At 41.1% G+C, this 117,967-nt stretch overlaps 1 long non-coding RNA gene across 1 annotated transcript; it reads left to right on the top strand.

Moving 5' to 3' along the window:
* Nucleotides 1–30,526: 30,526 nt before the first annotated feature.
* LOC106492219 (uncharacterized) lies at nt 30,527–90,705 on the top strand. The gene is made up of 3 exons (XR_001293950.2): nt 30,527–30,795; nt 87,602–87,657; nt 90,568–90,705. It is a non-coding gene; the product is annotated as an uncharacterized lncRNA (long non-coding RNA).
* Nucleotides 90,706–117,967: the final 27,262 nt, after the last annotated feature.

Below are 117,967 nucleotides of genomic sequence, written 5' to 3'. Positions count from 1 at the left end.
TGCTGCCTTTTTCTGGATGGTCCCCATATCTTGTACTGGAAGAGACCTCTCCAGGTCGTTATTGAGTTCATGAGCCTATGTCATATCCCTCTTCAAATGCTTTTTTCCAGCCTGAGGAGTCCTAGTCTATGTAGTCATTTCTTGTGCAGAAGTTATTGCATATCTTTGATCATCCCTGTCATGTCTTGTTCACAAAGAAGTTGTGGTTTTCCCTCTGCTTTTCCAGGGCCAGAGATCTGTTTTCCCCTTGCTGTTTGACAGCAAGTGAGGAAGGACCTGAAAAAAAAAATTCTCCCTGAGGTTTATAATGTTTCAGATAGCTACAGCTACCTGACTATGTATTTTACCAGGTCAAGGCTGAGCAAGCTACCCGCGATCCATTTCCCCAGGATCCACTGCAGGGAAGCAGTCAGTGCTGTAGCCAATTCTAGTTGTCAGCTCTTGAGAAAATTCATCCAGTCTTGGTCCTGGTTCTGATGAAGTGGGAGTAGAACCACTGAGATGGATCAGCAGTCAGACACTAGCCAGATCTGCCACAGGTGGGTGTTTCTCCTGCTGCGGGAAGGTGGCAAAGCTCTCTGACAGCCACATGAGATCAGATGATACTGAAGAACGGACGCTTGACCTGTTCCCCTGACTTAACAAGTGCGGGACCAGAAATAGTCGACATTTCAATGTCAATTCTATATAGCTGAGGTGTCGCAAAGCTCTGCTTCTTCACAGCGTGAATGAGGGAGCGCAGAGACACGCATCACTTAATAGGGCAGAGGGCATTTGGGGTAATGGAAATATGTGATAGGAAGGATGCGGTTATGTAACAGTGAAGAAGCAGATGCCTCGTGGGATACAGGAGGAACAAGGCTAACTGGAGCACGTAGGAACACGATGTTGAGTAGTTCAGGGTCAGTGATTCAAAGGTCATGTGAGAAAGAGATTTTTAATTGTCTTTCTGCTGTGCAGTGACCTATATTTGTTGTCTTGCTGCTTTCCCCTGTGCCGTTCACCAAGTGGTAAAAATCTTAACACCTTTGGAGCCAGTGAACATTTTGTTTACAGAAATAGTGATCAGGAAAGAATTATATCAAGTTTATCTGCAGAGGGGGAATGTTTGTTTGGAGACTGAAAATCAAAAAAAAAGCCAAAGTGCCCAACTTAACTGCAAGCTGCTTATGTTCTTTTGGGTCTGTTTGAAGAACAGTATAAAACATTCAAAATCCAGAGGCACTGAATACAATTAGAGGTGAAATCGTTTTATATTAAAAGATTTTAATTTACATTATAATTTCTATTATCATAACTTTTCTTCGACTGCTTCTTAAATTTCCAAACTTCCACTAGGACTGAAGTTCTCCTTGCTGAGTGCCTGCCTTAGGTTCATTTTTGATATGTGAAAGTTTCACTGAGAACAGTTCAGCTATTTCCAAGACACAGGTTAAAAAAAATGCATTGTTTTGCTGAAGTTAAAGAGAATTGTGGTGACCTGTTCTTTCAAAAGTCCCTACTCTCCCATGCTGTAAAGGAGGGATCTGCAGTTTAGTGGGAGGTAGCCTTTGAGTCAGAAATGATGAGAAGATGCTCAACAATGTCTATATATGAAGTCTTTGAAGAATCCCAGTTTGCACATGCTCAGGAGAAATTTAGATGGCACCCCCAGCTGCATTCCCCACTGACTATCTGTACCAACCAGGTCTCACCAGGGGTTGCAGAATTTACTCTGCAGTTGTCTCACCAAACCAAGAACAGAGTACTGAGGCCTTCCCACCTAACTCAAGAACCATAAAGAAGTACCGTTAAAAACCTAGTTGTCTTCTCTTCCTTCTAGAGTTAGTGGCTCTCCTAAGATTGAAATTGTCCTCTGGAGGAGCATCGCTCTTTGCTACAGAAGGCATCTAGGGAGTACAGCCCTTCTAACAGAGGTGTCCCCATTATAAGTGGGATGAATCCAATTACTGCCCAGCTGAGGATGTTCTGACAACACCTGATTATTCATCAATGATAGATTTAGCTATGATGCAACAGATTAATTGTGGAAGAATATGCCTAGCTCTTAAAATTTCTATCTATTCCTCATATGACTTTTGGGGACCCAGGTTCCATGGAGGTCTCAATAGTCCTTGCTGCCTCTAAGATCTTTGAGTTGTTATGGAAAGGTACTTAATATTTTATCTGTGAAGTCAAAAGTTTTAGGACTGAGACTAAATTTACACTTTTAAGCAAATGACACTTTCTGTCCAGCAGATGGTGATAAAATACCAGTATTTAGCCTATCAAGCACCAACTGTTTGTGACAAAACTTAAGAGATTGGCTTTGATTGTGTCCCAGGGAAAAACTGCTCCATTCAAATAGTTTAAACCACGGTCAGGAGAGAAGCAGTTTATGAATTTATTAATGACAAGTAATTAACCAGCAATCAGTGAACTATACATTCAGGATGAAAACTGGTTATATAACAGACAAACCACAATACCGGACACTTGCAGAAAGTTACTAAACACCTACAAAGTTCTAGACACTCTTCTGCAAGTAATCGCAAGAAATTCTAGTCTCGTCACACACATACACAGATACATGCACATCTAGGACATATAGGTCACAAGCACACCAACTTCTTCAAGTGTTGTCCGAGTGGTTAACTTTCCATTTGTATTCAGAATTTAAAATAAACTTCACAACAAAATTACTTTTTTGTAAATCAGTTCCACTGTATAAAGATTTTTTGAAAACATCTCTATTTAAAATCTTCTAAGTTACACGACCTGATGTGGGACCTACACTGCCTGAGTGTTCCTCCAAACACAGCTCTTCTTAAACACTTCAAACAGCCAAGTCTGACTTCCCCGAAGTTATTAAAATCAGTTTAGTTCTGTTTCATCTGATGATGCACTGCCTCCTGCCTGTATGCATGAATAAAAAGGTAAAAGCATACAGCCACTTAAGGAAAAAAGTTTGCATTAATTTATAGCATAAGCAAGACACTCATTCTCTGTGTTGCACTGTTTGATGGGTGACAGACAAAGGTGTTGTCCAGATATACTTTTCTGGATCCAGGTGTGGTGGCTCCAAAGGTTTCTGTTCTCTGGCCCAAACTTAGCTGCTCATTGCTCCTCCTGTGGAGGCTTTTTGCCTCTTCAGGTTGCCTGTTGAGCACTCCCCAATCTGTTTTGATCAAAAGAAACTGGGTTAGTTTAAACACACTAAATATTAGATCTTTGCTAACTGAGCAAATTGTAAATGAAACAAGTTAGGGAGTTGTCAGGGGGTTAAAGGGACACCAGACAACGTGACACTGCAGTTTCAGGTATTGTCCTCCTGTCGCCTGTTGATCCATAGCCCATATCAAGGTTCCTCATGCTCAATTCCTGTTCACATTGTCCTGTCAGCCACAGCTCATTATATACAGTTACTCAACTCCTGATCAGGAATGGTCGTGATGCTCCTGTGACAGGACTAGTCACAAGTGCCAGAAGACCTCAGATGCCTGAGATCCTCAGGTACCTGAGTGACAGACATGGCATCTCTCTTTCTCAGTGAAGAAAAGTGCTTCCCTAAGAGGAGGGCTTTTCTTCCTCATGTGCTGCTGGTGTAGCTTTTTGGTGAGCAAAATTGCCCTGATTTTCTTGCTGATTTGTGAATAAAAGATTGAATAAGAAGTTCTTCACCAAGATGGCTGTTACATTCACTGTCTGAGCTGGGAAAAGGTGGGAGGAAGGTGGGGTGTGCAACCTCTTGAAGGTGAGGCATGAATAAATATTGAGGGTTTGTTCATGTGAGTGCAGATGGTTGACTTTGCCTGTCTAGGTTCATTACAGCTTGACATCTGAGACATGGTAGCTGATCATTTCTGAGCTCATTCTGTCCCAGCTGACAAGTAAAACCACCTGTATTTCACTTCGCACCTTGCATTTGGGGTAGACTGTGACAGCCACATGTCTCAGCTGACACATGCCAACTCGTTGGCTTGTGGCATATGGAAAGGACTAAACCTTGTGAATAGGCAGTGGCTGCCCTCATGGTAGCCCTCATGGTAACCCTCCGTGGTTAACCTCATGGTACATGCTGTTAATTCCTAGTCTTAGAAAATGTAGTAACTCTTCGCCAAACCTGAATTTGCCTGCCCAGGCAGATTGGAAAACCTCTTGGCATGGTCATTTGGCTGTGCTTTGAGCCCCTAACTTTTCAGACATCCTTCTTGTCATGCATTATCATGCACAATCTGAAGGGAAAAATGCTTCCTACTAATGCTGGAGAAAGGGCACAGGGCTGAAGGAAGTGCACTTCTTGGGCATCGGTGATGGGAAGTGTTACGTGTCTCTGGACATATCTTTCAATGAAGTAGGCCAGTATACACCAGGGGAGGTTATTTGTGTATGTGTTTCCAAGTTTCCTTCAGAAAAGGAGTGCTTGTGCTTTCAGGAAGATTTATAATTAGTAACCTGCACTATCACGGTGCTCCCAGAACAGTTATGGTAGATGTTTACTGGACGCAGAAAGAAGCAGTCGGAGTTCAGAACTGCTTTCATTATGGATCCCTCCCATGAAGACACTTTTCTTTTTCTTTTTTTCCCTTGTACTCCAGCCAATCCTGCTAAGCAATCCCTCAGCTTGCTCACTATAACTTAGCTCTGTTTTAAACTCATTTTAAAATGTGGGTCTGTATTTCAAGTACAACTAAGATTTTTTAAACACTGGCATGCATCAGTCCGCTGGCAAAGAAGGACAGGCCAACCAACTAACATTTATGATCTCCCCTAGGAAGAAACGGTGATTTTTCCCCCTCATCTGACAAATCCCTGTCGTGTCAAAGATGTTGTAATTGATCTTTGTCATTAAATTCAATAATGCCCAAATTTACAGATCTACCCTGTTTCAAGCTAATGTAGATAAATGAGGTTCATGGTAAAATATTGACTTTTACTTGGCACCTATGCACCTCAGCACTTTATGCGTTTGATTAACATACAAGCAAGGCTGTAAAATCAAATAAATGAATGCAAGGAGTAATGTTTTATTCTCCTTAAATGATATATGAGACTCAGCTATTTATAGCGAGGAGTTGGGAGAGAAATGTAAAGCTAAGCCAATTCTAGGAATGCTGATACAGGAGATTCAGTGAAAAATTGATATTCATATGAGGAAACTTCTGTAGGGAAAGTCAGAACACCATGTAGTGGTGTAAAGCTCATTTGTCTGTGCCTTGATCATGGTATCTACGTAGTGCAGTCAAACATTACATAAGAAACATTTTGGAGAAATAAGGCACATGGTTTTAACACTTAGCTACTGGAATATTTTGCTAAGGGCTGTGTTTGATCATCAGTATGGAAATTTTTAAAGCAAGATTTTATATTTCTCTGCAGGCAATACTATGGCTCAGCCATGAATACTGGACTTATTAAAGAAGCTTATTCAGGAGAGGTCATTACGCCGGAGCCCAGACTGGACAATCACACTGATTCTTTCTCTTCTCAGAGTCTGTTTATCTGTGCACTGAGCTGGCACATGCAAATCAGAGAAGGCTTATGCTAATGCTATGATGTTGCTAAACTGTTAAGAATGGACAAAAATAAATTAAGAAAGGATCCCATCAGAGGCATGATTCCCTTTAAAGAGCATTTATCCATAGCTGAGGGAACTGCTCAGATCTCACTAGCCCAGAGTCAGGGCAGTTTCTAAGTACTTAACTTGAGCACAGGAAAAATACCAACTCTTTTCAGACTTACTCTCTCACTATTTTGACCCATGCAAAACAGATTCTCAAGTGTTACAAATTGCCAAAGCTCCGTTGACATCAAGGGAAAATCTTCAACAAATGAAAAGGATGCTGTGTCTCTGCAAAGACTGTGTATGAACCATTTTCCTGCCCAGACAATGGGGGCAGGTAGAAAAACATGAAAAATGTGACTAATGTAATCACATATATTCATCTATTTTCCTTACCAGCGGATTCATTTTGGAAAGAGCTAGATTTAGTCAGTAGTCGAAGAATCCCATTCCGCTTTCATTTGAAGGGGGAAAGGTTCTTCGGCCCACACACACAGTGGGAAATGGCTGAATGGGGAACCTGGCCAGAATACTTCTCCAATTGCAGTAATCCTGGAACAGATCACTATGGGGATACTCTTTTTTCAGAACAAAAGTAATTATGTTGCAGAAACTTAATTTGCTTCCAGAACAGAGTCAATTTTCAGGAATAGAATCTCTTTAATTTTGGAATAAGGAGTCCATAAGGGAAGATTATACAGAATAGCAGTCATCCACCTGTGTATTTTGACTGGCCTGTATTTACAGGGGACAGAAGAGGCTGGAACAAAATGCAGTACTGGCACTGTTTCTTTCAACCTCCTCAGTCATGTGCTTTCCTGGCCAATTTTCTCATACTGCCAAGCTCTGGAATGAGGACACTCAACTTAAAATTCCTCTCAGAAAAAGATTAAAAAAAAGGAGGAAAGCCTCTAGAAAGAAGTAGTTCACAAGGTCTCTTCCAGAGACCATTTTGCAGATGGAAGTCCGTGTAATGTCTTCCCAAAAGAGGTTTCTGCCTGTCATGATGTTTCTTCTGTGGAATTTTCTGCTTGATGGATCCCCAGCTATTTCGAAAGGAAAGGGACTTGGCTTTAGTAGGAAAGCACAACATCTTGAAATGTCACAGGAGTCAGTAGTGTTTTCTCTTTTGAAGTTAGTAATGAGATAATATTACATAAGCAGATCTTGGAAGACTTGAGTTTGTTACCAGCTCTGTAACAAACATCTGGTGAATCTTGGGGCAGTTGCATGGTGTGGGATCCATTACCTCTACCAAATGTAGACATCTACCAAGTCACTTGAGACTGTCTTTATAGTTAATGGAGGGAAATAGGTGCTTTCAACTGAGCTATTCTAGATATCTGCTGTAGGATGTGATACACTGCACAAATAAAGTGCCTGTTTCTTCCCACTTATTAAAAGTACAACCCAGGACACTAGGTCAGGTGTGGAGGTCTGAACAGTAGACATCTAAAATTAGGTGAATTAGGCTGAAACCCATTCCAATCCTAGACTCTGCCTTTTAATTGTGAACTGCAAAGGGAGGATGAAAGGGTGTGAAAATGGATCAAATACTCTCCTAGACAGATGGGCTTCAGATCAGGAGATCTGGATGCTCTGGAGAGGGTTATGTCCTCTTCTATCACCACTAAATGTTCAACAGATCCTGAAAACTTTTTAAAAATTGTCCTTGGATAAAAAAGTGAAAGTCTGACAGTACTTTACACAGTTTCTTTGTCTCAAGGTCATCATGAATTAATTTTGGACATCCATGGACTCAGTTGTCTATGTCCAATAAATTATGGCAGGTAATTAAGCTATTCATTTTAACTTCACTGCTGCACTCCAATGTCCTTGTAGTTCTGATATACTGGGTGCTTTTTTTTTGCAATAGAAAATTTGGCTAGGTAGTTGTCCATTATTTTGATAAGGGAATTTGTGGAACGGTGTCCTGTGAACATTTTGCATGAAAAGTTATTGTGATTTGTTCTTTGAACAGAAACATTTTTTCTCCCCTTTTCTTAGAAAAAATGTTCTCCTTCTACCTAGCTTTTGATTCTTTGGAGCTACATAATATTATGAATATGCAGTTCTCTATAAGTAATTCATGTTATTTGTGCGTTTGTAGCTCTGTTTTTCTTATCTCCTCATGCTCTTTGACAAGCTTACGCTGAGAAAATTATCGAGATAATTAGAGCTATCATCCTTATTTTACAAATTAAGACACAAAAAGTTTTCTATTGGCTTCAGTGAGCTTTGTATCAGGCTGTAAGTGTTTCAGTCAAGGTTTCACAGAGTGTTTGGCACATCTGAGGAAAGAATCCAGAACACCTAAATCTCACTGAGTGTATGGAAATAAATACAGGTCATTAGGATTAATTAGGATGGCAGGTTGCACTCAACCTTGTGTAGTCCTTGCTTTCTGTTTTAGATCATCAATATCCACTCCTGCCATTGGCATTTTAGACTGGACCAACACAGAACTCTGTAAGGCTCATCACTGCTACGATACTGAGACATGCATTCACTTCAACGGGTGCATTAATGTTTGTGTCCCTAGTTACAGCAACACCCACAAACAGGATAGCAGTCCAGTTCCATGTGAAAACATGGCAGGGACAGAAAGCTCCCCGAGCCTAGCTTTGTAGGCACATGCACCAGCTGGTTTCCTCACCCTCTGGGCTCCTGATGACTGCTGGTTGCACAGCCAGTGGACTCCCGGCTCCCTTGGAAGCCAATCTGCTGCAGCTGCAAAAGGTACTTCACATCTAGGTGACTCTTCTGCAGAGCATCTGAAGAGTGGAAGAGAAGTGGCAGTGTGAGCTGAAGGAGTATAGAAATGATGCCCTCAGAGGTCACTGGATCCAGTGGATGTTGGGACCCAGGGGAGTGCTTTTCCTGCTCTGTTAAAGCCAGGCTGCCACGGTTTGGGTCCTCAGGTCCAGCGAGTAATGAGGTTGAGCATGTTTTTCGCAGCTGGTGCGCGCGCACACACACACACACACACACACACACACACACAATACAGACATGGCTGGTTCTGCAGATCAACATGGACAGAGAACAGTGCCTTCAGTGGCAACCACATAAACACCCACAGCAGTCGCACAAACATAAACAGCACAGATAGCCCAGTCCTGTTCTCCTTCTCCATCTGATCGAGATTGCAGTCTGCTAGTGGAGTATACACATATGCACAATACAAGCAGTAGCTGGTCTTAGACACTAGGTCTATCTTGGTAGCTGTCCCTCAGACCCAGGCCCCTGCAGCTGCTGGCGCCTAGACCTAAGAGGCCGTCAGGCTCGTGACTGGCACTCAGACCTTTTACTGTCCTAGTCCTAGAACTTTTAGTGCTCTCAGCATTTCAGGGAGAGAGTTTTCTATGGCTGACTCATCTTGGAGGCTCTTGCACCAGGGACGATGATTAATTCTTCTCTGAAATCTCAGGAGTAGCCGGTTCAGAGATCTCCATTAGGTTACTGGGGTTCCTCCGCCTGTTGTTATTCTGATCCTCGCTGGGTCTTTGTTTAAAGTGATTAGGCTTTAGTCAGATAACCTAATAGGTGCTTCAGCTACATTACTGCAAATCCTCTCTCTCTGTGTCCACGTTTGATTTCAGCTTATACATTTTCTTTTATTTCTCACTGTGAAGTTCAATCAACCATTTTTATGAACACTAGAAAGTGGCCTAGCCAACAGTGTACCAAGATATTTGGAGCCAGATTCCTCCTGATGCAAAGTGGCACAGGTCAGCTGAAGGAAATAGAGTTATGCAGTTTCAATCACATGTGAATTTGTTCTCTGATGCCTGATGCTTTTAATATTTGCTTTGTTACAGATGCGGGCAACAATTACAATTTGCTTGAGGACTAGGAAACTGCCAGAAAGTCCTGGATTTTTAACTTGTCTATTTTCCAATGAAAACTATTAGGAAAATGGACACCTTTCATATTTATACTCTATGAAGTTTCAAAGACTTGCAGGGATTATATACAAATCTATCTAAATGGAACTCTGATCACACAGAGGTACCTACTGAGAATGTTTTTACTGAGCCTGGCAGAATTGCTCCTCAAGTTAAGTCCCTTGTAGATCTTGAGAAACAGGTCCAAATCTGAGCTTATAAAGTGTGATAATAGATAATAGACATACAGAACTGTGTGTGGAATATGTAGAAGATAACCAGAAATGAAGGACTCCAAATAAGAAATATTGTTAAGCAAGAGAGATTATTATTTTTTTTTAACTACATTAAATTTAGCAAGCTTTCTCTCAGTCACACAAAGTTTAGCAATACAAGGTGAGGAGTATGGTAGTTTCCAGAAATTGTCTGTATAGATATATATACTTCACTCAGAACCATTTATCTCAAGAAATTTGACATACAAATTATGATGAATTACAAGAATTTCCTAAAACCATGTGAAGTAGTATTTCTGTGTCCATCTCTCTGCAGTGCTAAATATTCATTTTCTGTTAGATAAGTATGTCTCTTCTTTTTCATACTGTACAGCTCAGATCTAGATGTACATAATTTTGTTTTTTTTTTCATGGTAGGTCTACTGTTGGATTTAACTCGTAGAGAACCCAAATATTGCACTAATCCATTAATAGATGTGTTAGTATAGTATGCTTAGAATAATGACTCCTTGTGTTCTTTCAGGATGCCTCCTGGTCCTTTGGCACAGAGAAGTGATGCTTGGTGGACATACAGAGACACCATTTGTCTGTAACACAGGTTTGCTGGGTCGCTGTCCCTGCTCTGCCACACGCACAATCACAGTAGGTTGGAGGAGACCTCTGGAGGTCACCTAGTCCAAACCCCTGCTCACAGCTGGTTCAACTACCTCAGGCTGCTCAGGGCCTTCTCCATTTTGAGACTTGAATATATCTAAGGATGGAGATTCAGCAACCTCTCTGCCCACCGTTCCAGTGCTTGACCACTGCCTGGTGAAATGTTTTTCCTTGTACCTAATCAGAATTTTTCATGTTTCTGCTTGCGTTCATTGCCTCTTGTCCTGTCACTGTGCACCTACAAGAAAAGTCTGGCTTCATCTTTTCTACACTTCCCTATTAGCTACCTGTAGGCAGCAATAATATCTCCTTTTTGCCTTCTCTTTTAAGGCTGAACAAACCCGTTTCTCTCAAAATCCCAGTTCTCATTCATTTCCTTTGAGACTTTGAGATTGTTTAGCCTCACTCTACCTTTCTCTTTATATAAAATAGGAGCAATAATATTTCTATACCTCAGCAAGGAGTGGAGTTGTGAGGATAAACTCATGGTAGGCTGCTCAGTTATTCTAATAACGGAGTCATATGGAAATATCATTACTAGACAGTGAATCAGCTTTGGTAGAAGCCATTGTCCATAAAGGAAGAGTCTGGAAAGGGCATTTGCATTATGGGGTGAAGGGATATCTGCCCAGGCTCCAACCTGTCATTCTGCTGTTTTTCTGTGGAGCTTCAGGGCAAAATATTTTGTACTGATTGTGTGTGTGTGTGTGTTTGCATGTATTCGTCAAGGCAAATTGGGCTTTCTTTGATTTCCACAGGTATAACAGAGGCATGTGCGTGTTGTCATAGGACTGGGGATGGAAATGGTAAGAAAGAGGGTTTCTACTTGTCAGGTTTGCAGCTTTTCAATAGACAGCAAACTCAGTTGATAACACAGTCTACATTCCCTGAACTATAGGGCTGGTTTTACGTGTCACCTAGACATGTAATAAAATCACCTCCCTGAGGCCTGGCTTATCTTCACTTTGAATTTCATCTGTTATATGCAGCCCCATTGACCTCAGTATGGCTATTCCCAGAGCACAAACATCAGCTCACGACAGATCGGGTCCTTAGGACACAGCAGTCTACCTGAAGTGATTCACTTATGTGTTACACTGGGATTCATTCATATACTGTCAATATTCATGGTCTTCTGACCACGTTGCTATCTAGAAGGGAATTTATTTCTGATACAGCAAAGATGGTACCTTCTCACCCTAAGACTGGAGCACAGAAAAATGAAAACAAGATGGCAGTATTCAGTTAAGTATTCTCCCAGCTCACTGGGTGTGCAGATGAAATATGGTGGTTGGAGAGAAGTGTGAAAGCGAGTAGCTGCTATTCTAAGTTGCTATTCTATCATGTCTGCTACCATCTGATCCCAAATCTGAGAAAGTTTCAGCATATTGTAGTTTCCCTTAATATGCGGATGTTGAATTTGTATCACAACAGGTAAAGATTAGGCTGTATTAAGACACAAGGTTAAAGAAAATTCTTCACTTTGCTACTGGAAAAAATAATTATGGGACAGTAACACATGTATCGGACTCTAAATAGTGTCATAAAACCAAAATAAATTTCCATGCAAACCTGTTTACAGCTTAGGTGAAAGCTAATAGAAAGCATCTTTCTCACAGACCTTTAGCAACACTCTGGTCCAGCCAGATTCTCCCATGTGCGGGTGTTTCCTTTGTGGACATTTTTGTCTCCATTCCTTCCAGTACCTTTCTGCAAGTGATACCTTAAGATCAGCAGGGCTAAACAGCAATATTCACCTTCTCTGTGTCATTTCTCATTTCATAAACAATTATTATAGCCTTCTTTTGGCTTTTTTCCAAGCTGAAATCCTTGTCTATTCAATTTCTCCTTATATGGAAGCTATTCTACACATCTCACCATCTCTGTGCATTTCTTAGTTTGCTTCTGATCTATCTGAGATGGAGTGAAGGCCCAGTACTGAAAACATATTTTTAGCATCCATTAAAATAAAGGAAAGCAAGAAGACTTCAGCACCTCCCAGGACTCATCTTCAGCTGCCCTAGTTTGGACAGAATAAGTTCACTTTAAACTAAAAAGAAGAAATGGAAAGAAAAAAGAAGGAAAAGATCCAAGTGAATAACATCATCTTCATCATGACCCCATTAAGGTTAATAAAATGTTAAAATGAGACAGTGCTCACCCACTGTTTTATCTTTAGTTCATTGCTTTTTTTCTACTAGCAGTGCATCAATAACCTGCAGTATATTCTAACTGATTGAATAAAAAGTTATATTTAATTGGGAAATCAATGAGCAGGAATAGGGCACTGGGGTCACATAGATTGTATCAACCTGACCAATCTAACTCACTTGCCCTTTGAGCTGGTCTTTCATCATTATATTTCACTTGCCAATTCCTCAACGGTCTTAATTATGGGCACAGCAATTTGTCTTTAAATATCACACTACAGTGAAATCTATGCATCAATAAATACAGCTCAAAAGCTGTTTTCCACACTGCTGGAGAGTTAATTGCTTCTATGGTTAAAGCAAATGTGGTAATTCTTTACATTTGTGGTGCTTTTCAACGTCTTCAAGTGACTGGAGGTCACTGAGAAAGCCTAAATTAAAGAAAAACATTGCCTTTGAACATGAAGATTGGTTCCAAGCAATTTTTGACACTTTATTTGTGCAGAGCATTCTTTCCTGTGCTGCAGTCCAGGAATGGCTAAGAAATAAGAGAGAACACTTTCAAAATCATGGCTAGCTTAGTCAGGAGGATTTGCTGGCTGTTCATGTTAGACTTGCTTCTTCTGAAACACCAGCTGTATGTAGAGGAAGGGGTGAATACCAAATTTGCAAGTTTAGCCTGGCCTAGCAAAAAAAGCTTTTCCATCCAAGAAAGAGCAATTGTAGTGCTGTCCTTGTGTTTGTCCCCTCCCAAGCTGGGTTGTTCTCTAACACCACTTGGAAAGCACAGGGTGCAAGTGGTCCTTGAAAAATCAGTCTGTGAACAAGAGTAGCAGAGAAGTGCAAGTCATTGGTTGGGCTATGTGGCTTCCTTGCAGGTTTTTGTGGAGTGACCATAGCCAACTTTCCAGGCCATATAAAGCATCTGTGTTTTTATTGTCCTATCTGTATTTGCATGCAGTGGCTGTGCTCCCTGCATCCCAAACTGCTTATGAGATACAGCATTGGTTTCTGTATTGGCAGCTTGCCTCAGTCTGATTTCTGAATGGCTGTCAGTATTTTCTGCACTTGTAATAGGCGACCGAAGGCCCTCCTAGGAAATATTCTGGCATCTCTGAAAGGAAAGATTTTATTTCTGCCTTATCTAGGGTGGATGGGACAGCAGCAGGTCTAGGACCACCGCTCCGCTGTTCCAGGTGAGCTTCTCTCCCAAGAATATCTGCATGATTGCTTGAAAAACCAGCAGAAGGAAAACAATGTGCATGGGTGATTATTTTGGTCTGCAGCCCATGAGAGGGTCTAGTTCATGCTGTACCGTGGCTGCAAACAGTAAAACTAATTTTGGGGCACAAGTGCTTAAGTGTGGTCCATGTATCCTTGTTACCTCAACTCCTTGTCTCTAAACAAAGACAGTAATTGTCCCTTTTCCTGAATGTTTGAGGTTCCCATTTGAGCAACAGGTAAGAAATCACTATTTCTTTAATTCACAGGTGTCTCAGCTTCTGATCAACAATATATTCAGCAGGATTTGCCTGACTGTGTGATGAACTAAATATACATTGGTCCTGTTTTCTGCTACGTTCCAGTATCTGTGAAACACATATGGCATTTAAGTGAGCCAAGGCCAAACACTAAGCCTAAATCAAGGCTTCATCTTCACCATACTCAAAAAAAGTATTATCAGGCAGAACACCTGTTATTTTGCTTTTTCTTCAAGTAAAACCTCAGTCTTGCAGCTGAGGAACCTCTCCTGACAAAAGTTTAGTGAAAACAGGTACATGCCTGTGAAAAGTTTCAGTCTTGAAGCTGCAGCTTTTTCTGACAAAATCCCTTTTTGCTGAGACATTTTCAACAAGCTCTAAACTGCAGCTCTGAAATATCCGGGCAAATGCGTTATCTTCTGGGGAGTATTTCCTCTGCTGGCTGTAGCATACTCTGAGCTAGTGTTAGAAGGGCATCAAGAGTGCCAGGTTCTGAAAAAGATATGTAGAAATAATCTCTGTCTACTTGAAAAATACTTCTTCAAATAAAGGTGCTCTGTAATGTCCAAGGCAATGGACATTTGACAGCAAGAAGCTTATTCTCTGAGCCAGTTAGAGTGCGCCTATTGAATAACAGTGCCATTGAATGTATAAATATCCTGAAGACAAATCAGTTATGTCTACATTAGACAGAATGGAAATAAAACTACCATAATTGAACATTGTCACAGGTTTTGATTTTCTTGGCTTGGAAATCAAGTATCTCATCTTCTGCTTGTAAGGTCATCTTGGAAAACTATCATCCCACACAGAGGTACTGACAAGAGGAATATGCTTTAAAAAAAGACCTTGTGCTCTGTTTACCTCAGACCGTACCAGCTCCCCAAACCTGTCACAAAAAATAACAGCCTCACAACTGACTAAGTCCCCAGAAAGAAATACAGAGTACTGGAGATCATTCAAGGGCTTGTCTGGGACAGCAAAGTTGTGTTCATCCCTCTTCCTGACTGCCCCATGCAGAGGGACATTTCTAGGCAGACTGAGGGAAGGATTCATGACCTACGTCTAGGCAGCCCATCTGGGAAGGGCTAAGTGACCAAGTGGAGACCTCAGGAAAGGTTTCTGCTTCTGCCTTGGCTGTGTTAGGGCTCAGCTCCTGCTTTAGGTGTCTCAGGCAACTGTAGTTAGGCTGTATGACTGTCCTCCTATGTTTCTTAAACATTTCAATGCCCACTTTGCTATGAAGAAAAAGGCAGGCGAGGAAGACTGGTGTCCCTTCACACGACTGTACAGAAAGAGTAGCAGTCAAGAACGCAAACAGGATTGTAGCATAATAGTCTAATACGTGTGTAAAAGCAATGAAAGGAGAGGGGTGAATTAGGATTGCTTATATCTGTATAGGCATTTCCTAGCCTTTTAAGTATTTGAGGCAAAAATATTAACATTATTTTAATGCTGGGTTTTCTAATGCAAATGTAATTTTTGCTGTGGGTTTTGTAGCAATGAGATTCATGGTTATCAGGACCTCAGCCAACTCTGAGGCTTTCCTTTGTTCTGTTTTCTCTGAATCCCTACATTTCAGAGGGAATGATGTTGAGATATTAGATCCCTAGACGGGTTCAGCTTGTACCACACAAAGATTTACTAGATTATTTCTTAGAGCGATGTTCCAGCACTGCCAGCTCCAAGCACTGCAAATTTGGATCAGCACTGCTGTTTGCAAATACTAACAGTGGTTCTAAAAACATGTATATATAAAAATCTTAACAGTAGTTTTTAACGTTAAGGAACATATGGGACTTATTTTTAAACTCTTTTTCTAAGCAGGAAAGTTGGAAATTTACTTGTTTTGGGTGGGAAAAGAGGGTGATGGCTGAGATGCTGATGAAATAACATGACTCTGGGAACTGTAGCTTTAAGAAAGAAATGAAATACTGTGAGCTGCATGATAAAAATAGGTGAGCTGGTGATACTGGCATCACATGGCATTCTGTGAAATGTTGATGGAACTGGAAATTAGGTTGTTTATTGACTTCTGATATCTTTGCCATTGCATTCAAGGAAGTAAGAGAAATGCACCTTTCTAACCCTGGAAAGCCTCTTCATGGAATTTTCATACATAATAACAACATGCTGGGCTTACCTTTCATGACCATATCTAGAAAGAACAGCAAAACTAAGTTCCTGTTATGGGGGCACTAATAACATTGAATTTCTTCCCTACTTCATTCACAGTGCTTTGCCAAGCAGGTTAACACCTGTGCCTGGATCTTCAGGGAAAGGTTTGAAAGCTTTGTATTGCCTGCAAAAAAATAAAACAAACATGAAACCTATCCCAAAATAGGCCTATACAGATTTAACCACTCTACTTGCAGATAGACTTAATGGAGCTTACCATGCAGAATGTCAGAGTCCACGGAAAATTAGGTAGCTGGTCTAAAAATGGAGGCATAATATTTACAAAGTATAAAATATGGATTTTTCATCTAGAATTTCAAAAGTCTCCCAAAGTTTTTATCATTTTCTGAATATTTATGCCAATGGTTCCCAACTTTGCTGTCCAAAATGCCACAGCACTCAGCCAGCATGCAGTCTCCTATTTTGACCTCTGTGTTTGTGTGGGCCTGAAGAAGTAGGGGATCCTACAGCTTTTGGAAGCTCTTGTGGTCAGCATATTGTCCCCAATTCACAGGTTGAGGATCATTTTCTACATGAATAATGTATTTGTTTGCAGGTAGTTTATGGAGGGAAAGACTGGGTAGAAAGTTAAATGAAAGACGTATGGCTTCTAGGCAGCGAGAGAGCCAAAAAAAAGAACCACACATTATTCAGTGTTGCCCCATGTCCTCATCTCAGGTCTTCTCCCAACTCGCACAGCTCTGGCTGATACACAGCCTGCAAACAGGTGCATACTTGTGGTTGGCCCACTGTGTCTGCACATAGAAATTACTTACTGAAATGCTACATCAGCACATACTTTTCCTGATCTTCTCTGGCAGAGAAGAACACTCATTCCCTGCTTTTCTTCTTTTTTTGGTCACAGGATCTTGTTCTATCTGTTTTATGGAACTCTGAAAAACAGTCAGGTTTGAAGGCTTTGTGCAGATATTGGAGCTATTATCTACATTTGTTTTGTTTTGCCAGTGGGGATTTGGCTAGATTATCTCCCCTCAGCACATAAACCCTAACTGTATGTTTTTTGTGCGTATCACTGATGTGGTGTTGATATATCATCCTACAAAAGCCGGAAGAGATTGTCTTATGACTTTGCCCTGAGCAATTGACCTTCCTCAAACTGAAGCTTCACCTTTGTGAATGTTGCTTTAGTGTTTCCTTTGGAAGATAATTCCCTTCATGAGTAACAAGCTGTATAGTTGTGCATTGCAACACTTTCTGTCTACAAAGAATCCCATCTTCTTCAGGAAATAGCAATGGTTAAATGTTCATTTCTTTTACAGAGGGTAAGTCTGATTATTCTCTAGGCAATTCACTGTTTTTCTCGAGGTCTTCTCTGCCAGTAGCAGGCAGCAAAATAGAACAATATTATGATGAATATCATTGTAGCCAGTGAATAGAGAAATAATTTTAGGAAGAGATCACCTTAGTATCCAGATGTTGTAAGGATTATGCAGATTTCTATGGGATTCCACATTTAATTAAATGTGCTGCTAAAATGTAACAGCAGGTACACATATGTAGAAAAGAACTGAACATATGTTTTTTTCCCCCATTTCACGGCACAGATTAAGCAGGGCTTCTGCTTCACTGGAATATTTCCTGAGACCATTTTCAAGTGCTGATGCAGTTTGCTCACTCATGGCTGGCTTGGTCACCCTTTATTCATGCCAAGGTGGACATACACATGCAATAGTTTCAGTGACATCAATAATGTTGACAAGACTTGCTTGCAGTGTACAGTAAAGGAAAAATGACAGCCAGAAAATATCTATGGCAGTGCAGAGAGAAAATAATCTTTAACTACGATTGAAGTAGTGCTCGATCAATCCTGAGCTTCCTCAGCTGCTGCACATGCAAAGACTACCTTCACTTTTAAGGAAGTTCATCCCTTTCATGCAACTGAATAGAAGGGGAATTTTAGGTCAGCGTAATAGAATTTTTCATGCACCTGAATCCAATACTAAGCAGAACCATACTTCACCTTAAGAAAATAAGCTGAGCAAGAAATATGCAAAGTCCACTCACAATAGGGAAAAGAGAAGCTTCTATACATGTCAGATTCATACTCCAAACAGGCTTATGTCCTTCTTCCAAGAATGGCTAGGTAAAAGAAAAAAAAAAGAGTAGATGACTTCAAATCATCAGGAATCTTTAAAGAAAATAATCATCTAGAAAGGTGAGCAAAGTGGTGGTGGTAGTGGGAAGAATTATAAAATCTTTGAGTAGCTGTCTTCTGCAAAAAGAATAGTTTTATTAGGAGCAAAGAATGTTTATTCCTGCTTCTGCAGATTATGCTAAAATCCTGCTCCAGTTCCTCCACATGTAAAATGGGAATATTCCCTATTCACCTACAGCTGGAGAACTGTGAAGTTTAATTGCCAGTAAATAACTCTTATAAGCTGATATTTGCAGATGTGAATGAAACTATTCCGGAATAAAGTTCAGGTGTTCAGGGAACCTGGTCCTAAGTGTTCAGTAGGAAAGTCCAGTCTAAGTAATGCTCTCTCTCATATGAAACAGTGTCATGTCCCTCGCTTGTCTCAATTACATAGAAGTTTTCCATGATTAGCCAATGTGCCTACCCCTTGTGCCCTTTGGAAAATTGGAGCTGCAGCAATTGCTATTACTAAAGAGACAAAGGGAAAGTTCATGTTCATTGCCAGCCTCCTCCAAAAGGTCATGAAAGGTATTGTCATTGCTGAGACATCTTCACCAGTGTATAATTTTTCCTGTTTCCCCAGCTCTCAAAGTCCATGTCATTGACTCAGGGATATTAATATAAAAATATTTGGGCAATAGCAGATGGTATGTCATTCCAAACTTGAGTAATGAATTTTGGAGTTGCTCTGCTCCTTGACCTCTGAGGTCATTTATTTTTATTTCCCAGAAGCCCCATAAATTTGTCAATTGGAATCAGGTCAGACCTTCTGTTGGGCCATTAAGGGAAATTGATTTTTGTAGGGAAGCAGCAGTTTTTTGTGAGGACATGGGAATCCTCATGGTGTACACAAGCAGACATACAGAGCAAGGAGAATAATAATAAAGGCATTATTGCTCTAATGGCATGGCATATCAAGGTGTGGGGCCAAGAGGAACATGGGAAAGGAAGGATGAGTCAGTGGCTAGGTCCCTTTGACTCCCAGAAGAAAGCTGCTGCAGCTCTTCAAATATAGGTTACTTTCTGCATGTATCTGCTGTGGCCAATAAAGATAAGGCAGGATTAAGGCTCTTCTGTCTTTTGTCTCTATTCTTTGTCTGCAGCAGCTTGTGTGGGTGGGAGTACAGTGATATTTGGGGGTAGTCTGAATGGGACTATCAAGGGTTTGTATGTAAGTGAATGTGTGTATGTGTGTGCAAAAGAAAGGGTTGAAATGGAGGACTCAGGGTTATCTCAATTCTCACCGTTTCCTCTACTGGACAGGAAAAGTGAAGCCCAAGCTAACCCCCTTTTGCGTTGCAAAGCTGCTAGAGGGCATGCAAGGAAGTGGTTCCGGTATGCCAGCCCACACCGGCCTTCTGGGAATATTGTGTGGATTTTGACAGTCATTACTCTAAAGAATGGTCTGGGGTCCAGATGGATCTGGACAAGGCTCAACATTATAGATCTCCCTTTTCCAGTGCTGTGACCTCTCTCCTGTTCCCTGACTAAGCCAACTAGCTGCACATGGGATTGCAGAGTGGGAGACCAGGGGTCACCCTCTACTGCTGTCCCTCCTCTCCCATGGCCAGACACACCGGTGGTAACCATGACCAGCACAGAAACTTGGGAGATCTTGATTATGACACCTAGCCACAAAGTGGCCAAGTTTTCCCCAAAATGGCTAAAAGAACAACAGTACAGAAACAGCGAGTGAAAAAACAGGAAATTCTGGAGCTGTTTGACTTCGTGCTGCAACACAGACAGAAACTGTGTCTTGGAAGAAACTCAGGTGTGGCTGGGATACTTCCTGAGCCTGGAAAACAGCTGGCTAGCTTACATGCAAGACATTAGGAAGAAAGGACACAGAATACTGTATCAGGGAAGTAAACCTCTATTTAGGCTTTAAGAGGTATTGGTTTTGTATTAAACTTACAGGCCCCCCCTTTTTTTTCCACAAAGGTGATCTCTCCCCTGTGAAGCAATTAGCTGTTAAGAATCAGTTTCATCACTGTCCTCATGATTCATTTGTGTTCATTGCAGAAGGCAAGTTAAGTCCCTTATGGAAAAAAGGCCTATATAATTTTATAGTCATCTGCAGAAAGAACATAACTCCGTATAATTTGTGTGGCATAGCTCACCTCTTGTGTAGCACTGGGTACACTTACAGAGCTATCTATTAGGAGAGCTGTCGTGGTGGTTGTTCAGCAGCCTGAGCTGCGTACGGCTGCTTTTGGGAGGTGATCTGATAAAGGTGTATTGTATTCAGTGAATGGGGATGCTCAGAAGATGCCTCCAGAGACAGACTGTTGTTCTGCACTGGGATACTCTTGTACTGCATTTTCAGAAAGTAGTGTGTAATATCAACCCACCACAGATTAGGTAAAGGAAACATTTATTAGGTTGTATCAAACATTCTGTCTCCCTTTGGAGCAAAATATCCAACTTCTGCCACTGCTGTGCCTCCAGACAAATGAAAGAAGATACCCAGGTTAAAGGTATAGTTAAAGTCACATTTAACTAAATGAAAGATGATGATGCTGGTATGGCAGCCTCCCAAGTGAATTATTTCTCTCATGGTCTCTAGGTCCAGTATCAGCACTTCTGTCATCATTACTGTAAATAAGCAGAGATACAAACTGCAAATAAAAAAGGCTGTATCTGAAAAATCACCTACCAAAGAATGTGCATAACCAGCTAAAGTATCTGATGACCTGGCACACCAGTCAACCAGGCCTCGCTAAAGGTCTTGTGATCAAAATCCCAGATGTTGTGATAATGTGTAGAGTATTGAAGCCAGGGGAGGTACCCTAATGTACACAGTATGATGCAGGATATTCTTCGTCTACATCTTTAGAGCCATATTGTGCAAATTCCTTACACAGAACAACAGTTACTAACTGTCTGCACCAGTGATCTTCATCTGTGATCACCCTGGTATCTGTGGGCTGCATCCAAAACATCTGTGCAATGAAGTCCTTTGTGAGTAGGTTTAGATTTGTTATGCAGGCACCTGCATTTCCATTTGGACCAGAAATTAAAAATTTGAAAGCCTTAGAGTGAACAACAGAATCCCAAGCAGAGGTCATGTGCATTAATTTAATTTAATATTGAATGAGGATTTTGATAGGCATCTTAAGTGGATGAACAGAGAAGAGAAAAAGTTTAAAAAAAATCATATCAGTTCAAATGTTAGTGGTAGTACAAAGGCAAATGGAAGACAAAGAATCTGAGGTCAAAGAGACAAAGAAAACAAAGAGAAGAAAAGCCCTCAGGCTATTGCAGAAACCCATGATGTTTGCAGTTTGGGTCATTCCTTTCATTGATACAGTAGATAAAAGAAAAGGTATCTAGAATGGTAGCAAGCATGGTCAAAGGTATTGAATGGATGCAGTTTTTTGCATAGCAGAAGAACATAAGAGATTGTTGAAAGAGAGATCACTAAGTGAGGATGCAATAGAGGGCTAAAAAACAAAGAAGGACAAGGAGAATAAGAGTAGACAATAATGAGTCTCTGCCTTCAGTTAAGGGGGCACCCAATGAAATTGCCAGGCAGCAGATTCAAAAACAACTCCAGGCAGTGCTTTTTTCGCAAAGTGCGTCGTTAAAACGTGGAGATCATTGCGCCAAGTTATTTTAGATGCCAACCAATATAAAGAATTTAAAAAAATGATAAAATGAACTCATAGAAAATGGATCTTTCAATGTCTGTTAAACAACAGGTTATGAATGAAAAAAAATGATGTAAGAATTCCCTATATCACTGAAGGTATAGGGAAGCCAGAAGTGGAGAAGATATACTGGGGAAGGATCACTTTAGATTTGCCGTGTCTTTTTCTAAGCATCCTAACTACTTGCAATGAAAGACCTTAGGTATGACCTACTATTGCTAGTCTTAGGTTCATGATAGCACTGTGCATTCAGAACAGATCCTAAATAGGGTGCAATATGTGCCTGGCCCTTATTACAGCTGTTGTATTCAATCCACTTTTTCAAACTTGTTCTTTCCCAGCCTCAGTAATGGTAGGGAAGCATGTGCTGTGGGTTATTCTTAACTATTGTATGAGATGACATTCCCCATACGTAGTGCTTAAGAGTAGGGCAAGTTTTCAGCTGAAATGCTCTCATACAAGCAGTTTGGGGTGGTTTTTTTTAGCTCCATAGCTTAATTTTGACACCTTCTGAACCTGTATCTGATCATCTGTTAACAATGCAGGCATTAGACTAAATCATGTTGTTCTTCTCAGGCTGAAACCACTACAATAGTTGAGAAATGCTAAGTGACTCTCAATTCTGGAATGCTCTGATATATAAACTTTGGGTTTGGGGGTTTAGGCAAGTATCTGGCTGCACTGATCACTCTCAAAGAGGAGATATTAAAAGGGATAACAATTTTTACATTTCAGATAAATAACTGGTTTCTGGGAGTTACATTTTTTCTAAAAGATTAACCTCTTTGCTGTATTTTTGAAGGCTAGTATACTTTGTTTTCTATAACAGCAAACCCAATACTTCTGTAACCTCTTCAGATCCTTTTCGACTTTTCTTGCATGTTCATTCTTATTTGTTCCAGTTAGTAATATATCTCTCAAGTAAGAAACTGCCATTTAACTCCCAACAGACCAGACTTTTATGGTCTGAAGCACTGGAGCTTAATAATTTGGACGATACTTAAACTAACATTCATTTCAGCACATCCCATACTACTTGGCTGATACTTCCTAAATAGAAGATGAACTGCAAATTCCATCCTATTATTTTTCTTGAATCTCAGTAAGTCATCATTTCTTTGTGTTTATTAATTATATTTAGACTGACTGATACTGGTATTAACTGTACTGTAAAGGGAAAGTGTACAGTGTGGTACCACAGATGAACCTACAATTACCAGATAGTACCAACAATTACCAGATAGTACCAGAGACAAATATAAGACCTAATTCTATAAAATCTCCAGTTTTAAAGGGACTTTCTTCCTGTACTGTTGTCCTGCATAACTTAGGGTGTGATTCATCTCTATTCACCAGGTATCCACCAGGTAAATATCTACACCTGAGCTAGTCACGCTCAGTTCCCTTTATAGTCAATGACCAGAAAAGTGTACTTGTAGGGCATGTTTCACAGGGACAAATGTCCCTATGATTATCAAAGCAGCCTGAAATGTGGCTGCATTGTAGATGTCTGTGCTCGGGCAGGTAAATCACATCTTAGTTTCTCACTAGCTTACTGAGAATTACTAAATATTACAGAATTGGATGTGTGACTGTCTGATGGGACAGAATACCTGTAACTCCTAGGAAACTGACTCCAGAACAGGTGAGGATTAGAGACAGAGGGGTGAACTCATTGGTCTTTAGGCTAAATGTTCCTGAATCCTTTTCCCCTTTTCTTGTGGTTTTTGTTTTCTTGAACTCAGATTCCTTTTATTGCTGTCCTCTGCATTTTCTTCAGAGGTCCAGATCTTTCCTTAAGTGCAGAGTGAAAAACTGGAGAAAACCCTCCAGCTGAAGCCATGTCAGTGGTCTGTGTTCTGCAAGAGTATTTTCCTGCTTATATCTCTTATTTCTATTTGCCTTGTTCATGCCATTGTTGATTTATTTTCAGATCATGATCCACTATAATATATGGATTGTTCCCTGAAGAACTGTGTTGTAACCAGCTGTTCCCCTTTCATGCGTGTGCTGTGGATTACTCTTGTTCGGGTGGAGCACCTACTCTCACAAGGCACCGCAGCCTTTTCTTTTTCCTGACCATTTTCGCCAGTTTTTCAAGAGCTCTGAATGCTTGTTCCAAATTTGGATAAATGGGTGAATTGGTTATTCTCATTTTGAACACTTCTACTCCACCATAATGTGGTAAAGACAGATTATAACTTGGTTCTACATTTTCCTCTTTTGTTTTACATCCATCTCTAACAGAAAATATATATTAAGTAATGTTTCCATTAGACAAGCTTATATCATATATAGGACAAAGGAGGACTTGGAAAGTGGGATCTTCAGGAACATCGCGGTTCCTGCCTCTGGAATATGCTAACTTGAACCAAAGTACGTTTTCTTTTTGCACAGCAATTTTAAAAGAGAGAGGTCTAATTCTAAATAGTTCTAAAATTCTAAATAATTCTAATTATTTTGTTGTGAATTGAATATGGATTTTGAGTAAATGGTATTCTAATTCAATTTTTCTGTAAATCTGTTAGAAACTTTTATGACAATAAAGTCCTTGCTTGACTGAATTAATTTAATTCAAAATGATTTAAAATGCCAGTTCTAATAAGAATTAAAATCAGTAAAAAATGAGCCTTGATTTAAATAATCTATTATAATCTTGTTTTGAATTTATAATTATTTTATCAAAGACAGGTTAGTCCTTGCTGATAACCATTAAAATGTCCTGACTTGAGAATGAATAGATCTTTAGAATAAATTTGGTATTCTTCTGGTAACCAAGACAATATTCGTATATATATACCATATATGTGTGGATATATATATACATACATGCACATATACATATTATATATATGGATTTTTGCATGAGTCTGTAAATAGTAATGTAGCTTAATATATACTGATTCTGATCCTTACTTCTAATATTTTCATTATCCTTTAAGATGATGAATGATACATTTTCTTTTTATTAAGTGATTAATGTTTTATGTGCAATTTGTGTCAAATTGCATTTAAATGGAAATTAAAATTCAATTAAATGCACAAAAACATTTTAATGATTAATTTAATAAAACTACCTTCAGTGAGCTGCATATCAGGAAAAAAAAGTTAATGAGAATGTTTCATATTTAAAATGAATTACTTAATAAACAAATGAAGTATTGTCATTAATTAGGTAAAAAAACCCTTATTATTTCTGGTCATCATGCCCTTCAAGATTTTAAAACTATTGGATCACATCAGCTCTCATCACATTTTTCATTGTAAACCAGAGGAAGTATTCTACTTTTTCCATCTGTAGTTTGAAGGAAATAGTTATTGAACTGATTTAGTTATTAAACTAAAACTAAGAAAATGTTACCTTTTCACTTGGAAAAGAGAATCCAAAAGCCAAAATATTTTAGAACTTCAGCAAACTCTGGTTTCAGGTAAGGAGACAGTAATTTCAACCAGTTCAGCGGACTGCTTTTCTTTCAAAATTTCAGCAGTAAACATTTAGTTTAATTTAAATGAATGTAATTACATTAGTTTAGACTTTAGTACAGATATTCATAATTTCAAATGGCTTATTTTAAGGCAAAACACATTTCACTGAAGTAAAAACTGATTTAAATAATAATCATTTTTTATCTCCCCAGTTAACACGTAGGCTTAACGTAATTGAAAATGAGAATTAAAAATGAAGGGCATTCATTTCATCAAAGGAGATGAGACCCTCAGAAAAAAAAAAAAGAACCCAACTTTTCAAGGGAAAAAAACCCCACAAGTACAAAACATTGCTGAATGACGCTAGACGTCAAAAGTTCCAGGTTTGACTGCTTAATGCAGGCCAATTGTTAAAACCACCTGGCATTTATTTGATTCTGGAAATAACTATGAAGGATGAGTCATTTTACTTCAATCTTGCTACAGCAGAGTGGGTTTATGGTCTGTCTTTGCCAGCGTGAACACAGCCTCCTCCGCTTCCTCGGGATATTTATCCGCAACCTGGGGAGAGGAAGGGCGCAGGAAGGGGCGACGCAGACCTGCCGGCAGCCCCTGCCCCCAGCAGGGTTCAGCTGGGCCCTTGCACAGCCCTGGCCTTGCCCTGCCTGTGTCTATCATCTCACTTGAACGCCGAGAACAAGCACTGATTCACCAGCTGGGCGTTGAGCTTGATACGACGAGCGTTAAAAGACTACAACGTCTTTGAATGGGAGCTAGCGCGTCCCACTGGTTTGCAGTGCAACGGCAAGCATGGAAATATCTGCAAAATCCAGAGCAGACTGACTTCTTTAAAACGAAGTTACTTCACCGGCACTTCAACCCAGCTGGACCCAGCCGTCCCCTGCTCAAAGGCTCGCTGCGCGCTATGGGGCTCCTGGGTCAGCTTGGCAGCAGCTTGCTTGGTCCTGCCGGACTGGAGCGAAGGTTATAGCCAGTGTAAAGCAGACGCTCAAGACAGTCCACTACTTTTCCTTCAGACTTTGACTTCTGGGGTAAATTCAAGTGAGGATTTCACTTGGGGTATTTTTAAATCCTCATGAGCGTGTGTGTGTGTGTGTGTGGGGAGCAGCACAAAAGAGATGCGTCTGTTGTACAAGTGTGCTTCTTATTTATGTAAATGAATAAACAAGCATAAACAAGTGGCCGGCTTTTGAAGACATTTGTAGGTCAAGCCTGAATTCTTTCAGGTGCTGAGATAGTGCTCTTAGAGTACCTCAACAACAAGACCTTTCACAACGTCCTTCCCACTTAAAATACAACTACAGGTAAGTAATGACCTTTCAGTGAGTGTCGTCCCTTGAGCAGGATGTAGGGAGGATGAAGTTTTGTTGGCCATTCCCTTAAAAAGACCCTCTTGTTCTTGATTGTATTGGGATTTCTGTAGCATAAAGAATTCTGCTGTAATAGGACTCTCATTTCAGGCTGTCTGCACACTCAGGAAGGCAGCACTGCATCATACACATCTGGAAGTTTTATTTGCCATCAAGTAAAATAAAAATGATATTTAGGGGGAAAAGCACCATGTATAGAAACACAGTGTTTTGATAAGACGCGTTTCTGTTGCAGCTTTCGTAACTGCAGAGTAAAAATTCACCAGGTCCAGGATTTTGAATTAGTACAAATTAATTCTTGCTATCCTGTCTCAGAGACTGTGTCCTCTAAGCCAGAAACAGAAATGCAGGCCAGAAATATTCTTCAGCAGTAGAAGAAATTACTGGAAGGATATTTGTAAAATAAGTCAGGGTAATTTTTTCTATAAAGGAAACAGAGGAAAACAACTTAAAGTTCATTTTCATAATTTGAACCTTATTATACATTTATTTTGGGCCCAAAAGCATGAATTGCTGCCTGCCATTAAAGATATGGTAAATAAACAGTTGCCTCAAAAAGGATACAGAGAACTGATTTTACATGTAATAACACAATAAATTCTTTTACTCTAATGTCAGCAAAACTGAAAAAAAACTTAAGTGCAAGGCAAAAACAAAGAACTGGATTTCTAGCTGCTTACTTTGCTCTTGCTATCAGGTAGCCAGAGATGATGCAGTCTGATTGATGGTTGTGTTTAACGGTACGTGTAAAAATGCAACCTCACATCATGCCTGCAGAAAGGAGAACCTGCTTTATTGGACCTTTCTGCAGCCCTGACCTTATGAGCGGAGTGGCTCTTTTGACAGTGATCACCAAGGAGAGCAGAACATCGCTTATGCTTCAGAGCAGATAGAAATCTAAGGTCTGTCTGTTAGCTAGTTTGCTATCTCTCCTTCTGAGCAACACTGTGATTTTTTTATCCTCTCAAAGACAAATTTTAAGCCCTGGATTTTTGCACAGAAAGGTTTCTGGGGATTTAGGTGATGCTGATTGACTTCTGGAGAGCTGCTGTTTGATACCTGCACCATCCTCACCCTCCTTTCCCTCTGTTTACTTTTAAAATGGTGGCAAATATAACTCCTTGCTGTAGCTGTGAACTTAGCAACTGCAATTTTCTTTGGTTTTCCCTTCTGCACCTTATTTTCTAATCCAATGTCTGGCTGAATGAAATATGGAACCTTCCAGGTTTTAATCCTGCCTAGTAGACAGGGGAAAAGTCTCTCCATTTCGGTAGTAATCTACTAAAGAAATCTATTGTAGATAAAACAATTATGTCTTTCATTTGTTCTTTTTTTCCCTTGAGCTGACATACAGTTCTTTCTAACTCTATAAAGGTGTTTTATTGCACTTACTAAAAATGTCAAGGATACTAAACAGCAATGCATAATTTACAATAGACTTCGTAGGCAATGGAGTCCTTACAGCCACAGCTTCCTGAAAATATATTTATTACTATTTTACTACCTGCTCCGGTATCCAGGCTCAACTTCCAGTGCATTTGTCTAGTGAAAAAAAACAGAAGGAAAGGAGGGACAGGGACTGCTGGTAGAAACAAGCGGGTGATTACTGGACATTTGACAGTTTACCTAAGATAAAAGGATATTATAAACTTCACTGACCACACTGAAAGTTTTAATATTGTAGAAATGCAAGCAGAAAAACATTAAGCCAGAGACTTGCTCAAGTTGAAACACTGGGGTGCTGAAAAAAAAGTTATCCCAGTCCAGCAAGATTGAAGTGACCTTGGTTCTTGGTTAGAAAGCAAAATTGAAGATAGGATACTTTTGTTCAGTTTGAATATCTGGATTCTTTGCTAGAGCGAAGCACAAGGTTAAGCTGTGAAATAATCATGACATGATAATATGTCGATGTCAACTTGACGAAAGTGATTTGTGTAGGCACTAACTGTGATGTTTTAATGTATTAACCAAGGAGGTGAAGAGGCACCTAGGAAAAGAATACACAGGTAGGTAAAATAGTTTGCAAGTGTGTTTGAAGGGCATGGTTCTTGCAGTAATGTTTTTAAGTACCATGTCGCAAGCCCTCTGCCAGGCTTTTCTAAAATAAAGTTATCACTGTGATTTCAGTCAGAAAGAACACTGTCTCTCTGTTGGTTTCTGCTTAAGCAGCATACTCAGCTTTATCATAATTTTAGTGCATTTGTTCAGATATGAACCTAGTAAAAGCACAAGTGTTAATTAGGCCCCATTTAATTTTAATTTACTCTGACGTTCGATACCTCATACTCTGCGCAATAGCCCTTTATTTCCCGTAGGAAATGACTTAAATGCAGACAAGAGTCAGCCTGAACAGAGGAATACTGAGGAAATGTGTTCACATTAAAGCCTGCCTTGGCTTGTGGTAGCCCTGAGCAAGCCGGTATGTGCCTGTTTTCACCTGGGTTCACAGCCCAGGCACAATCATTTCGGTTGAGATGCCTTGTCTGAAACAGGGTGACAAGATCTGTCTTGTCTTACAGTCTTGTTAGTATGGTGATGAGAATGGAGAAATGAAGAGCCTCGAACCTCTTTTCCACTTCAGAGGCAAATCCTGCTGAGAAGCAGATGATTTTGCTCACATAAGGGCTCAGCTATGGTGCCTGGAACAGGAAGCGGTGGTACAGCACCCAGCTGGATGGATCACACTCCCGGCTGGCATCATCTTCCAACAGGAACTGAAGATTAGCCAGCCTTTGAGAATGAAGCCTTACTATTTTTGATAACTTTGCTGAAGAATCTGTTACTACACTTGGGACCACTTGAATGTATGATACTAAGTACATTGTAAGTACGTGCTTGCAGGATTGAAGCTGTTGGCTGGAAATGGCAAAGAAAGGAAGCTAGATGATATTTATATCCTGAGGCCATTAACTCTTGCATATCAGGTCTGCTCTTTCTTCCATAGCAAGTCTTGCATGGTAAAAATGTGCAAGGTAATTTATGTTAAGGTGTATATTTCCCTTCATTTTTATATCACCTGATTCTATTTTTAGTTGTGCATTTACAGCTGTAGCTAGAGGCAATAAGGTACGGCTATTAGCAAACAATGAGGGCCCCAATCCACTCAAAAAAGAGTGATCTTTTAAGTGTCTCCCTAGATGTGTCTCGACAGTGCTGGATGCTTCTGAAGACTGTCTTAAATTGACATGCTCGGGTTAGCTTTTCTGCTGCTTTTCTACATGGGGCTCTGACATACACTTTGTGGACTGAGAATAAAATCCCCTCGAAAACTGTAACTATGTAGACCTGTAATATGATATTGCATTTGTTAGTAACTGGCCACAGGCTTTGTGCCGAGTTTGCAAGGCCTCAGGACTGAGGCATGTCAGGCTTACTCTGTCTGAACTTTTCTTGACCTGCCTGAAGCTTTATTTTACTTGCTGTAGCTGTAACAGCAAATTTTCTAATAGACCAGGTGTCTATGGCTAAATCTGTGTTTCTTTTGTTTGTCTTTGTATGGCTCCACCATGGCTTTATGACTAACATAATGATGTGGTATAGAGAAACACAAGCCTGGCGTGAGAGCAGAGGCCTTGAGAAGTGGAGACACAGGATGTGGTGTAGAGGAGTAACCGCACGGGATGATAAGAGATGCCACTGGCTTAGCTTTGGAAGCCTCATGGCTATAAACAACTCACCAATGGCCAGATAAAGAAATGCAGACCTGGAGCTTGACAAAACTGGTTTTAGGGGCAGAAAAGAGAGCAAAGAAATAGTGTCTAACATATGTAAAGGGCACCATATATAGTAAATTCGGATGTGACGTAGAGCCGCAGACTAATGGAAGAAAAGAAAAAGCATGTTAGCAAACATGTAAAAATGACATCAAGTGGATCCTAGTGTGAAGAAGAAGAAACCATCAAAACAAGCATCATATTCCACCTTGGAAAGGACTCCAGATGGTGATGACTTGCTGTAACACTCCCTATCCCCACCACCAGAATGAAGTTACCAACGTTAAAAGCCAGTGGAGCAGGGGAAGGGTAGATAACACCAGGAAAAGGTATAGAAACTAAGAACTGTGTGTATAACAATTTTAACTGCATTATTATTTTATTACAGAAATTTTTCCTGCATAGAAGTATTCTTTTTCGTAATAATCAGATCTGAACTAATAATGATTGGACTGTTATGATTTCAGTTATTCTGACAGTAAGTTCTTGGCTTTTCATGTATAAGATGTGCTTCTTCTTTACTCATAAACCAGATTTTGAGTGTAACAAAACAGAATAGGTCTCAGGACCTTTAAAAAGATAAAAACAACTGGATTTTTGCCACACGTGGCTGAAACTGAAAGGACACACAAGGCTTATCAAAAGTCAGGCTGGAAAAAAGAGATAGGAGAAGAATGACTTATTTTAGAGTCCTTTCTTTTGTGTGTGGAGCTTCCTATGCCCTAATAGAACTTACTGTGCCCATACATGATTGATATTGTGATGGCTTAACGAGTGATGCACGTCAGTATGTTAGTTGAGCTATGGTCACTCTCCCTGCTCTCCTACTTAGCTGGTATTAATTATACTTTGTTAACATAAAGTAGTGCATTTTTGCCTAACCTTGTTTTGCTGTGGGATATTGCAATTATCCACCTTGCATTTACCATGAGTTAGGGGCATGCTCATGGTTACCTGGGCTCACCTGATATACGTTAACTCACACGCTGATTGTGAGATCCAAGTTTTCCTGCCACATCATTGTAATCAAGTAATCAGAAATGCCCTGCAGCAGTATGAGGTAAATGAATTCCTATATGAAAGGAAATAATCTATATTCTAGCCTGTCTACTTATCTGGCTCCTGGTCTAGATCCAAATCTAGGCAGTACTGTAGAAATATTCACAAGATCAGTCCTTTGATTGTGAAGGTAGAACAGTTTATTAACAGCTCCTAGAGCCCTATCAAAGGTCTAATGCACTTTTCTTCCTACAAAATAATTTTTTATTTTGCAAGGAGAAGCAATAGATTTCTTTCACTGTAGCCTGCTGGATTCTTGTGAGAAAATGCTCCTGTCTTTTCAAGGAAGGCAGAGAAGTAAAGATCAGTACTTCAGTGCTGAGTAGTAAAGATCAGTTCTCACAACATCTTTCACTTGAACTTTGTCAATTCATCAGTGAAGCTCCACAGTGGGCCACAGAATGGGAAAAACTGACTGGCTCAGGTTGTGCAGCAAGTTCTGGATAGATTCAGGGTTAACATATTGGATGCCACTCTTTTTCTAAGCATGCTCTTGCCTCTAACAAGAAAAGGCTAGCTCAGATAGCGGACCGAGGACTGCAAGAAGGATGTAGGCAGAATTAAAGTGCCTAGTTTCAAAGTTCTGATCAAAGCATCTTGCCAAATCCCCCGTGGTATATTAACTCACTGATCACAGCCCTATCTGAATTAAAGGTATTTTAATTGCAGAGAATAATTCTCCTTCCTCAGGCCAGAACTACTTCTGTCTGAACAGACGAACAGTTAACTCCAGGATAACCTGACAGGGAACTAAATATTGCCCAGCAAAGGTCTTCTGGGAGCCCAATGTGACAGACAAGTTACAAGAACTCCAAAATTTACACAAAATACTGTTCTATTTGCTTTTTTTTAAGGTATGATTGCTAAGGGTGGTGTATGCATCATGTTTTATTGGGTACCAAAGGATTAGAGGTTATAACTAGGGACAAGTGGTCCATGCACTCTTCAGATTCACATCCACATGCATCCAGAAGAACATTTTTCTTTGTTAGCATCCCAACTACTCTGTTGCAGTCATTTTCTCTCCGCATCTATCTCCCTCTCTCCTGCTGGTGCATATTCCTCTGCCCCCTTCTGCCTAATATAAACAGTATTTAATGTAACTTGTTTCACATGATTATTAACAAGTAGTTGTAGCAAGAGTGCAACTAAAACCCAACAACCTATAGAGAAATTGTTCTTTATTCTTTAAAAGAGTACTATTCCTTTCAGGAAAATCAGCTTCAACACTGTGATGGCATGATAAAAAATTCATATCTTCCTGCTGATGGGTTCTAAATGTGAACATATATATGTTAGCACTCTTGCCACCAGAGTCTGTGGCTGTCAATAAATTCTCAGTCTGAAGCCTTCCTGTTGAAGTGTATCACTCTGGATGTCAATTATCTGTGATGTCCTTATATCTCATTTCACACTGTTTTTCCTTCTAAATCAAATGAGGTAGCTTTATTTCCAAAGGCTGTTAACTTTACTGGCAGTGGTCCCCCTCTGGAGATATGAGCTTCTTAAGTACTAATTCTCTTCAATTAAGCTGCCTAGATCATGCTGCATTGATCAGGCAATTAATCGATTGCTGAACACTTTCCTGAAACAACGAGTCAGCTGTTTCTCTTCTGTATCAGTTACTAACCCCCCCATTTTTTAAACTCAGTACGCCTCAGAAATATGGCATTCATTTGAAGTTTGGTGTAAACAGGTATCGTTTGGTGCATGTAGCGTCCTGTCGCCTTTGTTTCCCAACTCAAAGGAAAGTGCAGCCTTACTTCTAACATTGCAGAAAGCTGATGGATGTAGGACAGCCTATCGCTCCGTGTCTCTCCAAGTAATGTAAAAATCAGGGGGCTGTTAGATGGGGGCTAGAACTGCAAGACTAATTCAATTTGCTGTATTGTGGTGCTGTGTATAGACATGCTTTATCTTCCCTACTGTCATGGGATAACAATGTCTTGTTTCTTCTGATGCTGTGGGAAGTTATTTCCCACATAGCAACTATTTGTTTACAACAAAATGTTGAACGGTCCTAGGATAAAAAGAGCAACATATAAAAAGATGTCAGGCTGCAACTAGCTAGAATAATTGCAGATTCTATCTTTGCATTGTAAGTCACAAACAAATCAAAATTTAGTAACCTTCAGACATGGGACTCAGAGAACTGGTATCTGTGGGCGTGAGTTCCAGTGCCAGTCAGATTAACACATTGTACTTTCTGTTCTTCAAAGGTTCAAAGCAAACTTAAAGTAACTGGGACTAGAAGTTAATATTCTCAGTAATAAAAGACTGAAGGGAAAGTTGGTTAAAGAATATACTCCAGTAAGTGTTTGAATATCACAGACAGCTTGTTTGGAGCTCGTTGCAGCCAGTGGGAGTCCTTTCATAGCCTTCAGAGGGTTTTGGATGGCTCATGAGCTGGAGAAAGGGCAATGTAAATAGTAGTGTTCGTATCCATGGTGAAGGCTGCTTATACATGCACAGTGAGAGAATTAATACCAGAGTGAAGTCAGATCGATGCTTTATTTCTGTTAGACCTATCAGGAGAAGTAGCTGAATGCTCAAGCTCAGGAATACGTCTACAGCTGAGCACATGCCCATGCTGATACTGGCAGAAGTCTTTAGCTGCAGATGGAGCCAAAGACAGCCCTTTTGAAAAAAGTAAACAGAAAATGGACACTACTTGTCTAGACAATATATTGACATGGTCACATGACCTAGAGGGGGCTTAGATCAGCTGGCTCAGCACAGGGGAAGGACAGTTATGAGTACAAGTATGCCCTAAATGTCTATGACTGGACACTGAAATGAATTGCCTGACTTTAAATGTTCTTAGCTCCAATAGCTTCAGTTGTGTATTTGCTGACATTTAGTTGTCCATGATGGAAAATATTTGTCCTGATCTTGTTTTGTATCAGAGTGAAACTAGCTTAGGAAACAGAAGCCAGTGTGTTGGTACCACAACCTCCCTCTTTTTTCTTGAAAACAGGTAAAAAAAATACTTAAAGAAACTGCTGCATTCATTGCTTTATTTTGGTCTTTGCTTTACATATCCTACCAAATGCAGCAGACATTTTAGAGACTGAAGGTAAGCAATTGGGTAGGATCTAGCTTTCATGCTGATTGTTGTGAATTAGAATTAACTCAGCTGAAGCCCGAAGGTCTTATGGTGATGATGGTCAAGAGTGAATCCTCAGGCTCAAGGGATTTCTGCTGAAGCAAAAGTAATTTAAGGGAGACGTAAATGAGGTAAATGTGCATCTCTATTCATCAGATTCTATTGTATCGCTAGAAAGAAACAGAGGAACAATGCACTATAACCACGACTACTGACTGAAGAGCTATGCACAGCATATACTTTTTCAGGTAGGTATAGGCTTTGTTTCTGGTTAGCATCAGAAAAGAAAGAGGAAATACACTGAGAAATGTATGAGCTTTCAGCAGTTTTGCATGGGGAAATGCTGGGAAGTGCATCTTGCAAAATTACTGCAGCTTGTTTTTTTGTTTGTTTGTTTCAGGAGGTTGTTTTTTATAAGCATCCTCACTTCTAGAGACATATTTCTAGCTGAACCCAAATTCCAGATCTTTTGTGCTCCATTTATCTTTGCCTCAAATATGAAGGAAGTAATGAGGGTTGTTATTGGTCTTGTCCTTCTGTTCTGCAAGAGTCAGGAAAATTAATATGAATGAGATTTTAAAGATGGAGACTGTGGCTGTGACCTGTCAGCCTACGCTTCTGTGAATGTGGTTTGTATCCATTTTGATTTAAAGCAAATGATTTGTTCCAAAAGCAAAAAGGCAGAGAATTACATCCTCTGGGAGAAGAGGGTTACATTACTATCCTTTGTGTCCCTACAGTTACGTCCTCAACTAATGACTGGTTTCCCCTAATTGTATATGCATAATACATGCTCCCCTGGCTTTATGTCCTCATGTTTATCCCCTGCTTTCCTCAGGGGCTTCATTCGTGACCATACATAGTGAAACAGCACCAGTGACAGCAACCTTGCCACTCTGCTTCTCCTGTCCTGCTAAACTAGCTTAATGTATTATTGGCATGTGACAGTTTAATCAGTCCTACCTGTCTGTCCAGCTGTGTCCTTCACTTGTGACAACCTAATCTAAAAGGAGCAAAAGCAGTTTAAGAAATGACTTGAGTCTAACCAACATTTCAACCTACATTTGCTATTTTCTTCTCTGGATGTAGAAAAGATTATATATTAACTGGATAGGGCTCTCTTGTATTTGGTTCTGTCTAATGATAAATGCTTAGTATTAAGTTGGGATCATTTGTTGAAAGATCAAGTCATCTTAATCTTGAATGCTTCCAAAATTGTTTTGAGCATCTTTTTGATGTTTCCTTCATGCTTTCAGAAAGATGATCTATGGAAACAGTTATGTGATGACTATAAGAATATTTCTGGGCTGACTGAATGCTGACTACAAAGTGCTTAGAAGATGCATATGTTTGGAAGATGTGTTCCTCTTTCTAAAGAGGTGAAGCTGGGCCCACTTGTTAACTTTAGTGAGTTCTTGGATCGTACCAGTCACTCAATACCCTGGATGCTACCCACACTTCAACTGTCCACACCAAATATATACAATTCAGTAGATACTGGGAAAGTCCATAGAGACAAATAAAAGAGCTAAAACAGAAATCCAGGTTGTAGAGTACAGAAGCAGCAGACAGCAGTTGATTCTCTACATTATGTCTTCATTTTCTAACGGGTCACAGAGATCTCTGAGCATAAACTGGCTCATCTCCATGTGCTTAGTTTCCTCTAGAGTGGAGTTGCCACGTTTTTGATACATGCTACTTGGCATGGGTATCCTGTGCTGTCCTGGTGGCCCTAAAATACAATGTATTTTTTTTTCATTAAAAATGTCAGAAGCAATATGAGAGCTGTGTTACAGGCCACCAACGTGGTGTTTTAATAGCATGATACTGAGGCTATGTGCTGTATGCTCTGAGATATGTTATGAGAGCCTGCAGGGAAGTTTGAGAGTATGGAGCCTGCTGAAGTAGTGTTGGAAGACTCCACAGGGTGGAGGGAACCAAACTTGGTGTAATCTCACTCATGCTACTATTTGAAAGCTGCCCTTGCAGGGAAAGTTCTCCCAGACTGATCCTGGGCTTTAGAGGGAGTTAATTAGGTTGCTCCAAATATAAGCAGTTGGAGTCTAGTATCCAAGCTTCCTCCCTGGCTTGCTGTTATTTATTCAGCAGTATCTGCCCACTAAGCTCAGATCTTGGCAGATGAAAGTCAATGAAGAACAAAGAGATAACAAGCAAAGAACAAACAGAAACAGGAACAAAGAACAGCAATGGAATCACTTTCTGTGGTCCATGCAGAAGATGGTGCATCAGGAGAATTCCCTGGTATATCACATGTGCAAGAGGTGCTTGAGGACAAGGATCATGGGGTGCCAGGAGGACTGGGAGTAGCTGAAATCATCGTCAATGATATTCTAGTCCAGAAAATACATAAGGAAAGAACCCAGCCAAGCCATGATGGCACTGCTCTTAGCATGCAGAAAGGCAACTGGAAAGTCATCCATATCCTGTAAACAAATTATTTTGGTCTCATCCTAGGAAAAGGACTCATTGGACCTGATCTAATTACAGTGGAAGCAGTGAAGCAGGACAGACTGAACTAAATCCTATTGCTGTTCTTCAGCAGTGGTAATGGTAATGGGAACTCCAAAGCTGTTCTCTTCAAGAGGTGAGGGGAGAAGGATGGATGCAGCTGGGATGTGTGCACCTCCCTTTTGTTGGAGGTGTAACAAATCTTTTCAGGTTTTCATTTTGCATCGCTTTGTGTGTGGGGATGCTCAGGCAATCTTCTAAGACCATGGTCTAACAGTGAGTGCCAACTGATTTGTAGTTACTGTGTCCTTACCCATTAACAAATATGCACTAACAGGGTTAACATGGCCTGCTTTCAATGACAATAGCCCTTTTTCTAAGGGCTAAGCTATCTTCATTCACCTTGGATTTGACTTAGCTACCGGAGAAGGCTTGCTAGTAAAAACCTGTTTAGCTTCTTTGTAGCTTGGGTGTTTCTTTGAGCAGTTGAAAACAAGGCAGAACAGATAACATCTGTAGATGAGGCTGTGAAAAGTAGATTAACCTTACAGTTTACATATGGCAGTTGTTACCTTGGAGAGCTCCTGAAAGGAAAATATTTACAAAGTTCAAAGCCTAAGTATTAGCATGTTGTTAGCATGTATTAACATACAGACATCTCTATTGCAACAGTCATACCTGAGACCAGGCCGAAAATATTGTAAAGGGAATACTTTTGCTTAGTGGGAAGAAAGATGTCCAGACTGGAATATTATGAAGACTGGGAAGACTGTTCCTAGTAGTATCTTTCCTATCAGTCAGTGTCACTCTGCGAAGGAAGATAACAGGTGAGATTAGGAAACATAGGTCTGAAAAGGAAATGAGAATGAAATGTATGAACTGATGCAATAAAAGGAAGTGATTAGTCCTTGGAGACTTTTCCTTTTGCAAGGTTAACAGTTTAGAGAAGCTGTTCAGGAGAAAATAAGTGATCTCCTGGTGTGCTGGAAGAAGATGCATTTATTGCTACCAAAACTCTTTGAGTCTTAATATAACAAAAATGCAATCAACTTCTCCAGAGCTTCTTGTACAGCCTACTTCTCCAACCTCAAGTCAACTTGTGAACAATGGACTTCAGTTAACTGACTTTGCTGAGATATTTTCAAATTTAGACTTCACAAGAATGTGAAAACCTCAGAGGGACAGAGAAGTGCACAAAAGGTTAACTGTAGAGCTCAGAGGCACTTCAGATTTGCAAATGGCATTGTCATCCTTGCTGAAGTCCTGGAGAGACAGGGAAAGAGTAATTAGGGAGAAGTTCAGAGTAGGTGAGGAATAATTAGGAGCTGCTGAGAAACAGCTGATGAGGACAACTTGGACTGTGCCGGGGAAAAAGAGCACTACAGCTCATATACACATAAATGAGGTCTATTTGTGATGAGGTTAGAGTTTAGCTCTAGAGTCTGTTTTTGTACCAGTCAGCATTCCTCATTTCATACACTTTTCCCTGCTCTTGAACCCCAGTAGTTTCTGTCTGCTGAAGCATTGCTACCCCGCTAGTTGAGCCCTTTCTTGCTAGATGGTACCAGAGATGACAAGGCAGCTGGCCCCAGATTACAACAGGCATTAATATTGCCTTGGTATAAAGATTCTCAAGTTTAACTATAAATGCTGTCCTCTGTGCTCTGCTGGCAATTATTGACCTCTTTGGGGGCTAGTCACTAAAAGAGATCATGAATGCCCTCACACATACTCTTGAGCTGATGTCAAACTGCAGGCAGGAGAAAACTGCAGCCCCACTACTCTCCATATGGGGTCATGCTGAGAAACAGGAGTGAATGAGGAAACTTCATCAACCAGTACCTGTAAGCCTTTGTGCTGATGCATAGTTATTGATTTAACATTGTAAGAATACAGTACTGGCCAACATAGGCCATCTTGTCTTACAGATTAGTAGTACTAAATGTGTTAGCACTCTTTACTGTGAATAAAGGTGGCACAATCAACATTATACCAACCATCATATATTTATTCCATTATACTGTCATACAGAAATAGAATGTGATAAATCAATTTTTTCCTAATTCTCTATACTGAATTATGCCTAACATACAGGTAAGAGATCATAGACTTTCTCTCATGTCCCAAAAGAAGAAGATTCTCTGATCAGACCACCACAAAAATTTGTGTTTTTTCATTGAAAGACAGCAATAGAAGTTATTTGATCTTCCTGCAGATGCAATAATTGATTTTCTATTTCTCAACCCGACTGACTCCTATAGAATGCCTGGATTTATATTACTGCAACACTGGAAAAAAAAAGAGAAAGAAATAATGTATTCAGTCAATAAAATATAAGGGCAATATGAACACAAGTGAAGTAGTAGTTCATTAGAATAGGATCTCTGAGCTGTATTTTTGGAGTGAAACTCTCACTTATGGCAAGTCCCCAAAGGTAGTAGGCTGGCATAAATGACTACTCAAGGCTAATATTTCTAGTCCAGAGTTACTACTTCCAGCAGGAGTGACCATGGCTGTATTAATGTCTGGAGCTATTTTTAGATCCTCTAAGCAGGATACGAACCACAGTGTTAGTATAATTGAACTCGTAAATCTAAGGGTCAATTTACTGGAGGAATTTAGTAGTCTGTTTGGTGCTCGTTAGCAGCATGGGCTGCCATAGCTGTGGGCTCCTAAGTAATTCCTGTGTCCCGTGCCACCCAATTCCAAAGCCTCCCTATTTAGTCTGAGGATATCTGTCTCTGTTCATGTCACTGCTGCTCTCCTTCTCCTCTGCTTCCATTGTGTGTTATCACCGCAGTCTTGAACACCAGAGATCTTTGGGTTTGGGTTGGGAATCAGGAGAACTAGGCAATGCTGACAAGTCTTCCGCAGACTTGCATTCCTTTGGTAGTTGTTTCTCTGATCTGTCTCTTTTTTCTTTCTTGTTTGTTTGGACTGAGAACACCTCTGGGAAAGAGACTTTCTTCTTATATGTGCCTATAATAACTGGGGGGAGAAGGGAATGAGGACACATGGGCCTGCTAAGGTGCTATGTGTAATAGCGACTTAATGAAAATGGTTATAAACTGTTGCTCCAAACAAGCAGGTTGCCACCCACCATGAACTCAGGCATCATCTACCCTGTTTGCTAAACATTGGTACATCATCTCAAGGCATTTAGGTCACATTCATGTGGTGTAGTGCTCTGCTGTGCAGTGACACCCAATCTAGGATGAACTCTGCTCGCTGCATACATACACTGCTGTGGTGCTGAAGCTAGTCTAGTCAGCCCTGGTCAGCCTGGTCCAGCTGGAAGAGCTTTGTATCCAGTAGACATGCTGTCCTAGGGACTGAGTAGAGGCTAGACTAGTAAGTAGGGCATTAGCGTGGGGCTGTGGACACCAGGATCTAAGTTTCTGCTGGGTCCCAGAGGCTGAATCTGCATTAGCAAGTAGTGCAGTGTAATGCGAGTGGATCCTCAAGCCTCAACTGAGACTTGAAGGCTGCATGACCAATTTTTTTTATTTATTTATTTTTTTTGTACTAGCTCTGGTCTGCTCCCAAGGAATGAATACCTGGTAGTGATTTGAACACATGAGGGGTGTTCCTGGAGCATTCCTTTTCATTTGCTTTCAACAGAAACAGCTCTTGTAAATGCTCTTGAAGACTGTGAACCAAAGCATGGTTGAGTGGGAGCAGATTGGAGGGTCACTTCAAAAGCACACTCTTGATACCAACTAAGCACTAACATAGATGCCCCAGACTGTCTCCGTGCCTTGGCTCCCCATCTCCAAATGGAGAGAAGTCTCTTCTGCTTGCTGGCAATGAAAAGAGGATAAGGCAGTCCTAAAGGGGAAGGGAACTTGGAGGAACAGTGGTGAATAAAATGATGGCTAAACTCTGCTGTATGAACCGGGTAACTTTTCTTCACTTTAACTTTCCTCAGTGCAAGGAGCCCTGATGGGGCCATCCCAGTATCACCGGTGAGAATGCACTAAAATCTCTGTGTATGATATTATCACCAGTATCCTGTCTCTTGTGCCTTACTCATGCAGACGGGAAATTGTTTTACCAGTAAGGGCCAAACTGATCTGCCAATATCAAAAAAGACAGAATTTCTACCCGCAAAAGAATATTTTCTTTGTCAAGGCACTGCATGTTGTATTGACTTAACAGTAATTAATATCGCAAATTGAAAATAATGTTATTTTCATCTTAGAATTATGCATCATGAAAATTCAGCTTCTTGATTAATCTAGCATTGACATTTAAGCATCATGATGTCCCTTTGGGAATTTGTGATGTTTTAGGCAATTTCATACTCTTTAATTTACATTTATTGTTAACAGTAGGAAGGAAACTGTTTTTTTCTAAACAAGGATCCAAATAAAAAAATGCATACCCATCCATTCTTGTGATAGATGATCTTTCTATTTTCATTATACTTTTATGAGATGAGCTTATTAAACTAAGAAAATAAAGCCAAGCAAATCCACTGTATCAAATAAAATGCATCACTGCTTTTTTTACTATCAACATGGAAAAGTTTTTTTCTCTGTCAGGCTACCTTGCTTTTCAAATTAAATGTCAAGTATCATGTCTCCTCCAGAGAATTGAGCTATAGAGCAAAGTTTAGATTTGTCAACTACAGAATTATATTTACCTTAATGCTTATTACATATCAAATTACTATGCTGTAACATGAATAAATATTGGATTTCAATGTTGTTCCATTCAGAGCTTGACTAAAAGAAATTTCACTGCTTTAGTGCAGCTATTAGGTGAACCAAAAAGGTCATGTATTTTAAGGGAACATTCAGCTAAAAAAATAGCTGTCCTTAAAGGAAACTGTATTTTCTTGCCTAGTTATTCAGAGCATTTGTTGTTGTGGGGTTGCACCTGGGCATCTGCAGTCCATATTGTGATTCTGCTCACAAAACTCTTGCAAGATGAAGAGGTGCTAGATTTCTTATTTTACCAAAGGAGGAACTGCAGCACAAGTACAGGTATTCACAATAATAACTTGAGGTACCTAACTCAAACAGAAGGTTACTCTGCCTGTGCTCAGGATGAAGATGATTGAACTCTTGCATTTGGCTCCTGCGTTCAAAGCGTGGGCTTCACAGGAGACAGTCGTTTGGCTCAGAGCAGGCTGTGAGAGGCCTGCACACTGAGGATAGGGCAACTGGAGCAGACCCCAAACTAGCCTGTGCTCGGGGCAGAGATGCTCCTGCTATGAACGTGGAAGTGGGCAGGTGTAGGAGCCAACAAATGAAGCCACCAGAAAGCAAGATTCATGAGGTGACATCTGCTAGAGCCCATAATCGTTGTCATCCCTTCTCTTGACCAGCTCAGTGTTCTCTTATATTTTTATGTTTGGAGGGAAGTGTGGAAAAAAATAGTTTTGGTACTTTCTCAGTTTTCCTCTAGTCCATGGTCTGGCTTGATTAAGGTCTCCTGCAAGTCAAAGTAGATGTGAGTGCAGAATGAGACACTGTTACTTGTCAGAGGTCCACAGAACTGGGAATAAAAATGAGGAAACTTGATGTTTGCCAGTTGTTCTGATGAACAGACCCCGATCTGCTATTTTAGGCTTACTGGACCATTTATGTTGGTTCAGTCTCATTCAGGATGAGGGCCTCATAGGAATTAAATTGTCCTTGCTTGCTTAACTTCTAATTTATTTAAGAGCATGTCTAAATTTTGCTTTATGTTTGCATCTGAAAAAGATTGTTTTAATTCTGTTACCTAATATTAAATTTTAAGACTTCAAACAGGAGGTCATGATTATTTGGTAATACTGGCTTGGATAAAAATAGTGTGGCATTATTCCATCAATATCAGTCTTAATGAGACGTGCAATCTTACCATGTGTGTATCAAGGACACTGTATTTATATGCTAACTTTATAATGCCAGTTAATGCAATTAGTGTAGTGTAGCTAATATAGTTAAAAGTTTTATCAGCAATCATATAATCTCCAGTAGAATAAGTATAAAGAGTTATTAATGCAGTAATTTATTCTTAGCAAATAGAAAAGCAGCAGACCAATAAACTTAGCCTTACTAGTGTAACACCTTAGTATTCCAGCACATTTTGTTTTTCATAGCATGCTTGTGTCAACTTGTTATATTGTAACTACAGGCTGCTGTTGGATTCTGTCTAATGTTATATAAAGAAAGGACTTGGCACCCTTTTGAAGATCTCAGCGTCCCTCAGTCAGTTATGTGGCTGATAATTTTCTTTCACCTTTTTTTCCTTCCTTTTGACAGCTTGCAGCAAGCCTGACTCTTATCTGATCAGGATTCCTGTCTGTGAGAATGATCTTTAAATACCTTCAGTTCAAGGACACTGTAGACCGTCTCTTTCAACTAATATAAGATAACAAAATAGTGAAATTTAATGAGATAGAACATCCAAATTGATTGTCTCAGAAAGAGTACCTGAGAGGGTAGTTAAGATGATGTGTCAATCACTTTGTCTTAACGGCTTGTGCCATCTTCATGTGACAATTCTACAGAATGACATGAATGCACTTGGTGACAAAGGACTCATATTTGCACCTTTGATTTAACAAGCAGTCAAAAACCACTGAAGGCCATGGACTTTGCTTGGTTGAGAGGACACACCTTATGTGTTTTTGAACAATTTAAAAAGTATTAATGCATCAGTTTTAAGACAACTTTTGATTTATCTTTTCATCACAAGTAATAGAGTTTTGAGGATAGCCTGAACATATTTTAATTCTGCCAGGTGCTTTGATGCCTGAGAGACAGTGAAACATTCACCATGTTACAGAATAGTTATCTAGAGGCATAAAGTTGACTCAGATCTATTTGTATTTCACAGTCCAGCATGATCCAACAGGAGGCATGATGCGGGTAGAAATCTTGTTAGATGAGTTGTTTCTTCAAGTACTTCATCAAACAAACTGAATTTTCTTCCAGACACATTTATATGGGTTGGATATAGGTTGGTCTGCTGTGTACTCTAGAGTGACACAGCAGTTTGCGCAGCAGTGTTTGGGCTCTGACTAGAACTTGAGGATCTTGTTGGAAGTTGTGGGCTTTCTGAGAACCCCCAAGGAACTAGAAGGTGATTGCTGCAAGCAGGAAAGGGGAAGCTAGGCAAGGACAACTGCAGGAGGCCTTGACTTCTCCTGGGAAAAAGCTCTAGCTAGGAGTGGCTGCTGCTAATGAGCTCTTTTGGTTGCCCCTGACCAGAGGGAGTTGGGGCCTTTGATCCAGGTGGCCCTTGATTAGGGCAGGTCAAGCACCCTCTTAGCCAGTGCTAGGGAGAGGCCTATATAAGAGCCAGGCCCAGAGTGCAGTGAACAGAGGCAGTGAACATATCTAGCAGTTTGTGCAGAAGGGTGCATGAAGGTACCTTTGTTTCTGTGCCCTGTGGTGTACACTTCCTCAAGTATGGTCGTGACATGCTGCAGAGCGTGTTCCCCAGTGGCTGTTGGAGTTGCTGTGTCAGAGGCTGGGACCCAGACCGACCCTCTGACAGCAGATGCAGCTCTGCAGGTCTCAGGCTTCAGGGAGTGCTTGGGGCCTCTCCGGGAGGCCTGGGCTGGCAGCCAGCTCTCCTGCAGGAGGTGTGCTGCTGTTGATGAGCTATGTCGTCAGGTAAGGGAGTTAGGGGAGGAAGTCAGTAGGCTGCGTAGCATCCGAGAGGATGAGCAGGAGATAGAAAGAGTAGATAGACTGTACAGCTTCAGGAGTCCCAACCCCCCACAGCAGTAGAGTTGCTGGAGGGCTCTGTGCTGTGTGAAACGGTACATCATAACACTGTAGAAGAAGGCTGGAAGTTGGTCACTTCTCATAGGAGGAGAAAGGCTCCTACTCCTCCCGAAGACTTGCAGCTGAAGAACAGGTTTAGTGCCCTCCAGGATGAGGAGGAGATGGGCATGGCTGCAAGGGAAGCAACTGGGACAACAGACCCTGTACCTTGCCGGAACATCCGGAAGAAGTGGCAAGTGACTGTTGTGGGGGACTCCCTGCTGCAGGGGATGGAGGCATCTATCTACCAACCTGACCTCATGTCTAGAGAGGTTTGTGGCCTGCCAGGGGCTTGTGTGAGAGATGTCATGGAAAGACTGCCAAGGCTTGTCCACGCTTCGGACTATTACCCACTGCTGCTCTTCCATGTGGGCGCCAATGACACCAAGGGCAAACTGGAAACCATCAAGCAGGATTTCAGAGCTCTGGGGATGGTGGGCAAGGGTCTGGGAGCCCAGGTCATCTTCTCCTCAATCCTGCCAGTGAGGGGGATGGATGAGAGGAGGAGGAGACAAATTTTCCAAGGTAATGACTGGCTGTGCCACTGGTGTTGGCAACAGGGTTTTGGTTTCTATGACTATGGGACCCTGTCTGAAGATCGACAACTGATGGCGAGAGATGGGATCCACCTCACCAAGCAGGGCACGTGGGTCTTTGCCAACAGGTTGGCCAACCTGGTAAGGAGGGCTTTAAACTAGGACAGACTGGGGAAGGGGAGAGTTATAGTGCCAGGGTAGCTGGCAAAGGACAGCTCAAGTCAGGACGCCTCCAGCAGGTGAATGCAGCCAGGGAAGTGTGCATGGGATGTGGCTATGGAGGATCCTCTTTTACCCCTCCTGGGAAACCTGCATGCTCGATCACCTCCCTGAAATGCCTGTACACCAATGCACGCAGCATGGGGAACAAACAGGAAGAACTAGAGATATGTGTGCGGTTGCAGGGCCATGATCTCATTGCCCATACAGAGACATGGTGGGATAGCTCACATGACTGAAATGCTGTCATGGATGGCTACATGCTTTTTAGGAAAGACAGGCCAGGAAAGTGAGGTGGTGGAGTTGCTCTTTATGTGAGAGAGCAACTGGAATGTATTGAGCTGTGCCTAGGGGTGGATGAAGAGCGAGTCGAGAGCTTATGGGCAAGGATTAAAGGGCAGGCTAGCATGGGTGACACTGTTGTGGGTGTTTACTACAGGCCAGCTGATCAGGATGAGGAAGTCGATGAGGCCTTCTACAGACAGCTGGAAGTAGCCTCACGATCCCAGGCCCTGGTTCTCATGGGGGACTTCAACCACCCTGATATCTGCTGGAGAGACAACACAGCTAGGCACAAAGAGTCCTGGAGGTTCCTGCAGAGCATTGGTGACAACTTCTTGACACAGGTGGTGGAGGAGCCAACAAGGAGAGGTGTGCTGCTGGACCTCGTACTAACAAACAAAGAAGGACTGGTTGAAGATGTGAAGGTCAGGGGCAGCCTTGGCTGCAGTGACTATGAGATGGTGGAGTTCAGGATGCTGCGAGGAGGAGGCAGGGTACTAAGTAGGATTGCAACCCTGGACTTGAGGAGAGCAAACTTTGGCCTCTTCAGGGACCTGCTTAGAGGAATCCCATGGGTTATGGCCCTAGAAGGAAGGGGGGTTCAAGAGAACTGGTTAATATTTGAGCATCACTTCCTCCAAGCTCAAGATCACTGCATCCCTGTGAGTAAGAAATCAAGCAAAGAGGGCAGGAGACCTGCATGGACGAGCAAGGAGCTCCTGGCAAAACTCAACCAGAAGAAGGAAGTATACAGAAAGTGGAAAGGGGGACAGGCCACTTGGGAGGAATATAGAAACGTTGTCAGAGTATGCAGGGATGTGACGAGGAAGGCTAAGGCCTGTTTGGAATTAAATGTGGCAAGAGATGTCAACGACAACAAGAAGGGCTTCTTCAAATACATCAGTAGCAAAAGGAAGACTAGGGAAAATGTGGGCCCTTTGCTGAATGGGGTGGGTGTCCTGGTGACGAAGGATGCAGAGAAGGCAGAATTACAGAATGCCTTCTTTGCTTCAGTCTTTACTGCTCAGGCCAGCCCTCAGGAATCCCAGACCCTGGAGGCAAGAGAGAAAGTCTGGAGAAAGGAAGACTTTCCCTTGCTTGAGGAGGATGGGGTTAGAGATCATTTAAGCAAACTTGACACCCACAAATCCATGGGCCCTGTTGGGATGCACCCACGAGTGCTGAGGGAGCTGGCGGACGTTATTGCTAAGCCACTCTCCATCATCTTTGAAAGGTCATGGAGAACAGGAGAGGTGCCTGAAGACTGGAAGAAAGCCAGTGTCACCCCACTCTTCAAAAAGGGCAAGAAGGAGGACCCAGGGAACTACAGGCCAGTCAGCCTCACCTCCATCCCTGGAAAGGTGATGGAGCAGCTCATCCTGGAGGCCATCTCCAAGCATGTGGAGGACAAGAAGGTGATCAGGAGTAGTCAGCATGGATTCACAAGGGGGAAATCATGCCTAACCAATCTGATAGCCTTCTATGATGGAATGACTGGCTGGGTAGATGAAGGGAGAGCAGTGGATGTTGTCTACCTTGACTTCAGCAAGGCTTTTGACACTGTCGCCCATAACATCCTCATAGGTAAGCTCAGGAAGTGTGGGCTAGATGAGTGGACAGTGAGGTGGATTGAGAAGTGGCTGAATGGCAGAGCTCAGAGGGTTGTGATCAGCAGTGCAGAGTCTAGTTGGAGGCCTGTAGCTAGCGGTGTCCCCCAGGGGTCAGTACTGGGCCCAGTCTTGTTCAACTTCTTCATCAGTGACCTGAATGAAGGGACAGAGTGCACCCTCAGCAAGTTTGCTGACGATACAAAACTGGGAGGAGTGGCCAATACACCAGAAGGCTGTGCTGCCATTCAGAGAGACCTGGACAGGCTGGAGAGGTGAGCGGAGAGGAACCTCCTGAAGTTCAACAAAGGCAAGTGCAGGGTCCTGCACCTGGGGAGGAATAACTCCATGCATCAGTAGAGGTTGGGGGTTGACCTGCTGGAAAGCAGCTCTGCCGAGAAGGACCTGGGAGTGCTGGTGGACACCAAGTTAAGCATGAGGCAGCAATGTGCCCTTGTGGCCAAGAAGGCCAATGGGATCCTGGGGTGCATCAGGAAGAGTGTTGCCAGCAGGTCGAGGGAGGTGATCCTCGCCCTCTCCTCAGCCCTGGTGAGGCCACACCTGGAGTACTGCGTCCAGTTCTGGGCTCCCCAGTACAAGAGGGATGTGGCACTACTGGAGCAAGCCCAGCGAAGGGCCACAAAGATGATTAGGGGACTGGAGCATCTCTCCTATGAGGAAAGGCTGAGAGAGCTTGGCCTGTTTAGCTTGGAGAAGAGAAGGCTGAGAGGAGATCTTATCAACGTGTACAAATATCTGAAGGGAGGGTGTCAAGAGGGTGGAGCCAGACTCTTTTTAGTGGTGCCCAGCAACAGGACACGAGGCAACGGGCACAAACTGAAACACAGACACTTCCATCTGAACATGAGGAGAAACTTCTTCACTGTGAGGGTGACAGAGCCCTGGAACAGGTTGCCCAGAGAGGTTGTGGAGTCTCCTTCTCTGGAGATATTCAAAACCTGCCTGGACGCGATCTGTACAATGTGCTCTAGGTGACCCTGCTTGAGCAGGGGGGTTGGACTAGATAATCTCCAGAGGTCCCTTCCAACCTCAACCATTCTGTGATTCTGTGATTCTGTGATTTGATAGAGCTTGCTGCACAGCTGCTTCATGTCACAAGAGCAACATAAAATTGCTAGGTGACACTAGTGAGTCTGGACCAGTAACTACAAACAAGGATTTGGGAGCTTTGTCTGAGTAAGGATTGCAAAATGAGATTACAACTGGTTCTATGTGAAGGGATAGAACAACAATCACTTTCCTGCTCTCCTCATTTTCCTGTGTGCATATCTGAACTCTAATTCAGTGCAGGAGGTAAAATGTGTATAGCAGGTACACGGCACCACCTCCTGTGTTCCTGCTATCACAGTCATTTCTGATTCAAACAGAAGAATGCTGGCTGCAAGTATTAGGAAGGAGTTTTAAGCCTTGGACTTTTTTCTCTCCTTAGCCCTACAGAATCCACACTTGATTAATTTTTAAGATTTTTTTGAAAAAACAACACGTAGACTCTGCTTGTGGGGATGAGAGTCCGAGAGAGAAGAGAATGGGATTAGGGAACAGCATTTTGCTTTACATGCTGTTGCATTGGGTACTTCTATGTGGATTAAGAAGAAGCTCCCAACCTTTAGAGACAGCATGCAAGGAGATGTAACTGTGGACACAGAAACACCTATGAAAGGAGCTTGTCTGGAGGCAGTGGGAGAATGGAATTAGCAAGCCACATAAGTTTGGGCTGGGGTTCAGAAGAAGGCTGTTAACTGTGAGGTTCTTAAATGACATTTGAGTTAGGGCCAAACTCTTCTGGTCAAATTTAAGAGGGACTTTGGGCTATTTTATAAAACAAGTTAAATCACATATTTGCTTGGATAGGAAGATTGGACTCAGTAAGTCAGTCAGTCTTCAGTCCTATGTTCCTAAATGCAGGAATAGCTTTGAATAAGATGTTAGCAAGAACAGAGCTGAGGAGAGTCTCGGAGATTAGGACAAAGCAGTTGAATCTTATACAGAACCCTATAAAATGTGTTCTTAGGCTGATATTAATTTTATAATGTGTTAGTTATGCCACAATGATGTCTCTTGAAATCTGTCAGGCTTCAGTTTGGGAGCTTTCTATGGTTACTAATAATGACAGCAATAAAAGACTGAATTTTTGTAGAGCTGTCCATTCAGAAAGATACCAAAAAATCTATATGCTGCTGTGCCTAATGAGAGTCAGAGACTTGTCAGCCCTTCCAGTGAAATAGAGCTGTCAGATTATCAGATGTAACCAAAGAGAGAGGCAAGAGCTACCCAATGACATTTAAAATTCCTTTCAAGTAGGCATAGATAGTAAAATGCCAGCAACAGGGTTAGACAAGTTCATAACAAGCCTCATAAATGGGTTACTCTAAATGAGAATGTGGAGGTCTCAATAATAAAACCCACACACCTGCTTCCTCAAAATGAACCTTTTAATTGAATTTTCTGCTCTTGTCAGCTCCTTTTTGAATCTGTTTCCCCATCTTTGAGTTGTAGCTGTGCCCCCAATCTCAATCTGAGCCATCTGTTCCACTTCTAATATTAACATCCTCTATCATATAGTGTACTATGCTCAGAAAAAAAGAAGAGATAAGATCCCTTCCTCCTGGGAGGAAATCTTGTATTTGAGTAAAAGGTTCAGCTGTCACTTTAAACCGACACCTTCCCACATACAAATATGCACCTGCCACATTAGAATATTATTAATAATCCAGCCTTCATGTGTTTGACAAGCCAAACAAAATTAACCAAAAAATGTGAAAAGGTCTAAGAAAGGTGAGAGCAAGTCAACATTTCTTTTCAGAATTACAGCACCCAAACTGATCCACAGTAGAAAGTAATTACATTTTAAATGAAGTGTTCTAACTAATTTAACTCCTTGTACACACTGCAAATTACTACTCATTTCCAATTACGCAGACATCTCTTTAAGCTTAGTGAAGTTTGCTGAGTTTTGTTGACTCTTCTTAGTACCAAACTTCTTGACCTGCAAATCCCCATTCCTTCCCTTCTGTGATGTTGTGGTCCTTCACTAGCTAATAGTCTCCATCTGACCTCCACCAATCTTAGTTGTAAACCAAGGTCCACAGGAGACTTGTAGGGGTGGGGGGAAAGGAGATGGTAGCAGTACTGCTCAACGTTACCTATAATTGCAGGTCCAAGCCGAGCCAAAGAACTGGCATCCCTATGAAAATGGAGTTGTAGTGGAAAACAAGGAATAGAGTTGGGTTTGATGAGATGGACTCTAGAAGATTAAGGAAGAAAGTTGTAGTGGGGAGTCTTAAGTTGTGATGAAAATTTGAAAACTGGCCTGGGAGAATTAGGCTAGGGTGAGGAAAAAGAAATTTGAAATAAAACAGGTAGGATCAGGGAGCAGGTCAGAAAGATGAGGTGAGATGTCAGACGTGGTTCTAAGAGTCAGGAAACCTATAATGAAACATAAGATGTGATCCTGGCTGGAGCAATTTACTTGAAGAAATATTATGTGACCAAGGAACTGAATGGTGTATATTCATGTATGCATATTTAAGCATATGAATGAATTAAGTTTAAAGAGGATATCTTAATTTTGACTGGTGTTAATTTCTGAGTTCCTAAGTTTATGAACAATAATGCATTTTAACAGATATTTCTTGTGTCAAAGGAATGTATAGAATTGGGTTAACCACAAATTGCCTATATATTGTATCCTTTATTCTTCTTTGTTCTGTTGTTCATTTTTAGTATTAAATTTTTGGTGGCTGGCTTCCTTTTGTGAGTGCTGCTGTGAACTTATCATTAACCAACATGGACAATAATGGTATTAAAGAAAAACATTGATATTATCAGAGAAGAGGAAATGTCAAATCTTCACAACTGAGTTATTCCAAAGGGTGTTTGGACTGAAGTACATAGATCTGAAAGTCACTTTTTCTCAGACACATTTTATCCAGAATCTAGAGAGGCTTTTTATTTGGCTTGGAGAGGTTTCAGCATGAGACAGCAAGAATTGTGATATGAAAGTGTGGGAGGTTTTGGTGCACTTATTCAAAATACTTCTCTTGGTTTTGTTTATCTTGATTGATCTTTCTGCCCAATCTAGGTACTTTCAGTTTATGCCCCTAGGAGAAGCATGTGTTTATCTAATCCTGCAGCCATCTTCCAAAGCATCAAATGACTTAGGCACTGGATTCCTATTTGCAAACAAAGATTGGAAAGTCCACATCCCATGGATTTTCATGGAGACTTGAGCCAAATAGGTACATGAAGGCTGTATCTTTGAACACAGCCTAGAACAGCTACCATGCACTAGTGCTTCCTGTGGATGGTCTTGTGTTGGCCTAAGCTAAACTGCAGAAAGGCACACTTACGGCCAGTTAGTTATAGAAGTTATGAGCTGGGTTGCAGAGCTCCCTGCATACTCAATGTTAAGAGATGGACAGAAGGCAGTTGAACCCAGCTGAGATATGAACCTTCTTTCAAAGTTTTTCCCTATGGATTAAAGAACAAGTTTAAGCTTAATTCTAAACTGGGTGCCAATAACTAGATAGAAAGAATCTTGGCCCTAGGCTAGAATGATGGCCTTAGCACCAGGGAATGTCACAGGGAAACTTATTCATTTCAGGCCTGCATTTGCTGTATGCTGTCCACCAGCTGTCAGAAAAGTAAATAACTGCAGGATAGTTGTGCTTTACATTCATACCCTGGTTCACCTCACAACAGCTTTGCATTTCAAGGTGGCCTAGATCACTTGTGGAATCAGGACTTGAGTTTCAAGGACACTTATGTGGTTTGGAAAAATTTACCTGAAACCTAAACCTAAACCATTTTAACATTTTTCCACTGGTCCTTCCACATTGTTTGGAAAATGCAGACTGCTGCCTCAATTAATGTGAGATTTATATTGTATAAGTTTATATACATAATTTTAAATGTTTACTATTGGTACACATAGTTTTCTCTGTGAGTCACAAAGTCGCACAGACTGCCTTTCTGTGGAAAACTAATCACTTTCCTAGAGGATATGATGCCTGTGATCATTGAATTTGTCCCAGATTAATGAAATGTTAAGTCTTGACTTTGCTATTGAAACTCATCTAAAATTGAATAACTTTATCTATTCTACCAGCAGAGTTTGAGACAAAAGAAACAGCTTTATTCCCTGGATTCTAGAATAGGTTCAGTTGTTTGACAATTGGTATTAAAGAACACAGACATCTGGCACAATTGAAAAGAGGCATAGGGTATATTTTCACACCTAATTCCTACCCAGGAGTGTTCTAGCATCCGTGAGGCTCTGGAGATGCAGTGCTGCAAGCAAACTGAAGTTACAAGTAATGTTAGGACCTCAGACCAAGAAGCTTTAATGGAAAAGTTTTGTTTGTCAGAAGAAAGTCCTCATGGAGAGTAAAAATAACCCACTGGTTATTGAACAGAATTGTCAGAATGACAAGTTAAGTTACATTATCTGTGGTCTGCTATTGCACATAATAGAATATACTTGAATAAATCACTTCATCACAAAATGTACTGATTTGAAAAATGGTATTTTAAAGAAAGAATGTATCTTTCAAAGTCACATATCTTTTCAAGGGAGACTACAGCTCAGTATACAGCATTTTATCTTCAGGGTCTCCCATAGGATTGGCTCTGGCATAAGAATTTCACATCATGTGGATGGTCTGGAACTATGACCTTTGGTAGGAACAGGAAAAAAAAAAAAAGCCCAAACGAAGAGTGAGACTCCGGGATTTGGAACACATTTCCCATCAAGTGATCCTCAATTCCATTAAACATCCATCAATTCTGTTGCATCCAGACTGAAAAGGGTGTTCTTCCTTCTGATCTGAACTCTTTTTTCCCAACACATTGGTCCTGATGAGTCCCAAACTCCCATAATTCAATAATTGCTGTCTAAAACATGTCTATAGAACAGATACAAGTTTCTTAAAATGCTAACAGTTCTTTAAAATCATGCCAGGTTTTTGGAAAGGTAATCAGTATCTTGCAAAGTTAACAGAGATAATGAGACATAAGAAACACTAGGTCTGGTTAATATTAAAAATGAGGGTTAGTTAGAAAAAGTGGAAAGTTTACTGGGTATCGTGTCCAGCAGGACATGTCTAATGATGTCCTATTCCAAATATGTTATTCTTCCCAGACATGTTTTTATTACTATCATGTCTCAAGATAAAAACATGTTCATGGTTTCACTATGTGTTTGATTATTCATTATGTGTGTTACAGAATGTCTTGTAAAGAAATTGAGCTTCAGCTGTGCATAACTGGTTACAGATACCTGGTATATCACAGATACAGACAGCAAGTAACAGTACATCATATTCAAAGCTATTCAATCTTTCTGGAAGAAGTATAATTGTTAGAAAAGAATTTTATGGAAATTATTGCTTACAAAGAGAATCTATTGGATAACATAGTATGGTCACATTTCACACCACAAAGTATCTTGGAGCAAAATAAAATATAATGTTAAATAGAACAGTATTCCTTTGTATAAAGAAAACTGTCTAGTATTGGTGTACACATGGTTTGTTTTTTTACAGGAATAACTAGGTCGATGAAGGATGTGAGTTAACTTTAGAACAAAAGAGCTACCCCACTGGATTTGACCAACAGACCATCTAATCTTGTATTCTGTTTCTAACAGTGTCCAGTACCAGATGTTTAGAGAAGTGTATAAGAAACAAGCAGTATACAAAGGGATACTTCCCACCTTCCAGACATACTGTTTATGGACTTCCTGAGCTGGTGACTATTTTCAGACCATCTGCTTACTGCACCCATTCTCCATGAATTAGTCTAGGGCTTTTAAATGCATTAGTGCCTTTCTTCTGGGCCTCCGCAGCATCCTGTGGTAATGAGTTTCACAGTTTTATTATGCATGATGTGAGAAAGTACTGTTGATGGAAAAAGGTATTTCCAGAGGGTGATTCATCCTTCCTGTCTTAGCACTGGATTAATTACCCTTTGAAGAGTCTCATCTTTCTCCATTGACATGAGAGTTTTAGTTGAACACTTTACAGTAGATACCTATATTTTAGATAACTACAGATAGGGGAGAGTTATCCCAATGTTAGGGTCAGTTTAATTAAAGGCAATAACCTCTTTTGGTTAAACGTCTTCAACATAATATTTTTCTGTAGATTTTTATGATAGGAAATATCATAAAGTTTCCCACAAAAATGTACTTGAATGAAAAATCACTACCTAGCTTTGTTAGCCTGATGGCAAGGGTTTCCCTCTGCCAGTTTAAAGCAATTAACTTTGTATGTAGATGAGGCCTAAAGGCTCGTTAGAAGAGGAGGAACATTAGGTCCCATTATTTCTCCTTTTTACTGAAGGACTTTGGCTGGTACATGTGGATGGTTACATTATACAAACTTTGCTCTGAAAGAGATGGCCAAATTCTTGTTTTCCTATCAATTAATGGTTACTAAACAAATCATTTTTAGAGGGAAAGACACACTAGTTTTTAGGAAGTGAGCCATATATTCTGTATCAACTATATTAACAAAGAGGATGTTTTCCTTATGTAAAAGACACAGGTTTGTGCTTTGGGAAATGACAATGCATACAACACTAATAATGTACATGTAAGGTTTTTAAGCAAAGTAGTTGACAGAGCTTTAAAGCTTTCTATGTACCTATTACCTCAAAAGAGTAATTAAATCATGTAAAACTTATTTTTAATAGCCCATGGCAGGGAGTGAAGAAATTATGTTATAATGAATACATTTTTTTAACTCTTGGGATGAAAAATCTAAATAAAATATGCATTTACACAATATGCTGGAACCATTATAGGTCTGAAATAGTTTTTATTTGGCAAAAGCACAGACAACTGCTTGGCATTGACTAACTTAGCTTCTGTAATTGTAATCAAGGGAAATCATTGTGCCAATACTCAATTTCTAACAATCAGCTTCATAAAGCTTGCTAATGAAACTCAACATTTAAACCTTTTTTGTTTTTTGGAGAATAGTTCTCTCCCCTAAAGGTAATAAAAGAGTAGAAAAAAAAAAACAAAACCAAATCAAACCCTGTTTTCACTTTGACTTGATTCTCTCCCCTAGATTTCTGAAGTGGCATAGAAATAGTTACATTGGCATTTTGCAGATAGAACTGCAGCAGGATAAAAGAAAATGGTTAGCTCATTAGTGCAAGCCCCATAAGACTTGAATCTCCTGCTCAGCCACAGGTTGCTGGTGTCCTTGTACAATTCACTTGTGAATGGCACAGTGCAGAGAAGCCTAAGCTAGCCCTAAAGAACTGGGATGGCCACTAGAAGCAGTAGATCCCTGATGGAATAAATAGATTCACCATCTATTAATAGATTCACCATTTTGCATTACTTCCAGAGGAGGGTGGAACTGCACCCAGCATTCAGTGCCTGGATGAATGCTCTAACTGTTGACTTTTGTATAGGAGAAGAGGCAGGACAAGAAGGTCATGTCTGGAGTTGATCCTGAATTGGTAGGGAAGTTGTTAGGCTGTTTGAGGGTTCGTACCTAGAAGTCTGAGAAGGCTGGGGTGGAAGATACATACAGAGCTACCTGGTCACACCAAGACTGGGCCATTTAAAGCAGAAACTTAAAGCGAGATAGTAGTTCTCTGCCTCAAAACTGTGTTGTGAAATAAGAGAAAAACTGATGGTTTTGCAGCCACTGTGCAAACAGGCATTGCTGTAATGCAAACAGGTAGCCTTCACTCAGAAATGGCCTTGCTATTTGCTTATGAGGTATGTATCTATGGTGATTGCCTTTTCCCATTCTCTCTTGGAAAGATTAATTTTTTTGTAAAGCCTGACTTTCTGGCAGCAGACGCTCAGGAACCTGGCAGTCACTCTGCTGACCTACCTCATGGAAGTCAAGTAAGAGTTATTTAATGGCAGTGAAAGTATTTTGAGAGTCTCTGATGAACAATACGCTATGTTTCCATAGTTGTATTCTTGAACGAATTCTGTCTGTACAGCTTTTTTTCTGAGGGCAGAAATATAAGTCAGAATTTCATTGTGTAAATAAAATGTATATCCATTAAAACAATGTGCTATTCAGGAGACTGTTATTATAAGCTACGATTTCTAGTACAGCTGAATGAACTATTCTGTAGCAAGTGATTTATCTGTTGAATTTCTAGCTCTTTTATTCTTTGTGTGAGTACGGTACATTTTGTACATTTGCAGATAGTTCAGTTTGTGCATTACAAACTACTTATTCTGCATTGCTTAATTATTGATAGTTGCTGTTAAAGCTTCCAGCTGTGTATTTGCAGGTTCTGACAGATAGGGGAATACATCTTTGACAAACTGTGGACTTTTACTTTTGTTGCATCTTCCATTTTAACTTTTATTTTGGATTGAAGGCCAACAGCACCCTGGGCTGTATCAGCAGGAGCACAGCCAGTAGATCAAAGAAGGCGATCATCACCGGGCACTTGTTAGAGCACGTATGGAATATTGTGTCCAGTTTTGGGTCTCCCAGTACAAGAAAGATGTTGATGAATTTGCATGATAGCCACTAAGATGGTTGGGGGCTGGAGCATTTGCCCTGTGAGAAGAGCCTGAGGGATCTGGGCCTGTCTGGAGAAGGGATGGCTTTGGGGACACCTGACAGCACCACGCCCATACCTATGAACAAGCTGTTCAGAAAACAGTGCCAAGCTCTTTACTGAGGTGCATGGTGGGAAAATAAGAGACAGTGGACATAAATTAAAGCAGGGGAGGTTCTGATCGGATATTAGGAAAGAAAAAGAAATCACTTTGAAGATAATTAAGCATTGGAACGGGGGTCCAGAAAGGTGTGGAGTCTCCATTCTTGGAGGTTTTCAGGACCCAACTGGATAAAACCCAGAGCAACCTCGTCTGATTTCAGTGCCAACCTTGCAGGGTAATAGCAGGAGTTTAGGCGACAGACAACCTGAGGTCCGCTTTAGCCTGAACAATTCTGTGAATCTGTTTCCTGCAGCTTGCACTGTCAGCGCATCCCTTTTGTGGCAGAGGGCTTGACACACCACTGAGTGAGGAAGGAATACTGCCGCTTACTCGCATATCACTGCGATTTTGGGTATGCCTTAGGTAGACGTTTGGTGGTAGTGCTACTGCAGCAATCCCTACTTCCAGCTGCTTGCTCCTACCCAAACACCATGGTGTTTCTGTGCAGCAGAAATGGAGAAGACAATGCAGAGTGGAAACGAGCAGCCAGGTGTTGGGATGGCACTGAAAGATGTCAACCTCAGATGAAGTCCTCAGGTCTCAGAGGACTGGGGCAGGCAGCAGGCTGAGCCCGCTCGCAGCAGGCTGTGCATCTTTGAGGCTGAACCGCCAGTAAGCAGCGTTGTGGTTGCTTCCTCGCTGAGTGACTGTGTGTCTCTGGGGTGAGCGCTCACGGGCACTGCTTCAGAAAGCTTCTGCGAGTATCCTGCAGTGCTGGTGTATGACGGGATGTGCCAAGCTTTCCCCAGCCAAATTCTCTACTGGAGTAATTCCGCCAAAGCCAATGGAGTTAGACCAGCAGATGGTTTGGTATTTTACAAGTGTATTCATTTACTAGAAAATTTGTGGAAAACAAATACAAAATTGCTGAAGCTGAGGTAAAACTCTTTGTCGCTGCTTGGACATGCAGTTTGATGTCTTGTCAAGCTCCTGGAAGCACTAAGGGTCTTCTGCCAGGCCCGAAAACTCTGGGATCTCATTGACTTCTGTTTACAGCGTCTGAATTTAAAGTGATGTTTGTGCATGCTGGGCATGCATAACCCATGTAGTTTATGCAACTTAGTTTATCAGTATGCTGCTGATTATCCTCTGTCTCCGTTAATGCCGATATATTCAGATATTTGGAAGGAGCTCTAAGCAGCATGGGGAACGTGTCGTCTCTGAGACCTGCAGGGTGGGTGTCGTGGTTTGGGACCGAATAGACTGCATGGAGCTAAAGGGACTGGGAGACCCAAAATGTTTTTAGTCACAGGTATGTTTGATGTTAATGGGTGATGAGACCTGTCCTGCGGGGGGGATGGCGCAGTGGTCCCAGCCCCGCGGTGCGCAGTCCAGGCCGGGGGCCGGCCTGCCATGAACCGCCTCTTGCGGCGCCTCCGCCGGCTTTCCCCCGGCAACACCGGACCCGTCAGCTACGGGATTGGGGGAGGGAATACTCGATTCTCATTGGCTCAGCTTCCCGCGGCGCCTGGTGATTGGCCGTGGCTGTGCCAGCGGTAACAGCCTGCCCTTCCGGAAGGTTGTCCCCACCCGGGCAAGGAGACAGCCATTAGCGGCCTCGTTACGGGGGGGAATTTGAGGGTAAACAAAGCTGAGCACGTCCCAGCCCTGCGCCAAACTATACCACAGTTGGGGCTCGTTGTCTCTGGGAACTGATCACCTATTTGGCATTAAGCTCTATGCGTATGGAGTTCCACATATGGATGTTTGTGGTGTCACATAAATAATAATAATTCCTGAAACGGTGAAACGAAACCCTTTCGGTGGAGCGAGAGTGGCCTTTCAGCAAAGCCTTTCAAGGGCAGCAAGGGTCTTTCCGTTCTAGCTTTTCTTCAGAGAGTCTGTCCTTTTCTCTAAACATAGACAATTTCTTTAATACCAGGCTGCTTTGGATAATTTGTCTCAATTAGTTAGATCCCAGAGCGGTTTCCAAAAGCTGGTGTCATTCAATCCCTGTGCTGTTGGCTACCTATTGGATGAAGTAATCTGGGATCCTATAAAGAAGTTCAAGCGTTTAACTTACTTTTTGTCTATGTCCATAGAACACGAAAGAGCTGATATTTACATGGAAACCCATCTGAAATGCTAATGCAAATCATTAACTCCAGCCTGCAGACTCCATTCAAACTGTTAACTGAACCCTACACCATCACAACAGATGAAACCGGAAGCTTTTTTTAATGAATCTTTTCTTAGTACCGATTAAAACTGTGATTTAATCTTTGGTTTGTATCTTGGTTAATCTAAATACAATTAAAAGATGCCTGTAATTGTCAATCCTTTTCCACAACACCAAACTTTTTGCTCTTTTGTTAAGTTATTCTTTCAGGAGACTGCGTAACTTTTAACAAGGCTCCCCAACCTGCTCTTTACATCCAATAAAACCAGCTGCCTTCTTGTGTCTCTAATGAATGTATCTTCCTCAGCTCATTCCACCACCTCATCACTTTCATTGTATTCACCCTTCTTTAACAGGTGGTCTTGCAGGTATAATGACATCATTAAGTAGCTCTAAAGCTGCTGGTAAGAAAATACTTATTGAGTGAATCAGAATAATTGTCGTGAGATACCTTTCCTGCTGTAGCTGAACAAACTACTTACAGTATTTGCTAAATTTAACTGTTTCTTCCCTGCTCCATCTGTTCCACCAGTTTCATAGATTTTAGCTTTCTCTTGATTTTTATGAATGATGATATGGTTTTGCTCTCTATATAGAGACGTTTAGGGCCACCTGACAAATCTGGGACATCCATGTGGGGCTGGCAGACATGACAGAGGGTCTCTGGGTAACTCGTACCCTGGAGAAGCATCTGGAGAGCATGTGGAGCACCCACAATAGCACTAGGAGTCTCTTTTTAGACAATTGAGTTCCCCTACTTGATTCACACATGACTCTGACTCACATATGACCATGCCTTGAAAGGTGATCTGGTTCATTTTCTACATGCAAGGAAATGCCTTTATTTTCTTATGGAGCTGTGAAAAATAGACAGGAAGAAAAAAACACTCTAAAATTAGTAACCAGACACGAATATTTCCTGTTAAATATTCCTAATATTTATTTTTACCACAAGGAAAACTGCCTATTTTCAATCTGTGAAAATGCAAACCCAGGCCACAGTTCAGTCATCCTTTAGGGGCACATTGAGGAGCAGGAGGAGCAAAAAATGAAATGTAGATCCAGAGAACATAGAAATATGTGGAAATTGATAAATGTAGTTCTTTACAGGGCTTTGAAGCATACCCCCGCAAAGCATCCAGAGGATTCTCTTGGGCTGTTTTTTCTCAGTGTGGCAATCTTGTTTTGGAGACAGAAAGTGAATCCCAAGATAGCTGGATAGAGAAGGTTAAGGGTACCTCAAAGTGTTTAATTGGAGAATGTTATTTAAACATGTTCAAATTGATTGAAAAAACATTAATGGTAGTGAACAGAGTGTACACAGAAGCCGGTGATTTTGATGCCCTATTAGCAATAAGGGCCCTGACACAGTGAGTCTTTCTAAAGATGAGCCATAGCACTCAAAAAGAGGCAGGACAGACCTTATGCACCAGTGTGAAAGCTTGATTAACTGCTCTTAACAATGACGGTGATCTGAAAGGCCAAGTTCAAGCACACAGAGGGCATGATAACATCCTTTTTTCCCGTTATATAATGGCAGAAATGCTCCTCCCTCTCTGGGTAGGTCAGGAGAGGAAGTGTTAGGAGTCATCATGGGAAACGAAATTGCCATCATGACTGATACCTAAGTGAAGATTGGCCTATTTAGATTGGAGTTTTGTTCAGTCTGTCATTAAGTAGCAGCAGACAGGCCATTGACATTTTGAGGTTTTGCTGTGGATATTATTGCTGGGCATAATCTGCTAGTGGCTATTGAATAATGTTTCAGATTTACATTTTGCAGTTCACAAAACTATGACATCTCATGTCAATGCAAATAAACCTGTCACAGTCTGATACTGTATTTGAGGCAGTAGATTGAAAATTGATTGTGTGACTTTCCTGAATATAAATCATGTATTTATTTACCCTGAACCATGGACTTACAATTAGTCAATACATATTCATAAAATATGGGTTAGGTAAATTAACATTTGCCTATTGAAATTACAGCTGAGAATAATTTGCAGTGTCTGGGAAGTCGAGAATGCAGTTCATTTTAAAATGGATTTGATACATTGCATTATTTAACTATTCCCTGAATAATTTCAAGCCATGAATTTAAGTACAACACAAAGTATTGCTGACATGCAGAAGAAATTTGCTTAAAAGAATAGCCTTTCTTTTCTATATATTGATACTCTTTTGCATATATGTTTTAATTGACCAACTCAGAAAAAGAATTTCTGAAGTTCAGCCCATCTTATCAGCTTTGCACTCCTGTAACAGAGGGATCTAAAACTTCCATAAATTTCCAGTACCCTTTTCCTTGCTGAATGGCATCTTCCTTCATGAGTGAAAGTATAATGTATCAAGTATAATTTGTTAATATTGGCCTGTTTTGCTCCCACCTGGATAAACTATGTTCCTTATCCTGGTGAAATGTAATTGCTTTGTAGTATGAAAATGGCGGCTACCAGGAGAAAGGACTTTTCACTTTGGCCAAAGATTTTACCAGGATCAGCATCTGGTCCAGTATCTTTAGCATACTCCTATCTTACAAAAGTTGGAGTCAAGTATTTTTTCCTTTATTCTCTGTGATTTGTTTTATTCTCTTTCAGTGCAAGACACATGAGTTATTTTGTGAAAAAACATGGAAAAAACAATTCAAGCAGGCTAGGTAAGACCAGAGGCTGGCCAGATGCTGATTCAAGTCAGGCATCTGAACCTAATTATTTTACCTTCTGGCTGAATGCCTCGTCCTCTGGATTACTGAACATAAGCATGGCCAATATGTTGCCTCCAACAGCAGTCAATAGCAGTTGCCAAAGGAAAAGTGTAGGAATAGGACACATATAGTGATACCACTTCAGTGTTTTCAGTAATCTGCAGTGCATAGACTTCCTCAGCCAAAAATAGTTTTTTTTTGTGTTTAATAGCTCTTAATGGCTTTTTGGCCTGCCTTAAGATGTGTTTCCTGAGTTCTTTATCCCTGATATCTACCATAAACTAAAACTCAGCCCTGACTGGCCTTTCAGAAATTTTCAGAGACCGGGAGTTTTCTATGAAGTGCTTCTGTATTTATAAATTGGAATTTTCCAGTGAAAACTTTTTGTTGAAAAAAATAACAGAGCAGCTCCGATATAGAAAACATGGACTAAGTGCAGAATTATGGCACATGTAGATTGGAATTTCTCAGTGAAGACTATTTTGAAGGAGTAATGGTCATGCTTCAGAAGTAACATTTCTCCTCCAAGAATTTACAATACAATGACCATATTCTGCAAAATTTTCTTGTGCTGAGTAATCTATTACTCTTAAAGGAGATACTTGGGTACTGAAGTCAACACAGATAAGGGAAATGATATTTGGCTTGAATAAAGGTTTGATACAACTGCTACAAGCAAGAGGAGAGGACGAGGGTGACTGCATTTTCAGCAGCAAAACTATGGGGTTGTAGTTTTTTTTTGTGGCAAACATTAATGTCTGTGTGCTACTGTTTTGTCCTTTTGGGAATGCAAAAATGTAGAATTTTACAGTAGGGTCATGCTCAACGTGAATTTTTCACTTTCTGGCCATGCACTGACCAAATACTGGCTAAGACAGAGTAATATATTTCTTAAAATTATGCTTTTTTTTTCTTCATAGCATCGAGTTCTTAAAAAAAAAAGAAAAAGAGATACAGTAATGGTTGTGTGATTTTATATCTCAACCCCAAAACAGTTTTTCTATGAAAAGTTTGAGTTACTCTTGGGTCAGAGGGCACAATGTCTATCTCAGCTCTTAGGTTATATGGAAAGTTTTATATGGAATAATGTAAATTCTTCTGTACTACTAGTAAATAGAGGAATGAAGAGAGATTTACCTCTGGTATTCTTGAGGTGTTGGTGTTTCAGCAGTACTTTCTCATCTATTTGAAGGTGCCTAGCAACCAAAGAAGCCTGGGCTCAGATTTTAATTCTAAATATCTACTCACTTTTGAAAAAAAAAAAAAATCCTAAGGGGTAAATGATTTCTTTCTGTAGCTGGGGACATACATCTATTTTTAGATCTTCACAGCATTTAAAAAAAATGTTCGTAACATGCCGATGCTCCGAAAGACAAATGCTGTTGGAAGTCACTCCCATAGTGGGCTGCTCAGGCAGTGCAGTGTAGAAATGGAACAAAGAGTGTTGCCGGGCTCCTGAAAGGTGCTTTTTAAACTCTGTATAAAAGCTTAGACTTGCTTTCGCTGACTCCCTTGGACAGTATGGGACATTCTGCCGTTTGGACAAGTACTGGTCAATCGTAGCTGAACTTACTGAAGCAAAGTGGGATGCTTCTGTCATGTGCCTCATTGCCATTCTCTGTAAACCCTGTTGGTCCCTCTACTAGAGCTGTGACTGCCGTCTGGGAGTTTTCTCCCTGTTCCTCCCAAATCTGCTTTCCTGGAAAGCTGTAGAGCAAGGCGAACTGCATTCCTGAAGACTGAAGACATAGAGTATTGGACTCCCTTCGCATCTCTGGTGTAAGTCCAGCCTGTGTTGTCAAGGAGCAGGGAATGGTGTGACAAAAAGATGGGCTGGAAACCTCCTGAAAGCAATGTGGAGACCTTGTTGTGGAAGCATCACACTTTTCTCTGGTGTAGAACCCTTCCCACCAATGAATTCCTTTGACTCAAAATAAAATGTATCGTACACTGGTGTATGCTATACTTAATTTTATTGTTTTAACTGACATCAGTTTTTGAAATAGAATGGCTTGAAACAAAATTTCACAAGGTTATGTTTATAAAATAGGAAATGACGTTCCAAACTAAGAAATTGTATTGTTTTTAAAAAATGTTACGAAAATAACTTTTTTGTTTTCTGGACCGTGGAGTCTCTTTTTTCTTTTTACTTTTTGGATCACTAGGAAACTCCTTTTTTAAAATGAATTTATTATTGTCTGAAAAATACTGACCTTGGTAGACTGTCTCAGTGAAATGGGAATAATGCTGCTCCTGCACAAGGCAAGCAGTGTTCTGTACATTGACAACACTGATATTTTGTTCTGTTTCTAAATTACACCAGATAGAATAGGTAGAAATTTCCTAATTAGCACAGTAAGGTAAGGCATGCTCATCTGTAGAGAGCAATCCAAAGAGTGGGGCACCATTCTAGATGCCAGACAACATGATTTTCACAGGTTCTCTGTGTCTCACTGCAGTAGATAGCAGTGAGTCTAGACTTCATCTGTGCCAGTTTAAAATGAGACATGAGATTTTGCCCCCACACCCATACAGCTGTGTGGACATGAATTCACAGCACAGGCTTTTCAATTTTGCAACTGACTGGCAGAGGTTTTGGCTAAAAAAACACATAAATCACAGGGTGAGCCACCAAGTAGATACAGTGTAGTTATAACTCAAGAGTGCATGTTATCTTCAAGGGAGCTTTTGAAGAAAATTGTATTCACTCCCTTTTCCTGCCCTTTGATTCACACAACGGAGTAGTTTTGAAGGGAACAAACTGCGTTTCTTTTGGGTGAAAATAGGCCACAAGATGTGCTCCACGATTGCCCCAAATGCACTCCAACTGCTAATGGGCCTTCTGTTCACAGGACCAGGCTTGCACTACTCTGAAGCAAGTGCCCTCTGATAAGTATGTGTGTGATTGCTGGCTCTTAGCACCAATTGTTTCTCTTCATGTATCCTCTGTTGGATCTCACGTGCTGCCCAGTGGAAAGATCCATATCTTTGTGTGTGTCCGCACTGTACGTGGAGGGGTCCATCTCCTGAAGTTCATAAGGCATCAGGCAGGTGTGCTCTCTACCGAGACCTTAGATCTTATACCTGTTTCTTTCACTGACCCTGCAGATACAAAGCATCCTTCAGAGCATGCAGTGAAGCTCCACCTTTTCTGGATTTGTGTCCATGGAGAGTGATAATGGGAATTAAAAGTGAGTCCTTCATTGATGTTTGCTCTTAAGCATAAATTTATGGACATTTTTATAAATAAGTAATTATTTGCAGAAGACAAACCTGTGACACTTAAACCTGTGACACTTTAACTGATGTCCCACTGCTGACTTTTGAAGGCTTTCTGAACTTGAAGAATTAGATACTTTGAAGAGGCAGTTTTGAAGGTTTAAAACAGTAACTATAAATAAGTTTCTTCTCTGACCTCTAAAATAGCTTATACAATTGGTAATTGCAAGACAATTACCTGCAAAAAAATGACAAAGGAATATGTTGGAATTTTTATTCTCTTGAGTAGTTAAGTATGTTTTTCTGAGAATAGTATATGGAAGAAGGAAGGAATTTCTGTTGGTATGGAATGAGATGATATGCTCAGCTTAAGGAGAGGAGAGAAAAGGGATGATTTAGGGCAGAGAAACAGGTCATCACATTTCTCAGGTTAAGCACTTGGGAGAATTTATGGGATATTTGGGAGACAGACAGTTCACTTTATATCACAGCTTGAGGCCCTCAACAATGGTTTCAACACAGGAGGGTTTCTGGCCTTGGACATTACTGGAAATTGAATGACAAAGGTAATCCAAAGAGGCATATTTAATGGGTTAGTTGCTGAGGAAGATGGTGAAGTTGTATGCTTGAAATACATAACTTAGTTTGTTTTGCCTGCTGTGGAAAAACCCTGAAATCATTGTTGTTGTTTTTTTTCATTTTATTCAGTGACAAATATATTTGTTTATCCTTTTGTGTGGCCTGTACTTTCCAAAATGCCTTCCTCTCCCTTTCAAATTTATAAACTTGACACAGTAAAATGGATTTTACCCTTGTGATGAAAGTCCTAGTTTTTCTTTCCCCTCTCTGCTTAACAGTCCTCTGAGTGCTTTTATCAGCTGTGACTTGTGAGATATTGAATCACAGAATCACAGAATTGCTGAAGTTGGAAGGGACCTCTGGACATCATCTGTCCAACTCTGCTGCTTAAAGCAGGGTCAGCTAGAGCTGAATGGAGACTCCACAATTTCTTTGGGTAACTTGTTCCACAGTTTGATCACTCTCACAGTAAAAGTGTTTTTTTCCTATGTTTAAATGGAATTTTCAGTACTTCAGTTTGTGCCAATTGACTCTTGTTCTTTCACTGGGCACCACAGAGAAGAATCCATCTACCCCATGAGGTATTTATACACATTGATAAGATCCCCCTGAGCCTTCTCTTCTACAGGCTAAACAATCCCAGCTCTTTCATATGACAGATGATCTGATCCCTTAATCATCTTCCTGGCCCTTTACTGCACTTGCTCATGTCCATGTTTTTCTTGTACTGGGAAGCCTGTAACTGGACACAGCACTCCAGATGTGGCCTCACCAGTGCTGAGAGGAAAGATCACCTCCCCTCTACCTGCTGCCAACACTCTTCCTAATGCAGCCCAAGATGCTGTTGGCCTTCTTTGCTGCAAAGGCACATTGCTTGTTCATGCATGTTCAACTTGTTGCCCACCAGGAACCCCAGGTCCTTCTCTGCAAAGCTGCTTTCCAGCCAGTCTGTCCCCAGCCTGCCCTGGTGGCTGGGGTTGTTTCTCCCCAGGTGCAGGACTTGTCATTCCCTTTGCTGAACTTAAGAGGTTCCTCTCTGCCCACTTCTCCAATCTGTCGAGATCCCTCTGAATGGTAGCACACCCATCCAGTCCATCAGCCACTCCTCCCGGTTTTGTATTGTCTGTATGTTGTCATCGTGGCCAAATCTGGCACTTGTGACTATTTATCCTTATTGATTCCAGGGGCAAAGGGCTGATGACCTGGTTGGCAGTGCTGGGTCTCTGTGCTTTCTGGGGTCCTGTTCATTATGTTCAGCCTGTTCAGCCCTGCCCAGCATCTGGGCAGCTCTTGGTGGAGGCGAAGTTGGCAGTTGCTTATGACAGCAGAATGATAAGGACATCAAAACAGTATTAGCTCCACTGCACATGTTGTCTAGGTGCAGATGGCTGCTGCTGTTGTTACTGGGCAAGGGTCAAAGCTTGTGGTGCAGGGACTTTTGAGGACTGGGACAGAGAGTCTTTCTATTTAGAGCCATTGTGTCTTCCTTCCCCTAGCTCTTCCCCTTGCCTAGAGGGCAACAGAGCAAGCGTCTCTGTCACTGCTTTGACATGATTCCTTCTGCTTTTCTTTTGGTGGGAACATGTGGCTTTGGTCCCTGCTCTGTGTAGGTGGCAGAATTCAGTTTTGTCCCTTGGAAGAGAAGGCTTGGAAAGGTTCTTATGACTTGTTTTCACTTTACCTCTTCTGTATGCATAACATTTCCTCCTTCTTTTAATATTCCTCCTTCCCAAAATCCATAAAAGAGTGACTTGTGATGGGATAAAAATAGTACCTGACGTGTTTCTTTTCATACTCTATCTTTCCTGTAGTCTATAATATATATCATGTTTTATTCTTCTAGTTGCAGTATATGTTCAACCGAAAGGTATTCTCAGAATCATAGAATAATTCAGGTTGGAAGGGACATTATCTTGAAATGTCTGCTGCTAATGTTGACTTCAGAGGAACTTTTGCACCAGGTCTTTAGAGGTGACAACTACACTGTTAAACATCTATTCCAATGGGTAATTCCTAGTTTCCAAGCCAGGGGATGCAGAGTAGCATCAAACCACACTCCACAGTGCTAGCTTTCTGCAGAGAGAATTGGCCGTATACACAGTGTGTAGTACTTGGCACAAGTCTCTTCTGAGTCCCAAATGTCAACTGTGTGGCTCTAAGAAATAGTTATCAGAATGTCATGTTTTTCAGCTCAAAGAGCCTGAAAGTAAGTGAGTGCTTTGCCATAGCTTCAAAGCTCACCATTTTGCAGCATAGCACTGTCAGTATGTGCTGTATGTGGAAAGGCTGTGCAGACGTCTGAGGGAACAAGGCTTTCCGGGATAGAATTGCAGTACTGTGTGGTGTGGATGAACCTAAACTGCTTGGGTATTTTCTATACTGCCTGTAAGAGAGGTCTCTGGAGTCAGCCGTCCCCAGAGCAACAGTGAGGTTTTTGTGAAGGAAGGACCTAGCTGTTTACCTTTAAAAGAGTGCAAGAACAAATGAGGATGTGTGAGGTGGATGACTGGGAGACAGGACCTGAAAAGTAAGTCGGAAAAGTCAGACCTCATCTGACAGTAGCACTACTCAGTCAGTGTTGTTCCAGACCCTGCCACTCCCAGCAAAGTTGCAGCTGAGCCCACCATTTCTTTTACATCCTGTGATCCCTCCAATCTTAAACTGGTTCTCCAAGGTACAGTACCCTCCTGATCCTCCTCCTCCACCATTTATTTATCTGAGAGGTCAAAATCAGTCTGAAAACCCGTTTCTCTTGGAAATTGATGGGGTGGTCAAAGTGAACTAAACCCAGCTTTTCCTAGCCAAAACTTTAAAGGTACAGCCTACATAGGGCTGCCAGCTGCAGTTTCTACCCCATTTTCCATTACAGTATGCTTATTATTATGTCTATTGGTATCTGCCCTTTGCATCTACCGAGAAACTGCCCCTTATCCCAGCATCTTTTAAGATATTAAAATACTTTTTCCTGTAGGTTCCTGTCTGAAAAGAGTTAATTGTGCCACCCAAGAACATTCCCAGCTAACAGCCCCCCCTACTTAGTTCTCTAAAGAATCTTTATCTCTGTCATTATGATGTTTCCTATTTGCTTCTCACCTAACAGATCTCTTTGCTTTAAATTCATGTAGCTTTGTAGGGTACTATCTGAGAGCTGAATGGAGCTGAATGTTGCTTGTACACAGACACCTATGCAGACACCATTACTGATCCTGCAGGGAAATGTCATGTCACTGAAACTCCAGCAGAGATCGATATGTGAGCAGAACTGCAAAAGATCAGTGAGATGTGCCAGCAATGTCAGCTTAATTTGTGTCTTTACAGTATTATGAATGCAACTGGATGGTTTACTGTGGATGAGACATAGGTGATATGAACTTCTTGAACTGGCTTTAAGTGTTGAGCTTTATTCTCCTTTGTTGTAGTAGAAAGTCTCTTCCCTCTGACAAAAAAGCAAGAACATGAGAGGTAATAATCTGAATAGTAGCCTTTATGTTTTCATTTTCAACGCATTTCACAGTCAGGAGAAGAAGTGCATTTGGGTGCATTTTAATTTTTGAATGTCCATGAGGAAAGTGGCTTAGGTTTTGGAAGCTACTGAGAGCTTTCCTAAAATCTTTCACCTCTGCTTTCAAGCAAAAGATAAATTTCAGGGAAAATGTCTTCCTTGTATGTCACCCCAATGCTTAGTGCCTACAACATGAAAACGGACATCAGTTACAGCTTGCTAAGCAGATCTGTGGTTCTGCCTCTTGCTCTTTATCAAATAAAGTAGTGACAAGTCAGTTGTCATCATGGAGCATCTGAGTTAATTCCTATGGGTGAATCTACATGATCTTTCCTTGATGCCTGAAGTCAAACAGTGTGCAAACTGTAACTCTAAGTTTGTTGATATAAGAAGGAAACTGTTGAGTTTTAAGTTGATTGTTATATACAAAGGAAACTAACTGAGCTGTAAGGTGATTGGTATAAAAAAATGAAACTAATTGTTGACCTTTCAGGTGATAGGTAGAAGCTAGCTGTAGAAAGGCATGGTCTGCCAGAGGCTGTTGCTGATAGATAAAATCATGGCAAGATGGATGAAGAAATATCTGATTGGGTGACCCATGTGATATCTAGACCAGAGATCACTGATATAAGCACAAGCTGTGGCAGACCAAGTTTGGGAACACTCCTCCAAAGACCTGAGAGGAAACCCATCAGCAGATCCGGCTGCCAGCTGGAGAGAAGAGGAGGAACCTGCTTTCTTTGTGTGCCTGAGGCAGTGAAGCTACGCACGTGGACTCTGGGCTGGATCAATGAGAGAGTACCCCCAAATCGGTGATGTTTGACTGTCACCATCTGAGTGGTTACCCTCTGCCGGTCATCACTTGTGCGGCCACACTGAGTCACTGATGGCTGCAACAGTGGTGGTTTTGCACTATTATTAAAGTTCTGTGTATTTTTAAAACAGTTGTAAAATTAACTATAATAGTTGTAATATTGTTTTATGTAATAAAGGGTTGTGTAATTCAATATTCCTCATAATATTCCCTGTGTGGATTGTCATTGGCTTCCACTGTCAGTCTCTCTGTGCAAATCTATCTTTAACCTCCACAGTTTTAGCTGCTCTGCAACAATTTCACATTGAGATAAATGAGGCAGCTCACACTTCTGAGATCTCTCTCTTCTAGGCTGCCTGCAGACCATGGCAGAGAGGGTTGACAGATTACATTGACTCATGTTTTTATGTGTTTTTCAGAACATAAGAACTGGAAACTCTTTAAAGAAGAAAGCTAAGAACAAAATATTAGCTATATTAAAAAAAAAAAAAGGAAGTATAAAAAGAAGTATATCCTGTAGCTCCTTGCAGCCCAGCCCAGTCCCTGGTTTTAAGGTCAGTAACCCAAAGGAAAGTGTACTCAGTCCAAGAATCTACAATTTAAAGCTATTTCAGACATAGTCTGTCAGATACCACGTCTCTAATTTGCAGTGAGGACGTGAGTGTGGGGAACAATAATTGACCAGCCATAGTCCTCTTTATACCTTGTGTGCTTGTTATGAGGGGAGCTGTTAGAGAAGGATACCTGGATTTTAATGCCAACCTCTCGGCAGGAGGGATATGAGTGTTGAATATTAGATGTGGTCAGCTGCAGCCAGAATTTGTTTGCTCCATGCTACATCAGTAGCACAAACAGGATTAATAATGAGAGATAATCTGGATTATATTTTCAGAAAAATTAAAATGCAAATAGGAGGCTGTAAAAAGAAAAAAGGAACAAATAGATACAGTTTTCCCATGCATTGAAAAGGGAAATAAATCACATATGATAAAAATTATTTTCCTCACTCTCTTTCCTCCTGAATTTTAGTTTGTGATACAAGCCAGGAACACCTGCCCTCCCCCCTCCAATGACTGGACAGTCACGTATCTCCAGCTCTATGCAATTATCTTCCTTGTCTGGCAGCCAAAAAAATATAAAAGAGTGAGATACAATAGTACAGCCTATAGGACACAGTCAGATCTGGGGAAAGTAAGTTGCACAATTATCTTAGCTTTCATGAGAGAGTACCAGGATTAAATACTGAACAGGACCCTATATCTTGTAGAGATATTTTCAGAGATTACGACTCAGCTTAATAATGGGCAGATCAGCACATTTTTACTTTAGCAACTTTCAGCTTTACTTTTTTATTGAAGGCCAGAAACTTTTAAGCATGTACTATTGAGGTTATTTTAGTGAAGTTTTCCTAATGATGGAGGTAAGGTGGGTGTTACTTTTTGAATGCATTGTCCAAAACCAATGTAAAGGCAGCCAATGTGATCAGAAGGACTATTTTTGGTGCCATCCTAGTTTCTGCTATCTTTAGATTAAAAAGAGTAGTACTTTTTCTCATTAAATGTAACCTACTTGTACAATTCACTCATACTGTGATATATAATATAGATTACTGAGGGAGAAAGTGCACACAAATCTTCCAGAAAAGAAAGCTGTTTTAAGTCCCAACTCCTCTTCTGTAAAGAAGAGAAAGGCTGGACATTCATTTGGTCAACATAACATCCTTTTTCCTTGCATTTACACTCTTTCCATGATGTGGAAATCAAGTGAACTTCTTTGTCTGTGAATTCTACTCAGACTGCTTGGGGATGAGCTTGCAGTGAGGTGACATAGATGCCTGGGGGAAGGTTTGTGTAAGGACCAAGCTCTGCAGTACTGGGTCATACAGCAGCTGCCTGCTTAAGCCTGAGAGTCACCTTGGCTGACTTTGGTGTAGGAAAAATGCTGCAGCAGCTCACTGGAGGCAAAAGATATTGTTTAAGCAAAGAAACTGTAACAAGCGTCATTGAAACAACTTTTACTTTGGGCATTCAGTTAGATTATGCAAAAGATAAGACATTAATGAGATACATCTAGAAGTCATGCAGCCCAAGCATTTGTTTAGGCCAGGTCTCAAGTTCATAAATGATTAAAATGTTTCTTTTCCTTAATCACTGGAGAGAGGAAAAAATGAATATGAAAATAAAAATTTGGTAGAAACAAAGACAGGGCAGCCTTAAAGTTTTGTTAACCAAAACTGTCCCAGACAGACAGACAGACACTATGTCAGTCTAGGAAGCTCTTGAGAAACTGGCACCTAAAGATAGCTACGTACTTCATTGCCCAGGGATGGTTTGGGGCATAAAATGATGGTTGTCCGTGTAAAAAGAATGCTGGCAGCAATGGGGGGCTGAGAAGTGTTTAGGAGATGTACTCCTTCAAGTACGGAAGAAGTGATACTCTTCTGAGTCAGCAGTGCTCCATTTTTGGGAGTCAGGCTGGGTAATGAGTTTTTCAGCCTTTTGGATGATAGTTAAAATGGCTTCTGGTCCTATATAATTATTAAAGTTTCTGTGGTGTGGTGCTTGGGAACATTTTCATTTGCGTGGGGGGGGGAGGGGGGGTTTCAATCATTTCCTTGGATAACTGACAGCCTGAATACTTATTAATAAGTACTAACTAGATATGACTTTTTTCTCATCGATTACTGGAGAGAAGTGCTCTGTTAAATAGCTATGTTACTCTTCTGAACAAGTGATGGCTACCAAAACAATTTAAATGAGTTTAAATATCTATGAGGGATTATGATGAATTCACAAAGTGAGGAATGAATTCCAAACAAAATGGGAGGAAAAGCTAACTTCATCAACTACTGAACACGACTTGATCAAAAATGTGGAAAGAAGAACTAGCTTATAAAAGAATATGCCTCATGTAGAAATCTTAGCATGTTCTCAGTCCCGGCGTTAACTGAATTAGGCATATGACTGCAATGCCCTTTGAAACTGCAAAATGTATTTTGATAGCAAAAGCAGAATCTTAGTAGCATGCCCTTTTTCCTGGCATAGCTTTTTAAACAGAAACTAGTGTAAATCAAAATACAATATTGAATTCTTTAAGAATTTATCCATCTGGGCCCTTTTCATCATCTGAATCCCAACTGAGATTCTTTTCTAACTTTGTTTTCAATGCTAGAGAATTATCTAACTCTCATTTCCAAAAATCTATTATTTTATGGACAAAACAGTTCTTTGTAAACTTTTAGCAGGGGATTTACTTTGAAGGTAGCAATTAATTTACTTGTTCAAATATATGTAAGGCAAGGTTAATAGAATCATGTTAATTTGGGGTGGGGAACTATTTTTATGATATCTGTTTCTTTCTTCTTCTTGTACAGTATCTCACTGTGTGTTCATAGTATTTGTTTAATGAATAAGCCTTGCTACTGATGGGCTTGGATAGTTGATGTGGAGTCCAAGGCTGTAGATTTGCAGAGGCTGTAACAATGATCACTGACTGAGTCTAGGCTGATTTCTGTAGTGTTGGAGGTTGCTTAAAGCTCTTTGAGCTCCTGTGATGAGGACAACTCTCATTTCATTAGAGGAGATTGGTCTTGGACCTGTCACCAGTGTAGGTGACAGGAAAAATGAGGAAATTTATTTGGGAGGTAAAATTGCCCACAGAAGCAGTAATGTGCATCATGGATGGAACATACTTAGCCTGGTCCTAAATAATATACGGTAAGACTATGATGCCTCTGCGCGGAAGTTGTCGTGTAAGAGATTTACATGTCCAATTTACTAGCTCAAGAGGCAGATTGAGACAAGCATCCCAGGTTTTAGCATGCCTATCAGACTTCAGTTTCAGTAGCTGTGAGCATGTGAAGCTTGAAGGCATACCTTCGTGGCTGTATTTTAATTAAATTATTTGCATACTGTGCATTTATACCCTAATTATGGTTCAAGAATCTACTCTTCCAGGTTCTTCATGAACTTCAAGCAGGAAAATGGTCCATGTCCCTAAAGTCTTACATAAACCAAGAGATGGCTGAAAACCTCAGTCAGCAAGAACAATACAGTTGGTCAAACTGATAGATACTCAGTGCTCCAGCAGTCCAATCACTATCTTATTAAAGAGGAGAAGAAACTAAAGGAGGGATTTGAGTGAGGATAACAAAATGAGTTTGGAGCTATTCGTAGCTATATTTTACCTGTACTATTTCATAGAAAATTTATCCTACTTCACAACTAGCTAATGTTGGAATGCTGTCTAAAGGATACTGCTTGTTTTATGACAAGCGCACAGCATATCAAATCAATGTTTGTACTGTAGGTACATGTAGAAATTCCAGTTTAGAAGAGACTTCTGTTGAAAGTGTTCATATACCTCAGCAAGGGAAGGTGTGGTTGCATAAAGAATAGATGTCAAAAAACTTAGGGTCTAAATCTCAAGAACCTTGTTGTATTCTGGAAGTTCCTTGAAATTAATGTGTCAAAGTATGGGTTCCCAAAGATCTCAATACATTTCCAAATGATCTGTAATTAAAGGCCATCTGAAGGCTAAAATATATATTTTTAGGTCCCTTGAAATCAGATTTACTTCTTTGAATCTGACTACAATTACTATCTGAGCCTCCAACAACATTTTAAAAGAAAGTTATGAGTAACAATGTTATCCAGTTTAATTCCATGCCTTCTATTGAAAGAGGGATTTGTAATATAGGCAGGTATTTCTCTCTTCCTCACTGTATTTCCTGCCTTGTAGAAAATGTTAGCTTTAGTTTATCCTGAAACTTACAAATTTCATTGGCTTCTTGATCTTTGGAAAAGTTTCTAGGTGAATGATTGGGTACCAAACAGTTAACTTGCATTTTGTTTGTGTTTCCAAATGACACAGATTATATACCAGGTAGAGGTCATGAAATCTCTTGCATTGAGTATTTTAGCTAAAATACAGCTGTGATGTCCATTTGGTTGCAACAAATTGGTCTCCTGGCTGTAGAAGAATAATCAGAATTTGGAGTAAACTTGGACGTAAGAATTTTTCAGAGAAGACTAGAAAACAGGCTGACCTCTACAGTGAATACTAGATTAAACCCTAATTTCAAAGTGTAGCAGGGGTTAGCATACACAAGACTATGTGACCATATAACATTTTATATTTGCTATGTCTTTTATGTGATGAATGAAATGCAGCAAGGATTTTCTTTTTGTTCATGTTAACGTGGAAAATGAAGCTAAGGACCTCAAATTAGTATATACCTAGTAGGATATTAGCAGTAAGATGTAACCAACTCCCTTGATTAGACTGGCAGTCTGTGCTGAAGGATTAGAATGACTCTTTCAGGATTAGGATAGCAGAGTTGTTCCAAAGACTTTACAGACTTCTGGACTGAAGGAAAAGGAAACTCAGAACTTGTGCCTATTTTAGACAGGTCAACAACAGAATCTGGGCAAGTGGATTCTTGTGAGGTTAGCTAGCACATGAGTTTATCACGTGCCATCTACTGTGTAATAAAGTATTCAGCTATTCAGCTGTCTCAGAGTGTTTGTGTGCACACTCTGCTAATGAGAAGCAGCTTCTTCTGCTTTGAGTGACTGCTAACCTACTTCATATTTGTCACGGGGTAAGACTGGCAGAAAATGTAGGGGAACCAATGCATAAGAACCTCATCTGATGATAACTTGATAGTGTGCCCACATTTTAAATCTATTGTAAGGCCATGAATCCTCCTCCAGAAATGCGCTGGAATGCTGGTGTTACTCTGGATTCATTTGTCTTTTGGTTCTGATCCAACTTTGAAGTTAGTCTGCTTTGAGCAGTATGTTGGACTAAATGATCTCCAGTTCTCTCTTCTCTTATGCTCTGATATTTAGTGTATTTCTTGGGTGCACGAAAACACAGAGAGTTTAAGTAATCTTCTCAGGTTCATGTGCCAGTTAGAAAACATGTCACAGTTAGAAAACTAAGCACCTCATTGTAGGCATCGATATTTGAAAAAGGGGCTCCAAACAATGAAGCTTTTTCTTCTCCGTGATTACTTTGGCTCTGCCTAAGCCAGTTCTCATCAGATCTTCACAAGTTCTGTGACTTTCTTCAAAGGTTCGTGCCTTTGATTCTATATTTGTCTCTGGAAGATGTTTTTGTTCTCAACATACTTCTTTAGCTGCTGGATGGGTTATGAAACTTTTAGGCTAAAGTATCTGCCAAAACATTAGTTTGTTTCAATAATTTCTTAAAACGTCTTAACTTTTTTCTCCTTACTGAAGAAGTTGACTAAATTCAAGTCAATTCAAGGAATCTGATAATTAACCTTCCAAGAACAGTAATAGTATTTCATAGGAAATCAGTCTAAACAGTGTATCACCTTTCTTTAGCTTGAAAGTGAAAATCTCTTTTGTTCCTATTTACAGAGGTGATGCCTGATTTATACCAGACTAACTTCTGTGACTTCACTGGAGTTTTTATTAGCTAATATTAATGTAAATTAGAGCAGGGCCCTCTTCTACCATCAAGGACTGAACAGAACCATCATTAATTGCTGTTTCATCAGGCAACTGATAACATGCTCTTCAGCTAAGAATAGCTACATCTCTTTGAACCACTTCTAATGCAATTATGAAAGGAAAAAGGGCTTTAAGACTGAGGTTAAATGCATTCAGAAGTGCTGAGGTTCTTTGAGTAGTACACATGAACAAGACATGAATGATCACACTTCAGAACTAGAAATGTTAAGGCTTTTCACAGTCAATACGGGATTGCAAAATGTACATGCTTTCATTTTTTATCTGCTCTCCTGTCAGAGAAAGATACTTACCACAATGTTTTATGAGTTTGTGTTAAAGAACACCAATCATCTATAAAATCACACTTTTGTTTGAAGTTTTTTTGCCTTTTTAACATGAAAGTTGTTGTTGTGTAAATAGATTTGGAGATAAGACAATTCTGTTTCTTTTTTCTTTTTTTTCATTTTGTTGTTGTTTTTTTTTTATCTTCACAGCTGACAGAGCATTGGGCTTAGGTCATTGTTTCTTTATCTCCTGTCCAGTCCACTTCCAGTTCTACTCATGCAGGTCTTTTACACAACCATGAGGAAGAAGTTAAAAAAAAAAAAAAAAAAGACCCAAAAAGGAAACAATGACTCAACAAATGTAAAACTTTGTAGTGCAGTTCATGGACAGTTTGACATGGGGCTACTTTGACATAGTTTCTACAAACTGATTCAATTTCATGTTAGTAGTGTCATTATAAAAATGAATGATTTGAGCCAGGAGTTCAGCTAAAATCAATACAGCAAGTCTATCACTTACTGTATCTTGAGACTGGAATTCAGTATGGAAGAAGGGATCCATACTCCAGGCACTCCTATTATTCAGCTTACTTGAAAAATGTATTTTTGCTTTGTTTATTTTGAGGGGCTTTGTTAAAATGGGGTATTCCTATTGTTGGAAATGGCTCTTTCCTGAATTTTCCACAAGCTTTCTTTAAAAATCATCCAGCTGTCATGGGCACCTTTCCCTTTTGTGGTAGCCTAGAAGATCCCCAACTAAGCCAAAGTCTGTTCTCCTGAAGTCCAGAGTTTACCTTCCCAGCTTTCCTCCAAATCTTAAACTCAAACTTCCTGGAGTCACTGCAAACTAAGGTGCTACTTATAACCACATTTACCACCAGTCCTTCCCTGATTATGAGCAGTTGTAAAGTACAGAATTACCCTTTGTTGATTCCTCTGGCATTTGTGTTATGAAATTGTCACCAGTGCAGTATAAGAACTTTATGGATTGTCTCCGCAATGCCATGTGCTCGAAGATGTATCTACTGGTGGTTGAAATCCCACATGAGTTTGAGCTTGTGTGAGTGGGAGACATCTGCTAGTTTGTAGAAATCTTCATACACTACTTTCCTTTGCTCAGGCAGTCTGTAACACATTCCCTCTCTCCCCAAACACTTTCTAATATTAGGACCGAATGAAATAGTTTGTTCAGTCTGAAGCAACTTTTTTGATATGTAGAAAATTCAAAGTCATCATTTGGATTGAACTAAAATAAATATGGAATTTGGATTTATTTGCTTGTTTCTCTTTTTGCTCTAGCCACTGATTTGGAAAAATGAGTTATTCACTTATTTCACTTAAAAATCAGTTCTAGATGTTCTAGATGGCTTAAACTTTTAATTAAACTGGTCAATGGATATTAAATCATGTTACTGTCTTTACTGTGGCTTTTCCTATAAATAGAATGGGATCTGCATCAGCTAATTTTGGTTATCTAAGTTTTAAATGAATAATTTAAAAAGTAGTCTAGACTACTAAAAGTGTCTAGGCTCTTTCTATGGTCAAGAGAGGGAAGCAGGCAGCTCCAGAAGGTATCTTATCCCTTAAGGTAAGAGGAATGAATCACCACCTGGAAGCACCTGTCTCTGATGACTATGGAGAGATAGAAAACCAGCTCAGACTAGAGGGCTAACTTCCATTGCCACTTCAGGCTGTGTGAACTCATCCTTAGCATCACTACTGCTTCAGGAGAATTTATATCAAGTGTCTTGTGGAATATTTCAGTTACTTAGTAAGACTGAAACAAACTATTTAAAGGTTTTCACTTCTATTTAAGGTGCATTTATTTTGAATTTGAATGCATGTACTTTAGTTTACCATTCAGCCCTGGTTGGAATTCTGACCTTTGTACTGCTAAAAGCCGTGCTGGAATGATGTATTCCATCCAAATAAAGAGTTTAAAATGTTCCCTGTTTTAAAATTTAAATATTTTTTTCTGTTTGAATCTTGTTTCGTATTTTAAAAATGTCCTGAATAATTTAACAGCATTTGGGCTAAATAAAAACCTATGTGACATGCTTTCTCCTTTGCCATTTGAGACACTACTATGCAAAATAATGTCTATGCAGATGAATAGAAGACATCTCTCCTGTGACCGGTGGAGTGTATAATTTTAATCACAAGACATTTTCTTCTGCAGACACCTTAGTGGCTGTAGACAGAAAATTGTGCAAAGGTCTGTCTTAATATGATTGATATTCTGTACAATTATGTTAGTACCATCAATTTGTCCATATTATACTGCTACAGAAATCCTATTTCTTTGGGGGTGGGGAGGTGGAGAAAAAGAAGGGTCAGCTGCCTGTCTGGTTTGTAGATATGTGCTTGTAAAGCCTTCTGGGAGTAATATGTCTTACATATTTCTCATGCTGAAATCTTTTAACAGGACCGACAAGATCCGATCAAACAGCCATGGCTCAAGAGGGCTTAGCGAGGCAGTTGTTTTAGACGCTTCCAGGTTATTTATTTTGCCAAAAAAAACCCAGTTCATAAGCATGCATTGAGGATTCTTTGGTTTGTTTAGTCTTAGACTGCAACAAATTTTTACCAGGAGATGCCAATAAAATCTATGTCTCCCTCATGACCTCAACATAAAAATAAGAAGTGTTGGGACACAACCCTTGGCTGCTGTGAGCTGATGTATGTCAATGGATTGCCATAGAGCTGTGTGTATTTGCCCACTGATACACTGTCCTGAGATTGTTTCATGCCGTAGAAGTAGACGTTTTTATTTATCTCCATTGCATGTTTTCTGCTGAACTACTGAATTGAAACAAAGAAACAGCTATTCATCACTGTATTTAGATAGGAAAATTTCTACTTTCTTGTTCTCCCTAAGGAATTGAAGCTGAAACATTAAATGTACAACGATATTTAGAAAATGTGGCCCAAACTGGCTTTGAGATAATACCTTATGTAATTGCATTCTTGGAATATCAATGGAGTCAACAGCTTAGTAGTGGTGCGGACCCATTTCCTCCCCACTTACCATTCCCACAGTTACTTTTCTAGAGCCAAGCTGTGCCCATTTATGGGCTCAGTCCTGTGAAAAGTCAACATCTGCAAAGTAGTTCTGAGCTCTCTCTATCAACACTGATAGAACAACAACTGTATTTGGAAAGACCACAGGCTCATCTTGCTATCTTTATCCCAGTTAATATTTATGGGATTCTGAAAGGAAACAATCATGTAACAGGAGAAAACACACACAGTTTTATGCATTCCTAAGAATATTTGCGTGTTCTTGTGACACATACTGGATAATGCACTGGCTATGTTCTTGCCTTTCTTGTTTTCCACGACCTGTCACATTTATTACTATAATATCATCATTGCTTCATCAGGCATCTTCTAACATGAATTTTTGAATTTGGACCTCTGCTGTGTTGCATGCTGAGGGCTTCAGTGGAGATATTTCAAAATGTTATTATCAAGGGGGAAATACCATGTTTTATTATATATAATGGGTTCTCAAGGAATCTACTCCCCTTCCAGTGTCATACAGAATCTTTATTAATGATCTGTAAGAAAATATCAAGTCAATGCCAGTAAAATTTTCAGCTGAAGCAAAAATATTTACATCATTGTAAATAATAATGGGAATCGGTTAGTAAAAAGGGTTCTGTGAGTATTCTGACAGCTAATTTGCACATCAACTCTCTCATGCTAGAAAATGATTATTTCTTCCCAGGTTCTACTAGTCAATGTGGGACTGGGTGTTGGCTTAATTACCAACCAGCATGGTCATCCCTTTGTGAGACCTTGACAACACGTTCAGAAGATTCAGATTCACAGAGGAGTGATGGCGCTTCAGATGCTGCTAGATAGGCAGCTTTGGGTTTCTTTTATGCTTTTGTACAAGTCAAATTCCAAGGGTCAGAAATAATGTCTTTGCTGCTTGAACAACGTGAGGCCTAACTACATGAGTTTAACTGTGAACTAGGAATGAGGTTTCAGGCGTTAGCTGAAAAGGATATTGTCACAGATTGTAGCTGTGGGAAGCTGACATTGTGACTGCTGGTTCAAAGGGTGGGTAAATATCTTTGTCTCTCTGCTCAGAACCTTAGACCTCCTCTAATAAGGCAAGAGTAAAAGATGCACACATTTGATTCTGATTTCCAGAGTTAACTCTTCTTGTTAGAAATAAGGAATCTTAATTTGTTAGAAGAGGAATCTCTGAGCAACTTTTCAACTGTCTAATCTTTGTAATGTCTTGGAAGTTATCAGATAGGGGTCCAGATTTTGATTTCATTTTGATTTCTTTTATACAAACTATCTTAGTCAGAGTCAGCAGATTTAATTCTATTTTGTATCAGAATATCCAAGATCAGAATCTTGCCTGCTAAGATTACCCTGCTTGAATGCAGTATCTTATTTCCAAACACAGCAAACTCAGCTCTAAGTATTGATCTTCTCCTCATATATTCTTCATATGATTTTTAATGTTTTGCTTCCATGGAGAAGAAAAATCGCTGCAAGCTTCTTCAATCCAAATAATAATAATAATAATAATAATAATAATAAAAAACCAGAATGAAATGCTTTTAGTATGTTTTCTATAAACCTCTGCTCGTAAGGCTGAAACAGCAAAAGTAGGGCAAAGGGGCTGATTCAAAAGAGCCAGTTGCATTTGTGTCAGGGCTTATGACTGTAATTTTTTTAGGATGTTTGGCTCAGAAACTATTCTACGCACACACACAAACATATTCTGGAAAACAGGCACAAGAAAGAGCAGAAGCAAAAAATAGCTACCATCCATCACATATTTCCTGTGGCATAGCAAAATTATAAAGCAAAACAGTGTCACTGCAATGGTTCCTTTGGAATATGGATACAAACTGCTGTTATCAGGTATCATCCTTGTATACTCAGATTCCCTTCTTTCCCCCTACTATCTGTCATGATTTAGGAATGTCTTAACCACATTAGAGGATCCATGAATAAGCATATGTCCTTTATGGCTAACATTTGTAAATATGTGTAACCAAATTTAAATGCAAGACTAGCTGGCCCTCAAAGCAGTCTTGTCTTAACCCACATTGACTGCCTTAAAGGCTGTGAGATAAAGGCCAGCTAACTTTGTCAGTTAGCTTTTCAAGGAGTAATCAAGATCCTACAGAAAATGCTGTGTCAAAAGAAAGAATTTAGGAGGTAATCAGGACATTCCAGCAAAGAGTGAGTGCTGGCTGTGAATACCAGTTCTTGAAGCCTATGAAACAGCCACATGGCATGACATGGTCATGAGGGTGAATTATATGTATTTGCACAGCATCTTCCCTGCATGAAGGGAATGGCTTATTCACACTGGATAAACTCTGAAGCTGGCATTTAGTCCATGTGAAGTCCATACTCTTATGCCCAGGAAGGGTCCAAGGACTGATTTAGAGAGACTGTCGGGAAAGGAGAGAGAAAAAAAAAAGTGTTAATTTCATGAAATGCTACTTTTTTGCAAATAAACCCCACTGAAGTTTATAGGAACAGAAAGTAAGAAAAACCCTTGAACAACAGAATGTATGCTTACTTAAGTCCTAGCATCAATTCAAAAGTTTAACTTTAGTTTTATGGCTTTAAAATGTTAGCCTATAATTTCAGTGTTGTAACCTGAGTGATAGACATGATAGTGAAAATCCTTCTTAAAAACGATTTTGATAATTTTTACTTTAAAAAGGGAAATTTCTAAGTACTTGAAAATATTTAAATACTTATTCTCAGAGAGGCTGTAAAATCACCACCCTTGGAGGTTTTAGAGACCTGACTAGAAAAAGCCCTGAGCAAACTTGTCTGAAATCGGTGTTGACTTTGCTTTGAGAAGGAAGTTTGACTAGAGACCTCCAAAGGTCCCTTGCAATGTGAATGGTTCCGTGATCCTATGATTTTATTACTTGTTTTAGTTCAGTGGCTGCATCAGTTAAATTTCTCTTCTGTCTGCCCTTGTGTGGGTTCCAGGTATTGCTGCCTAAGGTTACAAGCAACAGCTGAAATTAATGGAAGAAACAGAAGCTGAACATGAAAAATATGTGTAAAAATTCCAAGTGTTAACAAAGGCTGCTTACATTGTTCTTTCCACTCATTTCTGGAGAAATGTGAATGAACATTTACCTGTAATCTTACATAAAGCCATAAATCCAAAGATGCACAAAGAGGTGCACATGAGGGCATAAGTTTGGTATGAGGAGAGAGGATTCTCCCTGGCTTCCTGGTATCAGGGCTCCAAATGTCAAATGATTAATCTCTGTCATGGGAAAGTAAAACTGTGGGATTTCTGTTGTAAGACTGTACCAATGCAGGTCACTGGGTAACTTAGTCCCCAGGTTTTGTCTCTATATTAGTAAATATAATGGGTCAGGGCTCACACTCATACCTGCAAGCTAAATGGTACAACACAGCCTTGTATCCATACAACCAAACTCTTCTTTTTCCTGTAATAAGATGGCTGCAGCCAAAGTGCCTGTTGGGAATGGCCCCTGGGTTTGTGCTAACCTCCAAATTTTGCCTGAGCATTTTTGGGGAGATTGCTATTTGCTATGGGCCAAAGTCATGCCAAAGACTGCTAATGATTAACACTGTTACCATGTGCCAATGCTGAACCTGTGACATGGCTCTGTTTAGGTTGTGATTATAGACACAGCTTGTGAGATCTCTAGCCACTGTCAGTTGTAGTGTGCTAGTTGTGTAACACCTACATGTTAAATGAGGGACAGTGGGAAGAATGCCATTAGGTTACAGACAGATCATTTATAATATTTCAGCCTCTCCTCATGTGTATTAATTGCAAGGATAACCTGTTTGTAAAGCCATCTGGTTAATGGCTATTCAGCATAAAAGACGAAGACAAGACACGGGAAGAGTAGTAAATTAAACACACAAATACACAAACTGTAACATAGAGAGATAATGGAGACAATATTAAAGACCAGGACTTTTCAGTCACTGATCACTGGCCAACTGAAGAAGCCACTCAAGCATAACCTTGAAGAGATTCAACCAGAATTTTGTAACTGTTAAGAAGAAAGGAAACAAGATTGTTCTGATCAGTGTAGTCTGTCCTATCTTATTAAACTCTGTTCCTAGCTGTTTTCTGTGTGACCTTACTCTCTATTCTGTGTGTGCGTGTGTGGGTGATTTGCTAGTGAACTTTAAGCTGGGCTACTCAGTGAGTGGGAGGAGACCAGAATCTGGAGATACCCAAGGTGGGAACTGGAGGCTGTATAAATGGGGCCTGAGGTCTGGGCATGGATTCTAAATGGACTTATGGACTGATCTTAGGTTCGAGGGACCCACAGAAGTGAGCAAAGATTGAAAGCTGACCTATAGAAGGACTAAGGACAGTATCCCCTAAAGGAATATTCTAAGTTTCAGTATAAGCACTTATATCTTATCAGACCAAAACATATTCCACCCCTGCAAATGGTTATCCTTCAAGAGGCCTGAGATCCACAGTTGAGTTTTCTGTAGTACACTTCCACAGGAGTTTCATTTCAGAGGTGGCAGAACTGAGTAGCTTAGAAGCCCATCACACGCTGAAGCTTTAATGAGATCTGCAGTAAAAACCATCTCTTGTGTGTCTCGCTTGGGGAGATCAATCCAAACAGTATGTTCAGAGCCTGCTTTATTGAATCAGGATCCACATGAAAGTCACTAGTATTTTCTTTTAACACATCATGCTATCACAGAAAGACAGTGGGACAGTCCTAGATTAGACTGTAGAGTTGCCATGAGCCTTATTTAATGGTCTTTAACAGGAATACTGTCTCTAAAACAGGAGTCATGCCATGGAGAAAGTGAGCTGTGTTACTTCCTTGGTGATGCCTCTTTTGACCTCTGAACCAGCTCCCCAAAGGTGGGCCTGAGTGGAGCTGCCCTACAGTGGCAACTTTTCCTTGGCTGTACACAAACCAATGAGAGTAGCCCTGGCAGAGTTATAAAGACAAGACTTTACTCTGTCACTGATAATTGCACCCTAAGTAGCAAAAATATATCATACATGGCATTAGCCTTGAAGCAGATGAGCAGTTGAGCAGATGAGCTAAACCATGAGGGATGGTTGCTTTTCTGGTCCTGCTGGATGAAGACAGTAAGGTACAAATCACAGCAATGTAATCTTGTTCAGCTGCCATGTACCCTGCTCTATGAGAGGAAATATTGAGCTGCATCCTCATGTTTAATTATATATCCCAAGCTAGATGGGGAATGTTCAGCAAAGACAACCCTTTCTGCTCCTCTGTATCAAGTTCACTTTTTCATTTGCCAGAATATTTTGCTTCCTCCAAGTCTTCTGTAATTTCCGGATTTTATTTGCTAGAAAGGGTTGAGATAAAGCTCTTAGGGTAAAGGGGGCTATAGCCCTCCCGCCCTTAACTACTCACCTGGGACAGCAGTGTGCAGATTGTATCACATGGTGATAAGCATGTGGCTGAAAAGCCTCTCTCCGCTCTTCCCAAGTGTAGAGGGTGGCTGGATATGATCTAGCTGTGTTTAAGCTGAAGTGCAAAGTGACTTAGACAGTTTTACTCAGGTTATATCTATTGCCGTTGAAGCCATCAGAAGGACTACAGTGTGGGCATGGGAGAGCAGGCAAATGAAGAACCATATCACATCGGAAGCTAAGCTTAGACTGTTAAAAAAAAATCTGCCAAAACTGACTGTCAAAGAAAACTTTGAGTTTTGATTAACCACACTTATTTTTTCATGACAAAAGGTGGATTTTGGTGGCAATGCAATACATCATGTGGCCTGGCAAGGGTGACTGGCCCACAGAAGAGGAGGGAGGCTTGAGACAACATAGTCACACTTTCTGTCTGGCACTGAGACTTTATTTTAATAATGATATTTTTGGTTTTCTGTCAACTATTTAAAAATTTTTATTCATTTTCTTTCACTCAAAAATCTAAATATGGGAAAAACAGAATGAACTCTTTTCTGATCTGTTCCAATTTTCTTCCCTTTTAGCTGTTTACATTCTTAAACTATAGAACTAATCCAGGAAATGTCTGTGGAAAGTGAATCCATGAGATAGCAGAAAGTATGTCTTAGAGCAGGATCCTTCCTTCCTATCATTAGAAAGTCTAGGTGCCTCCATCTGAGCTAGTCACTGTGGACTCCAGCTCAGTGAAGGGAAATAGGCTTATTTAACGTGATTTTCCGTTGTCTCCTTTAGGAAGATAATCTCTCCTATAAGTGCCTATTAACAGTAAAGGTGGTTCCATAACGTATGTAGTCTAGCTGAGATGTAGGTGTCTACATTGAAGACATCTCAAATTACATAAGAGGAACTTAAATCTTTTCCCCTCATCTTCAAAACCCTTTTGCATTTTCTGAGAACATATATCACCTTTGAAACATTCTTCTTTACTTATGGTTTCCTTCCTTTGAATAAATGTTTGTTTTGTGCAAGTATTAGTCTTAAAAATAGTCTCTGTCATGAAGGTTTGACATAAAGCTTTCATTGACTCTCCAGCAATTACACAGTTTGATCTTTCATAGTCTGACAACTACGAGTGACCTACTAGCACGTGGCTGCTGCTCAGCTTTGTGAGTAAGAAGGTTTCTCACTCACAGTTGTTACAAGCAATGGTGGCACAGAAGCTTCTCTGCAAACTCTGGATGCCTCTGGGAACAGCCAATAAATTCACAGTGTTTCTGTCAGAAAAAAATGTCAGAAAATTTAAGCCTTGTGCAGAGAGAGGAAAATCAATTAGATCAATACTAAGTAAAAATATCATTGTATTATTCCAGCCAAAGTAAATAATACTACTGTAAGCATTACTGTAGTTGTCCTGTTTTTTTCCCCACAGAATCTTGGGTATGTGAATAGGGTACAGAGTGACATGCCATTACAGCCATTAAAAGCTCCTTTGGTTAATTCATTGATACTGAAGTATTCTATCTGTGATATTAAAATAGAAAGTTAATCAAGTAAATATTTCACAGATAACAGGGGAAAACAGAATTAAAATTGAAGTGGATAGAAATATCACAAACTGTAAACGGGATGCTACCTCAGGAGGTGAGGAGGCAACCAGCTGTCTTATCAAGAGCAGCAATTGTCTCACCAAAAAGTCTTAGAGGAGAGTTTTAAGGATTGTTTGGAAAATGAATAATTGGTTATTGGACATTATCCTCTGTGTCTTCCTGTTTTCCTTTTCTTTTCTCCTGTAAATAAAACCCTGTTGTACTTAGCGACCTGATTCATCACTTACAGATGAGGAAGTATGACTTAGTGAGTAATCAAAGAGCTTCATTTAATGTTGCCAGGTTTCTTGGTAGGGTTCAAACCACAGTTTTCTTGTGACCCTAGAAGCTGAAGCTGGCCCTTGTGGCTGCCAGTCGAGGCTTGGCAGAAGAGTTATACAAATACATCTATATCTAACAGGTAGCTTTAGCCAACAGTGCAGTTTCCACCCCATATGGTGACTAGACTTACTGTACAGCCTGTGAATTATTACTGCAGTTCAGCCTTCTGCAGGCTTCTCATTTAGAAGGCAGACTAATGGGACTTTTTCCTGTGCTAACCTAGGTCAAACTTATCACAGCTGGAAGTTGTTTCTTTGCATGACTTAAACTCATTTGCAAGCGTTAGAGTACTGTTAGCGCTAATATTATTTTCTTCCTAGCAGGGGACAGTATCAAGCTAGAATTGGCTGACAACCACGATTTCTAGTTACCTGGAAATGTAAGTTTAATTAAACTTTTAATGTTATTTGGCTTCAGTCTGAATCAACTGATTTTTTTTCTTGTGAGACACTGCCAGTGAACTTGAAGCTCCCAGGATCTTCTGGCTGCTTCCCAAAGTTACTGTTCTCTTTAGTCTATAGCATACACATAGTCCCAGAGCACACCCCACCAGGACTCCAGGCTTCCTTCTCTCATGTCATGTCTATAAAAGTACACTAAGGAGAGCCAAGGCATGGACTCAAACACTGCTCCATGATCATCTATACTGTTCAACTGTTAGCAAAGTTCCTGCCATGGTTTTGGCTCGTGCCATCTAGCCCTCTTCCAGACAACGCCTGGGCTATTTCCACTAGACAGAGTGGATAAAGCCATGCTGTTTTGTAGCAGAAGAGGAGCTCACTCTGTCAATGATTTTGCCTTGCCACTTGCCCTTGAAGACAGAGATTGGGCCCTGTATTTATTACTAAAAACATAACCTCAAAGACTTTCTTTGAATTTGCTGAGAGCTACAAAATATTTAAAGACTCAACAAATTTTTTAAATGAAGCTTTGTTTCATTGGTCTCTATGCTTGGGCAATAGTGAAGCACAGGTACAACACTTTAAAAACATTGCACTTCTGTAGTGACTTTCACACTGCAGGTTCTGCAGCATATCCTAATGGAGAGTATACATCACTACCAGTGAAATGAAGCACACTCTCAGCTGCTGTCCACCAGTTAATAATCTGAATGCAGCAATACTGTATAATCCACAGGGAACATAAGGTCATATAACTCCTGTGGTTTTTTTTGCTCTTTAGCTTGTGTTTGTCTGTTCAATTTGAGGGTGACGGCTAAGAGGACGGTATTGGCTTTACACAATAGTTTTAGGGAACAAAGTGGACAAGAAATTTGTATCCAGCTGAAATTATAAACAAATATGGTTAGGGAAGCTGTGATTTTTCAAGCAGGAGGCATTCACTCCAAGATGTTCTTGTGAGAAGCGCTATGGAATGTTTAATGAGCAAATGGTCAGGACCTCAGTTTTACATCTTGTCCAACAGCTGGCTCCTTCAGAAGCAGAGCGCTCCTTCCCACCATGAGCAGGGCACCAGTTCATTTCACAGTCACAAGGAGGAGTGTCATTCACTGAATCACTGACTTCCAAGCACTGAGCCAGGCAAGCCTGACTTAAGGTCAGAAGTCAGCAGAGATAGCAGTGGCGTGGTAGTTAATGACTACGTATTGCTCCTAACCCTCTGACTGAAAGTCACTGGTAGCTATGTTGGATAATGAGGACAGTATTTACCTAGATGAACTGAAGTACCTTCTTAATATATACACAACTGACCTGATAAACCGTTGTGTTTGCATTTTTACCTCAGAAAAATGAGAGTGATTTGCTGTGCACTGAGCCAAATGCATAGGCTGTGGATATTACATTTTGATGTATTAGATGGACAACTTTATCTTAAAGATAATTTGGATGAATAATTTAGAATTTCAGGGAGCATTGTAAAAGGGTTTTTTGTTTCTTTCCATTTGTGCTTGTCAAAGCAACATCAGCCTCACGCAGTTTGGCATGGATTCTTCAAAACACTGCTGGAGATGCTGCTGAAGCTGATAATTCAGCTATATCTTGCTGTATAATGAACCAAATATCACATTAGTTTTTTTGAGAGAGATATGCAGCATCAACCAGCCATTGCTATTTCCTTGTCTGGATTTCAGCAGCAGCAAGACATTTAGAGGCACCCTTGCTGTGTATTGTTCTAATGGCTTACAGTAGAAAGAAATGGTCTTTTAAGCAAAACTTCAACTGAGATCCCAGATCATGAGGCACTGGGACCTTTGCAATCGTTATAAATCTCATGGTGTTCTCAGAAAAGCAAGGCTGCGAGTGTGATGTATCTTGACTATTTCTAAACCTGCGCAGCCTCTGTGCAGAAAGGTGCCTGCATGATGAGAAGTGACAGCACTCCCAAAAGGAATCAAAAGAGAATGGTTTGTCGCTCTGATCTATGCCCACCACAATTCTCCCCAAAGTCCATCAAGCACCAGGGATTCACTGGAAAGTAGGCACTTCAGTTCTGTCTCCAGAATCGGTGGGGTTCAGCATTTCAATGTGAGATCATGTGGGAAGGTACAGTGATACCTATTTATGAAATCTCTAAATAAGTTGCTTTTACCTGCTCACACTTATTCTCTCACAGATTTCATTCAGTGTTTTTATTTCACCCACTGACACTTCACACCCATTTCCTCACAAGTACCAAGACATGTGCCCGAGCGGTTTGGCTAGGAGCACCTGTGTGTGAGGCAGACCAAAAAGGATGCCAGCTATTGAGTCTTTGTCATGACTCTGGGATTCTTCTTGATTGGCAATGACAATTAAGACAGTTTTTGGATAAATTATACCCTTTAGGAATCAACAGATGTTATGCAGTGATCCTTTGCTTAAGAATATTGCTTAAGAATATCAGCCTCCATAAATCTTAAGCAAGGTTACTGCTCATGGTCTGCTTTCACTGGTTTGTCTGGAATATATATCCATCTATCTGTTGAACTAACAGGAAAAGAAATGGCATATGTGATACACTGCAGCTGTGTTGCCATCTTCCTGGTGTTGGGATGCACTGTCTTTCTCTGGCAGGTCATTTGTGCTATGCCCTTACCAGAGTGCAGGCCTCGTGGGAATGACAACAACACCTTCCTCAACTTGACGTCTGGGAGCAGTGTCCTGGTTGCAGCGTCTGGGGAATGGCGTTCTCTGCTATCAACACAGGCCACTCTTTTAACACTTGTCCTGCTGCTTCTTCCAACACCTGCACACACACATGCACATTTCCATTCATACTGCATGCATACCAAGCTTAATATTCCTGTTACAAATCTCTACAAACCCATTTCTGGGCTCTCTGTTGACAGGTTTCAAATGGGAGTAGCTGGCAAAAGAAAGAGGTCACATCAATGCCATCCAAGGATTTCACTGCGTGGGACACTCGTCAGATATACAACAAGGAAGACTATCCAAGCCCAAAACATTTTCAGCCCCTAGGCGATGAATAAAACATGTTATTGTCTGTGCTGATTGGCTGTTTTAAAATGTATGTGTCCAGCTTGGAAGTACTGCAGAACACATCAAAACTAGCTATGACGAGCAGTTAAATTTCTTATTATTTTATCCTATTCTTGCTTGCTACAGCTATGGCTATCTAGATTATAGCTAGCTCTTTTAATCTTTTCTAGCAAATCAATCCTTCCTGCCCTTTAATTATTTTAATTGCTGTTCGCTGAACCCCCTTCATTTTTGCCAATACCTTTTTGACAAATTGCCTACAGATGCCTTCAGTATTCCAGCTACAGTTGCTGCACCGACTTCCAGAAAGACATCTTATGTATTTGCCCTCAAGTGCTGCTACACATGGAATCCGACTGCTATGTTTGTTTGTTTGTTTTTGTCATCAGATTGTACCAAGCCTCTGTAAATCCCTTCTCTGACTGCGACTTTCCAAATTTCTCTGCCCCACTCAATATCTGGGATGTGTATTATTTCTGAATCTCACAGAGAATCCCACATCAATAGTTTATCTTCCTCTTCCTTATCACTCTACTCCCTTCTCATTTATTTTCTGCCCTTGGGAGTTCACAAGTCCTTTACTAAATACTACTTTTATTTTATGTTTTGTTTTAAAGAACCAGTGGTATGAGATCAACCAAAACTAATAAAGGCAAAGACCTTGCCCCAAAAAATTTGCAATCCACACGGATATGATTAGCTGAAAGTAGGAGAGGATGTACTGTAATCGTCATTTCACAGAGGAGAGGGTACAGTCCTGGAGGGTACTGAGACCCAGGCAAAAGATTTTACCAGGCTACTTTGAAGGGTAAGAGTAATCTGATAGAAATCAACAGATAATTTCAACAGATAAATCACGGAGATGCCTCATATATTTAAAGTTCAATTTCTGAGAAACATAGATTTCTGAAGGAAGAGCACAGATGCTAAAATGAAACTGCTTGGAAAAGTACCAGAAAAATAATAATCAGTCTATGTGTACCTGGCTGCAATGTTTGGACCTGGAACAGCTCTTTAAATAGTGGCTTTAATAAAAAGCCTGTTTATTTTAATAAGCATAGAGCACTTTTAGAGTATTACCTTGCATGTACTGTAAGAACTACTCTACTTAAATGTTTGTAGGATGAGATTAGATGATTTCCCCAAGGGCACACTGGTGACAGAGAGCTGACTCAAGAACTTCCTCAGGCCGAACTTGGCACCTTTACCTGGCAACCTTTCCTCTGTTAGCCCATTAATTCTGTTCTGGTCACTTAATCTCTTGTAGGTTGGAAGCAAGTCTTGCAGCACAAGGCTTTACACCACCAAAGTCCTACCTACTTTTTTGAAATAGGGGTTGAGTGCCACCTGCATAGTGCAGAAACTTTGTGTTATCCCCACTATGATAGAGGAAATTGCAACTTAGATTACTTATTCTAGAAAATGTTATCTTGCAGCAGAGGAGAGTGAGTGGAAGAGATAATAGGATTAAAACTAAGTGGCTAAACTGGCTTGCTGTTTGTTATATCTCCACTTTTCTTCCCCACCCAAGTAAACACCACCACCTTTATCAGTAATGAAGCTGTTTATCTTCCTAAAGTGCCAAAGTCACAGTTACAGCTTTGAAGAAAAAGGTTGTTTGAAGAAAAGTAGTATTTGCTTCTCTCTTGTTTGCAGCGGCATTAATGGCAGTAAATCTCCTGAAGTCTGTTGAGAAATGTTCATACAAGACCAGAGAAGAATGGCGATTAGAATACTGTCAATACACCTCATCTTCCTCAGTTCTAATAAGGGATGTCCCAGGGTCAATTTGGATGTCCAGACTGGAACTGCACAGATCACTTATTCTCATTTTTTAAGTTTTTATTCTTAGTTATGACTTGATCTTATGAAGATTTTTATTAACAGTAGTGGTGCAAGCACAATGGAAGAGGTTTAGCTACTTGGGAACTTCATTAACTGATGTATTAAAAATTGTCAATGAAATCTAGTTCATTTCTGGGACCAGAATGGTTTTAGAAGGTATGGAGAAGATGTGCGGATGTTGAGTATCAAGGGTGTCCTCAGAAAACTTCTATGAAGTGAACCTTTTTGGCAGCAGTGTGAGATAGGATATTTGTATGGCTGTTAATGGGGAATGATATACACGTAAGAGAATGATATAAACATAAATGTTTCACCAATGAGGTATTCCAAATGTGTCATGGGATACACACATACCTGCACACACACACAGACACAGACACATGTGGTTTAAATAAATATGTAAATTGCATTGCAAGGATTGTAAAAGAATATGTTCTTTGAAGCTCTGCCCCAGGTGTCCTTTTCAACATTTATTTGCTGCCTTATTCTGCCAGGCTGAGGATACCGTGAATATGAAAGACATACAAACTGCCAGCCAGCTTTTGCTTTCAAGACTGCTTCTTTGATGGTAGTAAAAAAATGCCAACTTTGCTTTTTGATTTGCTTTTCTATAATATTATTTGTGTGACAGATTGAAAAACAAGCCTAACAAAAGTACCAAGTATCAATTTTCTATTATCTGTTCTTAATCTCTTCTGATGGCCTACAGAGCAGATAAACAGTAACAACTTCTACATCAGATTCTTCCCACAGGCGCAATACTCAAAGAAAATTCTTTTTCCATATTGGAGCTTTTTCGTTCCTTTTACTTATAGCGTTTTACTCAGAGCCATGCAGGGACAGAGAACTATTAAGATAAAAATCAAAACCCTCCTGGAGTTAGGCTCATCTGACACCATCTCTTATAATGTTGGAATATCTTGTCTTTAGCTGGTGCCTCACCAGCTAGCTATCCTCTCAGGTCCTGGATGGCTGCTGAGATGTTTATAAGAACACATTTTTCTCTGCATATGATATAGATGCTTTGGAGGAGAGAGGAATATATTAAGCATGCAGAAGAGAAAGGCAGCCTTTTCAAGTTTCATGGATCTTGGTGCAAAATCAAGGCAAGTTAGTGGCAGGAAAAATAATTCAAGCTCTTTAAAGCTCTTTTGAAGTGATTTCTTTAAAGCTTCCCTTTTGCATTTTACTATGCAATCCTTAAGTTTCTAGATGCAAATACAGACAGATGCTATATCAGTCAGGAAACTAAGCACCTTAAATCTACTGTGAATGAATGAGCAGGCTGACATTCATCTCACCAGCCTTGAAATTTAGATGTCTGTGCTAGCCATATAGTTTCTCTTGTTGATGGGAGATGAGTAGCTGAAGACAGTGATTCTTCTTGTCCTGAGCTGTGTGTCAAGAGAGGTGACAGGAATTAGACTTTGGAAGTGACCTTCTCTGCCCTTTGAATACAGATCACTAACTTAAACTAGAAAGATAATTTATAGAAGGCTGAAGTCAGGTTGGATAGAGTCCACCAGTAGTGGCCTACCTGCAAAGTATCATGGTGCTAATACCTAGCCTGCACTGAATATTCCAGCACAGGAGACATGAAACCAGACCCAAGTCTTATGCCCCATCCTTTCAAAGCTATCCAGGGAAATGAATAAGAAAAATACACTTTGTAAGCATATCTACCCCAACAGTGTGAGAAATGGAGATTTCATTTTACCTGGCACATTTTCAGCTCCCTAACTCCTTAAGATATCAGTAAGTCCTCAGTTATTCTGGACTCCCATTTTATAAACAGAATTATTCATTAGACTGGAAATATTATGATATGAAAAGTTTTGAAGACAAGATTTAATTCAAATGAGAATTTAAGATGTGAATTTTGAAAGTGTTCAGTGGTCACTGAATAGCAGCTAGTTTCTATGCCCTCTGCATGTGGATCTGTCTTTAATCTTCATTTCTGACTGAGAAAACAGGAAAGCCAAAAAAATCAGGCATAACTACATCCCTCTCAGTATTTTCCTTCTCAAGAAGTCAGTTAGCATGGTTTTATCAATGGGAATGGGCTTAGGCCAAGGCAATTCACTTTTGAAAAATCTCAGTTTATTTAATACTTCTAAGGCAACTTTTCCAAATACTGAAATAAAAGAATTAAAAATAAAGTTAGCCATATTTTATATAATCTTATCTTGAATTAGGAAGCCAAGAAAGACATTTTGCAAAATAAGTGCCAAGTTCTGTAATTGTTAATTGATTAAGAAGTTGCCTGACGTCATCAGATCCAGCTGTGTGAGAAAGGACCCCTTGAAAAATTAGAAACTGGTGGGATAAAGTTTTATTTTTCTTGCTACCACTTGAGCTATTCTGTCAGTTTTTGGATGTCTTCCCTGCTGCGCAGAAAATCTAAACTAGTATGTTTGCAACAGGTTTTCTGGGGTTCATGTGGTGTCATGACACAGCAGTGTTTGTATTGCAAGTGAGGTAATAACACTATGGCTTTCTGAAATGTGGCATTTTCACAGGCGAGCTGGGTACTAATGAGGTCCCTGTGGACAGCTGGGTGATTTAAATATTTTAATTCCCATCCATCTCTTTTGTAGAAGCAATTTGCTTACCATTTTACTGCTGTGATAGCAGCAAGGACTGCAATACTAGAGAGCAGGAGGAAAGGAAAGGGGTCTAATGTAGGCAGCAGCTTTGGAAGGACCTTGCAAAATTTCTTCCGAGACTCCCTCTAAGCAAGTTCCCTGACTCTTCCTCAGGGGTTTGCTGCCAAACACAAGAAAGAACCAGTCAGTCTATTTAAAATACACAGGGCAATCAGTCAACTCAGGGAAAAACAGTCAGCAAAATCTACTGGTCTCATTTTCTATCCACCAGCCAAAAAAATACATCTCCATAGGAAGGAACATTGCCTCTTGATATTCTGCTCTGTCTCAGCTACTGTCGTGCCCTCTAGCACAGAAGTATAGCTATTGGCTGTTGTCTGTGTATATGCTAAAGTCCCTGGGGCTTAAGCAGTCTAGAAACAATTAGTTTTTGTTAATAAAAGAAAATAACAAAAGTCTGCCCTAGATAACTGCACAACAGCTCTACTTTTATATGTGCCAGCAACTTGAGCTTTCTGCTAATGGTCAATGTCACAGCACTGTGCACACTCAATTTAAAAAAGGGAACACCACATGATGCTTGTTCCTTTTGATACACAAACATTTTAGTTGTTCTGCACAATAAGATCTCATAAAAAAGCACTGTCATAGAATGACATTTTTGTTCTATTTGCAGTGTGAAACCTGCCAGTCAGTGTCTTCTGATTCCTCTTTCTATAGTTCTTACATGGTTGTATTGAAGTTGTTGTTTTGATTTAGATACATCGATATGAGAAAGGGCAAAATTATACTGATTGCTGAGGGATTTTTATATTGGGGCACATCTATAAATGTGCACAGATTGACAGTAAGGGCAGCAACATATAATGACAAAAAGCAGCAATGATGACCTAAAATCACAGAAAACTCTGTACACAACTGTTTCTGCAGCAAGACATAACACCAGCCCCTTACACTTTATTGTACACAGAACTCGCCAGAAATGAGTAAAATATCACTTAAGAGTCTTAAAATAGAGAAATGAGTCTTCCCAATAGAGCAAAAAATTACAATTCCAACAATGATTAAAGTTAGTCCAATTAAAAACGCTCGCAGAAATGTAGCAAGAAGGTGTCTAAGAGATGTCAGTTTGGTCTGAACTTCTCTCCTGTCAGAAGACCATTAACTTAAAATCCTTAGCTACAATGAAGCTTAAGGGAAAGAGAAGGGAACAGAATACAAAGATTTATAAAACAGAATACCAGTAAGTTCGCCTCCTTCTTAGGTTTGCTGGGTTTTGTAACGATAGTTTAAGAACTCAGTTTCCTACCTCTTACACTGTTGTTTTTGTCTTTTGCTGAAGACTGTTAAAACACACAGGCTTTCCTCCTTTGAAAAGCAGACCGGAAAAGGAAATTTTTTCCCCTGATTCTTTCTGCCTGACTCAGAGATGTTCCTTTAATACCCAAATAGCGTGTCTCAGCAGCAAAGTGGACTTGGTACTGGGGCATGTGACATTACAGGGGGTGGTAATTTTCCAGAATAGGCAGATGGACAGCTGTAGATCAGAGCTCTTTATGTCTGCCACACACTTTTGAATATCATATCCCTACCCTCAGCTAATTTGGTGTGGTCATTTCTGTGATGGTTTTAGTTTGCTTTACAGCAGTTAACATCATGAAAATTGTGTGAAGCTGTCATAAACTGATACAGAGCACACCAGTAGGTTACAAAAGCGAGGGCTTTGCATGGGCTGGGATTTTTTTACTGCAAGAAATGTAGCTGCAATTGATTTTCATGAGAAGATTGCCCAGTCCTACTGTGAGGTGATTTGTGTTGAAAATAAGTGGAAAGATTCTGGAGCAAATTTTGTGCTTATTTCTGAAGACACCCGCTCTTCAGCAGTGGAAAACAATGCGGTGACCCTAGACCACTGTAGAACATCATGAGTCTCCAGGCTGCTCTGGGATTCGTGCTGCGTGAACCCCACTTCCTCCAAAGTGCGGACAGCCCAAAAGATTGCTTCTTCAGCCCAGCTGGAGCTCCCACCAGTTTTAGCCATCTGAAGATTAGCTATCCAGACTAAATTAGTTTTCCTGATTCCCTCTGAAGTTCCTTGGGAAAGCTAATCACCTGCAGATGATTCAGCTGACCTATTTAGACACATATTTAGAAGAAGATGGATCAGAATTTTGTCTTTCCCAGGATTCTCCTGTACTGAAAACTCTTTGTGAGTCTAATGACTAATATTTATTTTGTCTAGAGAGTTTATACAGTGGTATCTTCAGTAATAGAGTTGATAGATAAAGACACATGAAAGTATATAAAGCTAATAAAACAGTAACACAGTGGGAAAATATACATAGATATACATAGATCAAAGCAGCTCCTTGAAATTTGGCAGATTACAGAAAATAAATAATGTAACTGAGTTTAGAAGAGAAAATGAAACAGAAAAATAAGAAGAAAATGTCTCAAATTATTTTGTTATATGATCTGTGCTGAGCACCTTGCGTTGTATTCATATGCATGACTGATATCGTCTGCTAATAATAATAATTACTGAATCATCAATGCAGGGCTATTGAAAAGCTATAATTAGGTTATATTTTATTGTCCTCAAGGCTGTACAGATATATCATAAATGACAATCCTTTCACCAAAGAGCTTCCAGTGTAAAATACAAAATGGAACAGGTAGTTGAGATGAAAAGGTACCCTACCTACCCTGCATAAAAGAAATAAAGTAAAAAATAAATATAAACAGATTGTGCCAACTCATAGCAGCGGTCACATTCATTTTGGCTATCACTGTATGAACTACTAAAATGGTTTGAATGTAAACATCGTGATGGCTTTACAGGTTCTGATGGGGAGATGTTTTTTTTTACTTGTGGCTTGTAGCATCACAAAAAAAGATGAAAGATAAGTGGGAGATGTGTGACTGAGACCTTTGGAGACCAAAGGTAGGAGCTGATCTTCTGATAAAACAGCAGATTGGGTAAGTGGGTTAAGCAGAAATTATGGAGGGACTGAGATGAAAAAAATTATGTTTGATGTGATGGAACGTGAGGAATGGAGGAGCTTTGAAGTAGCTGAGGAGAAAGAGGGATTGAAGGTCACTATAAAGCACAAAAGCCAAAAGAAAGAGTGTTGCAGTAATCAGAGTGGACAATTTTCAATGCTTTGAGAAAACTTTTGGTAGAATTAGCAGCATGTAGGAGACCATATCATCAAGGTATTATGCATGGAGAAGCTGCAAGCTTGGGCCATAAATACATGCGGGCCATAAAAAATCAAATGAGACACTGGTATAGATGCATCCCTTTGCCCAAACAAATTGACTGTCTTATTGAGACAAGGGAATGTAGATCCTCATACTGTTCCCACGGGAGGTAGCAGCAATTTTCCATTGTACCAGGGGCGCTGGGTCAGAGCTGTGACATACACTGTCCTTTGCAGAGCCCCAAGCAGGAGCGGTTAGTGGTCTCATGCCATGCTTGCTGGACATCGTGAATCTTGGCCGTTCGGGAGGATGCAACAGAATGTCAGAACATGAATGCTTTACTATAGGGAATTTGGCAGTGAATTTTCCTTCTCCTGCAGCTGTTTGTATAGGAGCAAGTAATCTGGGCTATAAATATGACTGGACAACTTTTTATATGCTTGGTAACTACCAACCATCTAGCTACATGGTAAAATGCATGCAATAGCAAGATAGTTACAATTAAAGAGAAAATTATGATGACATACGTTATTTCTCAATGTCTAAACCATGGTTGAAGGTTACATAGCAATTACTTTTGATCTCATTAAGAATAATTAGTAATTACCAAGTACTCTAAGGGAGATGTGATTACTATGGAGCTACCTGGTATTTCCCCAAGGGAACTCTATCTAGTTACAGGATATGTATGCCCCATTACTTAAAGTGGCACATAAAATACCACTTTATTTATGCGGTACAAGCAAAGCAGGCCTGTTAAAAAATGTCTAATGGAACATTTTGGCAAAGACAAAAGCTTTGCAGTCCATGTGACTATATTGCAGGATGTTCACAAGCTCCTTTAAATCATCTACTCTTATCTGCCATCTAATATGCCTTTTTTTTTTTTAATAAAGCAATAGATACATTAAAACAAAATTAAAAACATGCCAATCCTCCTCACCTTTTGCTGATGCACTGCTCAGAGAATAAAGTAAGATCTGCCAGACACCTTTTTCTAACTCGGAAATGCTGGAGGCAGAGTAGAACAGACTCACGCTAGCTGGCTGACTGTATCATTAATGCGAAGGAATACAGACGTGCCTGCCTGACTTTGCCAACAGCCTTTAGAAAGCCAAGCAAATGTTTAAGTCCCTGACATTCTCAACAGAAACAAGGAGAAAAACCTGTAAGCTGGTATTCCACACTGGCAGATTTGCTGAGAACTGCTGCTGCTGTGAAGCAGACATCTCATACCAGAGTAGAACATTCATTTTTATATTTGAAAATGCGCTGATCATGATCAGAAAGGGAATATTCGACATTGGCAGTTGAATAGCTTATATGAGGGACAGTGCAAGTATTTATACTGAGGCCCAAGGAATTATTTGTGGATTTTTGTGGTGATGGAGCTGACTGGCTTGTGAGATTTTTTGCCCTATTTTAATTGAGTGATGGGCAACTGTTCTGTTTGGTGAGTTTATAAATTTCAAAATTTCATTTAATTACACTTTAAAATACAGTAAATGGAACTATAGACCATGTCAGTAAAATTGCCACAATTTAAGTTGATGCAAGAGTGCATTTTTGAGGAAAACACATTTTATTAGATTTGGTCCAACTAGCCCTAGAAGGAAATCTTCCTTCTGAAATATAGAAGAATCTGCTTTTCACTTTAAGCCACTGTTTACCAACAAAGCATAGTTGCAAAACACTGAGAAAATCAGGTTTCTCCCCTCCTTTTTTACATATTCTGTTTTCTACATGGAAAAAGTCAGTGTTACTTTGAGTACTTTTACCACTTAGAGCGAGAAACATGCAAGTGATAAAGTGAGTGTTACTTTTTGCCACTTCACTTAAAAAAATTTCCTCAGAAATAGTTAAAAAATGTATCTAATTTCCCAGAATTTTGAAAATGATGGCCTTCACTTCTTTCTTCAATTTATGCATTCTGTAAAAACCAAGTGGTTGATAAATAGAATTTATGGGAATCACATATGAAACACTTGTTTTTACTCCAGTATCAGACTAAAAATATTTTCTTCCAAAAAAACTGAAGATGGTCCATATTTTTGACTAAAAATGTGAATATTTTTGATAGCCTCCGCTATTATTGAAGGGCCAAGAAATTGCTGCTAAGGCTCAGGACACCACTATACTAAGCATTGTGATACTACAATGATAGCTGAATGTGATTTCATCTGACAGACCTGTAGGAGGTCTGGTAATCCTCATTTGTTCCAAAATCCAGAAAAAAAAAAGTTTATCAATCAGTGGTGTTTACATTGTGAAAGGTGTTCTCTCTCCTTCTTTGTGAACAAGATTTGATAACATTTCCTCTTATTTAATATTAATTCTTTAGTTTGACTCTGGAGTCTTATTATTTCAGCAGATGCTATTTAATTGTCGTTCCCTTCTGCCTTTAATGTTTTGGCAGTTCTGTACATATCCTTTGTACAACTCACTTTAATAACTAAATGCCATTTTTTCTGTTTTTTTACACTATAATGTATTCATTCAGCACTCCAAGAAACACGTTTTCTAGAAAATTTGGATCATTTCTGTTTTCACATTGGTAGGGCCTTCTGAGCCCCTGTCTAAATGTGTAGCAGTTTTATTTATTGCATTATCAGTTCTTGTGACTATCTCATGTTCAAGCGTGACTCCAGAGCACATACACCCCTCAGAAAAAGTACAGATCTCTTAGGACAACATGGATTTATTCTAAAAAATGTTGAAACTCAGAATATATTCATCTGTCTTTTCTAATATGTGTGTGAATACAGTCTTTGAAGTATTAACTGCTTCCTGGTCACAGCTGTGGGCTTCTCTACTATGTAAATTACATTTATTTTTGTTCCCATTGCAATCAAGGACATTCTTCTGGTGATTTATCTGGAAGCAGGTTTAAGCCTACAGTTTCCCATCAGTGTGTTCCACTTGTCATTTTCTTCCTCCGTGGACCATAACCCAGCGTTAAAACAGACCCACTGTCCTCCAGGCATTCAAGGACGAGGTGCTGGATTTTCCTTACTTATTACCCTACTGTGTATTTCTGCATCAAAAGCCTCTCTCTAATCAAGTTAGATTACCTCCAGCCTGTTATTCGTGTCTGCTCTCTGTTATATCCTTGAAAAAGTCCAGGCAGGCTTCTCAGACAAAGGTTTACCCTTTATAAAACTAGCCGGAGTGTTTCTGCCCATCTGGCGTTTTTCTCAGTGTTTTGTGATCTCAGGATTTCTCCTGTTTTTGAAGTCCGATGTCCTATCAACCGGATTTTTCTTGTCTTTTTTTCCTCAGCTTGGCTTGATGCTCACAAGGTTATGTTAGTCTCCCTTTAGAGAATTACCCAGCTACACTCAGCCAAAAATTCTTCTCACTATTTGCTTTCAGGTCCAGAAGAAGAAACTTTTTGAATTTAGGGTCTTGTTTGGATTCAATCATTGAGTGCCATGTACATGATAGTTTTATGGGTCCCATCCTTTCACTGAAGGTAAAGACTGAAGGTCTGAAGACCTTTTACTGAAGGTATTCAGCGCTTCAGAGATTTAGGTCTTTATTATGCTTGAGGACCGAATGTTTAAGGGCACCCTTTGAGGACGCACCCAGGGAACCAGGGCCCTGCTCACGTCGGGAGCCATTACGATGCAGTAGCTCAGAAAAAGTGGTCCAGGGCAAACGTCCCTTCCTTCCCCTGATTCTGAACAGCCTTCCACTTTGTGTTGTCATGTGAGATACATTTTTGGCTTTAAAATCCATTAAGGAATATGAATATTTTTTAGGATAATCTCCTAGAATAAACCATCGAATGACTTTTGCTGAGTAAGTTTAGCATTAAAGTGAATGAATCTGCCATTTAAAATAAGACTCCGATACTCAGAGCATGTGTTTTACTTTAAGCAGGTGACTAGTCTGGTTCAAATCCATGGAATTACTGGGTCCTTAAAACTACCCAAATGTTTAAGAGCTTTGCTGACTCCCAGCCTATGTAAACATGGTATGCGTCTTAACAGGAAATCCAAATCAGGGCTCAGTTTTATGCCTTGTAAATCACACTGACTACATTTATAAATACAATTTACTGAGATGCTCTTTAATATAATGGCCTCACATATTAATCTTCTAAAACATTCATGCTTCTGTTTCTTTTTGTGGTACAATTATTATTCAGGTTTCTCTGCCTGCATTAGTTCACTGCTGAGAGAGATAGGCTGTGTTTCCTTAAGTACCATACATTTAATAGCAGCAATACTATTTGAAGACAAAGAAAAATAGCTTTGTACTCCGCATCCCAGAAAAGGCAAAAAAAAGATACATTAGATGCAATGTAGTCAGAACTGTGAGACGTATGCACAGTTCTTTAGTTGGATTGCAGGGCTATTTGGCAGAGAATGAAACCCTACAGGTTTCCAGAGTTAAGTCCTACCCAGTAGATGGCATCAATACACCAACACTTGAGCCTAGGCTCAAGGTACAGTGCAGTGAAGCTTTTTGCAATGTTTTATTTATGAAAGAAAATTAACTTTGAATCTTCGTGTTTTGCTTCAGGCAATATAAGCAGTAAACATGATTTTCACACCAATAGGTAACAAATAGTTTTCTTAACAAATTAGATGAACCCTGATGTCTGGTTTCAGATTACTTTGGAGCTATGTGTATATAATACATTTCTCTTGTATTCAGAATCTTTTTGTTTTACACAGGCTAAAATGAAAATGACTGGAGATGTACTGTGGAGCATGAATTATCTTTTGGACAGCAGACATTTCAGTTTTTAAGATGTGTTTTTAATACGTGTATAAACCATACAATTTTTTGACTGCCTGGTGCTTCATAAAGGTACTTTGCTTTTGTATATAAGCTTCCTTGATACTATCTCAATATATTTTACAGACATCGCTTAATTACAGCTCACAAGAAATACTCCTGTGAGACATTGCTGATCTGTAGTGATATAACTATACTCATTTTATACTGGGAAAACAAGGCATTGAGAGCGAAGTGACTTAGTATATCAGTGCCAGAGCTAGGAGTGCAGCCTGAGATAACTGACTTCTGCTTCCCTGTCCTGACTGTTAAAGATATTCCTCCCACCTGTTCATATCTGCCCCTATGCACTTGACAGCATTGCAATACAGTGAATGTGTCTACATTTGTCTTGATAGAGCTGCCTTTTTTATACCTTTTGTGGCTTTTGCAATTTTTTGTTTTCTGTATCAAAGGTCTTAAGTTTGTTCCAGAGTATTAGGAAGTTTCTTGTGGTCTCTTCTGTATGGAAATGCAAAGGGAAGCAGGTCTGAGAGGATGCCCTGAGAATCCTTTGGGACTGGAGGGCTTTTGCATGGTGTTGGGCAATTAGGATGGCTGGACTCTGACCGTATATATCTAACTTAACTGGAGAGACATTAAGGCTGTATTTACCCAGGGTTTGAAATGAACTGAAAAGAAGCTATTAAAAACTTCTGACAATTTGAATTCCTTTCCAATCTCTCCCTTTTTTCTTAAATATCCATTTTCTGAATTTCCCATGGGACATTTTTTAAAAAAGCTTGTACTTGTTTACAAAAGGCCCTGTTCACTCCCTGAATCTGTCTTTAGGGTTGTTTTGAAAAGCCTGATTCCTTTGTACTATCCTGCTTGGATGTGTAATCCCAATCATACTGTGTTGGCAATGAATTCCACTCTGGAAGAGTTCTGATGACAACAAACTCAGGGTGGGAAAAATTGCCTTCTGCAGCACTGACCTTTCGCCTCTGGCTGTAGAAAAATCCCTTATTAGACTAGCTACCTGAATTTTAGACAGCTCAAATTAGCTGAAATTAAGCTGTACTTAAGAGGTTAATCTTTATGTATTATTAAACAAAAGGTTCTATTAGATTCTTATTGTGTTTTATGACATCCGATCTTTTATTTTCTTTCTGAACGGAAACTTAATTGACTAGTATGAAATTTTCTTTCAGAGAAGGCAGCTGGCTTAAGTTTTCTGGCCACTATACCAGGAGCTTGGGTATTACCTCCAGAGATATCAGGGAATTAATGTCATGTTGAGGTTGCTTTGTTTCCCTGGATACCATTATTTCATGCTGATTTCTCCTTTCGTCTAAGAAATTTGGGAAGCTTGATTCTTGGTATAACTGACAGTCAGGCAAGGTACAAAATTATTGTATATGTCTTTTAATAATTGGAAAAATAGTATTTTTTTTCACCTTCAAGTTAACTCTGCCATTCTTTGTGCTCTGTGCACTGTCTTCAGGGTGAGATTCTCAATGCAAAACATTTTTAAGGATCAAGATTAGAACAGCTTCTTTTACTGATAAGATTTAAAGGAACTTTCTAGTAATTCTATTATATGGCTGTTTCTTTGTGAAAAGCTGAAAAGTATTACACAAAAGATGACTATAGAGTTTGCAACAAATTCAGCCTTCTTATGAAATATTGTGCTTGAGACCCTGAGTTAATGAAATTCTTTAACAATACATTTCAATTGGCAGCAGAGATGCCTTTATTACTTTCAAACAGATATGTTTCCAAAAAATCTCCATCTTTTTGAGTGAAATTTCCCCATGATTAAATGGTGCCTGAAGGTAAGTTTTCTTTTTAAAGGTTGAACAAAACACATGAAATCGTTTGTGACTGCCAAAAAATTAGATTTTTCCTTATGGAAAAAAAAATTGCAATATTATTTTGCTCTTTCTAAGGAAAAAAGTGGTTAAAGTTTGTGACCTCAATTTTTTTTAACTACCTACTTAAATAATCCCTGATTAAAAGTTTTGGTTACCAGTTAAATATTGACAGAAGAGAAGGTAACCATGGCACATTAAAAACAATAGCAAACTTAGAAAGTGTGGTGAATATTCAAATTGTAGTTTTGATCACTGTTAGTGTCACTATTAGCGGTTACCACATCTTGACCAACAAACCAGGGACCTCTTGGGTTAAAAGAGCTTGAACCATATTCCCAGTTTATTAGCTGCTAATGACTCTTGGGAGCAATAACCCCAGGCACCAGTACAGGTTGGGGGCTGACCGGCTGGAAAGCAGCTCTGCCGAGGAGGACCTGCGAGTGCTGGTGGACACCAAGTTAAGCATGAGGCAGCAATGTGGCCTTGTGGCCAAGAAGGCCAATGGTATCCTGGGGTGCATCAGGAAGAGTGTTGCCAGCAGGTCGAGGGAGGTGATCCTCCCCCTCTACTCAGCCCTGGTGAGGCCACATCTGGAGTACTGCGTCCAGTTCTGGGCTCCCCAGTACAAGAGGGATATGGCACTGCTGGAGCAAGTCCAGCGAAGGGCTACAAAGATGATTAGGGGACTGGAGCATCTCTCCTATGAGGAAAGGCTGAGAGAGCTTGGCCTGTTTAGCCTGGAGAAGAGAAGGCTGAGAGGAGATCTTATCAATGTGTACAAGTATCTGAAGGGAGGGTGTCAAGAGGACGGGGCCAGACTCTTTTCAGCAACAGGACACGAGGCAACGGGCACAAACTGAAACACAGACACTTCCATCTGAACATGAGGAAAAACTTCTTCACTGTGAGGGTGACAGAGCACTGGAACAGGTTGCCCCGAGAGGTGGTGGAGTCTCCTTCTCTGGAGATATTCAAAACGCGCCTGGATGCGATCCTGTGCAACGTGCTCTAGGTGACCCTGCTTGAGCAGTGGGGTTGGACTAGATGATCTCCAGAGGTCCCTTCCAACCTCAACCATTCTGTGTGATTCTGTGACTCAGGTTAGCCAGGAATCAGAAACAGGATCCTGACTGAGGAAGGGTTTACAAACTTCATCTTGGATCATGAAGCTGTTTCAGATATCAGAAACCCTGAACAAATCAAATTTAGAACTGAGTGTTCATCATCTGAGGAGGTGTATTTTGTCTCCTGAGTGCTGAATCATAGACTTCTAGAGCATGAATTACTGAGCTGGGAGAATCTCCTTCTGAATCAGGCATAGAGGGAGATTTTTGAGATATCCAGAGACTGTGCCCATGATTTATTGCCAAAATGTTTCAAGGGAATTAAATGGGGTGAAATGATTCACGACTGAACATATAGGTAAGACACCTACTTAAAGGAAAGTTAGGGCTTTTTGACTTAAGCATTGCTTTTTTAGAATATAATTCCTTCCAAAAATGTTGACCTTTGCACGTTATGAATATGGCACAGTCATGTTGTCTGTGTTCTGAAATTAGGTTTTGCAAAAAGAAAAGTTAAAAGAATACTAGAACAACAGAAGAATAATAGATACATCTCCGACTTGTAACTTTGGAAGGGAATATTATTTTTAATGTCATTACCTTTCTGTGTTAGAAGCAAATGATAAAGCTCGACAGTGTTAATGCAGAAAAACTGAAGCATGATATGGACTATGAATGGTCTTTCACCTGCTGCTATGCAGGCATCTGACTTTGAAATCTCCATATTTCCACACGGATTTGTACAGATTTGCACATTTGAGGGGCAAGGGCAAGAGGAATGAATCTTTCAAAGATCCAGCAAAAGGAAGAATCAGAAAAGAGATCGGCATAAATGATCTTGAAAACATTTTATTTGGAGTATTGCTCCAGTTTTGACAATCCAGTGTCAAATTTAAGGTGGTGCTGACAGTCCTTTTCAAACAAGTACAGACTAATGCTACCGTTACTGTACATCCTTTCCACCTTGGGAGAGTTTGTGCGACAGTTGTTCAGCTCTCCATACAAATGACTGAGAGTGAAAGATTGCAGTTTCCTCTGCTACATTCGAAGCACAGGAAATTTGACTATGCTTCCCTTCCAGTAAAGGCATCTTTCATGTCCTGCCTTCTAACTGGAGGAAAGCAGAAGATAAGAAAAAAGAACAAAAAGAGCAAATTAAAACACATCTTGTGGCTGAACATGGGAACATTCATTTTTGGTCTATACGTTAATTCCTGCAAAGTGTTAAGATAAAGAAAAATGTACTGAAATGATGTAGACAGCTCATGTTTCCTTATGTTCAGATGTGTCACGGTCCGCGGGAGTGACGGGAATGAATCATACGCATTCACAGAATGCAGGTTCAATTCCCTCTTTATTCAGCAATTTGCTTATTTTATAAGTACAAGTATTCGGCGCTCTGGCCCTTGATTTGTGGTTCATACAGATTATGTCACAGGTAGCCAATCATTGCACCGATCACGCACGCAGCGGTCATGCCTTGTACCTTGCTGCTTGTTTAGCAAAGCTGTCTAGCCCTTAACCTTGGTTCCCACTGGCTTCTGCTAGTTTATCTGTACTTTCTCAGGATGTATCATTCCCAGCTGCACCAGTGTCCTTGGTAAACTACTTTAAAGCACATAGCAGCAGCTACAGTCTGAGGCCTAAGGCTTCAGCAAATTTAGCTACTTATGCTAAGCAAGTTGTGCTAAGCAACTAATCCTAAACAGTGTAGTTCCATACTCTATATCTCATATAGATTGTTGTTCTGAAGTACCGCAAGGGCCCCAACACTTCCCCCTCTTCTTTCAAATAATAGATCAACCATTTTCTGTACCCGAGCTAGGATACATTGTAGTATACAAGGCCCACAAATCAATAGGAACATACCCACGATACCTATGGTAATCAGTTGTTTTAATCCTGCTGCCAACCAGGGCCCGATCCCCAGCCCCCGAAGCCACCCGTCAATCCCAAGGCCATTCTCCTGCTTCAGCTTATATAGCCCATTCTGAATGTTTCGTATACGCGCGTGGATTGATTGCGAATGGTCGGTAAGATTGAGACAACACATCCCCTCAAATTCGTCACACCCATGTCCATGAGCTAAGAGCAAGAAATCTATAGCGGCCCTATTTTGTAACACAGCGTGGTTTATGCTCAGTGCATCCTGAGACATTTCATCTAGTACTCGTGATGTAATAGTTAACTCATTTTTGGTCCAACAAGCCAATTGCTCCGCCAATTTCATCGCCTTAAGCCCAGCGGCTCCCGGCAGTAGCGTAGCAGTCGCCAGCTGCCGGAAGCCTAACCAAAATACGGGATCGCCAATGTCCTTGCACTCTAGCTCATGCACACTCCTTCTGCCCCACCCGCGCTTCATCAAGACCAAGTTCTGCAGTTGGGTGAGATTGGGGTGGAACAGACTCAATCTCCCCAGGTAGCACGGGCCTCCACGCAGGATGCGTGGCACGCCGTTCCAGGCCCTATCCCTGCATATCAGAAATATACCAGGCGGCAGCGCTTTCGCTGTTATGTGGCTTGTTGCGTTGCAGTTCGTATACACCTGGCCATGCACGTCACCGCTGCTTAAGGCGGAATTCAAGGTTACCCATTTTGATGACCGCTCAGTGAGCATCCCCACAGGGGGAAGGAAGCTGACATACCCGCCCGTATCTTTTTCTGAGGCGCTGGCGGCCATACAGCCGAAGAGATCCAACTCCTCAGGGTCTGAATTTAGGGTTTTGTTTAAGGCCAGGATAATACGACACTGCCACCTTCCATCACGTTGCCACTTATTTAACTCTGGGGCCATTCTGGTCTTATCGACGGCCGTGAAATTCAAGGTTGTCTTGTTACCAACATATGCCTTGAATTCCTCTGCCCTCCAGGTGGGGACACCGATTAAACATGTCCTAAAAGGGTCACCCACCTTGCCCATAGACAGACAGAACGATGTCTGGCCGGTCCTGTTTGCGATCGTAAGCCACACAGTCTTCCTTGGAGTATGAAATGGGGGTAATGCCGCACTCATGCTGCTCAAACTAATTATGCTGCCTATAAGTGTGACTAGGACCGCTCTTCCACCAACCCCCCCAACACTCTTTTGTTCGTGCCCAGTCATTGCAGCACGCTCACAATCACAATCCCGTTCGTTCCGGGTGAGGCTGGTGCTTTGTTTTCGTCCTCTGTCAAGAGCTTCCAGTTCCTGCCGCGGGTCTTCAAGCGCAGGTAGTAGCTGACTCACGGGCTGTTTCCAGTGGGCAGTCGTCCGCAGGTCCAGCGTTACTCTTCTTCAACCACGGTCGAACCCACTTCGCGGGTATCCACTCCGTACCAGTACCTGCAATGACACAAGCATACCCTCGGCCCCAAGTGAGTAATTCCACAGGCCCCTGCCATGAATGTGTTTGTGGTACCCATCGGGACACGAGCGTCTTAATAGGTCTTGTAGTCTGTGCATGGCGTGCCCCCGGGCTGATCAGCTCCCCTTGGTCTATTTCAATGAGGTTGCGCCAATTTAACACATAACAGCTTTTTGCTACGATGTCATGGACGGGGAGAGATACCTCCCCCTCCTTTTTCAAAATAGCAAAAAGGCGTTTTAAATCCTGATGTCGGCGCTCCACTATGGCCTGGCCAGTGGAATTATAGGGGACCCCTGTGGAATGTGTAATGTCCCAAGCTCGCATAAACTCAGCGCACGCGGCGCTCGTATAGGCAGGTCCATTGTCGGTTTTTATCTGAACTGGCTTCCCCAGCGCGGCAAAGGCCTGCAGCCAGTGCAGGCGGCAGGCAGTGAAGCGTGTGGAGGTTGCGGCAGTGGCCCAGGTCATTTTACTGAATGTATCGACTGATACATGGACAAAGCGCAGTCGCCCAAAGGCAGGGACTTCTGTGACATCGGTCTGCCATAGCTGGCGAGGTTCTAACCCGCGTGGGTTTGTCCCTGTGTCCTGCAGCGGGGGAATGTGTGCACAATCAGGGCACGCGGCCACTATGGCCCTGCTTTCTGCCCGGGATAAGTTGAACTCCTTTTGCAAAGATCTAGCTGACTGGTGAAAAAACGCATGAGATCGTTGCGCCAGCTGTAACCTAGTTTTTTCTTCACCGGCGGCTGAGACTTGGGCATCTATGCGCTGCTTGCCCTCCACCAATATTCCCGGCAGTCCCGAATGGCTACGGACGTGTGTGCACCAGAACGGCTGAACGCGAGAATTTAAATGGCCGCTTGCTTGTATCAACAACGCCTGAATCTTGGGGTTAGCGGTCTGCCCAATAAGAGCAGAGTGTAGTCGTTGTAATACACCCGCCACATATAGTGAATCAACTATAAGATTAAGAGGTTCTTCTGCAAAGTCCTTCAACGCGAGTACAGCTGCCATGAGTTCTAAAATTTGCACGGAGTGCTCGGGGGCACCTTGCATGATCTTTCGAGCCCACTCTCCTCGTACATTCACGTATTCGTATCCGTACTTCTTTGTTTTGCCACTAGCGTCCGTAAAGACGGACTTCGCGTTGTGGATGGGGCCATCTGCCATTACCTTCCTTTCTTCAAGCATCAATTGCGTGTGCAGCAGTGGGTGCTTTGGATAATGATTGTCAAGGGGAACCCCACACGTCACCAGGGCGAATGAAATGCTCTGTTGGGTCCATTCGGATACGAGATCTAAAGAAACCAGGGGCAGAATGATGCGTGAGGGCTCCTTCCCTGATATGATGCGGACGCGCTGTCTTGTTTTTAGTAACAGTTCTCCCACAGCATCTTTCCTGGGCATAATCACTGTGCGTGGCCGGACTGGCGAAAACACCCACTCCAGGATCGTGAGCTGATTTGTCTCGTTTGTTTGACCAATTATGCCAACCACCTCCTGTTGTTTATTGTAGCACACTATGTCAATGGGTTTCATGGGGTCATAGCGATAGGCTTGTACATTTCCAAGCTTCCTCTCGATGTTAGCCATGACTTCCTGCACTGGAGGAGACAACGTTCTTGCTTCTCCGGGGTTTTTGCTATTCTTAAGTAAATTCACCAGTGGTTGAATTTCCTCATTGGTAATGCCGCAGTAAGTACGGATCCACTGAATGTCCCCAAGAAGTTTCTGTACATCGTTCACTGTTGCGATCTTCCGCATGATCGAGGTTTTCATTGGGTAGACTCGGGTCTCGGTTATGACCATACCAAGATAGTTCCACGGTGCGTGTTGCTGGATCTTCTCAGGGGCGATGGTAAGACCCCAGGCCTGGAGTTGTTGACTCAATTCCCGTTGACTCTCTTCCAGCAGCGGGGTTTCTGTTGCGACTAATATGTCGTCCATGTAGTGGTATACTATAGCCTCGGGATGTCTCTGCCTCCAGGGTTCTAAGGCTCGGTCTACATACCATTGACATATCGTGGGGGAGTTTTTCATACCTTGGGGTAGAACGACCCACTGATAGCGTCTCGAAGGACCAGATCGATTTATCGTTGGCACTGAGAATGCAAAGCGTTTGGAGTCCTCCAGATGTAAGGGGATACTAAAGAAACAGTCTTTCAGATCAATTACTAGCAGACTCCATTCCCGCGGGAGCATGGTAGGTGATGGCAGTCCTGGTTGTAACGCTCCCATATCTTCCATTGTTGCGTTCACAGCTCGCAGATCGTGTAGCAGTCTCCATTTTCCTGACCTTTTCTGTGTGGTAAAGATAGGTGTGTTCCATGGGCTGGTTGAAGGTTGAATATGTCCCAATTGTAGCTGTTCTTCTACCAATTTGTTAAGTTCCCTTAGCTTCTCCTTTTGCAGCGGCCACTGCTCGACCCACACTGGTTCGTCAGTTTTCCATGTAATTTTCAGCGTGGGCGGAGAAGTGTCAGCAGCGGCCATTACTAAAAAGGGCACGAGAGAACTAGGCCCCACTGAGACAGAAGGTCCCGGCCTAAGATCCAGAGAGGGGTATTCATTACGTATGGTGTTACCACGCCCAAATGACCTTCTTCGTCGCAGATCTTCACGGGTCTTGCACTTCTCCAGGTGGGGGCTGAACCACCAATCCCCTGTACCGCAGTGGTGCTATCCACTAGCGCCCAAGCGGCAGGCCAGGAGTCGCGAGGTACTATGGTGACGTCGGAACCGGTATCCATGATCATCTCGGCTTTTAGGTGATTCATTCCGTCTGGAGAGGTAATGATGACCTTTCGAGTGGGTCTAGTCGAGGACACAGCAGTCGAGAACAAGGCCAGGGGCGTCCCCGTAGAGCCGAAACCTCCTCTTCTATCATCTCCGCTGGCCAGGGGGACCGCAGACTTGAAAGGGATCAATTGGGCAATTTTGCTTTTTGCTGGTATTGTAACTGGGGGACAGAAGACCTTCAGCATGATTTTTATAGGTCCACGGTAGTCGGCGTCGATGCATCCAGGGAGAACAAAAATTCCCTGTCTAGAGGCAGATGATCATCCTATCAGTAAGGCTGACAGCCCCCCCCCAAGGGGCCACAAACGTCTGAATTTACCAAGTGGACCTGCTCAGTGGTAATGCTTACTGATTCTGCCAGGGCCAGATCGATTCCGGCGCTCCCTCTTGTGGCTGCATGGTGTTCGAAGAGGCAACCATGGGATATTTCTTCGCCGCGTCCCAGGCGCGGCTGTTCCAGTTTCCCGACAACGGGGTGCCGCTTTTCTTGCATTTTGACCGGCACTCACTTGTCCGATGCCCAAACTTGTCACAACGCTGGCAGATACGGTTGTCTTTAGCCAGTCGTCTGAGGGGGCAGTGTTTCTTCCAGTGCCCAGGTTGTCCGCAGATGTAGCAGTTCTCTGTTTTGCGGCCGCCCCCTCCTTGTGTAGGGCCCTGTTTCATAGCTACAGCTAATGCAGTAGCATGGATCTTCGCTTTTTGTTTTTCTAGCTCCATGGGTGCTCGGGAGCAAATTTCCACCATTTGGAGCAAAGTCGCTCCTGGAGGCAAGGTGGCGAGCAGTTTTGTGCAGGTTGGATTGGCGTTCTGCGTAGCGATCTCCTTAACCATGATTGTTTTCATGTCCTGTGGCACGTTCGGGGCCGCATCAACGGCTTCCTTAAGTTCGTCCACGAACTGCAGGAACGGTTGGTCTTCCGCCTGCCTTATTGACAGGTAAGGCGGATTAGCTTTCCCTATTTGGGGCAGTGCGGCGAATGCCTCTAAGGCAGCGTTTTTTGACTGCATCAGGACTCAGGGATGCAGTGCCGCCTGTCAAGCGGGGTCTCTAAAAGCTCCGTTGCCCATCAGCATGTCCAAAGATGTCATACGTAACGGGTCACCTGCCGGTAAGTCCAAATTAGATAATTGGCATTGATCAAGCAGTTCCTGCCACTTATTCAAAAACACCAGCAAAGAGGTGGGCCCCAAAATCAATTCGGCAAGGGCGCGGATGTCGCTCGGCACCAGGTTTTGATATTTTACCAGGGCTCTCAGCTGCGCTTGCACTTGGTGGTTATTTATCCCGTACTGCATTACCAGCTGTTGCAGCTTTGTTACCACTTGCCAATCCAGAGGCTCCCACCTTGTCTGTCCCTGACCCGTGGTCACGACCGGGGCTACTATAGGGAAAAACTGCATGTCCCCAACCAGTTCAGCATTCTGAATGATCCCGTGCCACCTTTTTGCCATATCAAAGTCAGGGTCCCTAGGTGGTAGGGCTTTCTCCGGTGCTCTCGGTAAACAGTCCAAAATCGTTCGATACTCTTTCTGAGTTAAAGGGGTTTTTTTCCAGGCTTGCAGATGTTGCTCCGCCTCCTCAAGGGACCACGTCCCTTTGAGTACGTTGGTAATCACCCAGTCTCTGGGGGCGATCTCTTGGTTCTCCTGGGATCCGCCGGCAGGATCCCCGGAGAACCGTTCCTCAACCGCCTTCAGGCCGTCCACAATAGCCTGATGTGCCTTCTTATACGCCTCCCTCACATGCGCCTTTTTCGACCCCCTATCCAACCTCCTCACTTCCTCCAACAATTCCTCCATTTTCTTTGAATATTCAGTCAGATCAACGCTTTTCTCCTCAGGTAAAGGCACAGTGGCCGGATCCACTTCCATAGGGGGAGCGGACGGCTGCGGGGGGGCGGCAAAGGCATCAGCAACGTCCCCTTTCTTGTACGGTGGCAAGTCCTCATATCCTGTGCCAGTCCCCCAAGCCTCCCGCTCTAGCTTAGAGAGAGGTGCCGCACACGGCAGGGAGGGCTCATCTGTCACCGAGGGCCCCCCCGCGGATGGTGTATCAAAGACGGGCACCGCGCACTCCGCTCCGGGCACCGCGCACTCCGCTCCTTCCGCGCACTCACTCCCCGGCGAAAGTGCCGCTGCAGAGGGCTCCACTTGCAGCACCCTCCGTATGGCAGCAGTCGCCTGTGCCTCCCCGTGCAGCTGTTCGATCATAAGCCGCACGTCTCGGTATATTTTGGCCAGACGCCTGGCCTCTTTTTCTCCGTTCTGGATGGATTCCCACAGTTCCTTCCCGACCTTCTTCCAGGTTACCGCGCTAAAGACCTGGCTGGACTCCCGTAACAAACCGCGCCGCCTTCCCCACTACAGCAAGTCCACCAGCGCCTGGCGCTCCACCTGTCGCTCTGTTTGTGCTGCCACTTGTAACAGTTTTTCTAACGTGGCCTTTTCTACCGCTGATACAGCGTTTCCCATACCGCCCGCCGCCTCACAAGGGCGCCTGACTCACCGGTCAGAAGAGTTGCGTAGCTACGACTTTTCTTTTCCCGTCTTCTTTCAGACGGCCAGGCTCGTTTTCCCCGGGCACGAGCCTCCCGGGCGGTATCCACTCTCGTTACTCGAACTCTTAGCAAAGCCAGCTTCTCCTCCGCAGTATCACGTCGGGGTCGCCAGATGTCACGGTCCGCGGGAGTGACGGGAATGAATCATACGCATTCACAAAATGCAGGTTCAATTCCATCTTTATTCAGCAATTTGCCTATTTTATAAGTACAAGTATTCGGCGCTCTGGCCCTTGATTTGTGGTTCATACAGATTATGTCACAGGTAGCCAATCATTGCACCGATCACGCACGCAGCGGTCATGCCTTGTACCTTGCTGCTTGTTTAGCAAAGCTGTCTAGCCCTTAACCTTGGTTCCCACTGGCTTCTGCTAGTTTATCTGTACTTTCTCAGGATGTATCATTCCCAGCTGCACCAGTGTCCTTGGTAAACTACTTCAAAGCACATAGCAGCAGCTACAGTCTGAGGCCTAAGGCTTCAGCAAATTTAGCTACTTATGCTAAGCAAGTTGTGCTAAGCAGCTAATCCTAAACAGTGTAGTTCCACAATCTATATTTCATATAGATTGTTGTTCTGAAGTACCGCAAGGGCCCCAACACAGATGGAAGCGTCTGTGTTTCAGTTTGTGCCCGTTGCCTCGCGTCCTGTCGCTCGGCACCACTGAAAAGAGTCTGGTCCCATCCTCTCGACACCCTCCCTTCAGATACTTGTACACGTTGATAAGATCTCCTCTCAGCCTTCTCTTCTCCAGGCTAAACAGGCCCAGCTCTCTCAGCCTTTCCTCATAAGAGAGATGCTCCAGTCCCCTAATCATCTTTGTGGCCCTTCGCTGGACTTGCTCCAGCAGTGCCACATCCCTCTTGTACTGGGGAGCCCAGAACTGGACGCAGTACTCCAGGTGTGGCCTCACCAGGGCTGAGGAGAGGGGGAGAATCACCTCCCTCCACCTGCTGGCAACACTCTTCCTGATGCACCCCAGGACACCATTGGCCTTCTTGGCCACAAGGGCACATTGCTGCCTCATGCTTAACTTGGTGTCCACCAGCACTCCCAGGTCCTTCTCCGCAGAGCTGCTTTCCAGCAGGTCAACCCCCAACCTGTACTGGTGCATGGGGTTATTCCTCCCCAGGTGCAGGACCCTGCACTTGCCTTTGTTGAACTTCATGAGGTTCCTCTCTGCCCACCTCTCCAGCCTGTCCAGGTCTCTCTGAATGGCAGCACAGGCCTCTGGTGTATCAGCCACTCCTCCCAGTTTTGTATCGTCAGCAAACTTGCTGAGGGTGCACTCTGTCCCTTCCTCCAGGTCATTGATGAATAAGCTGAACAAGACTGGACCCAGTACTGACCCCTGGGGGACACCGCTAGCTACAGGCCTCCAACTAGACTCTGTGCCGCTGATCACAACCCTCTGAGCTCTGCCATTCAGCCAGTTCTCAATCCACCTCACTGTCCACTCATCTAGCCCACATTTCCTGAGCTTACCTATGAGGATGTTATGGGAGACAGTGTCAAAAGCCTTGCTGAAGTCAAGGTAGACAACATCCACTGCTCTCCCCTCATCTACCCAGCCAGTCATTCCATCATAGAAGGCTATCAGATTGGTTAGGCATGATTTCCCCTTGGTGAAGCCATGCTGACTACTCCTGATCACCTTCTTTTCCTCCACATGCTTGGAGATGGCCTCCAGGATGAGCTGCTCCATCACCTTTCCAGGGATGCAGGTGAGCTGGAGAGAAAAAGCATGTGGCTGGTGCATTCTGCAGCAAAATGTAAATTCCAAAGGACGCTGTTCCCAAACTGAAATTCAGTCTACAGCACAGAGCTTGGTATAAAAGTCAGACTCTGCTTGGTTGCTTTTCTCATGGCTATCTGAAAGAACACATCTGGCCTGGGACAGACCACTCTTGTTTACATAGGTAATGGATTGGTTCTTCATGAGCTCCGTTGTCTTGGGTATCTTTACTATTTTTTGTGGCAATATTTGACTCCATTGTCACACATGGGGAAAAATGTGTGTCACTCCTCAACATTTTCTTAAAATGATCTCTTAAGTTTCTTCTGTTCAAACACCCCAGGCTCTGCCCTTTGGGTCATAAGTGTGTCTCATACGATGGGGGCAGGCCACAGGTAGCAAATGTGCCTACTAGTGTGGTCCTTTGGGGGCTGGAGATTTCAGCCCTGCTCTCTGGTCTCCTGCTCTGTATTACAACTCCCCGAACAGAGCTGGTTCAACAGTCAGCTACGTCTGGCACACAGGCTGATGGAATAGGTGAGCTGTGTTGTAGAAATGTGTACACACCTAGCCGTGGAGGAGACCTGATGGTCTGATTATTAGTGAGCATTACTTTTGCATCTCTGTTTTTCTCTCCCCTTCGTTTCCAGTACCCTGGAAAACTACTTTAATGTACAAGTCTTCAGGTTAAAAATGATTGACAGCAGAATTTCAATGCTAGTCATTAAAATGCACCTGAAGATGACCATCCTACTGTTGCTTTGAATAGCTCCCTGCAGTTTGCTGTGGACTGTTAGTCAAAGAGAAAACACCAAGAAGAAAGTCTAAATTAGTCCCTGGACAATACAGATGCAACTAGACTCGAGTTCATATGTACTGATTTCACGCTGCTTTGCCTGAGGATATGCAGACTCCTAGCACGAGGCAACATTCATCCTGACTCTAGTTAAAGTTGTGTCTTATTCCCACAGTCATAAAATCCACTGAGTAAAAGGTCAGGCATTTTATGAGGGGGGGGGGAAGTGATTTTCTCCAAAGGGAATTTGTACCCGTTTAGAAGTATTCCTTCCTAAGACACTTGGAGTGTGGTGAGAAATAGCATCACAGCCCTATTGTGTTTGTGGCACTTGGAGAAGCGTGGCCTAATACTAACTGCTGCTGAGAATTCAGCTTGACTGTCACTGTGCATGATGCAATATTTATCCAAATCTGCTTGCTTTCTTCACTCTAGCCAGGAACATCTGTTGTTTAACCAAAGCGAAAGTCCACTTCATTGAATATTTTATTTTTGAAGAATGTGCTAGCAAGCTTATTTCAGAACAGCAGACTCACTGGGGATGGAGGATATTTTGCTTAAAAAAGAAAAAAAATGTATCTTTCTGCAATCCAGACCATTGCTTGTGTATTTTTTGAAGCCTCACAGTGTGGGAAGGTACTTTTCCTCATGTGGGGTATCGAGAGCTCTCAGGTAATACGGAATTAATC

Source organism: Apteryx mantelli, chromosome 1, assembly GCF_036417845.1.
Source record: "Apteryx mantelli isolate bAptMan1 chromosome 1, bAptMan1.hap1, whole genome shotgun sequence".
NCBI lineage: Eukaryota > Metazoa > Chordata > Aves > Apterygiformes > Apterygidae > Apteryx > Apteryx mantelli.
This window is presented reverse-complemented; position numbering and strand designations above follow the sequence as displayed.